At 41.8% G+C, this 143402-nt stretch overlaps 5 protein-coding genes and 1 long non-coding RNA gene across 20 annotated transcripts; 4 read left to right on the forward strand and 2 right to left on the reverse strand.

The window, feature by feature from the left end:
• The first annotated feature begins 34710 nt into the window (after positions 1-34710).
• Positions 34711-37352, forward strand: LOC146523886 (uncharacterized). 2 transcript variants are annotated; one of them, XR_014869629.1, is made up of 3 exons: positions 34711-35769; positions 36572-36654; positions 36886-37352. It is a non-coding gene; the product is annotated as an uncharacterized LOC146523886 (long non-coding RNA). The 2 variants fall into 2 exon arrangements; XR_014869628.1 differs by having other exon boundaries at positions 34711-36654.
• Positions 37353-57536: 20184 nt separating this feature from the next.
• Positions 57537-74910, forward strand: LOC146523887 (uncharacterized). 2 transcript variants are annotated; one of them, XM_085177720.1, is made up of 22 exons: positions 57537-57730; positions 60827-61803; positions 61960-62021; positions 62101-62139; positions 63614-63675; positions 63757-63800; positions 63888-64010; positions 64138-64263; positions 64570-64686; positions 64819-64943; positions 65041-65675; positions 68489-68579; positions 68685-68821; positions 68914-69050; positions 69144-69216; positions 69337-69362; positions 69445-69576; positions 71777-71907; positions 71992-72856; positions 73284-73350; positions 73483-73604; positions 73685-74910. In XM_085177720.1, exons 2-22 carry the CDS (start codon positions 60862-60864, stop codon positions 73715-73717), a joined length of 4089 nt encoding a protein of 1362 aa, XP_085033846.1. In that variant the 5' UTR covers positions 57537-57730; positions 60827-60861; the 3' UTR covers positions 73718-74910. The 2 variants fall into 2 exon arrangements, with proteins under 2 accessions (XP_085033846.1, XP_085033854.1); XM_085177728.1 differs by having other exon boundaries at positions 57538-61803; positions 63757-63791.
• Positions 73855-105915, reverse strand: LOC146523888 (uncharacterized). 6 transcript variants are annotated; one of them, XM_085177843.1, is made up of 22 exons: positions 105858-105915; positions 86586-87496; positions 85520-85581; positions 85315-85353; positions 84723-84817; positions 82946-82983; positions 82643-82759; positions 81371-81496; positions 81098-81286; positions 80650-80774; positions 80000-80402; positions 79728-79925; positions 79565-79655; positions 79361-79377; positions 78843-78965; positions 78526-78654; positions 76872-77000; positions 76659-76789; positions 75678-75951; positions 75446-75584; positions 75232-75347; positions 73855-75112 (listed from the first exon to the last, which is right to left on the reverse strand). In XM_085177843.1, the coding sequence occupies exons 2-22, from the start codon at positions 87339-87341 to the stop codon at positions 75053-75055; spliced, it is 3357 nt and encodes a 1118-aa protein (XP_085033969.1). In that variant the 5' UTR covers positions 87342-87496; positions 105858-105915; the 3' UTR covers positions 73855-75052. The 6 variants fall into 6 exon arrangements, with proteins under 6 accessions (XP_085033969.1, XP_085033935.1, XP_085033960.1 ...); XM_085177809.1 differs by lacking the exon at positions 105858-105915 and adding an exon at positions 88191-88449; XM_085177834.1 differs by lacking the exon at positions 105858-105915 and adding an exon at positions 88191-88449 and having other exon boundaries at positions 86586-87499.
• On the reverse strand, positions 88841-107197 carry LOC146523889 (uncharacterized). Of its 8 annotated transcripts, none has more exons than XM_085177798.1 (22): positions 105362-105851; positions 104322-105202; positions 102715-102776; positions 102253-102291; positions 101764-101864; positions 101344-101381; positions 101124-101240; positions 100555-100680; positions 100235-100471; positions 99209-99333; positions 93299-93791; positions 93039-93224; positions 92876-92963; positions 92672-92688; positions 92148-92270; positions 91804-91932; positions 91075-91203; positions 90862-90992; positions 90454-90670; positions 90118-90229; positions 89922-90037; positions 88841-89818 (listed from the first exon to the last, which is right to left on the reverse strand). In XM_085177798.1, exons 2-22 carry the CDS (start codon positions 105045-105047, stop codon positions 89747-89749), a joined length of 3384 nt encoding a protein of 1127 aa, XP_085033924.1. In that variant the 5' UTR covers positions 105048-105202; positions 105362-105851; the 3' UTR covers positions 88841-89746. The 8 variants fall into 8 exon arrangements, with proteins under 8 accessions (XP_085033924.1, XP_085033868.1, XP_085033878.1 ...); XM_085177742.1 differs by having other exon boundaries at positions 92876-92966; positions 101344-101387; XM_085177752.1 differs by having other exon boundaries at positions 92876-92966; positions 101344-101387; positions 104322-105205.
• On the forward strand, positions 107189-112386 carry LOC146523890 (polyadenylate-binding protein-interacting protein 2-like). The gene is made up of 4 exons (XM_085177874.1): positions 107189-107306; positions 107564-107706; positions 110001-110180; positions 111658-112386. The coding sequence occupies exons 2-4, from the start codon at positions 107566-107568 to the stop codon at positions 111721-111723; spliced, it is 387 nt and encodes a 128-aa protein (XP_085034000.1). The 5' UTR covers positions 107189-107306; positions 107564-107565; the 3' UTR covers positions 111724-112386.
• A 12240-nt stretch (positions 112387-124626) lies between these two features.
• neurog1 (neurogenin 1) lies at positions 124627-127704 on the forward strand. Its single transcript, XM_085177864.1, has one exon. It carries the CDS (start codon positions 124824-124826, stop codon positions 125409-125411), a length of 588 nt encoding a protein of 195 aa, XP_085033990.1. The 5' UTR covers positions 124627-124823; the 3' UTR covers positions 125412-127704.
• Positions 127705-143402: the final 15698 nt, after the last annotated feature.

The following is a 143402-nucleotide window of genomic DNA, read 5'->3' on the forward strand; positions in this document are numbered from 1 at the left end:
CGTATATTTTAAAGTAAAGGCTTTAAAACCAAGTTAGTACAAACGTCACTAATGTCACATAACTTTGCCGACATATGGCCAACAGTAGGGATGGGTATCGTTTAGGTTTTATCCGATACCGGTGCCAAACCGGTACTTTTGAAACGGTGCCGGTGCTCAAACCGGTGCTTAAAGAATGGAAAACACAAAATTGGTCCAAAAACCTCTCATGTTCAGCTGTTTTTTTGTAAAAAGATAACAATGTTAGCCTTTTCTGCAGCTATGGGGCATATATGGTATCACTCTTGGCTGGAAGCAGTGCTTAAACAATGGAAAAAACACAAACTTTGTCCAAAAACCTCTCATGTTTAGCTGTTTTCCACTTTTTCTTTGGTCATTTTAGCCTTTTTGGCCAGGGTGAAGGGAGTATCTGCCATCAAACAAGAAGACAGCCGCATGTAGCTATGATGATGATGTTTGCTAGTTCACCTTACATGCATTAATGTAATAACGTGGTTAGCCTACTCAACGTAAATTACACACGAACAACATTAAGCTACTCACGCAGACAAGAACGGCTGCTGCTGCATCATCATCCGTCATCATTTCTGCTACACTGGCAGGGCTAGGGGCCAGGACTCTCCTCTTCGGGTTTTTGGGGGATGTTGCTAACTCCGGGTCCGATAACAGGCAACCCACAAGCAGTAGATGTGCACGGTGTGAGGTCTCGTAGCAACCTATCAAATACGGCGCATTTCTTGGCTTTAAAAAAGAACGCTATGCATCGCCAGGTGTTTCATCAGATTTGAGGTGTTATCTCCTTTGACAGTATCAGCTTAAAGCACTTGTTGCAGGCTGCTGAGTTTGCATATTTTGCTGTGAAGTACAGCCAGACTTTTGACCGCTTCGCCTTGGGGATTTTTAATCTGTAGCTCTGCTCTACGTACCTGGAACCGCCTACTATCCTCGGAAACGAAAAATGATTGGCTAGAATCTAAAGCGTATCATTCCATACCAGTTGGTGGCGGTAATGCACCTTTCAGTTGTTTGCCAACCGCCCATACAAATGTAAGGAAGAAGAAAGTATCACAGCTCAGGAAATAAAGCACCGAAATGTGCGCTGCTTTCCGGTCTGGTTACTACCGTTTATGTCAGAACCGGTGCCATCATGGCACCGGATACCGGTACCCATCCCTAGCCAACAGTAACGTTTTAATGTTCTTCGTTATTAAACATTTGCACATAAATAAGTGACATAAGTTACTCTTCGGGCGCCCCTCATCCGCCGTTTTTTTCGGCAAAATTATCCACACCCACCGCCGCGCTATGCATTCTGGGATATGTTGGGCCACGAAGTCTACACCGCCACGTCCTTAAAATTCAGGGAAATGAAGGACGCATTTGAGGGCCGCATTTTGAGCAGCCTTCGAATTGGGACAGCCTTCGTCACGTCGCTGTGACGTAATCGGCCTTAAAATGCGGCCTTTAAGGCTGCAGACCCTGAATTGGGATACAGCCGTACACTTAACATGAAGTCTGTGGGGACTTACTCACCGCTGGAGCCTCTGGTGGACATTAGAGGAACTGCAGGCTGTGTGTGGCATTTCACAACATTGTGTTCAGGTAGAGGACGTCTCTGTATTAGCAGCATATTGGGGGGAGGATGGGCGGGCGTAGCAGCTGCACCTCTCTTGGTGTGGTGAAGGAAAAGGTCACCTTATCTAACGTCTGTCTGCTGCAGGTGTTTTTTGTCCTCTTCAACTTCCCGTAGCTGTCGTCCGTGTCAACAGGAGGTGACCTCAGCAGGAGGCGGAGCTCTGACCTGAGCTTCTCCGACCTTTTTCACTCTGAACTTTTTAATCCGAGAGGTTCAGTGCGGGACAGGAGGGTCTGCGTTGGGCCAGAGTTGAGGCCTTTGTATCATGAAGTGAACCTTTTAATTAGACCAAAGTGACACGCAGCATGTGTGAAACCATGTTATAATAAAGGAGCTGAAGTTAGCTGAGTGACTGTAAGCGACGGCAGCTGCAGATGTTTCAGTGTGATTAAAGCAGTGACAGACAGATGTTAGCTCCAGCAGCAGCAGCAATATCAGGCTGAATAGTTAATAAAGCGAGTGTATTTTTAAAGACACATTAGTCTGAAAGTGTCTCTGATGTTTGTCTCAAGGTCACATTATAATGGATGAACATCAGCTTCCTGAGGGATCGTGACAGATCCGCTGTTCATCCTTCACCTCATATGACAGCTTGTTCGCACAAGTCAGACTCTCAAACTCTACAACTCATCAGAGACTCGCAACCACAAAGAGACCGAGAGACGACCTCAAAGGGAAAAAAAAGGTAAAAAAACGGGACACAAAGGGACCACAAGGAGATATAACAAGGCACCAGTTACATAAGCAACTACAAAAATAAAAAATACACAAACACACACAGGCATAAAATACCCACACGATGAGACAGAACAACAATGCAGCAATTTCAAAAGTAAACAAAAATTAACAACGGACACGCAACTGGCCAAAAATGATCATCAAGTGGATAAATATACCACACAGTAAATGAAACAACCTGGTAACGAGTGGACACAATGAGCTACAAAAGACACAATAAATGACATTAATAACCAGAAAGGCGGCTTTAGCAATCACAGCTGGACAAGGAAAGGACACAAATGGACAAGGAAATGCTACAGAAGGGCCAAAGGCTCCCTGAAAACAATATAGAAAGGTAAAAAGCAACAAAAGGACATGAAAGAGCACACACAGGGACAAATGAAGCCAAAAGGGTGCCATAAATGGACACAAAGAAACTATAGTGGGACATAAATTTACCATGAAAGGCTACAAAGTAACAACAAAGACACATAAAAAGGGACAAGAAAAGGCACAGACATGATAAAATTAACAAAGATAAAGGGACAAAAAAGATGATTGAGGGATGTAAAAAAGATCCAAATGGATAAAAAAAAAACATACAATAGAGACAAAAAACGAAACAAAGACGTGACCTGAGCACAAAGGAGCTTCCATTGTTTTCATCTCCTATGTAAAGCACTTTGTGACGCTGTGTTGCAAAGCTAATAAAGTTAATAAAATGTATTAGAGTAATTCAGTGTAGAAGCCGTTTTTCTTTTACAGATTAAAGGTTTTCACACTGGATGAGTGGATTCAGCTTATTTCTGATCTGTTAATTAAAAGCTCCGAGTGTTTGCCACGCTGACGTGTTAGATGTGAATCCGCAGTGAAAATGATCCTCTGCACAGTCGCATGAATTTAAGTATGTAATGACTAGTTTAAAATAATAAATTCGCTGTAAATTGCATGAATCTTCATGTACAGAGTGCTTGTTTCACACCTTATATGATGAAATCCAAACATATTTAATGATGACGTGTTCACCTGTGGTGTTAATTAAAGCCTAATTCTCGGCCGCTTTAATGTGAAATCAACCTTAAAACTGTAACTGCTGCTTCAGTCCCAACACTCATGAGTCACCTGCTTCCTGTGATTGGCTAATGGGGTTCACCTATGAGCAATGACCAATCAGCGCACTCGTAGTATAAAAGCAGGGAGAAACTGCAGCCTTGAGGTTGTTTCTGATTGGGAGTTAAGTTAATGGTCATTAAATCTCTTGGCTGATTATGGTCTCGGGGTTTAATTCCCGTCCGCCCAAAGTCTCGGGGTTTAATTTCCATTGGCCCGCAGCTCAACAGCACAGCATTAAATTTACATTTACAGAATAACACATGTTAAAAGTAATCAGACAACACTCGATCTGAGAAACAAAAGTCTAACGCAGCGGTCCTCAACCCCCGGGCCTCGGACCGGTACCGGTCCGTGAGTCGTTTGGTACCGGGCCGCGAGAGTTGAGGCTCAGGTGTGAAATGTATAGTTTTCAGGGTTTTTAGCATTTTTCAGAGTTATTTTGTTATCGTTTTTATCGTTTTTATCATTTACTCGGTTTTCCTTGGTCTTTTCACGTGTGTTATGAATAAATTTTCTTTTTTTCGGTACAGGTACTAGTTTTATTTTGTTGTATTTATCCGCGACACCTTAAAGGCCGGTCCATGAAAATATTGTCGGGCATAAACCGGTCCGTGGCGCAAAAAAGGTTGGGGACCGCTGGTCTAACGTATACAAACGTTAAAGAAACGTAAAGATTTTTGGACATAATCTTGGAAACGACACTAAAGAAAACACATCATGAAGTAATCCTCATAAAAATTGACATTACAAAACTAGGAAAGGCAGTGAATTTGTTTTTAAGTAACATTTAATAAAAATATAATTTTTCAAACTATTTTCTTTTGCTAATTTTTTTTTTTATAAAGCATTTACAGAGAAATGAAAAGTACATTTTATCAAATACATGGCTTTCTTTTATAAAGTGCAAGATTTTTTTATACGAGTAAAGATACTGTCAGAAGAAAGCAAAGAAATTTCTACATTTAACAAAAGCTAATACGGTTATATAAAAAGTACGATTTTCAGACACTAAAAAAAACTGTCAAACTTTTTTTTTCTCACTTAAAAAACACAATGAACCCACTTTACGTTCTACAAGCTGCTCTATAGTTTTCTAAGATGGTCATTGGTCCGATCTGAGCAGGACCCTGAAAGTTTATTGGATAAAGATTGAACATGTGCGAGTGAAGCGCTTTGACCAAGATGTTTCTTTCTGACTTTTTCCCCACTCATTGTTTTTGTCTATTGTTGGAAAAAAAAAGTCTTTAACAAATATGAAAAATGTATAAAAAACAATGCCGCTAAGGTCTAAATGCAAAAAAAAAAAACACCCTGGAAAACGTGAAAAATCTCAAACAGGCTGTCTGAGGAGCAACAATAGTCGGCTCAAAGCTTTTTATATTATGAGGTAAAGACGCTACAGTAATTTCGGTGTATGAATGAGGGGTTGTGACGCTCGGGTTAATCCTGCTGTCGCCCACACATTGGACTTCCTCTGAGGATGTTAACCTTCACCCACATCATGTCCTGGCCTCTGTTATTTGGTCCACCTAAGACAGTCTGGGGACTAAAACGAAGAGCGAGAGTGTACCTTCAAAGCGTGGTGGAAGTGTCCTTTAATCAGTACGAAGAGAAACGACCTGTGAAATTGTCTGATTGCTGCTGCTGCTCTGATTCATTAGCGAAAGTCCCTGCTGACCCATGGCCAGTGAAGTACACACTCTTAATGTTTACACCAGGCGGTAACACTGCAATGAAAACCACAGAACAGGTGCACTCTGGGAAATGGAGGCTTCAGTATCTCCACCTGCTGATAATGTTTGGATCATTTGTTTTAATCTAGCATCAAGAAAATGCTGCAGTTCCTCTAACGTCCACTGGAGCTCCAGCAGTGACTCAGGCCCCATAGACTCTCATGTTAAAATGTCCGACTTAACAGCAGAAATAAACATATTTACAGCCTGATACAGAAAATGTTTGGGTCTTTATAATTTCCCCCCTTTATAACAACTGTACGAGGGAAATGTGGATTTTTTTTTCCAAATTTGTTGATCAAGCTGGATGCAAAACTCCACAAACCAATATTTGACATCAGTTTCTTTGGGAAACGTTCTGTCGCAGAAGATTTGGCAATCTTGACAAGGTTCTCAGACTCAAGAAGGAAGTCCTGGGCTCTCAAACGCTAAAATAACATGAAAACATGCTGGATCGATCACTAAGGAGGTTTGTGATTTCCTCAGATCCTACCATTGTTGAGGAGACTCCAGGTTTATGTGGGGGTGCCAGACTTGGAAAGAATTCCCTCGATCTTTTGAAATTATGCTGGATTAGTAACTGAGGAAGTTCATGAGGTTCTACAGGAAGTGAGATGCTGGAAGAGGGTCCTTGGACGACATCCTGTAAATTCTGTAAATTATTACGTTTTTGCCAGCTTTCTCTTAAAATGTTTTAGGGTTTTGTGTATGTAAAATAGCAAATTGAATTGTTGTAGTTTACATATATTAAACATTCAGGCAAAAACAGGATTTTAATGTAATCGTAGGAATAATCTTTTCTTTGGCCTCTGAGATATAACCCTCTGCTCTGTAGAGGTAACGGTGTGTTCAAGGACAGCTCTGAAGGTCAGAGCCACATCATTAACAGACTTCATGTGATCACATTAATGTTCACACTGTGACAATGAACACACAAACTGCAGACAGAAACATCTCGTGGTTCCATGTGGGTTTGGGGATCATGTGAAGTGCTTGAAATTAGAATCATCTTTAGCAGCTTCACTGATCTTTAATTGAGGTATGCGCACACATACGAAGAACTGGGCTCCAGTTTTTCCTTTGGTATAGAGTAAAAAGATGTTTTAGTAAATTATGGAATAAATAAGCGGTGGATAAATGGGTACTATATATACAGTATATACATAAGTTGTTTAAAGGCTTGAAAATCATTCGGATATCCTGGAAAATACTCCAGGAGGGTCAGGAGACCTTTCAGGGCTGCCTGTCAGAGTCTATTTCTTTCCATCAGCAACAGAAATACAGTCAAAGAATCCAACGGTTTATGATGACAAACCCATGTGCTTTAAAAATGTAAATGTAGTCCTGGAAAAATGTTTTGAGGTCCTTGGTTTTGATTTAGTAATCATGGAGAGTCCTGTGGCTTTATTAGAGGTCCTTGAAATGACAATGTGATTAGTGGGCTTTATTTCTAAGCTAATGTTAGCTAGGGTTGCTCGTTGATACATGACATTGAGAATAAATCCCATCTAACAAAGGTCTTGTTGTTTGAGTTGTGTCAAACTGTTTCATAGATTAATAAAATACAACGAGGAAAGTTCTCGGGTCCTCAGAGGAGGATTAAGGGTCCTTTGGGAGGTCACTGAGGAGCTGAGGATACTTCCTGTGTGTTGTTCAGTGAACACACACACACAAACACACACAAGCACACACACACCTTTGTTCTTCCATCTGTGTGAGGATCATGGATTACCTGAACCATAAAATACAGGTGTGAACCTTGAAACAGCTCTTTGAAGGCCTAAGGACCAGAGACAGAGCATATACACACACACACACACACACACACACACACACACACACACACACACACACACACACACACACACACACACACAGATCTCCCTAAAGCAGGCTGGTTGCTGTTGATCAGCTTCTGATGCAGATCACTCTCTCTGTGTTTCTGTGGTGGGTAGGTGGCGGTGCTGGGGGGCACTGGGGGGTTGTGGGGTGGGTGTTGGGGGTGTAAAGTGAAAGAGAAAACTGCCTCTTGTCTTTTCCAGTTTGGGGCGTCCAGATGGGAAGTCATTTTTTATTCGTCTTGAGGCGGCTCTTCACATCTGTCGGCCCAGATGCTTAATGAATACAGAAGCAGGCCGAGCTGTCGCCTCATTAATACTGCAGCGGCGCGGGGAGCCCGGCCGGCCCGGCTGCCTCGTACCGCCGCCGCCCACCGCGTCCCGCTGCGGCACCGGAGCAGAACGCATCACCGCAACAGTGTCCTCGGGGCCCGACGCCGCCAGCTGGCGCCTCGCAGGAACAAAGCTGCGGCGCTCAGTCGGCCCGACGCCCCTCTGTGTTGTCACTTAAAGTCTTTATTGGTATTAATTGATGCGATCGTGGCGACACCTCCCCTCGCCGCAGCCTCGAACAGGTGAAAGAGCTCCGCCTACTCCTCAAGGTGATGCCCCCTCAAACCTGCTGTTGATAGGCGCTGCCTCTGATTGACAGGTGCAGTCTGAAGTGAGGACTCTTCAGGTGAGACGCAAAGGTGTGAAATGTATAATGAACAAGATTAAACATCAAAGACCAGAACAAAGTGTTAAATAAAGGTCATGACAACAGCTACAAGAGACAAGATTTGTTAAACACACAAACAGGAAGGTAATCAAACTTGAAAACATCACACACTGTAATCAAAATAGTCCTGACAAATATATATATGTACCTGTCCTTTATGTCTCATTGGAGCTACTTTGCTCTCCAGAAAGAAGAAAAATGAAAGTAAGATTCACATTTTTCTCCTTTTGCTTTTTCTGTGGTGAAATCAATATTAGTTCTTCTGCACTGAACAACTTTTACAGATGGTCGAGGAATAAGTTCTATTTTGCTTTAAATATTATTTGCATCATTTAACAATCATTGATGTTCTAAATGTGCAGCTTTACAAACATAATCAAGGATAAGTGTGCTTAAAAAATACTGCACGTATTGTTGTTTTAAAGCTCGACGTACATAGCAAGAAATGTCAGGAAGTAAAAGTGACAATAGACTATATGCAAAGAGTTTGATACATGTTTTATTCAGAACTTTTCCTTAATAAAGTAATTTTCTTATGTTAATTTATGACCAATCATAACTCTTGCAGTTTTAAACTTAATCACTTCGGTTTCCTTTTGATTTCCAAACACTAAATTTAAAAAACTCTGTGAAGATGACAAATATTATTAACAGAAAGTGTTAAAAGTTTAAGACCCATCACTGATCCCTGGGGTACTGCAGAGGCAAAGTTTCTAAATCTCGATGCAGTCTCATCACTCAGTCGTTATTATTTTGTTGTCTTAAAACGCATCAAATTTGCACAGATAAATATATTCAGGAAACATTATTTTAAGGTTTAAACCTTCAAACTTAGCTGTTGTTTAAAATTTTGCGATTATTTTTACATCATCGTTATATGGAGAGATTTGTGGGGGGCACTTTAACTTTTCTTTGGAGACTATTGTTATCCCTGTGGCTTTGGTGGCACCTAGGCCTTTTAGAGACGCTGGTTCCTTTTTGGGTTTTTTTTACTTTTGTTTGAACCCTGACACTTTTGAGGACTCCTGGGTACTTTATGACCTCTTGGATTTTTGGGACACCTGAGACACTGGAAACATGATGCTTTGGCAGGCCATAGCCCTGGGACTTTTGTGGCTCCTTGAAGGTTTTTTTTAAAGGTCCTGAGACGTTTTGGATGCTCATGGTCCCAAAAAGTCCAAAAAGTATGTGACCTGTGACTTTTGGGAACCCTGGCACCTTTTTTGGCTCCTGAAATGCCTTTTGACTTTTAAAGGTTCTGGTCCTTTGGCTCTTGTGTGCCCAGGAAACCTTTGGGTGTCTTGACACTGAGACTGTTCTGGGGTTCTCCTGGGACTTCATGAACCTCTAAGAACCTTTTGGGGCCCTGAAACTCTGGAGCTCCTTGGATTCTGGGGGCTCTTTATATTCCCCCCCCCCCCCCCCCCCCCATCACAAAAGAAAGACTTGTGATGATGGGACTTTTGAAGGTCCTGCTGCTCAAAGATCTGATCTGTTGAGTCAGTTGGGCCCCTTCATGCTGAGGGCATGATGTGGTGATTTTAAATTCATAGAGAGTAAAAAGAAATGAAGCTGGAATTTAATTTCTTCACATTTACTGACCTCCACTTCCTTTCCCGGGTCCTTTTCTTCTTCTGCAGCTTTCATAAATGCTTCAATTTAAGGCCTCATTTCCTCTCATCTGCTTCTACGGTGGTTTAATATTTTGTTTTAGTCTTGATGACCGGCTGTGAAGGTCAGTGGACAGAAACCTGGACCATCTTTTCCCCCTCCCCTCTTCCACGGTCAGTGTAAGGACCATTACCTGAATCCCATTAAAGCCATGGCTTTGTCCCAAACCCTTGTAAAGACACCCCCTCCCCCCGACTCCTCAGCTGCTGAGTGAACAGACCTTCAGAGGTGAAAACATGCTCGTCACATGAATGTAAATGAAATGAAACCTCACCACGCCCTGTTCCTGTTACTCTGCCTGTCAGGCTGAAAAAAGGGCACAGATTCCTCTCGATATGGACGTCTGATTGCTTTTTCATTCCCTCAAAAGAATGGTAAAAAGTGGTGAAATTTACACTTAAAATATTTAACTAATTTTCTTTTTTCCCCTCTGAGGACTTGTGTGAGAAATCTAATCTTATTGTCTGACACATTTAGGGCAAAATATAGACGATCTTAAATGGTCGAACTGATCAACCTCCTCTAAAGGTTTCAGGCTTTTGCCATGAGAGCTCGAGCTTCTCCCTCTTCTTCATGTAAGCTGCGTTAACTTAACGAGCAGTTTGCAGCAATCACACACATTCACCTCGGAGGATGAACGCGAGTCTTTAATGACCCCGGCTGCAGTTTTTACCTGCAGAAATTATCGATTTCATCTCATGTTTGTTTGTTTGTTAATCTCTGTGTTTAATCAGCGGGCTTTTAATTAAATCCATAAAACAACGGACCTGAAGGATTTTACTTGTTTCCGTGTTTTCTCAAGGCTGCGTGTTGGTTTGTTATTGAGTCAAACTTGCGGAGATGAAAGGAAAGAAACATCCTTCATCCGGTAAGCTGTCACAAAGACTTCTTTACATTTTAAATAAATGCTTTAAAGGATCATTCTGCTTCATTTCAGCCTGCAGCTTGTAGAGCTCAAACAGATGTTTGATACCTCAACTTTAGCATTTTTGGTTTTTGGAGCCAGGAGTGACCATGTTTGGATGAGTGGGTGCCACCAGTGGTGGTTATCAGTTCACATTCTGATCTTGGCACATAATCTGTAGCTGTCCACAAACTTTTGTCCAGAGTTTGACTGAGAGTCGAGTCTCTGAGCTGGTTTTAAATCAGCGGCCCTGATCTGAGCAGAGCTGCTGTAAAACATGTCCGCAGACATTAAAGATGTCTGACATCAGAGTTCACATCTGGAATCACATGCTGCATGTCTAACACATCTGGACTTCTTTGTCGCCGTAATCAGAAACACTTGTCAGCTCGTCCCGACTCACAGAAACTGTTTAAAAGAAAATCTCTCCTTTCTTTTAACAATATTTTTAAATATATATAATATATTTATATAATATATCAGTCAAAACATGGTGAACTGCATCATGGCGTCGCCTCCTCTGTCGCCCTGTTAGGTACAAGGTGTCCTGTAGCGTTGGCGTTCGGATGTTCCCACGGTAGATCATTTACAGACGCGTGATTTGATGTTTCCTTCAGTATGACCTGAAATGAGTCACTAAGCCCACAAACTCATCAGGAAATTGTTTACAGAGGTTAAAGCCAAGGGGCGTTTTCCCATAGACTTCTATGGGACAGGAAGTCCATAGAAGCTATCGCCCCCTGGTGGACTTGAGACAGAGTTTTAGATAGATTTTTCAAAGAACAGGATGCGATCAGAGTGGATGGAGCATATTGAATCTTTTCCTCATTTTAGAGGCTCAAGTGTAAATATATATCATCTCCTCTTGGTCAACAAACCAATGTTCTGTACTGACAGAAGATGGCGCTAAACATGTTTTTGAAACTTTAAGCACTTATTTTTTCTATCAGGTCATCTGACTGCTGTATTATTGCAGTGTCTTTACCTTAGTAACATCAAGCACCTTGAGATGAATGGTGTTGAGATTTGGTGCTATAAAAAAAACCCCAAAAAAACTATTGAATTGGACCTAAAATAAGAGGTCTTTTAATTTAAATTGACTTATCGTCTTAAAGCACCTTAAAGTACTTTAAGTACTTAAGCAAAGTAATTACACTTCTGAAGATGAGATCAATTGTTTTTTTGTTTCTATGTTTGTTTGTTTCTGTCTCACCCAATTATACAGTATCCAGTGTATTGGATGGATGGCTGGATAGGCAAGCCTGAGATGAACTGAGCAGAAATCCTGAGATCTGAAGCAGAAAACTGTCAAACTGGTGCATAAAGAAACCACCAGTACGTAGGAACTAAAGCATCCATGTGATCCAGCTCCAGGAGGCCTCTGGCCCTGCTGCTGGGACCTCCTGGTGACCCCTCGGACCACACGTTGAGAACCAGCTGCGGCTCCAGTGATGCAGGAAGAAGCGCAGGAGCGATTTGTGTGAAAGATGGCCGACAGCCTCTTCAGAGAGACGGCCGGCGTTCTGGGCAAACGAGCGCTGTCACATATTTCACGCGGCCGCGCGCTCATTAAAGACGAAGGCGCTCGCCGCGGTAATTGTTTTAATTTATTTGTTTATGGCGAAGACAGAGGGGACGGGCACATGGCACTTTGCTGCTTTATTGGGAACATATGGAAGACATTTATCACCATTTGCAGCGATCGGCCTAAATGATTTTATTAACTAATTTGTAACTTTACACTTTTTTAATCAAACACATGCTGCGTGCTGTAATGTTCTGATAATGCTCCGGGGCTTTGTAAAGAGAGTGCACGCAGCCACAGGGAAATAAAAAGAGAGGAGAGGAAGGAGAGATGAAATGAAAGTGTGGAGGTTTGGGAGGAGGCGGGAGAGGGGAGGGGAGGAGAGGGCTCTGCTGTTGGACTGATGATGGAGATGATTGTGAGCTGAGCTGCAGTGCGCGGCACTCTACTCTCAGCTACTTAGGACGTCTGTTTACCTGAAGTCAGTGAAGCGGTGTCTTTCTGCTGCGGCGAGCACGCTTTTCCTCAGTTATTTATGGCCCTACAGGGTCTGAAACGCCAGCACAGTGGGCCTGAACAGCACCAGGACCGAAGTGAAGCGGTCCCCAAGGAGGATCTAAGGGGTTTCCCTGAGTCAGGTGGTGCAGCCAGGCAAAGCTCCACCCTCCCTCCCTCCTCCATAACTGCTGCTCACAGGTTTAACAGCATCACAGGGAGAAAGTTCAGGCTGCTGCAGAGTTCACAGACATCATCAGCTGATCACCTGGTCCAGACATCCTGAGAATGGACAGACACGGAAATTCAAAATAAACAAACTTTATTTCAAACTGTTAACGTGTAACATCGAGATAGAAAAGTATCCAAAAAGAAAGGAGACACTTTAAATTGTGCGGTTACATCCAGTGGCTCCTTTTTCCTAATCCAAATGAAAAATGACGAAAAGAGATCAAGAAAAGTTAGAGAAAAGAGCAGCTGACGTTTGTCTTTGTTTACGTCAGTAAGAAATGTTTCACTGGGTAGAATCTGTAGATCAGCGTGAATTAAATGTCTTTATTCTTTAAAACAACGTTTTTTATGCCAAATAGAGTCAGACTTTCTTCTAGTCAGTGTTACTCATTTAACTAAACTGACACAATAAAACTGGAAAATAAAATGAAACAAAAACTCAAAATCAAATAAAGATTGATCAGAAAAGATGAAACTACAAACATGAGTTAAAGTGACTCCTCTCTCATTACACATTTCATGAACCTGACTTTAGGCTTGTGTATACAGAACAAGGCCTGCAGTTTTCAAGAAGTGCTCCCGGTTGTTGGTTTGATTCCTGGAGCTGCCTGATGACCTCTGAACCTGAGGTAGAAACGGCGTGAATGAATGCCTGTGTCTGTTGTGATATGAGGCGGCATGACGACACGTTTAGACTTCTAAATGAGTCGACATCTCAGACAAATCTTCCACCATCTGCACCTCCTCCCTCTCCTCCTCCTTCTACATCGGCACAACGTGACATCCACCTCCTCTCCTGCCACAACACGTCAGTGATGCCTTATTTGTCACCTGCCTCTTTAAATAAAGCAGCTGACACGCTGTCCGCAGCTTCTTCGTCACCTTTTCCTGTTAACTACTTTGCTGCGGCTCATTCCGCTCTCACGTCTCCTAAATAAAACAAAACGAGTGACAGCTCCTTGTCCCGCAGCAACCCCACCACGAACATCTGGACGCAAACAAGAGCATCACAAACACACAGCCGCTCCTACATAAAAGACGAAGCCAACTGCCGTCCTGGAGTGAGCGAGAGCCGTGTGACACGGCAGCAGCGTCTCTCCCATTAAGGCCCTAAAGAGTAGAACATCAAACCGGGTGGAGGTGGCGCCGCGGCGGGAGCCAGGATCATCACATTTTAATAGGACATGTGGCGTTTCTGCCCCCCTCTCCGGGCCAAATGGCAATCCTGAATTCTGCCCAGCTGTCGAGCTACAAATGGCCTGCAATTATCTCCATGCCTCGACCGGTGAGCTCAGGCGTCGTCGTTTCACAGACATGCTGAGAGGTCATACAAGGGGTCATCAACACTTAGAGGTCATCAACACTGATAGGTCACCAACACTGAGAGGTCACTAACACTGAAGGGTCACCAACACTGAGAGGTCACCAACACTGAGAGGTCACCAACACTGAAGGGTCATCAACACTTAGAGGTCATCAACACTTAGAGGTCATCAACACTGAGAGGTCACCAACACTGAGAGGTCACTAACACTGAAGGGTCACCAACACTGAGAGGTCACCAACACTGAGAGGTCACCAACACTGAAGGGTCACCAACACTGAGAGGTCACCAACACTGAGAGGTCACCAACACTGAAGGGTCACCAACACTGAGAGGTCACCAACACTTAGAGGTCACTAACACTGAAGGGTCACCAACACTGAGAGGTCACCAACACTGAGAGGTCACTAACACTGAAGGGTCACCAACACTGAGAGGTCACCAACACTTAGAGGTCACCAACACTGAGAGGTGACTAACACTGAAGGGTCACCAACACTTAGAGGTCACCAACACTGAAGGGTCACCAACACTGAAGGGTCACCAACACTGAGAGGTCACCAACACTTAGAGGTCACCAACACTGAGAGGTCACCAACACTGAGAGGTCACCAACACTTAGAGGTCACCAACACTGAGAGGTCACCAACACTGAAGGGTCACCAACACTGAGAGGTCACCAACACTGAGAGGTCACCAACACTGAAGGGTCACCAACACTGAGAGGTCACCAACACTGAGAGGTCACTAACACTGAAGGGTCACCAACACTGAGAGGTCACCAACACTGAGAGGTCACTAACACTGAAGGGTCACCAACACTGAGAGGTCACCAACACTTAGAGGTCACCAACACTGAGAGGTGACTAACACTGAAGGGTCACCAACACTTAGAGGTCACCAACACTGAAGGGTCACCAACACTGAAGGGTCACCAACACTGAGAGGTCACCAACACTTAGAGGTCACCAACACTGAGAGGTCACCAACACTGAGAGGTCACCAACACTGAAGGGTCACCAACACTGAGAGGTCACCAACACTGAGAGGTCACCAACACTGAGAGGTCACCAACACTGAAGGGTCACCAACACTGAGAGGTCACCAACACTGAGAGGTCACCAACACTGAAGGGTCACTAACACTGAGAGGTCACCAACAATGAGAGGTCACCAATACTGAGAGGTCACCAACACTGAAGGGTCACTAACACTGAGAGGTCACCAACACTTAGAGGTCACCAATACTCAGAGGTCATTAGCCAAAATGCAAACCTTAGGGCTGGAACATGATGATGTTATTTTAGCTTCATTAGTCAGAAGCTCCCCGGGAATCTGTCTGGTTTTAAGTTTCCTTCAGTTCCACAGTGATCCGTGGAGGTTCATCGGCATGTCAATTTGCTGATGACAAACAGAAGCTGCCCAGTTTGAATTCTTGATTTTTATGATGTAAACACTTTAAAGCTAAATAAAAATGGAGCTCCAAGGATCATAGTTACCATTTTACCGATGTTTCGGGTTAGGTCAGTGTAAAAAAGCCAAGCATGATAATAGACAACCTTTTTTTCCTTGCAGCTCTGTTTTGGTGCGGGATAATGGCTCAGAGTGACGCCTCTCTGAGAACAAGCTCCGAGCTGATCGACACTGTTTTTCCTGACATGAAGCCAAATGCTCCATTTTTCACGCAGAAGTGACTCTCTCCTCCCGCTGCCAGGGACAGCAGTGAGCACCGTAATGGATGTTTGCTGAAGATGTTTCTGCTTCGTATTGCTGCCGAAACACGGCTTCAGGCAGGCCTGGATCCATTCAGGATGGCTTGATTGTGCAATCACATCTAATTAGGTGAAATGGATTTTGGTTTGGGGCCAAGGTCAACACCAACGGCAGGTTTTAGTGTTTAGTGTTAAAGCTATCATACATTTCTGCTGGCGCTGTAAATCTCCGACTGAATGGAGCGTGCTAATCCATAACACTGCAGCTGGAGGCCAGTAATTTACTGACTTCATCACAGGAAGCAGTGGGAGGCCTGCAGTTTAACCAGAGAAGGTGTGGGAAACGTGGAAAACCATCATTGTTTCCTCTCACAGAAATACAGAGCTGCGAAATTCCTGCCAGTTTATGGAGCTGAAACATTTCCTGCTTCATCTTCCCCAGAAGGAATGAGAGTTTAAAACTTTAACTTTTCTCATGTTAAATCAAACGTTTCACTGAGAAATATGCTGAAAACTACATTACCCATCAGACTTAGAGCTCCCACCTGTCCTGTGCATGCACACCTGTACATAATAACTGAACTGTCTGTGCTCCTCACAAGAATGCTTTATTAGTTTATTAATGATTTCCTGAAAACTCAATTATGTTTGTGCCAAATTGCAACAACAGTTGAGCAAGTAATTGGTGACAGTGAGAAGGAAAAACTCCCCTTTAACAGGAAGAAACCTCGGCAGAACCAAGCTGAGAGGAGGGCAGCCATCTGCCATGAAGGTTTGGGGGTGTTCGTATGTAATAAAATAAGAAATACTTTATTTGTCACAAATGCTGGGAAATTACTGTGTTAGAGTAACCAAAAGATAAAAGCGAGTTTGCTCAGTAGGATAAAATAGAACATGAGAGAACAAAATAAGTTGCAAAAGTATAAAATCACAGTCAAGAAGGAGGTCATTTAAATAGAAAATACAAAAGAGTGAAATGCTACATGTATCACAAGCTACATATGATACCCTAATACTAACTGAACAGATTTTACACTTTTTTTCTTGTTCTTATTGTCCTGTATGTTATACTGTAAATAATCAACTTCTTTCTCTTCTTCACCATCTTGTGCTCGTCTGTTGCTTTGGATGGTTGACCGCAAATATTTAAACTCGTCCACCTTCACTACTCCTCACATATTCACCTTTCCACGTGTCTCCCTCTGACTGCTTCTAGTGACTTTCATTCCTCTTTTCTCCAGAGCACACCTCATCCTGCTCTCTACTACACACAGATCACGTTGTTCAACTCTACCCTCCCACCGTTCCTTCTCTCTCATTGCCTGCGACTATGCCATCCCCCTTTCCTCTTATTTGGCTTTGGCCAACAGTAGCACAGTTTCCACTGGCGCTCTGTTATATCAACGGTATGGAACTGTCATTTTTGGTGAATCCTCGTAGCTGGGTTACCAGGTGCCATGAAGCGTAAGCCAGGAATATCTGCCCAGTGTGTTAGCTTAAGCTTCAGAAGAACTTCAGAACTTCATTTATGCAGTGCGTTACAGGCTTTCACTGTGGAAGGACAGTTTCTGTTTGGCTTAATTTAACACGAGCACGCACTGTTGATAGGCTGACAGTCGCTCTACATTAAAACTGAGATGAGAATGCAGGAATCTATCAAAAATCTTAAGTTCACCTCAGAAAAACATAATGGAGTGTTGATTAAAGTGTGCAGATGTGATTTCCTGATTCAAACAGCTGCTCTGTGACATCATTCCCGGTCTCTCCGTGAGCCTCATAATGAACTCCAGTGTTTCTACATAACGCCGCGAGCTGCTGTCCGCTGCTTTGACAGCTTTCCGTTGCTGAGGATGTTCTTCCTCTTCTTGTTGGACTAATTTAGACGTCCATCATCCTCGGCGGGAGCATGCTCACCTCACCGCGTAGATTACTTTAATATTATCTGCTTCACTCCGGGGACCAACACACTGTAATCGCTGCCTCCAAATAATTTGTTTTCCACCACAGCTCCCCTGTTTCCATCCTCCCGTCCAGCTACAGATTAATATTCATAACACAATGCAGCAGGTTAAAGCACCAAGCAAAGACAAGTTTCTATATGAAGCTTCTTTAATCTGATTAAAGAGCTTTCTGGGAGTTATCTGCTCTTCAATATGAAGGAGTCATTTATGACTGTTGTTGGAGCTTCACATTTTATCCATCAGAAATCTGGACAACTGAAGATGGGACATGGTCTGATGATTGAATCAGCAGCATGAATCCACAGAGTAGCAGACATGACTTTTGGGATTAAGGTGTCCAAGAAATGGATTTATTTAATGTACGATAAATTGAGTTTATATTGAAGTTTTGACAGATCGCACTGATTAAACACAGCCTTCTGTGTTTGTTTGAGAATCTTCCATTTGAGCATCTGGGAAATCTTTTCTTGACTTGGTGATTATCCAGACTGACCATGTTGCCCATTAAAATCAGCAAAAGGTTGCAAACCTGTGTACATGTACAGTATTCACTCAACATTATCATGGTTTAAATTGTTTGAAAGATTTCTGATGAACAGAAAAGTAAACAGTAAAATGTTTTTGTCGCACCAAAAACAAATAAAATAAAATACGACCAAACATGTGTTAGTTTATGAATTTTTATTTTTTAAATATTAGAAAAAGAGGGAATGCGTCAGAGAAACACACTTCTGTTGTTGTTGTTGAGGACATGCTGAAGTTTTCTGCTGGTAGAGCTGCTTTTCCTAATGCTGTTAGCTGCTAATGCTGACTTACAGATGCTAAGGCTTAGGGAATAAAGGTTGGCTCCTATCAGCTATTTGGGGACAGTGGTTTTCATTTCTTTGGTGAAGGGAACGATAAAACACAGGTATGTTTCTTCATATTTTGAGTCTGATGGTGCAAATATAACTGTTCCTCCATGATGCATGAATACCAACTTCTGTTCTCCTCCACCTCTGGCGTACTACAACCTGATTAGTTGGCAGGGAGATGTCCCACCCACTGTATTAAAAGATAGTGGAGAAACATGTCGGCTTCTGCAGAACAGCATCTGCTTGTGTTTTTAATACTTATTACTTATAAGTTCATAAGATTGCGTCGATTTGTTGGAAGACATAATAATAACAATGACATAAAAATATTGTTTTGTTTTATTTTTTTAATTGAATAACCTCAAAAATACTGGCATACCTTTAATCTTAGTGTCCACACTGAAATCTGAACTATTCCTTCCTGCAGCGTTCAAACATTTGGAGCGAGGCTTTATAAAAAGAGGCCCGGGATATTGATCCACATTTGGGGTGTTTGAAGAGGAGCAGAACCTCAGAGGAAGGTTATAAAGCCCAGTTGTCTCACTTCGTCCCGTACTTGTTTCTGATTATTTTCCTCCTCCAGCTCTTTGACCTCTGAGCTCTTCTACTTCTTCTTCTTCTCCCACCGGTTTCCTCGCTGACCTCCATCCTGCTGTGTATTAACATCGCTGCCTGTGGCGGCACTCTTACACGTGAAGCCATGTTTGTTTAAAGAGTAAAGTGCTGTGTGTCATTAGGGGTGTGGATGTTGATGTTCAGTATAATTTCTCAAACAGCCTCCAACCCCGCTGCTCCCTTTTGCCTGATGTCGGAGGAGGAGGAGGTCCAGCTTGGTGTCAGAGGTCAGGACTCAGAGGTCAGGATAAGATATACTTTATTTATCACAAATAAATAAAGCAAAACTGCAAGTATATTAAAAACACCCCCACCGGCACCTGCTGTCTTTTATTTAAACAGCTTGAACCACTCACTGTTTTACATTAGTTTGTGCATAAAAGAGCTTCAGAAGCTGTTAAGTGTTAAAACAACCTCTTTGTTCTCCTAACAAAATCTACACCAACTGTTGGAATTTGTCCTTTTTATTAGATTGTGAATTCATTTAGGTTTACGTTTAAATAAGAAAGCGTTCCAATACTTTGGGAACTGCCACTCTTTGTGGGCTGCAGCTTTTTGCTGGTGTGGGAGCAGAAAATAACATAAAAAATTCAGTTCTGAGGAGGAGGAGGAGGTGCTCCAGTGGGTCTCTATCTTCTGCATTAAAACCTCCAAGAAGTTTTTCTCCAATAAATAAACTGTATTGTTAACTAAAGATCTACAGTCACATTCTGGCTTGCTTTTTTTTTTTTTTTTTAAATAACAGTACAGTCAGCAGCAGATGAGTTCTGACCATGAATTTAGTTTGCATTTTCCATTTTTACCTCTCTATGGAAGGAAGAACCATGTGGTTAAACCTTCATTTGGACCAATTATTGCATCAAAAGCAGTTTATCACACTATATATCTAACATGAGTTGTGTGAAAACACGGGAGTGAAGTCGTAAAAGTCTAGCTCCGATTTACTGTGTTGTGAGGCAGCGGCCATTCAGGTGGATACAGTTAGCCTGTGTCATAATCCACCTGTCAGAAAAAGAAGCCATGTGCCTAACAATGCAAACTTTTAGCTTTAATACAATTGAAACAGGTGAGTTCTCCTGTCTATCTGGTCGTTAAGTCTGACGTCACTACAAGGTCTTAAATAATCAGGCCCCATCTTATCTTAATGACCTTGTAGTACCATATCACCCTATTAGAGCACTTCGCTCTCGCTCTGCAGGCCTACTTGTTGTTCCTAGAGTATTTAAAAGTAGAATGGGAGGGAGAGCCTTCAGTTTTCAGGCCCCTCTTCTGTGGAACCAGCTTCCAGTTTGGATTCAGGAGACAGACACTATCTCTACTTTTAAGATTAGGCTTAAAACTTTCCTTTTTGCATTACTGAGAGTTGAAAAACTGTCTAAAGTCTGTCATCCTTAATAAAATGATCAGCGTTCTGCTCTAACAGGTGTAACAATTGAGTTTAACATCCAGGCATCCATAAAAACGGAATTTATGACATTTAACGGAGTTAGAAGTTAGCAGGAAGTTAGCTCGCTAGCTTCTATCTAAATACAATATAGCATGTCCTAACTGCGGGGTTTTAGAAACAAATTCAAACGTACAGCTCTGTTATCACTTCCAACATAAATGAAGACAGAAAACGAAACAGCAGTGACGTTTGTAGGGTTACTGAAGTTTGGCTAGCTGGTATATAATGATGTGCTACGTGACCGCTAGCGACACAGCTATGTTAGCATAATATAAACAAGCTAACTTTTTTTCCACTCGATAAAAGTTAACGTGAGTGTTCTCGGTGGTCAGGAACAAATGTAATCGCATGGCAGGATGCTGTAAAAGGACCAAACTTCAGCCAGGAGAACAACTGAGATAATCCATCCACAATACGAGGTTAGTCATTCATATACTGCTGCATGGGCTGGGCTGTAGTTAAATGGTAAATGGACTGGTTCTTATATAGCGCTTTTCTACTCTTTCTGAGCACTCAAAGCGCTGTACACAACTTGTACATTCACCCATTCACACAAGCACATTTTTCTAAGTAACATTCACACACACATTCATACTCCGATGGATGCATCGGAGAGCAATTTGGGGTTAGTATCTTGCCCAAGGATATTTGGCATGCAGACTGGGGAAGCCAGGGATCGAACCACCAACCTTCCGATCAGTAGATGACCTGCTCTACCACCTGAGCTACAGCCACCCACAAGTTACATTCTAAGGTTTTAAAAACTGAGCTTAAATATATGATTAGCGGTAATAAAAGCCGAGGGAGGTCAACAGTGATCACTGACTGTTTTAGGAGCTTTTTGAGATTAAATGGAAAAAAATACAAAACATTAAACATGTTAACAACTCAAAAGCCATATTAAACGCAGACTAGGCCCGGAAGTAGGATTCGTCAAGTCATCACTTAACGACCGGATAGAGACTGACTCCCGCTGGAGCCTCTGGTGGACAACAATGGAACTGCAGCTTTTAGTAGGGTGTATTTAACTGTTTTAAACACCTAAAAATCCAGGCTGGAAAAGCCTGAGTTGGTGTGAGTGAAGGCACCTGACACTGCAGGTAAATTCCCACAACACACCGATGATTTTTACTCTTCCTTCCTGTTATCTATCTAATTTTCACTCATCCACAGTTCATGTAGGAGAATGATGCAGCAGAAAGAATGAGACCAAACTTAACCTTTCTGTTTGAGCCATCAGTGAAGCCTTTCATTGATTAACACGAAAAAGCACCTTCATAAATATTTCGCAAGACTAAAACACAGCATAAAAAATGATGACAACCAACGTAAATCAGCGTCGTCTGCACAGATATGTTGCAAACACCAAGTTTAGCCCCTATCTTAGCCAGGTCATCTAAACTTTGTTTGTTTTGGCCACCTGATCTCCTGAATGCAGGTAAACACAGATGTTTGGTGTCCATCGCAGTTTTTCTGCACACTTCCAGCTCCGTGTCTTTAAAACACTGATGGTCATTTATCCATTTTTCTAGAAGAAGTTACAGCAGAACTAAACTCCAAATTCTGACACATCCGAACACACATCCAGTGTGTGTGTGTGTGTGCACGCCCTGAGGCACTCTCTGTTACCGCAGTTTGTTCGGCCCACCGAGGCCCGCTCACCTCGCAGCAACAAACAAACAAACAAACAGAACTTTCCTCCGCTCGCCGTCCTGAGCCACACCACCGCAGCTGAGCAGGGATCTAGCTCCGCCCTCTCTGCGCCTGCCCCGGCCCGGCCACGTTCAATATTTGAGATGATGCGACGGGGATTCGAGCTAATTACCTCGCCAACGATCCTGACCTGTACCGGCGGGAGAGGCTGCATTAGCATACCATGATGCAAATGAAATGTGTCCCTGTGACTGGCTCGCCTTATCAAAAAATGATGACCCCCGGCTAATTATTAGCGAGCAGGGCCCTCGCCGGGGGAAGAGCCATTGTTCTGTTGGAGGTTTTTACATTAAAGATGGATGTCGGAGGAGAGCGTGTAGGAGGAGGAGGAGGAAACAGGCCGGTTGACTCCGGCTCTGACCTCTTAAATCTTCACCTCAGGTGTTTTTTCGCCACATCCTTTTTATCCTGCGGCATCCAAACTCTGCAGCATCCTCTCAAGTAATGCAAGACAAGCGTGAGGCCGCGGGGCACAACAGCACCTTGGCGGCAACGGGGGATGTGACCTCGCCCGCCGCCCGCACCAGCTCCGTAATCACATCATCAAACCAGAGTAGGTAGTTAACATGAAAGCCCTCAGCCGGGTCCGCAAGAAGCGGCAGGATCGGGCATGACGTGTGTGTGTGTGTGCCTGCAGATGTTGGACGGCATGAACATTTAGGGAAACAAAAGCGGTGAACTCTGCACAGGACGAGCGGCGGCTGCAGGGAAATGTGCCGCTGCTCGTTTAGAGGACCGCCAAACAAAGAGGAGCGCCTCCATGGCAACCGGGCCCCATCTGTTCGCTGCTAATGACCTCTCCTACTCATACACTGTTTTAATTAAACCACACACACACGCGTGCACAGAGTACCTGAGACCTCCTCCGGTTCATTGGAAACATACTGACACATTAGACGATGAAAACACGCCTTCACACGGGCGGACGGTCAGCCCTCGGTCATGTGACATCTATCCAGCAGCGACTGCAAAGGTGGCGCTTTCAGCAGACTCTCCAATTGTCCACCTCAGTGGGTTTAAACGCTCCTTCGGCACCAAAAAGCCAACAAAACAGCGAGGTTAAAAACTGCAGCGCCGATAACATTCTGCAAAGACGTCCACAGCACCAGGCTTCCTTCACAAATCTCATCATTTTAGACGAATGCAGGTCCTCTAATGTCTGCTCGACTTAACAGCAGACTTAATAAATTCACATAGATTTCTGTTTAAAGCCTTTTAGTGCCTAAAAACATATTGGTGGCCTCCTAGTGATCAACAATAGCATCAGTTTTACTACGGAGCCTCGTTCACACAGTTGGGTGTCCACGACACTTGGTGAGGTGACAACAAAACCCAGTCAGCCTTTTATGTCTGAGGGGTAAAAAGCAGAAACTCAGTGAATAAGCTGTAGGAGCAGAGACAGCATCTCATCAAAGGTTCCTGGAGCAGCTGTCCCATCAGTCAGGCTGATCTACAGACACCTCTAAAGGTGACAGAAGTGGAAGAGTTGGAATGAGAGGATGATGAAGGTCATGAGGACTGTGAGGTCTCCGAGTGTTAATGTTGAAGCTGAGTGGATTCAGTCCGGAGTGACTCCAGACCCCCAAAGAGCCAAAAACACAATCGCAATAATTCAGCCGGAGACCTTGGGGTCGGATTTACCCCCCTCATTATTTACACGCTCGTTAGTAGTAAATGAAAACCTGCAGCGTGACGCATGAGGGCTTTATTTGTTGGGAGGACGGGGGGTGAATCTGCTCTCAGGCTGCTGCTTCCTTTACCCACATCTTAAGAGGCTTCGCTCGCCAAAATAAAACCCACATTTTCTTTTAGTTAGTCCAGATCGTGAGATACGAGTGAATAAGAAATAACACTTCAGCTCTACAGGTTCAGATGGTTCGTAATAGCTGGGAGTAGTTTTATAGCCCATTTAACTCATCTTACTGACTGTTAATGTGTGTATATATTTCTGTCGTAGTTAAAGAAACCTCAGCATCTTCAACATTTTTTGTGCCGTGACGTTCTGATCCCTAAAATGAAAACTTAGCAGGTGGGCCGCTTCATATAAACACAATTAAACCTGAAAAACGGACCCCTGAGAACGAGCTGAGGTTTCTTTTATGATAACTTTATTTAACAAAGCTGTGCAGAATTGTACTGTGAGTATGTTCAGAGTTAGAGGCCTGTGAAGAACAAAGTGGACCCAGATTGGTTGTTTTCTGAGCCTTCATAATGTGAGAGTTTCAGGGCTGAAAACAGATTTAAGCTCTGCAGCAAAGACCTGATTTCTGTTCAGTAAAAATGTATTTTTGCATAAAATCGGCTGTGAGCATCAGTATGATGGCTCTACCACAGCCCTAGTAAACTTTAGCAGTTTTACCCTGCATGCTTGACCTGTTTCTGATGATTTACTGGAGAAAACTACAAAAAGTGCATTCTGGGTAAACTTTCAAGGCTATGAAATAAATGCTGCATATAATTTGGAAAGATTACAATAGTCAAACCGCTTTAGATCCTGGAGAAGTTTTTAAAACTCCTTCTCAAGCTTTCATGTGACCAATACAAAAAATATCACAAAATAATCACTTTTAAAAATCCTGATGTGTTTCTCGGCCCCCTCGTCGTCATGATTGCAGTGGTTAACTTTACAGACCAGCGTCAATGCACGTGATTATTTAATGGACATGTTTGAGTTTGATGTCTCAGGTCTTCATTGTCATGATCTCCTTTTGCTCCTCGGGGCTCCATGAATGCCGTGGAAGCAGAAATCTTTACTTTTGGAGGACAAATTGAAAAATATCGGTTTCTGTTTCATCGGCACAATTTCGTCACACGGTAGAAGTGAGCGATCAGGTGAACTCATTCTGAAAAGAAACCGAGCTGCTGGAGTCACATTCAGGCTTTCAAACAGCTCTGAATTCACTGGCACGCCGCCATGTTAGCTGAGGATAAGCTGGCTGCTGATTGGCTGTGTGCTGGGCGAGCTGATTAGCAGGCTCTCCGGACAGTGAGGACACTGTGGTGCGTTCAGGGACTAAACAACAGAGTTAATGTTTCTGTATCGGCGCCGCGACACGACATCGTCTCCTTGACCCAGAGGCGGCGGTCTCCTCCTCCCCGCCCCCGCCACCTCACCCGTCCTCACCCAGCTCCCACCTCGGGGTGCGTTTGAGTCTTCTGGGCCTCTCAGACCTTGACTGACTGATTAATGGACTGGACGGCAGTCAGCTGGTGAGATTACAGAAATGCCGCCTCCTCGCCTGGGGACGCCGCTGCAAAGAGAAACATCCAGCAGCCTCAGTGCCAACCCAACCCCCCCCCAACCTACCCAGGAATCTCAGACGTTGGGGAAATTAACACTGGGATGGAGGAGGGGTGAAGGCAAACCGCTTGCCAAGCCATCTGAGATCTTCCTCCTCCTCTCTCTCCTTTTTCGATTTTGTTTGTGCCCGCCGCCGATTCCCCGGCCGGAGTTTTTCGGCTCAGCGTCAAATCCCCGCCGTCCTCACGGATTCTCTAGATCTCATTACAGTCAATGAGGCTGCAAAGACTTTCAGATCAAAGTGAAAGACTTCAGCCTCTGAAGGAAGCATGAGGGAAGAGGGGGTAGGTTGGAGGGAGGTGGGAATGGGGGGGGGGGGGGGGGGGGTTCGCGCTTGCCAAGCCATGTGAGAACCATCCAGGAACGCCAGGAGCTGAATCCGAGTGCTGCTCAGTTTTCAGGTATCCAAAACATGGCGTAAAGGAGGTCCAATCCAAACCACAGCGGGGGGATTCACACAGAAGTGTTGTACTTTTCCTGCTCTACATTTATCTGACAGCTTTAGTTAGTTTACAGACTTACAGTACTGAACAGAAGCTGCGCTTCGCCGACGGCATGACGTGCAGAGTGTTCATGCACCAGGAGTTTAACACAAATATAAGGAAGCAACGAAAAATGATGATGCCCAGGTCATTCCCACCCGTCTCCTCAGAATCAGCTTCTTGTACAGCGATAATTATTAATGATACGACCCTTTGAGGTTTTGGGAGAACCTTTCCAGGATATAAACTTTGAAACACTTCAAACTGTTACACAGAACATGTGAATGCTGATGTTATTTATATATTTCACAGCCAGAAGCTGCACTCAGTGTGTGGGAATGTGGAGGTTTTAATTTACCAGCAGGAATCACAGCTATTGCAGCTAGTAGATGAACCTGCAGGTGAAAATAAGATCTTATTCTAGCGGTCAACTATTCGACATGCTGAACTGAGCCCTGAAATTTTACCAAGGATGCACTTTTTTGAAAACATCCAGTATTTATCCGAGCTTGAATTTATTTTTCAGCCTTGAAATTTTCACGTGGATACCGATGATGTTACGAGAGCTCAGAAATGCTGAAAGAAACCAATTTGGAAAATCTTCATTATATGAACGTAAAATTCTGCACAGCTTCATTAAATTTACTAAAGTTTAGTATATTAGAAAAATCATCTGATTCTGAGGGGGTCAGGTGGGAATGTTTATGCAGATTTGGCTGATTTTATGTAAAAAGACACTAAATGTTGTGACCCTAGACTGTGCAACAGCTTGATTGGCTCATATTATTTCTGTCTATTGATTGGCTCTTTATTGTAACAGAGGTTACACGTGTCTTACTGTCTTTATTTCTTTGGTTTACCACATCTATCAAAAACTGTTCTCCAGGCGTTCCTGAGTTTAAATGATTAACCAATCGTTAATCAGTACACCTGCTGATGGAAAGTTATTGTCCATCATTTTAGTTTCCTACAGGAAAGTGCTACCAACAGCGATTGTCGGACCACTGAGCAGCAGCATCAACGAGAAGCTTGACGTCTTTCATCCGAGGCATCTACGCTGAATTCTCAAGGTCCTAAATTCCTCATGTTTCAGTTAAATCTATAAAGCACCAAATTACATCAAGAGTTACCTCAGGGTGCTTTATTATGTAAGGTCCTAAAGACCCTACAAAAAAATTACCCCCATGAGCAAGCAGATGGTGACTGTGTGAAGGAAAAACTCCCTTTTAACAGGAAGGAAAGTCAGATAATGATCACATGACCACCAAGGAGGTTCTAAGAAGATGGGTCTTGTGCAAACTCCACCAGAAGAGTTCAACTGGGATCGGGGTCGTCATGTGCTCGGTCAGGGTTCAAGTCCTGCAGCCACGCAGCCACGCAGTAGTGTGATTGGTTTTAGGCGGTCACATGTTCTGATAAATAACAGAGCAACAGTGGTGAGGCGCTTCCCCTTTCCGCAGGACTCTGACTGTTTGTTGGACTTCTTCTCCACGCCTGCTAATAAATAATCGACATACCGGCGAGTTTGGTTCCGTTTGCATAAACATCAGCCTCGCATGCATACATTCGCAGCTCCGTGTCAGACATAAATCCTCGGGGCTTCCTATTTTAACATATTCATTACCGTCAGCCCGGTGCTCATTTCCAAGTCGGAGGTGCTAAGCAGCCATAATGCTCGGCGCCGGATGTCCAGGGCAGGACTCCGCGGGCCTGAGCATGAATAAATTGACCGGGTCTCAGGAAAGTCAGCGCTGCGTGTCGTAATGAGGGTGAGACGATGTTGGGTGGAGATCCCTGAACCCTCGCCGTGATACACCTTACACCACCACCTCTGATTTACGAGGACGCACAGCCTTTGTTCGCCACAACGTTCAAGGGTTTATGGCCTTCTCTGCTCGCCGCCATCACTGTTTAAACTAGAGTCACGTGACTCTGACAGTAGCTCACTGCTGTCTGCATTTACTGACTCTCAGTTTGGCTTCAGTGTGCGTTGGTATGCTGAGAGAGACAGCTGTTCACCAATAAACACTTTACGGGATAAATGAGGGAGCTGTTTGTGTCTCTGAATGTTTTAAACCCTCAACTCTCAGGACAAAGTCTCCCTTTCACAATAACGCTTATTTAATGAAGCCATACAAAGTTTTAGCTTCATCCTCTGAAAATCCTCTGAGGTGCTCCAAATACGTTGGGGTGGAATTAAATTTGATGCTTTTGAATTTGTGTTTTCAGCATTTTTTAGACCCTCGTAGCTTCATAAGTGCAGGAGAAATCCACATTAAAGTTTCAGAGGTAAGAAAACAAATTTAAGCTTTGTTAGTGTCACAGTTCGAAGACTGTTTCTGTTCAGTGCGTTTTTTCTATGTAAAACCAACTTTCATGGCATATATCATAGTTTGAGCATTTTGACTTTATTGCATTCTGGATAAACACTGAAGGCTCATATCACATTGTGAGTTAGGTGGCTGCTCAGAACAAGTTAGATCATATGAAAGGTCTCCAGGATCTTCTAGCCCCGATTCGCTCTGTTATAATCTGGTGACTTTTGAGTTTTAACCCTCTTCTATCTGCTTTAAGGGTCTGTAGGTCTGATTAGTCTTCATTAAACATACTAAAATAAGGATCTGAGGAGATTTTTTCCTTCAGATTTGATTGATTTAATATCCACTGACCCTCAGTCAGCTCACATTTAGACTGGATTTGTTATAGTTCAATACTTTAAATTAGTTTTTATATTTAGTTGATTTTAATGTTTTTTTTAGTTTTATTTTCAGTTTTTAAAGTTTGACTGTTTCAATTTAGTTTTTGTTGTTTAAACAAATCTATAATATATAAGTTAGATAACATCCAATCAAAAACCTGGAATTTCACTCACCAACACTGGAGCTCAAATTTCTTCTTGGACGTTAAGCTCACAGCACTCATATTATTGGTCAGATTAAAAATGCTCCAAAAGGCTCCAACAGCACAAACACGGTCCAGAGGTCCAGTTCGCTAGCAGCCACAGCTACCTTTGTCACAATTCACCAATGCACCAGTCAGGGATGTATATGAGGGTTAACAGCAGTGACTCCGTCTCCTCAGGCTAAACTCTGATAAAAGTCAAAGTGGCCTCTAAAACTCAGACAGAGCCGGTTTGACCAAAACGCCGTCAGTGTGCAGATTAAAACACGACACGGAAACGGAGCTGGGGTTGAGGGTTTCACTGTGAGCACGCTCAGTTGGATGTGTGCCAGAATGAGTGGCTGCTAGGTGAGTGGGGGTGGGGTGGTTAGGGGTGATGATGAGGATGGTGGTGTTGGGGAACCTGCAAGCGCCATGTTTGACCTTGGGCTGTACAACTGGTTAACACTTGGTGTGTCAAACAGGAACCCTCACAGTGTGTGTGTGAGTATGTGTGTTCGCCTCTAGATGCTGAAGCGCTAACCCCCGCCTTCCTCCTCCGCCTCCTCACATTTCAGCTCTTTTGTTTTGCTTTTGTTTTGCACGGCGGTGGGGCCTCCTCAGAGGCTCAAAAGAAGAAGAAGAAGAAGAAAAGGGGAGAGGTGGTGCTGGTGGGGGTGATGGAGATGGCGGGGGTTCGGTTAGAAAACTTTTTCTCCAAATGCACGCCAACCACCCCCCTTCCTCTCCTCGATCCAACCCCTTCAGATCCCTGAGCGCTCCCTCTCCATCCCTGCATCCAAACCCCCACTGCACTCAGCATCTGCTCAGAGGATGAATAAATGAAGCGCTCCCTCTCCATCTCCACCCCCCTGACTGACAGAGGCCCGTCTTAATTGTGGCTGAAAGCTGGCTTTTCTCCCTGCTAATTAGCAGATTGCGGCGTTAAATGATTCAAAAAGTCGGGGCTTATACGGCCGCTGCCGATCATCACTTATTCACGCGGCGAGCGGCGCTTTGTGCGAACATCGGCGCCCGAGGTAAATTAATTTACTCCAATTAGCAGCCACTGTCAGCGCACATCACCGTCTCCCGACTTCAGGACACGTCTTTAAAAAGTAATGCTCTTATTTTGTCCTCTGGTTTTGTTACATCTGATGTTCGCTGGAGGGAAACGGGGCAAACATAAAGAGACCGCAGGAAGTCTCACTCACACACACACACACACACACACTGAGGGAAGAGGGCCAGCCGGGCTGCCAGCGGAGGTGGGTGGAAGAATCTGCTCCTCTGGCTGAGTCTCTGCAGGCATCTCCTGCAGGAGGAGGAAGAAGAGGGGGAGGCTGCAACACACAGCAGAGATCAGCATCAGCATTTCATGAACATCAGACAACCGCTGCACGCTAACCTTTATTGATACTGTAAATAGAGACAGGGAGAATAACAGGGTGATGTGCAGCAGGGGTTGGTAAATGTTTGGCCCAGATGTGGCCCACATCTAAAATTTCCTTTGGTCCTGACTGAGAGCGACTCATGCAAGGTGTCAGGTGTGCTGTGACATCTGGATCAAAGGTAACCCAGCCAGCATATCCATTCACCAGCGTGAAACGCACGGTGCCATAACCGAGCCAAGAGTTATACGCACCTGTTGCTCTACCTTTGCTGCTGTTATTGTCATAGCAACAAATTCCAATTGCTCACAAGGCAGCGTCCATTAGCAGCTAGTTGACTGAAGCATGAAGCATTAAGTGTAAAAGAAATAAATTCAGTTCATTAATACATCAAAGCAAACCAAAGTACATAAGAGGTGAGTGACATCTATCACAACAGATTGTGATTGTAGTGTCAAAGCAGTCAAACTAAATAAAACTTTATGAGCATCTTTAACACTTTTTTTAACATTTAACATTTGCATCAGTATTAGCCACGACATCAATGACTTGACATGAAAAGCAACCAGTTTTTTAACCCATATTTTTTATTTCATTGCAGTGTTATATACTTAAGTAGCATTAGCTAACAGCATTGCTAACTACAGCAGATGAGTCAGCTACCCATTAAGCTACTGTAGCTAACGGTTTGTGGCTATTAAATGAGAAGGTAGCTCATGATCAAATTAAATATAGCCTAATGAGCCGTTGAAGTTGTTAAAATATAGCAGCGTTCTTTGGGGCAAGCAAGGTTGGCAGTGCTTCTTCATTAGGGTGACCATATTTTGATTTCCAAAAAAGAGGAAACTTGGCTCAGTCGTGAAGAACTTGCTTAAAGAAACATAAAATTGGGCATTTTGACTAGAGACCAGCCCACCAGGTATTATAGGAAAAACCATGAAGCCTTTGAATGAAAACAAGCGCTGTTGTGACAGTGATGTACACTGTCTTGTTGGTATATGTATAATTTCTATACATTTTACATCAGATGAAAACTTTGGTTGTAAGATTCCCTATTAATGCCCTGCCTGGCCCCCTGGCAAAACTTTGCTAGACCCGCCCCTGCACAGTTACCAGCTGTCAGCTACGTAGAAAAGGATCCTGGTGTTGTTTGTCTCTCAGAAACAGTTCATAACTTCCGTTCAACTCATTCATGTCACCTAAAAGGTAAACCTGTTTCTCCATCACCTGTTCAGCTCTGATGATTCAGTAAGGACATCTCCTGGTTTCATCTTCATGTTTCCCTCTCACCACATATCCAAACAGATATCATGACCAGCAGCTTTTACAGCTGTGGCTCCAGCAAACATCAGCTGATACTAGAAAGTAATATTTGATAAATTCTAACAAGAGCTGATCAAGCTTAAAAGTGCTGCTGTTGTTTAGTGCGACATCCGCTGGTTTCCTCTTTCTGGCGCAAAGTGGGCGATAAACAAACAAGAGTGAAAAGCCGATCAGCTGATCATTGATCAGTTTCATGATTAAAGTAGCAACAGGAGAGGGAGGGGGGAGAGAATGAGAGAAGAAGAGGCAGCTGACAGCGTAAAGACAGAATAACTCCAGCTTTGTGTCTTTTCCATTCTAGCTGAAGTCCGGGACAAACTTTGTTTCTTTTTAGCTCAATACGAAACGCGTAATATTTTCTCTGAATGCGGGACAATTCCGTTTTTTACGGGACGGTTGGCAACTCTACTAACTAACCTTATGAATAAAATAAAGTTTAACATCAGTAACATCAAAGCACCCACCCAGCTGTATAGAAACTCTGTCATGCTAGCTAGCACGCAGTACGAGTTATTGTAACTGACTGTAAAAAGTCAGCACAACGAAAATAAACTAAACCTAAACTTGGTTTATATCTGACCCAGATAGACTGCAGGTCATAACTTCTTACCTGAAGTTCAGTTCACCTGACACTCGCACCGGCGGCCGCCTCGGGTCTCTCCTCCTTCTGCCTCCCCTTTCTCTCATCCACCTGCTGGCCTCTGTGGAAGCCTCACCATAGCCACCACCAAGCAACTCAGTTATTTTTACACATCGGCCACCATCTGGCCAATCCACCACCTTTCATTGTTTATACCGTTACAAAATTAACAACAACAAAAAAGCCATCAGCTGTAAAAACGAAAAATGGCCAGTCCAGCTATGGTCGGTATGAGGGAAATTTCTTTTGCAGTTTGTCTGAAAAGATGGACTTGCGCTTTGGGATCTTTTAAACATCATTAGGCACGTTGGTGCTGTCTGTCCTCTCTGTGAGCGCAGAACAAGCGCTCACAAAGCAGCAGCTCGGGGATGAATGACGTCACACACATGGGTCCTCTGTCGGAATATAGGAAAACCCGGACATTTTTATCAATCTCGAAAAAACCCCAGACGCCCCTCACAGAACGTGAAAAGAGGACATGTCTGCTTTCACTATTCTAAGATCAGTCATAAGCCAAGATTTCTTCTGAGCTACTTTTCGCCAACAGACAAGCTTCTATGATTTATTATTGTAACAGGTATGTTTTCTCTTACTGACTACTTTAGCCAACATTTGTGATGTAGAGGAGCTAGAGTACAGAAGAACTTTTTTCTGCTAAAAAAAAAGAAAGAAGTTATTCAGGTGTGACACAAGATATGAAAGAAAACCAGTTGGGATATTCAGGAACAAGCCAGGAACCACTAAGGCTCAAATCTGCCATGACCTGGAAGCTGCTGGAACACCAGCACTGTCCACATTGAAGTCAGTTTTACATCGCCATGGACTGTGAGGATGTCGACCAAGAAGGAAGCTCCTGCTACAAAACTGACACATTCAAGCTTTACTGAAATGTGTGGCTGCCCACACGAACAAGCCAAATGTCTCCTGGAGAAAAGTTTGATTGTCAGACAAGACAAAGAATGTTTGGCCACAATGACAAGAGGTAAGGTTGCAGGAGTAAAGGTAATTCTTTCAAACCTTAGAACACTGTACTTGGTGTCAAGCATGGTGGTGGTAGCATCATGCTTTCGGGCTGTTTTACTGCCAGTGGTACTGGTACATTACACAAAGTGGATGGAACAATGAAGGAGGTGGACTACCTCCAAATTCTTCAACTGATTCTTCAAGCTGCGTTTTCTGACTTTTAAATGTCCTCGGCACACTTTTCCTCCTTTAGCTCCACGGCATGTTTTTTTTTCTTAGCTCATGTTCCCTTGTTTTCGGTGAAGTGCAGCTCTTCACAGCTGAGAGCCGTCGCAGGCTAAATGTACTTCCTCTTCTGCTCGGCTGTATTCCATATGCTTCATCATTAAAAGTGCGGCTGCTGTAAGGAGTCATGTATAAATGTTGAATCGCAGCGGCGTGCGGTGGCACTCCAGAGACGACAGATGTTAGTGCAGAGACAATTAATTAACAAGCGAAGGAAACCCAGAGGGGATGGCGGGGACAGTTTGGACGTCATGGTCACGGAGATCTGGTTCTGATCCTGTTCTGATCGAGTGGATCCGCCTGCAGTATTTTTTCTAACTTCCAACGCCACCACAACACAGACTAGATAATTTTAGATATCAGAATTTATCAGTTAAGGGTGAAAAATAACAATATAACCTCAGACATGTTACATGGGTGTTTTGTTAGCAAATGAAAACTTAAACAAAATAAACTTTGGTTGGATAATAAGACTTTCCACATTTTCAAATGCAATTAAATGATTAAACAGTTATAGATTTTATCTTAATAATAAATTATAATAAATAAAATAAGATATCCCTTAATGGGAACCTTAAAGTGAACTCATCATGCTCATTTCAAACTCTAATCTCTAAATAAAACTGAACTTAACTGAGTGTCTTGATACCTGTGCTCTGTTAGAGTAGCTCTGCATTGTCCTTTATATTTAATTTTTTCTTTTACTTTCTTTTACTTCTCTGCAAAGTTTCATGACATTCAGACTGCAGACAGGTCAAGGACCCTGAAAACACTTCTGAGGAACAACTCCAATAAAGCTCACTTAAAGTTCAACATTTCCTCCCTGAATGTTCAGTGACCTCCATCACCTCCCATCCACCTCCCGTCCTCCACCGTTGGACAGATGCGAGCGCTCCTGCAGTGCCGAATGCACGCTGAGCTGAGCGGTGTGTCGCTGATGGCGAGGCACATAATCGGCGTCCTGCATTACATCATAAGTAACCACAGCTGCAGGAAGTTTCAGGTCCTGGCAGGAGAGGAGCCATTTATCAGAGACCACCACAGACCATGTGGACTGGATGAAGAAGGTGGCCCCACTGCTGCTCAGCATCACCTATTATTTTAACATCATGTAGCTGCGCACACACACAGACACACAGTTTGTCAGGGCTCATGTTTCTGCAAAGGAAACCACATTTCCCATCAGCCCTTTTGTTCATTACCTGGTGCTTACTGTGAGTGTTTTTACCGTGATTTTGATACTTTTTGTGTCATCAACATGAACAGTCACCATGTGTCACCACACATCAGCAACAGCAGACTGAGCACAGAACCGTGTGCTGTATTATTAATGTTTATGTTTATTACACTCACTCAGGTGCCACACACAGACTGTATGTAATAGATGGACCTGATGAGGTCATAAGGTGAGTGTGGGGTAGGCAGGATGTGGCCAAATGTGACATCTGGCCTCTGTCAGGTTTACCTGTGGCTGAGATGAAGCAGCCAGACTCACCACAAGTCAACACCTTAAGAAGGCCAAATTTAGCTGAAAATGCAGGTGTGCATGACATCAGGGCCAAACCCTTTAACCAATAAGGTGTATGCGTGCTTGTTTCTGTTCGTACCTGAGTTAACTGATGATTAACTCATCATCCTATACATGGAATCCTGAGTGATGTTTAAGTCGTGTGATTACAGTTGAGTTTCTTGAGTAACGCCTTATTTGGTGTGGATTTCTGTGCATAGGTTAGGTGGAGAGATTATAATTGTACCTGCTCTTCTCATTGTTTTTAATCTAGTCCAGGTGAAACTGCAGACAGAATGCACTTCCACAGACTTTCTTCTGATAGGCTGGCTCACACAACCAGGAGGTTTGTCCAGTAGGTGGGTGGGGCTTCTGTGCCTTAGAGGATTTATGAGCTGTGTCCACACTTGAAATTACATAGTGACCATAATAGCCACTGGAAGTGGGCGGAACTTTTCTCAACATCTAGGCGAGTGATTGGAACAACTACCAACAAGAGTGACAAATAACATTGACTGACTTTGTAGCAAATACATTAAAATAGGCAACCAAATCTTGGAATATCTGCAAGTGACTAGTCATCAGCTTCAAACAAACAAACAGATATCTCACCAATATCACCAAACGACTGACTTTTACCTCAACACAGACTCCAACACAAACTCCAAAAGGACAAAAACGATAAGCAGTCTGTTTATAGGACTTTCGCTTAGCTGCTAGCAAGCAAGCTAAAGTTAGCCAGCTAGCGCTATGGTGATTATCAAGCAGTTTGTCTGTGTTAGCAGGTAAGCTAACGTAAGATAATATTAGCCAGAAAAAGAACAGTATTATCTCATGAAGCCTGAAGTTGTGAATGGATAACACTGAATAATTTATTCTAATTCCTGGGCTTTATCTTGTAATGTTGCTAGCTGTTCAAATTACTTGGTCAGCTAACATTAAAAGCTATCACCAGATTGATGCAGCTAGCTGGCTAAATAACATTAGGGCTACAAAACTGTATCTTAGTCAAAATGCTTGTTAGCTGACTACTCGGATTATTTCCATGACACTAGCTTCATTAATATTGACTTTATCCATCAGTAAATCATGTGGCACAAAGCAAAGAAGTCTAACTAACATTTACTTTTGGCAATTTATGGTAAATGGCCTGCAATTGTATAGCGCTTTACTCAGTCCCTAAGGACCCCAAAGCGCTTTACACTACATTCAGTCATTCACCCATTCACACACACATTCACACACTGACAATGGCAAGCTACGTTGTAGCCACAGCTGCCCTGGGGCGCACTGATGATTCCTTTTTTATGTGCAACTTAAAATGTGCACGAAGAGGCTCTTTATTCATTGATCAGGTGGGGAAACTTTTGGGTCAGCTGCAGGAAGTGTCATCGGGATTTTTACTGTCCCAAAGAAGCTTTTACAAATCAAAAAATCCTAATAGTTTCGGTGAACTAGTGCAGATGTGTACAAAGGTTGTGTCTTTTTCGTAGTAGTGAAGCTGAGGATTGTCTGCAGCCCACATGCTGCCACCTTCAATGTAACTTGTCACTCCGAATTATCCTTCACCTCTGTGACACGCCGCAGGTTAACAGTCCAACCGTAAAGTGGCAGTGCTAATGCTCAGCAGCTGGCTGCTTTTCTGTGGTTAAATCAGAGTTTACAAGCTGGTAAGTTGAGCTAAGACAAGTGATTAATAAAGACACTGAAACAGAGTCAGAAATCAGTGTGTTTGCAGGCCCCTTGGATCTTTTTCCCAACCCAGAAATAAACATATCACATTTAATCTGTTAGAAAAGTACAAATCTGCATTGTGAGGCACAAACGAGCTGCTTCATTTGAGATTAAATGCAGCAAAATGAAATAAAGACTACATTTAAGCGGTTGTGTTTCCTCCACAGCCAGCTGGTGTCCGTACGGAGGCTTCGACAGCACGGAGAGGATGTGAGAAACGTGGGAAGCAGAGGGAGATCTCCCGGGACTGACAAAACAACTCCCTAACAAAGGAGATATTAACCCGAGGAGGAATCCCAATCCAGGCCGTTTGAAGCTGACAGTTAATGAGAGTCTGCAAAAATCTGTTTACAGCTCAAACTGCAGCCTGGAATTAAATATTGGACTCTGTATGTGTTTGAGTTTAACTTGACATCTTTCTTTTTTCTTTTTTTTTAACTGAAATGATCTAAAGTTGAAGTAAAAAAAGAAAAAACAAAGATGCTGAAAATGGGGTCTAATAGTGGTGATTTAAATTTGTTCCATAGTCAGTAGTTTTGGACAGATTATCGTGACCTTGGGGGCTGGACATAAATTTGTCATGGGAGAAAAAAAAGAAGGGATAGCAGATGAGGAGAAGAAAGAAAAGAGAGGATGGGAAATAAGAAATAGGAAAATTCCAGGGGAAAGAAAATCAGGGAAGATGGAATGAAGGAAAAAGAAAGTTAGGAAAGAAACACAAAATTGGAAATGATTAAAGGTTGAAGAAAAGAAGAATACAAAGGCAGGAATTTCGTCCTGTTATAAATGATAGTAGCCATAGTTGTCTTATGGATGAATTTGAAGCAGTTTTATCTGAAACGGTTCAGATGTTTAATCTATTGCTTTCTGAGCATTGATTTGTTTGTTTTAGTGTCCCTGAACATGATTTTTTTCCTTTTAAAAGGCAAAAAACCCAAAAACTACACTTAGAAATACCCAGTTTTGAGTCTTACATGTCACAGTTTTTTACACGTAATTTGTAATAATTGTAAAAATGTGTGTTCCTCACTCCTCCGTTAATCGCCACCTTACCATGCCGATGGGTTTATGTGTCCCAATGATCCTGGAGGCTAAATTTCCCCCCAACAGAAGACTACATCACTCTTTGAAAAACCTGAAACCCAAACAGCCGTTAGTGATATTTCAGATGTGACAGCAGGAATTTTAAAGCCTCCTGAGGGACAAAAAAATTGAATTATAAAGCATTCAAATTATTGTCTTTCTTACAAACAGACTGCCCAAAAGTCTAGTCAAAAATCAAGTCTATGTTAAACAACATCTTAAGCCTGGATTCTCTGTAATAACCAGCAGAGGGCGACACATTTGGTTGTAAAAAAAAAAGTCTGGGTGTGTAGAAATCTGTATGAAAATGGCCATCTACCTCTCTTTATTCATGAGCTCAGGATTCACTGTCTTGATGAATTTATGAGCTTAGTTCCAAATCTTCTTTAATACAGTGTGACGTTCACTTTGGCTCCATTAGTATTAAAAAGGACAATAAAACAGGCGATGATTTAAGGTGAGGCTAACCTTTGATCCAGATCTATCACTTGCTTATGACATCAGGTTTCATAACACCAAGACAATAACTGTCAAAACATTAAGTTCAACTTAAAAAAAATCTCGAAATAAACTTTGTGACTTTGCGTGACTTTGCGCACCAATGTGGCGTTATCCATGTTTTTTTATTAAGTTGGTCACCAGGCTCATTCTACATATAAGCATGATTGTTTCCAGTGTAAAAGAAATGTTCAAAGCAAAACCTGCATGTTTTTTGTTTGTTTTGTTTACAGATCCACAGGATGTAAAAAGACCGACATTTTTGTTATTAACTCTTTTTATTATTTTTACTTGACTCGGGCTGCCTTCCCATCCCTTCCTCGACCCTGGATGTTTTTATCCTCGCTGTATGCATTCATGTCATAACTAATAAAACAGTCTATCAGACTCTGGAAAGTGACAGAGGCAAACAGGCGGTTTGTTTGGCAGCAGGCTCGACTCCCGGCTGAATATTCATCAGCACCACCTGCCCTCCTGCATGGTGTTTAACAGCAGCTTCAAAGCCACGGCCACAGTGTATGTTGGCTTCTTGTTCAGAGGACTTTATCCCTGCTTTGTCGGCCCTCACAGCGACCTCCGGTGGCCTGAACAGCTTTGAAGGCCTTCTACACGATGGTGCAGTCGTCCTTCGCTCGCTGTCTGCAGCTCCTCTAAACGAGGTCCTCTTCCATCCAGAGAGCCATCTATCAGGATGAAACAAATGAGTCATTACGGCAGCTTTCAGAGCGTCCCGGCAAGGCTAATTCTGCTCTTCTCCTGAAACGTGTGGGAGTTTTTAATATTGTGGAGAGGAGAAGAAGGTGTCATCCTGGGACCAGTTTGGCTTTTCATCAATCTGCCATTTCCTTTTCTTTCCTTTTTGGGGGGGGTTGTTATTTTTCTCCCTCTCGCCTACACTGAGTGAGAAACAGCGATACAAAGACCCAGAACAAAGCTGTTTTTTTTATTGTACTCCACTTAAAAAATCAGCTCTTGTTGTGCTGAAATCTCAAAGGAAACTTGGACTTGAGAGAGGTGGATGTTTTTCCAATAAAAGCTCTGGGAATATTATGAAATCTCTTTGTTATGCACGTCAAAGTTTTGCTCGTTTTTCAAAGTTAGAGCATATTTTGTAAAAGGAAAGGTTCTCATCAGCTGGTAACTTAAAAGAAACCAGATCTTGCTCCTTTCATAACAAAGTGATATCCTCTCAGTAAAGCAGGCAGACATGAAACTAAACCATTAGCTGCAAATGTAAATCATCAGTTTGTGAGCTAAAATAGCAGAAAACATTCCTGTGTTAATGCTACAAACAGACAAACTGAAAAATGTGTCGACATACACAACATATGCAAAATACATGTAGCTAATAACGCTGGCTGTTTAACCTTTTAGCAAATGTAAGTGAAAGTTTATGAGCTGAAACAGTAATAAATAATCTTAAAAATAAAACTTAGAAAACCCTAAATAATAACTGGGTTTAGCTGGTTAAACAGTTTATCAAACACCGCTTTGGTTTATATTGGCTAAGTGGTTAGTTTTGGTCCATGTTAGCTAATAGTTTGGAGGCATGTTAAGTAAAAGCTTAGTTTTGATTTTTGTCAGCTTACGTCTTCACTTTTGTTTAGGTTACCTGAAAGAACATAATGGGGGTGTCCAAATTCATGGGCTGCATCCTCTTGAGGCCGCATTTGTAGACCGATTACGTCACAGCGACGCGACGAAGGCTGTCCAAATTCGTAGACTCCTCCGAATGCAGCTGACAAATGTGTCCTCCTTTTCCCTGAATTTGAAGGAAGGGTCGGGTGTATCCTTCGTGGGCCACCATATCCCAGAATTCATAGTGTGGCCTAGCTAATTACAGTTTCCAACAATGGCTAAGTTTTTAATATTACTCTTATGACTCTGTCTGGGTCACAAGATAAACTTTTAACACGTTTTCAGGCGAGAAAGTAGCTGTGTAAACATCATATCTGTTCGGTTTATCAAGTTATCACATATTTGCAAAAGTGCTCTGACGTTTTCGGAGACGTCTGCTACCCACCAGCTCGATAGCTAGCCGGGGGCTCGAGGGTCACTAGAGCCGCCGAGAACGGCTCAACTCCTGGCACATCATTTTCAGATCACCGTGGCCTTTCGCTACTCAGGTTAAACGTAATATATAAGTCACTTAGACAACCTAAAAATGTTATTGTTTGGCTTTTTTCAGTGTTTTATTTGTTCGTGAGTCAATCGGTTTGGCTGAGATTAAAGTTATTAGATTAGATTAGATTAGATAAAATAAAACTTTATTAAATCCCTGGGTGGGTTCCTCCTTGGTTTTTACACAGCTGACTAAACGTCAAACAGAAAACTGATTAAACAGAAGTGTGAGACGGTCGAGAATTTACGCCAGTGTCCTGTTATATTTTAGATAGCAAGGAGCAGACGGCCGAGTTTATTAAACTCCACCGAGACAGCGGTGACGCTAATCAGAAGGCTAGACCGTCCAATTCCACAGCTGTTTACTTCCGGCCTACCCGACCTTCTGAGGACCCGGCCCATGTAGACCGCGAAGGCCGGATCCTCAGGAAGTTGCAGCCCATGAATTTGGACACGGCTAATCATTCCATTTCAGTTTACATTAGCTAACAGCAATAGGAGCAAGTTGTAGTTTACAGAAGTTGTAGTTTCCCACAGTTTTATTGTATAATATCAATAAGGGCTATTGTAATCTATTCTACATTAGCTAATGTTTTAGTTTTTCTTAATTCTCAGTTTTGGTATATTCTAGAAAACAAATAATTTGTAGTTTACTTTAGCTAACCCTTTCTTTCTTTAGTTTTGTTAGCTAACCATTCATTTTTGTTTATGGTTAGCAAAAAGCTTAGATTTGTTTTTTGTTGGTTAATTAGTCAGTTTTAATTTATGTTAGCTAACTTCTTATAACTTTTATATAACCTAAAAGTTTGGTTTTTGTTTATATTAGCTAACTGTTAAGGTGAGGTTTATGTAAACAAGTTTATGTTGTTTTTTGTTTGGTAAACGCTTAGTTAATATTTTTGTTAGTTAACTAGTTATTTTTGATTTATATTAGCTAACTGGTTTAGTAGAGGAGATTTTAGACTTGTAATTTTGAGTCAGATCCAAAAGGTCTGACCTGAACTTGTTAAAGGTCTCATGTTAATCTCAGTTGAAACACAGTCCACATGTCAGCTCCTCCATCTTCATTACCATAATGCCTTAGTTATCACTGTGGACCAACTAATGTTTATCAGTTTCCTTTGTATTTAAAAATGCATGAATTAAAACAAATGTTTGTAGCGTGATAGGGCGAATGTCCATGTTTAAGAAAACATGTCGACACAACTGGAGAACATCAGTAACACGAGGAGGAGGAGGAGACGCTTCACTTCACCTTCCTCTGTTTCCTCTCACCGAGAGAAGGATTATAGAGTCTTATAAAGAATGACTTCCATCTGGACGGAGATGTGTGCGTGTGTTTGTGTGTGTGTGTGTGTGTTTGTGTGTGTGCGTTTGGGGATTTCTTTCCCTCTAAAACATCTGGAGAAACAATCTGCTGTAAATAAGCAGCACCGATTCGCTGCCACCCGATAAATAAAAAGAGAAGAAGAAGAGGCAGCAGCCAGTTTGTGCTGAATCTACAAACACACAAACACACACACACACAGGCATACATTGTTTTCCTCATGTGCTGACAGACATGATGGATACAGACCAACACACACACATGCAGCGCTGCTGTTAGTCATGTAGTGTGTGTGCAGGCAGCAGTTTATCCACACAGAAAACACATTTCTGCCTCAGTGTTTTCCAGACGATTCTCTGTACGAACACAACATCATGTTCGTGTCTCTGTGCGTGAAGCTAAATTAAACTCGCTGGTGTGGATCCATTTCACACTGAAGCGGTGTGTGAGAGGGATGCAGGGCAAAACACCAGCAGAAACATGGAGCTGTGTCTGCTTTCAGTCACGATTCAAACATGTAGTATTTTGTCCCAGCTGTATATGAGTGCTGATCATATTAGATTTTCTTTTAAAAAGATAAAATATATAAAAATCTTTGAATTCACAATATAAAGCACCACCAAAAAATCTGATTGAGGAACGTTTGTTAATATTTTGATTTCAGAATATTCTGGTTAACATAGTGGTCTGTGTAAATTATAAGCTTTGTATAAAAGATGGAGGTATCCACCATCATGTCCCCTGTAGATTTGTGAAGCCTAGTTTTGAACCCTCCACCTTTGCTTTAAGGCTGCTGTAATCTTGGTTTTCAGGAGCAGGAAGGCAGTTTGATTAGCAAGCTCCATCCATAAACTGTGTGCTGATACATGCTAATTAATGCAAAGTAACATCCAAAAATGGTGCTCAGACTTCTTGTACTTTGTGTTAGTACGATTAAAAGGACATGTTATTGATCAGGTAACTGCATTAAAAATGCTCCAACAGCACAAACACAGTCCAGAGGTCCAGTTCAGGGACTCCAGTGATGTTAGGGGAAGCCTAGCAAACAGCTAGCAGCTACAGCCGCCAGTCAGTCAAAGAGGCCACACCCCTAATAATGCAAACTTTAAGTCTTAATAAATTGAAACAGCTGAATTATAAACACGTTTTCCACCTGTACAGGTGTTATGAAGGGGGAAGTTATCTAGACCAAAATCAGGCTGTAAACGTGTATTTCTACTGTGACATTTTAACATGGGAATCTCTGGGGACTGACTCACTGCTGGCGCCTCTTCTGGACATTAGGGGAACTGCAGCTTTTGGACCTGGATGTAAACTGCTTGTTTTCCAACATTAGCACATTTGGAGCACAACTTTAAATTCTTTATTGCAAATAAAGAAGTAAAAGCTCCTGTGCTGTCATGTTTTAAATTCTTGTGACTTATTTTTGTTGTACTTTTTTGGAACCTTTTTTATATTGTATTGTTCTCTGGTCTTCCTTTATTAAAACATATGTGCATTTCATGCAGGTTTTGTGTAGTCGTTGCAATTTGAGGCTTTTTTGATTTTTATAGCAGATCTTTTTCTATTTATGCATCTCTTTTGTCCAAATGTAGAAAACTAACCTTGTGGTTATTACAGTTATACAGAAACTTTGAATATTACTTTATTTTTTTGTCTCACACGAACTCGCCTCCTTTCTAAAAAGGTGATGGAGTTAGTATGTGGAAACGGTTCCAATGAGAACTGCTCAGTTCATGATGTGAGGCTGGACATCACACTTGCACATGTATGAAAGCACGCGTGTTCACGTCCACACTCAGTCTCTTAATTCACTCCAGCAGCCAGCGTGCACATTTGTGTTTCTGATTCACTGATAATCTTCAGTGTTTTTTTTAAAGAGGCTGAATTAACAACACACACACATCCATCCTCCCCCCCTCGGGCCTTTCTTGGCGCGCTTTCCCATAATTCCTCTTGTCCACACCACAAAGCGCCGTCCCTCAGCAGCCTGCAGTCCATCAGAGAGAAGAGCGCCGAGCCGCCGCCGCCACCATTATGGTGAATGGTGGTTTTCTCGCGGGACGCTGAGCCGGCGCTCTGAACCCGAAAACACGGAGCTGCTTGTGTTGTTGTTGTTGCGTTTGCTTTCCTGCGTTCAGATCGACGATGCGCTGCACACACAGCGTGTTGGCTGCTTAGTTTGGCAGAGACGCAGGTTGTTAATTATGTTTTCCATGCCAAGCATACAATCACACGTTAATTGGAGTTGGAGCAGAGGATTGTGGGAGTGAAGTGAATGATAATGACTGCGTGGTCATCTGCATCATCATCATCATCATCATCATTGGTATGATCAGCACCCGAAAGAGCTGCCGCTGAACACTGAGAGAGGAAAGCACAACCAGACTCAGACGCTTTATACAAGACCCTGAACATACAACATACAACATACACTACACTAAACACACAACACACTGAATCTACAATACACAACATAAAACACACTGAGGGCCAGCTTAGGACCACATCTGTGTGATGCCCCCATCGTGAAAATGTGCCGATTAGAGCAGAAAGTTCTGCTAACCATGAGCTCATTTATAAACAAAGTATATACGAGTATCACTGAGGACCTGAAATACACGGCGTTCGACTCTAACGTGCAAAGTGAGGACTCACTGAACAGCTACAGGACAAAGTTTTGGCATCACGCTCACAGCTTTGAGCCATCCACCCGTGCCAATTACGCAACCAAACTAATAACATCTCCCCCGTCGTTCCAAATACATCGGCACCCCAGCCACATCGGGTACAAAGCAAGGCAAGCTTTCTGTCTATAATAAATTGAGCACAATTTGCAGTAAATTTAATCATAAATTCATGTCTCTGTGATTCTTTTAAAGAGGCTTCTCCAAAATATCACATGCTGAAAGGGAAACTTGTACAAATACATACGTTGTAAATAAGAGCTAGCCAGATAAATACTCATGTCCAAACTTTTCAGCTGTAAAGTTGACAAAGTAAATCCCAACAGTAACTTTTAACGCCTAAACAGGCTTTCTGGGTTAGTACACACTATTAGTAAATATGTCACAATATATCTGTAACTGTGCTCTTTAGCGTCTCTTAGCTTAGAAAACAATTTTTTACGATCTTCCCAGTGGGCCCTGAATGCAGCAGCAGGTCTTCCTCCCATCATCACCTCGGTGTGGCGGCTGCATCAAGAGTCACCGGGCTCTGTGGCGGCGGCTGCGGTGAGGTGTGTGGCGGCAGATGGCCGACGGCCCCACAGGGAACCAAACGGCCACTTCGACTGCCAGCCCCCGCCGAAAGGTGAGGGGTTTCCGGCACTGAGCAACAGGGGCGAGAATGAGGGTGAGCCCGGCCTCGCCTCGACATCCGTCAGGGCTCGCCATTAATGAGGAGAAGAGGGCGAGTGAGGGAGTGAGGTGAGGCTCAAGGGGGCGACGAGGGGGAGCAAGGTGAGAGATAATAGTGATGGTGATAAATAAGAAAACAACAGGAGGCAGAGAGAAGGGATGATGCAGCAAGACGAGCAAGAGAAGAAAGTAAGAAGACGAGAGAGACTGAACCATGCAGACCTCCACCAGGCTGCACAATCCTCCCAACATGTATTTAATAAAAACCAATAAAACCTTCACATTTTTATGATCTGTATTTCTCACCAAATCCCCAGGAACATTTTTATTTTCTCCTCCTGGACATCTCTCCTGCTTTGTTTTGTTCAGTTTGTTTGCATGTGCACCCAAACTTCCTCATTAAACACCACCTGTACACGAACAATTATAAGAGAGTGCTAGTGCTTAATTATCATACTCTCACCTTCCTTTTCATTTATTGGGATTTCTCTTCTGTGGATTTTATTGCTCCCAAAGTTCTGCTAATCTGCCCATAAAAAACCAAAACCTAACGAATTCTCATCCCATAATGCCGTTTTGTCAGACGCTGCCTGCATCTCTGCATTAAACACAAGGTGTCTTTGCTGTATCTGTGGGAGTATCATGCTCTTGTACAACATAATCAATGCTAGTAGGTAGGTTAAAGGGGTGGTGGAAGTTACTGAATTATTGCGGCTTCCATGGCCTTTGGACCTTCATGTTTTTCCTTTGTTTGGCTTCATTACCCCTAATTTAGCCATTCAGGGTTTTTTTCTAGATAGGTTTTCACACTAAAAAACCTACAAAATCAGGTTTAGGAATTAGAAATTACTTGGTTATTTTTACACACTGAAATCCAATATTGGTTATGTTTGGGCTCAACATAGTACACAGTTGGGTTTTATCACGAAAAAACTAGCGTTCTTTTGGTTGAGGCTATCAATTGGCACTGAAAGCCAATGTTAGGTTTAGGTGCTAAAAACAAATTGGTTAATTTTAGGCACTAACAAATACTTAATTAGGTTTTGGTGCTAAAAACTTCCAAGTTAGGTCTGTGTTCTAAAAACTGCTCAAAAGGTTTACACGGTAAAACTTGCTTGGTTAGCTTTACAGGCTAAAAACAGTTACTACCTTTATTATTTGTTTTTAAGGCATTGCACGAGTTAGCACCCTCATACCTTTCTGATCTTTTAAATTGGTACACTCCTGCAAGATCACTGAGGTCTACAGATCAAATGCTCCTGGCTGTCCCGAGGTCCAGATTAAAGCGCAGAGGAGATCGGGCCTTTGCTGTAACTGCTCCTAAAGTGTGGAATGAACTGCCCCTTCACATCAGGACCTCCCCAACATTGGACACTTTTAAAACCTGTCTGAAAACCCACATTTATTCCTTGGCTTTTAAATCAGAATGAGTTTGTATTACTTTTATTTGTCTTATATCTCACTCAAATCTTCTAATTTTATGATTCTTTTTGTTAACTCTTATCATATCTCCCTATGTTTTCATTTCTTTCAATTATCTTAATTGTACAGCACCTTGGTCAACGGTTGTTGTTTGAAATGTGCTATATAAATAAATTTGACTTTGACTTTGGTATTACAAGAAAGGCACAGAAAGGTTTATGCACTACAAACTACTCGGGGAGATTTATATGCTACAAGACAGTTAGCTTTAGGTACTAAAAATTTCTGCACTAGGTTTAAAGTTAAGTGTAGTTGTCATGTATTACTTTAAAAGTTTTGGGTGCTAAAAATTACTTGTGGAAATTTACATGCAATGATCTACGAGTTAGCTTTAGTTGATATAAACTACTTGGAAAAGTTTTGGTGTTTAAAATCTACTCAGTTAGCTTTGGGTGCTAAAAAACGTATCAGTTAGGATTATGTTTAGATTAAGATTATGTACTTAAAGCTACACAGAATTAGATGTTATAAACTATTCTGAAAGTTTTAGGCAATAAATACTACTTGATTAAGTTTAGGCCCTAAAAAGAGCACCTAAACCACTCATGTTTAGGTGCTAACAACTACTCATTGTGCTTTTGGTGCTAAAGATTCATGTCACATTAGTCGAACTAATACATTTGGAATTGCGAAAAACACAAAACAGGATTTGTTCCTGATTAAAATTCTGACTGGGAACTCAGAAATTCCAAGTATGAAGTGCCAACATTTAATTTCACTGTGAACATGTTTCCAAACAAATCATTACCAACCTTTCCTCATCTGGTCACAGTTAGGTTTCCTCCCATTGGTGGTTCTGAGAGATGACAGCAGATGAAAAATGTTTTTTGTTTTTTTGTTTTTTCAGAAAGCCCAAGCTGGAGAGGCAGAATGAAAGAGTGAGACGGCGATTAAAACCAGAGACAGAGAAATGGAGAGAAAAGAATAAAAAGAAGCTCAGAGTTCCTCTGGGTTCAACATCGAGCTCCTCAAACTTCTGCAATTTTAAACTGAGAGAAGAAAAGACAGAAAAAACTGCCTGTGATCAGGAATTAGCCTCCTCCATCCCTCCAGGATCTCTGCTCCATCATCCTTTCTCCCATCATGCCTCACCTGACAGAACATTACAGATGCATTATGGGGTCTGAGGGAGGAGGGCGAGGGGACGCAGAGCTTCATGAATATTTGATAAAACATGAGACAACCAAACAGAGGTCGTCAGGAGAGGAGGAGGGTCATCAATATTACATCAGAGCGCCACATTGACTGCCTCGCTTCACTCTTTTATTTCTGCTCTTTGTTTCATGGAAATTTAGGAAAGTTTGAAGAGAAGAAAGAGTTTATCCTCACTACACCTCTCCGCTGCTGGAAAAAGAAAAAAAAAGACAAAACTTTCCTCTGCAGGACCTCAGACTCAGTTTTCCTGCATGGCTGTTTTTGCATGCAGGGTTTTGTGTTGTAGCTCCAAAAGTCATCAAATTAGAGTCAATTGTTTACTATAGTGTACAAATTATCCTTTATTTGATCTATCATTTTTTTAAATTTTCCATGACAGTGGATTTTTTTTCTCTGTAAATGCAGATGGACTCAGCAGACAACACTGAAGTTATGAGCTGCAAAGATAATCAATAAGCAGAAGATGAGGGAGGAAGCCTGTAGGGTTCAGATCTGTCACATAATTAAAGCTAACTAAGAATCAAAAGTGGGTTTCACTCATACAACCATGAATGTTTAGAAGACCTGCTATGAAGACTGAGATGGAGGTGGAAGATCATCCGTCAGAGAGAGCTCAGAGTCAAAGAAAGCGGCGATGGTTTGGATATGTGCAGAGGAGGAAGAGTGGATATACCGGAGCTGCCAGGCAGAAGGAGAGGAGGAAGACCTTAGAGGAGGTTCATGGATGTAGTGAAGGAGGTGTGACAGAGAGGGATGCTGGGATAAGAGGAGATGGCAGAAGATGACCCTGAAGGGAGCAGCTGAAAGAAGAAGAAAGATTTCCTGTTTGACGTGTAGAAGCTCAGCTCCTTAACCTTTAATACTCCAGGTAAAAGTTCTGTTCTGTATGAAGATATATTTATTTTTTAAATCTGTGTGTTTTTATGTGCACTCGTTTCCCCTGATAAAAACCAAGTGAAGATAAAGAAACCACTGCACTTCACAGTTGCTACAGTTCATTTTGTACGTGTTTGCAGTGTCGCTACCTTATTAAAAAGGTAAAAAACCCACGACAGACTGACTATAAAAGTTGGACAGAGTACTGTGCTGTCAGCTATGTGTTTTTAAACAGGATGTGATGAACGAGGGTGGCTCTGACTGAGAAACTGAGCATGGCAGTGACCTTTTATTGACACTGTAGCTCGTCCCCGGCTTTATTGTCTTTTTTTTACTCTAGTGATGTCAAAATTTACAAAATGAAAACTATTTTTTATTTAATAAGAGTTAAAAACAGCAACTGAGACCATAAAGTCATCACTAAAACATTCACTAAAAACATTAATCAAGTAGCAGTAGGGGCATTTTCTCATAGACTTGTATAGAATCAGACTTCTTTGATCAGCGGGTGTGTCGCCCCCTGCTGGTCATTAAAAAAGTGCAGGTTCAGGACATTTTATTAATTTTGTGCTCGTTTTGTTGGTTACGTCTCGCTTTGACATGTTCTCCAGGTTTCAAAATCAGCTGTAGTCTGAAGTATGTTTATACCTGTATTTTCCTTTGTAAATATTATGAGTGAAAGACACTGATGTGAGAGCAGGTGGCATTTTTTGATGCCTCTCATTATAAAATTATTAATAACCTTCCTGTCAGGTCAGCGCTGGCTCACCCTTGAGACTCGCTGTAATTACAGTCGTCTTTGTGTTCGGAGCGTCTGTGGTCCTGCGGGACGAGCGGTGACGTCGGCGGATCTGCCGCCGTCCCGCAGAGTGTCACACTGCAAAGGGGATGATGCTGAGCTTGTTTCACGGCAGCTCAAAGTGATGAAGACGTGACTTTGATCGCGGCCCTGTTGATGAAGATCAGACTAAATAATCAGGTTGTCGAACATGGAGGAAACATGAAGCCGTGAAGGAGATTGGAGAACGCAGCTTTGAACCGCTAAAGCAACATAAAACTCACATCATTCATGAGGTGCAGCAACCTTTGACCTCCACCCGAGTGCAGCGTCTTTAACTTTTTGAGTATGAGATGTACATTTATTAAGAGTTTAAAAATTTTGTTATTGGGTTTGTTATAAGAAGTTCATGACAAACACTTTAAATCCATAAAGTCCACCTTAATCTGTGTTAAGGTGGACTGATTGTTAAAAGCTTCTTTAAGATGCAAGTTTTCATAGGGCTCATTCATTCTGTTATCTGGTATTAAAATAAAACAAACTACACTTATCAAACAGAGGGATAAGGAAACAGCTCCATCAGTCCTTTGTGACCTCCTGGAGGGCTGCAGACCTCAGTTTGGACCCCTTTGCTGGGCTCTCTGAGGCCTGATGGGTCCCAGAGGATGGATTCAGTGTAATAGTCCTACTGAATGTAGCAGGGTTATTTAAATTGCTAATTATGATGGAACAAATAAATAAAACATGACCTTAGCGTGTTTTTATGTCGCACTGTAAAAACTTTGGGCGACAGTAAATCTGTTCGCTGATGACTCGCCTGTTGTCGGGTAGAAGCTGCTGCTGCTGCTGGGTAAATGTCACTGTGTTTAAACAGCAGAGAATCCACTTACATTTGTATTTAATTCTGCTTTTATGTTTTGATGCAATATAATTTTTGTCATGTTACACTTTACATATCAGCACTGTTGTTCAGTATAGCGCCTCAGTGCTTAATAGCTGACATTTCAACGATGATTTTCAGTTCTTTCTTTGTCTTACATTAGGTTTTGGTTCATTATCTATATGAGAAATGCTGTTTTAGCTCCTCCCTCCTCTCAATCAACTTCCTTCTGATTGGTTGCCCTTCTGAAACAGATTGTTTAAACACCAGGTGGCTGGGGCTTCTGTGCCTGACATCATACAGATCCAACAGTTGAAAGCTCAGCCTTCAGACTTCACTGTTTCACTGTTTGTTTATTTTGGCTCTGTGTGATGTCATAGAGGGATGGTTTACTAAATATTGAGCTAGAAACAAGCCCTGTTCTGACTCCATTAACTGCTTGTGAACAGCTTCTTTAATGGTTTTGCTGAGCACAGTGGGATCGGAGATTCTTCTGTAGCAGCTAATAAGAGACCGCTCTAAGAGGGCCTCCTTCAATGGTGGTTTAAAGCTAGGAGATTAAAGTGAGGTATGACATTTAACAGAGTGTAGAGAGGCAGTTACAATCGTTAAAATCTTCTTAGATTAACAGTTAGAAGTGCTTTTAAAAAAGGATGGAAAGGTGGGGTCAAGGGAGGTGTGGGAGGAGCATGACTTTGCCTTGATAGTCATATTTTTATTGCAAAATCATCGCACCTGCCAAGTTGAAATAAAATCACCTGGTCCTGCATTTACAAACTTTCAGAGAACTTGTAGCTTACCCTAAAAATATCAGCAAGCATTCCCAGCTCAAAGCTCTGCCCACATGGGAAGCATTCAGCAGACATGTCAGTGACTCTCTGTGGTCTCTGGTCATCACCTCGCTGCTGGTTGCTTCTTGTGTGGACGCCCCTTCACAGTGGTTTAAAAAGACTAGAATCCAGTGTGGCTGGGATTCTAGTGGCTGGGATTTTCTGTTTTTCATTTTAAGGCAGCAAAAATGAGACAGGCTCAGTTTCTTCTTTCTTTCTCTCCTTTTTACGATTCTTCCTTTTTTTTGTAAGTGTTATAATTTTCATGTATTTCTTCTCCTGGTTTGAAATCTTGAAGTGAAAGTGAAGTGAAATCTTGATTTGTCTTGGATCATTACAATACACACACACATATATATTATTATATATTATATAGTTTATTAATTCAATGTATTTAAACCAGTTATGTTATTCTGTTGTTACTATATTTATTGTGTTACATTTTTGTTTATATTTTATTTTTATTTTGATATTTTATCTTGTTAACCTTTTATTAAAATAATTGGGAAGCATTCAGCAGACATGTCAGTGACTCTCTGTGGTCTCTGGTCATCACCTCGCTGCTGGTTGCTTCTTGTGTGGACGCCCCTTCACAGTGGTTTAAAAAGACTAGAATCCAGTGTGGCTGAACCTGTCATTGAGTATGATGTGACAGAATAATCATCGACTAAGCTCTGCAGTGTGCGTGTCCGACTCCTTTCTACAGTAATGGAATCAATGAAAACAGAAAACAATCAAACTTAGGCTGCAAATGTAGTTAGTAGTAGTAGTAGTAGTAGTAGTCAAGAAACAGGCGCCATCTCTCGATTGTTTCTTAACCCACCTTGAATATCTCCGCCTTGTTCAGTCAGTTTGTTTTTATTGGTTCTCTTGGATGTCATGATGATTGGATCCCCTGAAGCTTAAAGGTGAAGATTAACAGGATGTTATGTCATGTTACTTCAGGTCTCTGCTCCTTACGAAGCTCCTAAACGACCTTTAAGCAATAAGGACTCCTCAGATGACTTCTGATTAACATTTATTTTTACCGTGATTTAACTTTCAGGGTGAGTTCTTAGAGCACAAGGGTTGTTTGTAAGTTTGTCTAAAGTCTATTATGGTTAATTAAATTTCTTAAATCAGCTTTCTGAGGAAACCCGGTTGAACTAGCAGCATAACCTCGTGCGGTATAACAGCGCAAACTACACTGGACAGATGCTGATGTTTTAACATGTAGTAGTGGTCCAAACATTAACGAGATTATTGCAAAAATGAGATGAATGCATGTGTCTTTGTTTTGACACGGGTCACAGTGGAGAATGATTTTTGAATTAGTTTCAGGCCATTTATTTTTATTTATTCTGAATTCTGACTCATGTGTTGCATGGTGAACCTAAATATGGGCCTGAAAGTTGTAGGTTGGGGGGGGGGGGGGTATTTTGGTAAATGGACTGGTTCTTATATAGCGCTTTTCTACTCTTTCTGAGCACTCAAAGTGCTGTACACAACTTGTACATTCACCCATTCACACCCATTCGCACAAGCACATTTTTCTAAGTGCTTTCTAAGTAACATTCACACACACATTCATACTCCGATGGATGCATCGGAGAGCAATTTGGGGTTAGTATCTTGCCCAAGGATATTTGGCATGCAGACTGGGGAAGCCAGGGATCGAACCACCAACCTTCCGATCAGTAGATGACCTGCTCTACCACCTGAGCTACAGCCACCCTGCTCTCCAATGGCAAGGACTTGTGTGACTGTTTGGATGTGGACTGCATGGGCTGCTTCTACCCGTGCCCTGAATGTGGATCTCGCAAGTGTGGCATTGAGTGCCGCTGTGACAGGAAGTGGCTTTACGAGCAGATGGAAGTGGAAGGTGGCGAAATCATCCGGAACAAGTTCGCCATTTAGTTTTCAGATGTGCCATTTTCTTCCAATTAGTTAGAAGCTCATATAAAACAATTCTTAAACTCTTAACAAGGATGTCCAGGCAAAGTTCTTGAAGTAGCACTTTCATTTTGTTTGCTGGCTTGCTTTTGTAATAGCTAAACTAAAGCTCATTTATTTTTATAAAATATGGATCATTGAACAGTGTTTTATGGTTTTCGGAGCAGTTTAAAAACTCGCCTCGATGTTCAGGAGCCACTTTAGCTCGAGCTGTTGTTACACAAATGCAGATTAACTTCACTGATGAATATTTTACTTTAATTTCACTTAGCAGGATTGTGTTTGAGAGAAGTGATGTGAGCTGCTCCTCCATTTTAATGACAAAACACTTGATTTAAACATTAATGCTGCTGCAGATGTATATCCAAAGGAGGGAAATGGGGCAGAAACCTGAAGGAGAGGATCTCATCAGGTTAGGACAGTAAGTGCTCCGACGAACAAAACAGCCATGCATAATGTAGAAACATCCATTTGTCATCTCTGAGTGTGACAGAGAGCAGAAACAAAGATCACCTCATTACTGTCATTATCACAGAATATAAATCTAAAGGGAGGTTTGGAGAGGGAACAACGTGGTCCCACAGTCAGCTTTAATTTTGGAGGGATTGTTCCTTTAAAAGCACCTGCTGTCAGATATGACTCCCACTAACAGAGAAGCAGGATCTTAATTATCCCCTCAGGACCAAATGTTGGACCCCATCAGCTGATTAAAGACACAAACTTCTTGTAATCAGTCGATGGACGAGTGTCTGCTGGATATTTTATCTGTTTCCATGTATGAGGCTGACTGTGGAGATTTTTCAGCTTCCTTTCTTTTACATTATAAATAAATTAAACTTCAAGTAAGCGTAAGCCTTCACTGTGGGCTCCAACATTTTCCCCTTGAATAACAGCTGAATACAACATTACACACCAAAAATAACATAAAACACTTAGAAAAGCTAAACGCTGTAATAATCACTTTATTTCAGTCGGAAAATAACAGCTTCAAGCTTTAAAACACATTAGGCTGGCAAACACCAAGCAGATGTAGCTTTAGCTCGGTAAGCTGCCTACACTGGCTAACAGCTCATTTAAGCACAACTGTTTACCTCCAGTTAGCGTTCAGTTCAAGAGAAGGACAAATATATACTTAGCTGCTGTATAATTACAAAACATTTATCCCTGTTTACTTTATTTAAAGAATGCAAGAATATCACATAAAAAACTACTGATTATTATATTATATTATATTATATTATATTATATTATATTATATTATATTATATTATATTATATTATATTATATTATATTATATTCTTTAAATAAATACTTTCATTTGCTGAAACCGATAATGACTTAAGAAGACGAGGCTCCTGTAGAAAAGTACCTCAGAGTACTTTGCTATCAAAATTGGAATTAAAGTTCATTACAGTGTGTGCTTATTTAAAGCTCTTTGTATAAATTTCCAGCAGCTGAAGGATGGCTGTTTGTCATGATTCCACCTGGTGACAATAAACAGTTACAACATGTAACTGATGGGCTGACGGCTCTGCATGGAACCAACACACAACTAAACTACACCCGCAGCACTGCTGCACAGTGATATATATATATATATATATACAGGAAAGGATTCGTATCAAAGGAAGAATTTTTATAATAATAATAATAATAATCATTGAAATTGTATGTGTTATCATTAAAATTATTACAGCTATTATGACTAGTATCAATACTGTTTATATTATCACCATTTCCGTGAATGAAGAATTTCTAGATGTATCATTTATGTATAAATGTATATGTATATTGGTATTAATTTAGCAGTAATGCATCCTGAAAACCTGAATATATTAAAGACAGATTTTTCCCTCTGTTTGAATGTTTGAATGCAAGGTTTTGTGACTGAAATGTTTTAAATACTGCATGTTTTATGTTACATTTACAAATTGTTACAAATTTTACAAATTACAAATTGTTCCGATTTTGTCGATAAGCAGCGTTGATAAATGGACTGATAGTGAAATTTATTGAGGTTGTGAATGAATTTACTGCGTAGTTCAGACACAAAAAGAAGAGTATTTTACTGAGTTATTTGAAACAGTACTAATACTTATGGTACTTACAGTACACATTCTGCTGTACTCACAGCTCTGATAGCGGCCTCAGTGATGTACAACATGTGGTCTGTGGCTCCACCTGCTGTATGACTCATACTAATAATAACAAGTTTACTTTTATTTCAGCAATTTTTCAGTGAGATGTTTTTGTTTTTATTGTGTTTCACCTTCATTTGTTTCAGCTGAAACATAATTTACTGTCATATTTTTAATGTATATGTTGCTGAATAAATTGTCCTTATTCTTATGATATGTGTGTCTTTAACAGTAAATTTTCTGTTTTTCATTTTAAGGCAGCAAAAATGAGACAGGCTCAGTTTCTTCTTTCTTTCTCTCCTTTTTACGATTCTTCCTTTTTTTTGTAAGTGTTATAATTTTCATGTATTTCTTCTCCTGGTTTGAAATCTTGAAGTGAAAGTGAAGTGAAATTTTGATTTGTCTTGGATCATTACAATACACACACACATATATATATTATTATATATTATATAGTTTATTAATTCAATGTATTTAAACCAGTTATGTTATTCTGTTGTTACTATATTTATTGTATTACGTTTTTGTTTATATTTTATTTTCATTTTGATATTTTATCTTGTTAACCTTTTATTAAAATATTTTACTGTTTTATCAAAAATGTATAGATCCTTGTTTTGTTCCTTTTTAACTTATAAAACATGTAACGTGTTTTAATATTTAAATATTTATTTATATTAATTTACCCAGTGATCATTTTATTTTTAATTGCAGTATTTTACAATTATTTATATTTTGTAACTGTCATATATTTACTGCATTAAAACAAATTTCCTTTTTTATTATTATTTATTTATTGTTTATATCTTGATTTATTTTTTAATTTAGCTTTATAAAATGATTTTAAATTTTTGGTGTGTTTCATTAGAGACCGCCTGGTTATCAGTATACATTTATTAACATCACTTTGTTTTTGTTTTTTTCTTTATCCTTTCTGTGAATAAATGTTTTTCTTATTAGTTAAATTTGTTATATTTAGTGCGAGCGTCATATGTAAAGTATATCGTGTTTTTTTTTTTTTTTTTTACTGTCAGCTCTGAATCTGAATGTTGTGTTCTTCATCTGCCTCAGCTTTCCAAAAATCCACACAGGGAGGAGGAGGAGAGGTAAACGTTTAACAAGCTCACCGAAGTCTTAGATCGCCACCTTGTGGTTACACACAACAACACAACAAAAAAATTACTGCAAATGAACTTCTCAAACATAATTCCACAAATTTATCCCAAAACATTTCATTTATCTATCAGATGAGCACCAGTAGGAGAAAAAAACAAGTTAAGATTTTAAGTTTGGAGGACAGAAATTGAAACTAAACAAATTAATTAAATAAACTAAAAAACAAAACAAAAACAAAGTACATTAAAAGTACTTTAAAGCAAAATGCTGAATCACTTTGGGTAGATTTGATACATCATATATGATCATATACACTTTTACTGTATATAAACAGTAAACACAATCCATAAGAATATAAAAGAATAAGTCCCTCTAACAAATCAACACAACACATAAAATTACAACAAATTAAGTGTTCACTTTAGTAAAATATAGCAGGTCAGTAAAACAGTGAGTGAAAAGGTCAGTAAAATACAATAAATATATTTCTATAGACCAGTGCTTCTCAAACAGAGGCCAAGTGGGGCAATCAAAACATGATTTGCGTCCACTAAAATTAGTTTTCTGATACTATTCAGCTTCCTTGTTTTTCATTATTTTTTAAAATAGTTAACTCAGACATTATGTGTGACATGTGTGAAAATGTTGATAAGCTATACTTTAGTTATTTTGATTAATTAGCATTTATTTACATCCATATTCTCTAATATTCTATATACATTTTATTTGCATCAATTTTATCTCAAATGATTTTTTGTTATTTTTATTATTACTTTATTATTTTAGTACATACATTTTTGAATGTACTGTATTTTATTACTTACATTTTTTACATCATGTCATTTTACATTTAATCTATAAATATGTCTTAATTTTATTCATTATTTATAAATTTTAGCTTTTGTTACTTTTATCTCTGAAAATATTGTATTGTATTGTATTGTACTTTAAATTAATATAATATTCAATATATATATAATATATTACTAACCTAATATATTTTTTATGAATTTTAAATTTATGTATATATTATGCATTATTTTCATGTTTATTAATGTTTTCTTTAATAAATAATTTCAAGTGTAATATATTAATAAATTAGCTTATTTTGTATTTTAATAATAAATATGTTTTCCTCCAAATTTAATTTATTTTGGTTTAATTTAATTTGACAAAATTTTAAATTGGTCTATTTTGTTTCAACTTGTTTCTCCTCACCAGCAGAGGGCGAGAATGCGTCGATGTACAGACTGTAAACCTAAGAAGAAGAAGAAGAAAAAGCAGGCGAAACAGCTAGGTTTTTTGCGGCTTTCAATCGTCGACTTTCTGCATCTGTTTTCGTGGAAAACGAAGCCAGCGGCAGGTCCACGGTCCACGAGTTGTTTCTTTTGCCTGGAGCTGCGTGGATCACCTGGGGGGTGCAGCGGTGATTTGAGGTGAGCCGCTGATTTTATTTCCTCCTCTACATTAGCCGCTAGCTAACTGTTAGCGGAGCTCTTTTCTGCACAGGTTAGAAATTAGACGAGTTTTTTGGTTCGGTTTTGTTCGACAATGTTTCTGATTGAAACTCAGCATTTTCTTAGATCACACTTTCAGTTCGACCATAATGAAACCACTGCGCGCTGAATTTCCTAGAAGCCTCCTTCTCTGAACGTTCAACACATCTCTGATCAGAGAGGATTAATCCGGGTTACACCAATCCTGCACAAACCTTGCTCTACATTAATGAAAATTACATGCATCTCCCCCGCTCTATGTCCAACATTTTCTATGTTTCTGTGTCGCGTTATAGTTCCACCTGTAAAACACAGTCTACCTGCGTCAGTGTCTCTATATTTAAACTTAATACCAGCTGGTTAAACTGATTCCCCCCCCCCCAAAAAAAAACAAAAAACAAAAAACAAACAAAAACAAAACACTGATTAGAAAAAATGGTCAAAAGAATATGGTAGGCAGAGGAGAAACTGATGCTGCATGAGGAAGTCAGGAGTGGTTGAGAAGTGAAGGTATAAGGGCAGGATATAAATGAGGACAGCGAGATGGTTTCAAGGTGGGAGTGGGATTACATCAGGGATCTGCTCTGAGCTCCTTGTGTTTGCAGTGGTGATGGACAGGCTGGCAGATGAGTTCAGGGAGGAGTCTCTGTTTACGTTAATGTTTACTGACGACACTGTGATCTCTAGCAAAAGTGTGGAGAGGTGAAGATATGCTCTGGTGAGAAGAGTAATGAAAGTCAGTAGAAGCAAGACAGAATACATGTGTGGAGGAGAGGTGGACATGTGAAGAGCAGAGAGAGTAAAAGTTTAGATAGGTTTGAATATCTGGTATCATGGACATTTGCAGAGGACGGAGAGTGGATATATCGGAGCTGCGAGGCAGGAAGAAAAGAGGAAGACGTCAGAAGATGTTCATGGATTTAATGAAGGAGGACATGCAGAGAGTTGGTGTGACAGAGGAGGCTGCTGGGATAAGAGAAGATTATGGCAGATAATCTGTTGTACAGACCTCTAAAGCTAGCAGTTTAAAGAAGAACTGTGTTTATTTTCTTCTTTATTTTATTGAAGCTTGATCTAACAGCATTTAGGGATCAGCAGGATATATTCTTATCACTTTTCTGGTTTTCTATAATGTTACGTAGGGCTGTGCGATATGACCAAAATCTCATAGCCTGATATAAGACATTTATCGTCCTGATAACGATACAAATCACAAAATTAAAAATTTTCTGTAAATTCTGTGAATCTCGGGCAGCTCGACTTGCATGAAGTGTTTCTAGTACCTGGACTCGAGTGTTTTAACCGATGCATGAAACGATACATTTGTAATGGCCGCCGTTTGCTTTGTGAGTATTTAAAGCCTGTTCTAACGTTTGAGTCTAAGGTTTATTTTTTTAGCACCTGACGGCTCTTTTTTGGCTTCTCATCCGTAAATACTCTGCATACTCTTTCACGTGATTCAGTTTATTTTGAAAAGTCTCAACAGGATCTTGAGCTTTATTGTGAAAGGTTTATGTGCAAACTAAACCAGCGGACACGCGATGGTTTTACCGTCGTTGTTGCTAACAACAACAATGCATAAAACAGGCGCTTGTCCGTCCGTAGTGTGGTTATATTAAATATAAGAGAAAGAGAGAACTTTAAGAAATTAATATAGCCACTACAGTGACCATCAAAACGATGAAAAAAAATATTGCCGTAAACAGTTTATTTTGCGACACCACTAAACAAACGATAGCGTAAAATGAAACGATAGATGTTTCGTTATATGAACAGCTGTAATTTTACGTTAACTGTGTACAACTATGGTTAAAAAGAAAAGTACACCTGCTTCAAATTCAAAGGTTTTCAGTATCAGGATGTAATGAAAACCATCCGATTCTTAGCAGGCCTTAAAATAATTTAAATACAACCTCAGATGAACAGCAACAGATGACATATTACATGTGTCATTATTTATTTCACAAAAACCTAGACAGAAGCAGAGTGTGAAAATAAAGTTCATCCTTACGGCTTACATGGGAATGAAGAGGGTAAGTAGCAGCCGGGTGCTGGTAATCAAACCCACTGATTAGTTGATCTTCATCGAAGCGGAATTATGCTGGTCTGGATTACTCAGGTGTGTTAACAGAACAATCTTCCCAGGAGGGGACATCCCAGCTCAGCCCGTGCAATGCTCAACTACAAGAAAACCCAAGAGCTCCGTGTCAGACTACAGGCCTCAGTTAGCATGTTAAAGTTCATGACGGCACAATTAGAATAACAGGTGTGGCTTGTTTGGAAGGTTTTTCTCTCTAAGAAGAACATGGCAGCACAACATAGGTTTGCAAAGCACAATCGCCTCAAACGAGCTGTCAGCACGGTGGTGGAAGGTTCATGTTTTGGGTACCTTGCAGTCCCTGAGTGAACAGTGAACTCTTTTCTCTACTAAAGTATTCTTGAGTCAAACGTGAGACCACCTGTCCCACAGCTAAAGCTCAGCTGATGTTCAGTTGTCCAGCAGGACGGTGATCCAAAGCACAGAAGCAAATCTCCAACAGTGGCTGAAAAAGAAAATAATCCCAATGCTGCAATGGTCCAGACCTCAGCCTGACTGAGATGCTGTGGGTGGGACATTCAGAGAGCTGTGCATGAGTGATTGCTGCAAACCTCAATGAACTGAAGCAAGAAGAGTTTGACCAGAACTCCTCCACTGCGATAACTCAGTTATTGCTGCTGAGTGTGTCGTTTTTCACACGCTGCTTCTGCATGTCCTCATACTTAAAACCTTACATCTGAAAGAGGGTGTACTTCATCTTTCACCAAAACTGTATCAGGATGAACACTTTTTATGTTTTTGTTTACATTATCAGCAATTTCCTATCATAAAGTAGCCGAGGCAGACGTGACACCATCTAGAAAATAATGTTTTTTTTCCTTCTTCACTTCCTGAGCACGTGGTGTTCACTCTTAAGTGTTTTCTCTCAGGGCAACTCGTCCTCCACCTTCACATCACCTTTTACATCTTCTGTCTTCCCTGACACCTTTTGTCTGCAGGAAACGCCCAGAGCGTTTCTCCACAGCTCGCCATCATGTCTCAGAATTACCCATACAGAAAGCCGCCGTCTGACACCGACCTCAGAACTGATCCCGGTCCTTACAGATCTGTGGACTACCGCCACTCCTCAGCGGACCGTAACTTTTACAGGCAGCCACAAGACTCCTTCTCTGTCTCCTCCTCCTGCCCGTCCTCGTCCAGGGGCTCTGGAGTGCTGCAGTTATCGCAGGACAATGTTCTGAGCATCCTGAGCAGCTGCGGTCTGGAGCCCAGTGATCTGGCGCTGCTAGCCGAGCTGCCCGAAGACGTCCTCACTATTGAGTCTCTGCCACACATCCTCAGACAGATCAAATGCAAGAAAGGGACCGTCAAACCTTTCCCTCCCCAGGCACCGTCTCCCTCCTCCTCTTCCTCCTACCCTTCCAGCTCCACCCATCGATCCGCCACGAGCAGCTCCTCCTCTAGAGACTGGGACCAGCTCCATCGCACGTCGGTCCACTACCCGCTGGACCACCTGCCACCACCACCTCCTCCCTCGGAGAAGCTCATGGATCGCTGGAATAATCCGATTATCGTCAGCTCCGGCCGAGCAGAGCTGCCACCATCGTCATCCTTATCATCACCGTTGGGGTACACGGTGGACTTCCACCGCAGGCAGGGCCCCTCTGATTATGGTAAGGCTGGTCCAGTTCCTTCTTACAGCCCAGCGAGGCGAGGAGATAGAGAGCCGTCATCTCGATTCTCCGAGGCCGGACCAGCTGATTACAGGTCATCAGCGCTGGTGACGGCTTCTCCTCTTCCTAGCGAGCACCAGTCCAAACCTCAGGCAAGCCGCCGTGACACGTCCTCCACGAGGAGCAGTCAGTCCTCGCCCTCAATGCCTACACGGAAAGAAGCTCTGGATTTCCATGGGAAGGTCCCGCCGTCGTTCCCGTACTCGTGCTCGCTGTGTGATATCACTGTACTGTCGCAGAAGGTAAGTGCACCTGTCCTCGAATCTCTCTCTGCAGTCTGTGTGGGTGGTGTGAGGGTCTGCATTCAGCAGCAAAGGATGATGGGAGCTGCACGTGTCCTACGAGACCGGAGTGCCACAAAAAGAGATGGTAACGGGTTTACTTCCTGTTGTTTTTAGGTTTGGATTCAGCACGTGACCGGCAGGCACCATGCAGATGGACAGCTCAGCCTCCTGCAGCAGTGAGTTTACTTCACATCAACGCCAAGTTTCTCCATCTACTGCTTGCAGGGTTTAATAACACTCTCATCTCCTCCACAGGTTTCCTAACTGGGACTGCCGCATGCAGACGGTCCGAAGGTCAGTGCCCGAAACCACATCATCGTTCTCACGCCTCTGAACAGAAATCTGAATTTTATCAAAGTGGAAAACTTTGGCATGTCTCAAAGATGAAATGTTGTTTTTTTGATGTGAATAAATAATCAGCGAGCCAGAAACATGATCAACTGAACAACGTGGATGTTAATGAACCCTGAAAAACGTTGACCAATTTACAAGGATATGACATATAATTTAACCAAAGCGCCACATTTCAACAAACGACTGTAAAAATATTTTTTAGTAAGATTTGTTTCCCATTTTAAATTGCTCGATCTTTTAAAACGACTTCAGCCTGAAATATAAATGTCAAGTATTAATGATATAGTTCTTTAAAGAATAGGGACCCCAGCTGAGGTGGAGCAGAGGCTGCAAATGGACAGACTGGTTATTGCGTGTAAGCTTCCCACGTGGCGCTGCCGGCTCTTCTCCTTCTGTTCGTGCAAAACTCACACCGCCCTTACGCTTGCTATGGAGAAGGGCTTGCAGCAGCAGCCAGCAGATTTGAATTGATTAACTTTTTGACTTGTGACCACCGAAAATGAGCAAAATGAGTAAGCCTGCAGTTACTGTGTCCATGCTTTGAATAGTAAAAAGTAGTGCCACCTGGCGGACAAAAAAAATAAAAAATTCAAATTGAAGGCGAGTGATCCAACATTAAAGAAATGCTTTGGTTGTCAAGATAAATGTGGGATCAATGATTTTCAATTGAGCATTTTTTGGCTCCAGGATGAAATGTGGCCATTTTTGTGTAGCTAAGCTATTTTAAACTAATTTAAGGAACTGAGACAACAATTCTAAAAAAAAAAAAAAAAAAAGGCAAATATGAGCGATGTTCATTCAGCACAGCCAACTAAGTCTGGAAAAAAAACTAATAAAAAGCTGTGACCCTGCCAAAAATATTTGAATAAACAATTAAAATGTAAATTATAAATGAAATAAAATCGCATTTTTGAAATATTATAAATAGAGATTATAAAATCTGAAACATTTCCAAAACATGTTGAGAAACATGTAGTGCAATATATCATGGACATTAAATTCTGGATTTATTAAATAATAAATTGATTTTATTTACTTAAAAAGTATTTTTGTAAAATGTCAGAATATATTTAAAAATCTCAAAAACAGCTGATAAATTAAAATGAATAAATTATTACTAATTAGTTGTATGTAATATTACTTTTTCATATAAAGTATTTGTAATAAAATTACAATTTTATTAAAGTTTTATAAAAATAAAGTCAGAAACGTCTCAAACATATAAGTGCAATATCAGCGAATCAATGTTTTATTTTTCTAATAATTGAAGGACGGGTTTTTGGTCCAGATGTTGGCGGTCCTGATATTGATCCAAAGCTGCTGCGATCAGCTTTATTTATTGATAAGATATTTGTTGTTCATTCAGTGGCTCGGTTTTGAATTTGTTTGATCGTCCTCTTTCTGTCATTTTTAGGGACGATAAATCAGAGAAGAAGAAGAAAGATGGAGGAAAAGGCGCCCCGGCAGCTAGTCAAAGTAAGTCTGCCTCACTCGGCTGTGCCTTTGTGTTTACACGTTTAAGTTTTTCTGCTTAAACTTGTTCTTTCTGTTCGGCAGCATCGCAGTCAAATAGCAAGTCGAAGCAGAAGAAGGTAAAGAAGGTAGAGACACGTGTCTTAAGATCTCGATGAGGTTTAGTTTAGCCCCTCCTGAATCAGCTGAAAGTCTTTGTGTTTGTTTCCTGTCAGACTTTGGAGAAAGGGAAGGTAGTGTGCGTCAAGTTTCCGTTTCAGTCTGTCGATGAGAAATACCTCAGGAAGCTTGCAGAACCGTTCGGGAAGATCATCAAGGTCATCATGTTTCCGTCTCTGGTGAGTCTGCGAGGTTCTTCATCATCACGCTGATGATATTTGCATGTTCGTTCGTTTAAAGACAAGCAGCAGCTTTCTTTCTCTTTTTTTCACTTGAGCGTTATTAAAGTGGGTTTAAACCCTGCAGGGCTTCGTGGAGATGGGCTCGGTTGATCAGGCCAAAGACTTGGTGAAGTTTCACAGCAATTATCCTCCAACTGTGAACGGAGAGCAGATCGAGTTCAGTGTCTCCAACGCCTTCAACTTTCTCCAGGTAGAAGAGAAACACTTTCAGTGTCCAGTTTTTCCTGCATACGAAAAGTACAGAAAGTCCCAGTGTCAAACGTTTGGTTATTACTAAGAAAAATATCTCAGTCTGGAAAAGCTCCAGTCTCACAAACACAGCGAGAGGTGTCAACATTTTTTTACATTTTTACATCCCTGATTGCAGGAAGGTGGGGCTTCTGTGTTACAGCCGGGCCATATGAGAGTATTCCCTCTTTGTGACGTTGTACAGATCAATATTTAGAAAAACGTCTGTTTTCATTGTTGATAAAGTCTCTTCACACTGTCTCCTCAGAGCTCCCGGGTGGTGAGTTTCACGCCCGCTCCATCAGGAGAAGACGGAGAATCCGACCTGATCAATATCATCAAACGCTTCGGCCCGCCGCTGTACACCCTGTTCCTGCCGTCAATGGTGAGGCTCAGCCCATTTAAAAAACTATACCGGAGAGGAAGACAGTTTCTTTGTTTTGTTTTTTCTTAAATAATCGCTTTAGAAGACTTTAGAAAACACATACAAACACATTGTTTATTTGTTTGTTTTCAGGTGTTCGTTGAGATGAAGAACGCCCCTGATGCTCAGAAGCTGGTGGATTATTATCTGTCCAACACTCTGAGGATCAACAGTGACTTGATTTGTGTCTCCTTCTCTGGAGAGTACAAGACTCTCATGTGAGTACGACCGACCCGATAGGAAGGTAACTGGTGGATTATCATCCAGGGGGTGATCAGTGATAATGGTCCTGCTTTTGTCTGGTCTGTCCTGTAGGCGGGTTTCAAAAGCCAAGAGGTACGAAGAAGAGAACGAAAGTACGAAGAAGAGTACCACCAAGAGGACAAGGAGCTCGAGCCGAGACAGAACGACAGAAAATAAGAAAAGAAGGTCCAGATCCAGAGACAAGGCCAGCAAAGAGGAACGGACCAGAACAAGGTCCAGGTCCAGGGATAAATCTAAAGAAAAATCCAGCAGAGATGCCAAAACTAGATCTAGGTCCCAAGACAAGTTGGATAGAAAAAGGAAGAGCAGAACCCGGTCCAGGTCCAGAGATAAGTCCACTAGTGAGAAGCGGACCAGGACCAGGTCTAAGTCAGGGTCCAGAGAAAAAACAAAAGAAAAATCCAACAAGAAAAGCAAGAAAGGGTCCCAAGAGAAGAAGCCAGACGAATCGAGAGAAAAATCCAACAGAGACCAGAAGACCAGGTCCGCATCCAGAGACAAGTCCAGCAGAGAGACAAAAACCAAGTCTACAACCCAAGAAAAGTCAAGCAAAGAAAGAAAAAGAAGGAGCAAATCCAGATCCGTGGAAAAATCCAGCAGAGATAAGAAATCCAGGTCTAGAGAGAGATCCAGCAACAAGTCCTCCAGACAGGACGGAGAAAAGACGGCAGAACCAGAGAAACCAGGTAAGAAAACGCAACACGATGCCAGGACTAGGGATGGGTACCATGATGGCACCGGTTCTGCCATAAACGGTAGTAACCAGACCGAAAAGCAGCGCACATTTCAGTGCTTTATTTCGGTGCATTTTTTTTTTTTCCTGAGATGTGATACACTTTAGATTCTAGCCAATCATTTTACGTTTCCGAGGATAGTAGGCGGGTCCAGGTACGTACGTTCTTTTAGAGCAGAGCTACAGATTAAAAATGCCCAAGGCGAAGCAGTCAAAAGTCTGGCTGTACTTCACAGCAAAAGATGCAAACTCAGCAGCCTGCAACAGGTGCTTTAAGCTGATACTGTGATACTGTCAAAGGAAGTAACACCTCAAATCCGATGAAACACCTGGCGACGGATAGCGTTTTTTTTAAAAGCCGAGAAATGCGCCGTATTTGATAGCTTGCTGCGAGACCTCACACCGTGCACATCTACTGCGGGTGTGGTGCCTGTTATCGGACGAAGAGTTAGCAACATCCCCCAAAAAGCTGAAGAGTAGAGTCCTGGCCCCTAGCCCTGCCAGTGTAGCAGAAATGATGACGGATGATGATGCAGCAGCAGCTGTTCTTCTCTGCGTGAGTAGCTTAATGTTGTTCGTGTGTAATTTACATTGAGTAGGCTAACCACGTTATTACATTAATGCAGGTAAGGTGAACAGCAAACACCATCATAGTTACATGCGGCTGTCTTCTTGTTTGATGGCAGATACTCCCTTCACCCTGGCCAAAAAGGCTAAAATGACCAAAGAAAAAGTGGAAAACAGCTAAACATGAGAGGTTTTTGGACAAAGTTTGTGTTTTTTCCATTGATTAAGCACTGCTTCCAGCCCAGAGTGATACCATATATGCCCCATAGCTGCAGAAAAGGCTAACATTGTTATCTTTTTACAAAAAAACAGCTGAACATGAGAGGTTTTTGGACCAATTTTGTGTTCTCCATTCTTTAAGCACCGTTTAAGCACCGGCACCGTTTCAAAAGTACCGGTTTGGCACCGCAAGGCTCGTAAAATTTCAAAATCTCTGGTAGCCCTTCGGGCAGGCATTCTTCAGTTTTTGGTAGCCCAAAATAAATTTAAGTAGCCCGAATAAAAAAAGAATTAATCAAAAAAATTGTTAAAATACAAATCACAACAACTGTATAAAAATTAAAACCATCAACTCAAATACTTGGTTCTAATTGAACAGAAATTTCTATGAACTTGTAAGAACTGTGTGGAACATGAATCAGTCTGTGTCAGATCCTGAATCTGAAATTTTCACTGAAGTCACGGGTAAGAAGTAAGTGGAACCAAGATCGAGGCCATTTGCTTTTTGAAGTTTGCAAAGACTGCTAAATTCTGCCAATGGTAGTTCACTCTTTGCAATATAGCACGCTGTTCTAAACAGCTTTTTCAGGAGTTCTTGTTGTGCTTGGTTTATTTGTAGTATGTTTTTTTGCAATTGCTGTTTGTTCTGGGAAAGATACTGCAGACTGGGCAATAATGCATTTCTTGCATTTCTCATGGGTTCTGATGGGGTCTTTCTTAAAATGACTGGTCCCAGTAACAAAGGCGCTTGTCGACTCAGAAATCAAATGAAACTCACAACACACCTGGCAGAACATCATGATATTTAGCTCGTCATATTCCAGCCACAGAAATTCTTTTGTCCATGAAACCAAAAAAGCTGCGCTTTCTTTTTGCCTCATAGTCTGATTTGTCCAACACGTTCTCACTCCCAAAGCGTAACATTTTAGGCTAGGTGACAAATCGTCAACATATTACGTTTTCGGCAACCCACCACGTTCCTAAATGACAACCTCGGAAAAATGAGGAAATGTGAGAACCGTATGGACTCAATCTACACATGTTCGCTCTTTTCCTTCAAATAGCTTAGAAACACGCTATTTAACATCATTTAAGTCCTGTTTAAGGTGAGGAAAAAGGTTATGGTTAGGGCTAGGGATAAGGTTAGGTTTAGGGCTGGAATACAGGGCTGGAACGTTGATTACCGCGGGAGCGTCATTGCACTGGATTTCAGCCATAACCCGCCGCGTACCATAAGAACGCCGAAAGTCTCCTTTCGCGTTCCTAAGGAACGCCGCGGGACGTGACAAAACGTCGCCATGTTACGCCTCAGGAGTGAGAACGGGCTCGATTTGTCATATCTTTTCCGTTTTGTGATCGGCTTTTCTTTGGCTGCCCCTTCTTCACCCTGACCTGTCTTATTTGGCTCTGCAGAACTAAAATACCAGCGTAAATCCTGCTGCTTTTACACACGTACTTACATAATGATCAGCGATTCTTTGCGCACTCAACCTCTCGCATGTTTAAGCTTGCTGCGGGAGATTTCACTTGTCGCGTTTGAATAGTAAGCTAATGAGTGATAAGACGATGTCAGAGGAATTGGTGCGCAATTAATCCTCACTCACTAATCAGTGCTGCCGCTCTCTATACACCGTTCGCGCGATCGCAAAATGAAAATGAAAGCAAAAAGCAAGCGCAAATTCAAACGCGATTTCAATATGTCACATATTGACAGTGGCTCATCGATGCCAATGACATAATTACTCAGCTACATTGGCGAAAGAATGCAAAAGCACTGACATATATTTTCCTATGATAGCCCGACGGGCAGGGCTGAGTTAGATTTTGGTAGCCCGACTGGAAAAATCGTTAGCCCCGGGATGTCGGGCTAGCGATTTTGCGAGCCCTGCACCGGTATCGGATAAAACCTAAACGATACCCATCCCTAGCCAGGACCAGTCGCTCCAGACAGGCTGGTGTTAAATCTTCTTTTCTACACAGATGCAGAGTCCACATCCAAAGGACAACCGTCTCCTCTCGAAGACTCCAAACCTGAAGTTTCAAACACAGAAGAAGTGGAGGGGGAGGCAGCGTGAGTTCCTCATGTTGCTGTTTTTTGTTTTGGTTTTTTTTTTTGTTTGCAGAAAAGCCTCTGCAAGTGAAACTAGAACAGTCTTAACTAAAGATGCCACTTCAGGTTGCCTGGAGAGGAGAGCGACATCGAGGGGATGGAGGTGATTGCTGAGGATGGAGAGAATCTGGCAGATGACGATGAGGAGGCTCTGCAAGAGGAAGAGGAAAAAGAGAGTCCTAAAGAGAGAGCACCTGAAAAAGGTAGAAAATGAGAGCTGAGCTTTCACAGCAAAGCTGGCTTTAAAGGAAAACAAAGGAAATGCTTGACTTTTTAAAAAAAAAAACCCTTACAGATGAAGTAAAGGAGGCGATGGGTGGAGAGCCTGGCAATGAGGAGAAACCTGCGTCAGAGAAGGAGATAAAGAAGGAAGAGAAGGAGGAAGTAGAGGAGTCAAAGGAAGCAACAGAGACTCCTCTACAGGAGGATTTGGTAAAGACTTTTTAGATAAACATGTTAGTGTGGACATATTTTAAGCTATAAAGTGGAAAAAAGGGATTCAGTTGGAGCGATGTGCTTTTTCAGGAGGACTTCCCTGTGGACCTGGAAAACTGCATCACTCTGGATGAACTGGAAGAAGATGAGTCTGACGACCAAGGTATACCTGGAAGTCTTGTGATGCTGAACACAAAAACATATTGTTGTACCAGCACGTTTGGTTGAGTTTTAAAGCTCACTGTTCAGTTTCTGATATTCTTCCTGTTTGATTTTGTTGCAGGTGGAGAATCAGCAGATGAGTCCAAGGTAAGTGTTACCTTTAATATAACGGCTGAGTTTTTGTCTGATATGTTGCTGATTTAACAGTTTGTTCTTTCTTTGCTTGCAGTCAACATCGAAATCCAGCAGGGTTTTTTACTTCGGCCACCTGCCGCCTAATTACGCCCTCTTTGACTTCTTCCAACTGCTGCGAAATTTTGGGAAGGTGGTGCGCTATTACCTGATTGGCAACCGACGAGAGGTCAGTAAGAAAATGAGATGAGATAAAAAAATATATATTTTTTTTTAGCTTTTTAAAATTTAAATAAAGATTATAAATACATGATACAAAGTGAATATCTCTGTAAATGAAAATCAAATTTGATACAGTTATGAGCCTGAATACAAACTGCATAAAGGATACATTGATCATATACATCATTCATCACAGTAATTTTCATGACCTCTGTCAGCTGATAGAGGAATCCAAACTGTGTTGATTCAGCCCAGCAATAGCAGGGCTCGCAAAATCGCTAGCCCGACGTCCCGGGGCTAGCGATTTTTCCAGTCGGACTACCAAAATCTATCTCTGCCCGTCGGGCTATCATAGGAAGGAAAAATATATGTCAATGCTTTTGCATTCTTTCGGAAATGTAGCTGGGTAATTATGTCATTGGCATCGGTGAGCCAGAATTTGCGCTTGTTTTTTGCTTTCACTTTGCAATCACGCGAACTGTGTATAGAGAGCGACAGCACTGATTGGTGAGTGACAATTCCTCTGACATCGTCTTATCAATCGTTAGCTTACTATGCAAACATGACAAGTGAAATCTCCCACAGCTTAAACATGTGAGAGGTTGATCGCGCAGAGAATCGCTGAGCGTTATGTGAGTGCGTGTGTAAAAGCAGCAGGATATATATTTTAGTTCTGCTGAGCCAAATAAGACAGGTCAGGGTGAAGAAGTGACAGCCAAAGAAAAGCTTACCACAAAACGGAAAAGTTATGACAAATCAGACTATAAGGCAAAAAGAAAGTGCAGCTTTATGGTTTCATGGACAAAAGAATTTATGTGGCTGCAATATGACAAGCTAAATAACCAGGGCTGCACATAAGTGGTCCGCAGGTGTGCATTCGCTGTCAAAATAAAAAGAGCCCACAAGATAAGAAGTTGCAACGCGTGTTTGCGTACATAAGATTTTCTGGAGGAGGACAGACATTTGTTTAGAACTCTTAAAAATGTCGAAGAAGCTCCTTTAAGCAATTACTTTGGTGTTCCTCCACCTCCAAAGAAATGTCAGAAGGAGTCCGAACCACAAAAGAAGCACGTATTCTCAGAAAAGTGGTTGCAGGAGGTGAGCTGGCTTCAAACAAACGATGAACACACGGAGATGTGGTGCAGAATGTGCCGTGAAAATCCCACTCTAGCGGACAAAAACAGCCTTTTATATGGACGCAAACGCGCGCTGCAACTTCTTATCTGGTGCGCGTCTTTTATTTTGACAGCGAATGCGCACATGCGGACCACTTATGTGCACCCGTGTAAATAACATAATGTTCTGCCGGGTGTGTTGTTGTCGACAAGCGCCCTTGTTACTGGTACCAGTCATTTTAAGAAAGGCCCCCATTAGAACCCATGAGAAATGCAAGAAATGCATTATTGCTCAGTCTGCAATATCTTTCCCAGAACAAACACCAATTGCAAATAACATACTAAAAATAAACCTGAAAAATCAGTTTAGAACAGCGTACTATGTTGCAAAGAGTGAACTACCACTGGCAAAATTTAGCAGTCTTTGCAAACTTCAAAAAGCAAATGTCCTCGATCTTGGTTCCACTTGCCTCTTACCTGTGACTTCAGTGGAAATTTCAAATTCAGGATCTGACACAGACTGATTCATGTCCTACACAGTTCTTACAAGTTCATAGAAATTTCTGTTCAATTAGAACCAAGTATTTGAGTTGATGATTGTAATTTTTATACAATGTTGTAATTTGTGTTTCAACAATTTTTTGATTAATGTTTTGTTTCCGTTACAATATTATACTGTATAATATTGTAAAGGAAACAAAACATCAATCAAAAAATTGCTCTTTTTTATTCGGGCTACTTAAATTTATTTTGATCTACCAAAAACTGAAGAGTCCCTGCCCGAAGGGCTACCAGGGATTTTGAAATTTTGCGAGCCCTGAATAGGAATGATGACTATAATCCCTGTGAATCATCAGGCTCCTCCATCCTATTGGATAAAAATAATAATAATATGGAAGTTGATTGGCCAGCCAAGTTGGCTTGAGGCTATCTTACATTGCTGTGTTTGTGTATGTTGGCTTTGGTATTTGCTACTAGCAGTAAGAGTTATAGTAGATTACATTGATCCTGTTTATGTTGTGACCCTTAGAGTTCAGAGTTGAGTGGATTCTTTACCTTTGGGACCATTTTCAGACTCTTTTTGTGTTTCAGGGTTTCATTGAGATGTCGAGTTCTTCAGCGGCCCTGAAAGCTGTTGAAGAGCTCGTCAGCAAACCAGCCATCCACAACTGCCCCAAACTCAAAGCCCGCATCTCCACCAAATACTACAGACTTGACAACGGGTCCGAAACCGCCTCTTCACTCTTCCTAATTTCTTTTCTGTGAACTTTTAATCATGAAATTCATACTTTACCCCTTTCCTGCAGATGGGTTGTTCACTCGGACGGCAGCGATGACAAGGACAGTCGAAGCAGGAAGCGCGAGAAACGAAGCAAATCCAAGACCTTGGACGGGGACGAGACCGATAGGAGGTCTAAAGGGAGGAAGGAGTCCCCGAAGAAGACATCAGAGAAATCAGGCAAAAAGACTCCAGAAAAAGATTCTGGGTCAAAAAAGCCTCCAGAGAAAGACTCATCAGGGAAAAAGACCCCAAAGAAAGAGTCCACATCCAAAACGTCTCCAGAAAAGGATGCCAAAAACACATTGGGAACAAAATCCACTGGGAAAAAGACTCCAGAGAAAGATTTGCCATCTAAAAAAACTTCAGGTAAGGATTCTACAACAAAAAAGACTCCAGCGAAAAAGTCCGCATCCAGAAAGACACTAGAAAACAAGTCTACATTCAGAGAAACTTCAGAAGAAGAGTCCGAGTCCAAAAAGTCTCCAAAGAGGGAATCATTGGACAAAGAGCCTCCAGAAAAGGTCCTTAAAAACGGTCCGGAGAAGGAATCCGCGGGGAGAAAGACTCCTGAGAAAGGGTCATCGTGTGCAGAGATTCCAGACAGCGAGACGCTGGAACCAAAAGGAGCTCCTGACAATAATTCAGTGCCTCAGACAGTTGTGAAGAAAGAACTAAAGCAAGAAAATACTCAACAAAATGAGGAACCAGCAGCTGATAAAGCACCACCTGAAAAAGATTATATCAAAAAGGAAACACCACACATATTCAAGCAGGAGGAGCAGGAAACACCAATAGACGTTTGTATGGAAGCAGGACCAAATGTGAAAGATGCAGAGAGTCCAGATCCACCAGTCTCCTCTACAGAGCCCTCAAAACCACCACCTAAACAGGTATAACTGAAAGCCCAAAGGTGCTGTGATACCAGCTCAACAGAAATATTAGTTTCCCCAGGATAACGTCAAAGTCTTAAATGCTATTTCATGTAGTTTAAAAACGCCAAAACGGTTCGTAAAAATTTCTAAAAAGGCTGACATTCCCATCGTGTTTAACAGATCTCAAATGTTGAATCAGCTGTTAAAATAGCTCCATTTATTTTATCAGCAGTTCAGTCTTAAATATGTAGTTTTGTTCAAATTGCCTCAGCCATGAAATATTTCTTATTAAAATTAGCTGTGCGATGAATAGACTTTAAATGTAAATATATTGCGAAGCAGTTAAAAACACGGTTAATGATGGAAAAAGATTTTTGGCCATAAATAAATGAAAATCTCCTCTGAAGTGCAGGATTAAAACTCATGACTGATTTGTTACTTTCAGGACGTGAAGTCCCAGTTTGGACCTGCAGAGGGCGCTGCTGAACCTCAGAAACCCACCAAACCTGTTGGTAAGAAAGCCTCTGAGCTTATTTGAAATCCCATTTAGTTACAGTTTAGTTTGTTGCTTCCTGTTGCATAATAAAGTTTAAACAAGTGTGCAGCGGTGCATTCACTGTCGCTTGTTTGTGTTTGTTTTGTAGGGACAGAGTTCGTGCGACCGGTCGTCGGTTATTTCTGTAACCTGTGTCAGCGGATCTTCGCTGAAGAGGATGAAGCCAAACAGCAGCACTGCAGCAGCCTGTCACATTACAGCAAATACCAGGTGGAGGAAAAAAAAGGTTTTAATGTTAAGTTTTTATTTTTCAGCTGAATTTAAATTAAGTCTTTGTTTTGTTTTTTCAGGAGAAGACTGGGAGGGATCCGTGGACGAGCTGAACATCTGCAGAGAAATTGGTTACCTTCAGATTTTATTAATTGACTTTATCAGAAACGGACTGAGATCCCAAACATGATTTGATTTCTGTCTGTTCTCCACTGGACTTTGAGTTTCTGTACAGAGATTTCTTTAAAAAAAAAAGTTCTGCTGAAAAATCCAAAAATGTATAAATATTTAAGTTTTATGTCATGCAGAACAGAAACTGTATGTTTGAGAAAGAGTGAGATGTTCTTAGATTTCTGTTAAGCTCCAGGCTCTCTCCTACTCACGTGCTGTGGTCCTAAAAGGTGTTGATTGTTTCTAAATCTTCTGGGTTGACCAAACACCAGGTTCAGGTGCTGTCAGATTAAGAAAAATGTCTTAAAGAGGCTGTAATGTCAGAATATTAACAGCTCCCTGGGCTCTAATCAGTTTTTGTCAATTGTACTCATGCCGCACCTTCATCGAAACTATGTAATTTAAGAAAATCTGTGGTGTTGTCAAATAAATAATCTCACATGAACAACAGTGGTTTTATTTTATTTTTCTAAAACATCAACAGAAAACTCCAAAAAAAGTGAGACTTACAGTTCAACATGTCAACCCAGGAAGTCGTGATGCCGTCATAGATTTGTTCAAAGACTAGTTCACGATCACAGCCATTGATCTGTCGCTTCATTGTTTACAAACGTAACACTGATGTAGCGGTGAGACTGCGGTAAAGAGATGAAAATCGAGCCGTGACTAAATGGCACGAGACCAATGGTGACAGCACAAAACACTGGGTCTTTTATTTTGAAAATAACCAGATTATAGTGCCTGGCAGCCTGGAGCAGAACGTTTCTGAATATTTTAAGATCACGGAGGTAATCTGGGGTAAAATCACATTTTTATGTGACCTGCGTGAACTCAGGTGACATGTGTAAGGAGAATCCATCTTCAGGACGCTGTAGCTTAATTATGGGAAAGATGAGCAGAGGCGGAGTTGGGGTCGGCTTATGATTCTGTTGATCCAATGTTTTTAGATGAATAAAGAAAGTGATTGACAGCTGTGTAAACACCTGTACAGTATCAGGTTTTTTTTGTTTAGTTTTAAAATTGAGATCTTAAACACAGTATTCCTTTTCCTGACCGTTTAGACAAAAGAAGAAGAACCAATAAAAGAGCTAATCAATACCTGCAGAAATAAAGCAAAAAAAAAAAAAAGGAGGCGTGGCTACAAACAGCGAGTCCTTCGGGGTTCAATGCCACAGAGGGGCAGCAGAAAGTCGCCCGATGTGTGCTTCAAACGTTGCTATAGAAACAAAGATTTTTAAAAAAGTCCATCCACACTTCTTCCTCAGTTTCGGGTGTTCTCACGGCGTTGTCGTCTTCACCTTCTTCTCCTCTTTGCTTTGCTCCTTCTCCAGGTATTTCTGAAAAACAAACAAACTTCAATTAGTTTGGTGGAGCCGTGTGTCAGATGTGTGGAGCTGATTCAGGCTCAAAGGTCATGTGTGGGTGGAGCTATGAGTGGGGCGGGGCTGGTTCTCACCTGGAGCTTGTCGTAGTGCGCCTGGCTGCTGCAGTGCGTCTTCTTCGCTGTGTCTTCGTTGGAGTAAAACAGGAAACAGATGCGGCAGTAAAACCCTGCTTTCACATGTTCGACACCTGCAGGAAAACAACAATCGTATTGATGATGACGCCTTTTTTTTTTTTTTTTTAAACATAAACCAGCCAACTGGCTGGCGATCAGAAAGTGTCCTCACCAATGGGCGTGTTGGGGTCGTACGGTGGCAGCGGCATAGACGCCACGCTGGGTTTGTTCTCAGCAGGAGGAGGAGCCTCGGTCTCCCCGCTCTGATTGGTCGATGTCTCCATCTGCTCCACCAGCTCCTCCTGTTTCTCCTGAGGGGAGAGAATTTGTTTAATCCAACTGTATTTTAAGTAATCAATAATCACGCCGTTATCGGTCATTAAAGATCTTCAGAAACGACTCACGTCCTCGCTGCTCCTCTCAGCAGAAACTTCAGGAACTTTCTCCGCGGCCGACTTTTCTTCCACCGCTGTCTCTTCGCTCACATCAGGGGTCTCCATTTCCTCCTCCTGCTGCTTCTCCTCCTCCTTCTGATTCTCCACATCCTCCTTTTTCTCCTCCTCCACCTCTGGTTGGGCCTCCTCTTTAGGTTTCTTGGCCGGTGGTTCCTCGGCATCTTTCGAGAACTTTTGTGGCGAGTCGTCACTCGCTCTCTTCACGGTGTTCGGCGTTCGATGGCTGAGCGAACACAGTGAGATGAGACAGAGCGTTTAATGTGACACAAACACAAACTCCCAGCATGCACCTCTGTATGCTCTTCACCACAGCCTCAAGAACAGGAGTACAGATAAAACTGAACAGAACCTTTGGACTAACAAGGCGTGACACTTGGTCAAAGCTTTAAAATGTGATGTTTCATCAACACTGCAGAATAGTCGTCTGACCCGACAGTCAGCTGGTCCCAAGGCTTTCATAGAACCTCAACAAAGCTTATAAAACATCAGAAAGAGTTGTTTGACTTTTCACCATCGAACGTTTTTCTCAAAATTAGCAAACCAAAGAGTGAAAAACCCTGGCCGACATTAGAGGGCAGGCTCTCGGGACACTTCAACATAAAAACAGTATTTAACGTTTAAACAAGTCAAAGTTTTCATGACTGAATTTTTACTCTGAAGTTTTCTATGTTTTTTAAGTTTTGTGATAATTTTTTTTGGTTTCCTGCACAGTGATGACATCATGCACTCAGATGTCAGCCTGGAGATTATTCTGGAAATACAGGATTTTCCAGCAGTTGATGGCAGAAACATGTTTCAGCGACAGTACCTGCTGCTTGTGGTAAAAGAGTGTTTCTTGATTGGTTGTAGTTTTTATTTGGTCGCCAGTCGAACAGCCGTTAGCGGTCACTCATGCACCCAGGGGCCACAGAAGACGACGATGACACTCACCCGTGTTTCAGTTGCTTGTACTTCCTGCTCACATAGATGGTCAGGCGCTTCCCGTTTAACTTTGGCGACTTCGCTTTATAATCGGCAGCCATCTTCTCGGCGTCCTCGGCATTGTACATCTCGAGGAAACACTGAGGAAAAATGTGGGACGGTTTTAAAGTAGCAGTAATTAAACAGATTCAGTTCAGGCGTGCGTTTGCCCTGGTTCTGTACCTCTCTCCGGATCCTGTTCAGGAAGTACTTTTTGACCTTCCCAAATGGCTCAGCGAACTTCAGGATTTCCTCGTCTGTGTATTTGCTGTTGGGGAGCTGACCGATGTACACCACCTTGCTGGAACCGGACTGAACAGCAAGCAGAAAAAAACATGATCAAATCAAAGAAAGGAGTTGGGTCTCAAAATTAATTCATTATAATCGTAAAGGCTGCCGTAAAACAGACGTCACTGATGCAAACTGAGCTTTATAGATCCTTAAATACACTCTGAATCAGGTAATCTAGCTCATAATCTGGAATAATCTGGATTAAGAGTATTTATATGGCCTGTAAATGGCCTGTATTTTATATAGCGCCTTACTAGTCCCTAAGGACCCCAAAGCGCTTTACACATCAAGTCATCCACCCATTCACACACACATTCACACACTGGTGATGGCAAGCTACATTGTAGCCACAGCCACCCTGGGGCGCACTGACAGAGGCGAGGCTGCCGGACACTGGCGCCACCGGGCCCTCTGACCACCACCAGTAGGCAACGGGTGAAGTGTCTTGCCCAAGGACACAACGACCGAGACTGTCCAAGCTGGGGCTCGAACCGGCAACCTTCCAGTTACAAGGCGAACTCCCAACTCTTGAGCCACGATTGCCCATATATAAATCTCTTAATCCAGAGAGACCGTAGATTTATTGAGGAAGCATTGAAGCTATTTTTTTTATTTTTTATTTTTTTTTATTTTTTTTTATTTTTTTTTTATTTTTTTTTTTATTTTTTTTATTTTTTTAAAATATAAAATAAAAAAAATAAAAAAAAAAAAAGCTATTTTTTTTTTTATATGTGAAGAATTTAACTTCAAACACTTCAGGGTCACTTCAAGCAGTCAAGAACCTTCCTAAGCAAAACTGACTATTCATCCACTGCCCTGTTGTCCATCGTTACCAACATGAAGCATACTGGGAGTAATCCTTGAAGCCCTTTTCTAAACTGGAGTAGTTGCTGTCATGTTTCAAATGTTATGAGGGAAAGAGTGTGAAATATACAGACTCTCGTGCAGAAAGTCAAACATCTCGCTTCGAGATTCACAATGTGTCAGCCCTCGTCTGTATTTACAGGGATCAGAAATGACCTTAAAACTCAAGATGAGGAGTTCAGTTCCCTTAAATACTTTCTCACTCCATACTAAAAGTTTAACATGTTACAGTCAGATCATCAGCCTGCTTTTGTAGTTTAAAACTGGTTAAAAGCCACTCTGAGCAAATGAGTCTTCCACTGCTTCTTTAAACAATCAACAAAATCGAGACAGTGCAAAGATGGAGGTAAGGCATTCCACAATCTGGGGTTAAAATGAGATTGTGGGACCATTAACAGCCTTTGTCTTCTGTGGGGATATGAGATTTTGGCCATATCGCACAGCCCTACGAGAAGCTCAGAAATATACGTTGGAGATTAAAACTGGGGGCTGCCTTTATCTTCGCCAGTTTTTTGGATTTTAGATGGCCGATGTTTCACGCGGTGCATTTCATTTGTTCGTGGCTCAGTTCTGTGACAGAGCAGACTCAGACACATGAACGTCACATAGAGGTTTCAAACATGTCTGACAAAGTCAAACAAAGTCGCGTGGCGTAATGAAATAAAACCAGCCGAATGCTCACCTGGATGGTGGGGTAGCTCATGGAGTGACTGATCCTCACCGGCCGCCCGCACACCGACGCCGTGATGTTCCCGTTGTAGAAGTTGGCCATCGCCCGTGCTTCTTCTTCTGTGGCGAACTGAAGGAATGCCTGACGAGGGAGAGGAGACAAACAAAGAGGTGTTTAAACGGCGCAGAACAAATGTCTGTAATGCGTACACCTTAACCTTAAAAGATGCTTCACAAGCGACTGAAAGGAGCTCTCCTTAGTTTTACTGATTTTCAAAACTAATCTCTAATTTTAAATATTTTAAATACTGTGAGTGAGTTCTGGTGTACCTCGGGTCTCAGGTCCAGCACCAGGTGTTTGACCACCTTCCCGAAAGGCTGGGCGAGTTTCAGCAGTTCGTTGAGGTACTGGTACCCTCGCCTGAAGCCGACGATGTTCACCACCCTCATACCCTGATAGGAGGAGCAAGAATTGAGGAATTCCAGTGAAACAGAGTGAATGAAAACAGGTTTCTGAACAAAAGTTATGTTGGAAATCTCAAAATGTCTGAAGTTAGCGCAATTACATACAAAAGCAAAGATATTATGGATCAAAAATCATTATTAATGCAAAATTTTCCTCTGTGTGGAGGTTTGAGCAAACACCATTATAAACATATTGATTATTATAAACTCAGAGTTTTTATCAAAGTAAACGCGTCTGACGAAGCACTAAATAGAGTTAGAGTGACAGTGTGACCTCAGAGGATCAGATTTAGAGGGAGTGTCATGCAGCTGAGATGCAGTGATCCACAGAAACATGAAGTCAAATATTAAAGGTATCAGAGCGACGGCGCTCGGGTACGTACCCCTCGCCTCGTGTTGTCTGCAGAGAAGAGGAGACACAAACAGAGAGGAAGATGTGCGTTAATTTCAAACACCTTTTTTTCAATTGAGGACATCGTCCTCACATCCATGAAGGAAAATGACTTTTTTAAGGAAAAGCTGGTGCTGCAGCAGATTACAGGTACAAGTGTTAACTTTGATCTCTAAATATTGATCTGATCAGGTACCGATATTGTCCGACTCTCCGTGGGCTTCGTCGTTGTCTTCCTCCAGCTCGTCCAGCGTCACAAAGTCCTCCATGTTCTCTGGGAAGTCCTGCTGGAAGAGACATCATTAACACACCTTTGCCACTCCTGGATTACAGACTGAAGGACAGAGCAGGTGCGTCACCTCTTCTTCGGGTAGATCTCCCTCCGCTGCCTCCGGCGCCTCCGAGCTCTCTGCCGCCTCCATGTTCGCCTCCTCTTTGCTCTCGTGCTCCTCGGCCGAAGTTTCTGTTTCTGCCGCTTCCGTTTGTGGCTCTGACTCCGCCTCCTGCTTGACCTCACCCGTGTCTCCAGGTGTGTCATCAGTGACATCATCAGTAACCTGTGTGCAGTTCGGTTTAATTCCAGGAATCACTTTTGGCTTTAATTTTTTTTTCATCTTTTTTGTTTTCTCACCTTGTCCTCCTCTTTCTTCTCCTCCTCCTCCTCCTCCTCCTGTCGAGCATCCTCAGACTCCTCTACTGTCAAATTCACAGACTCTGCTCCCTCTGGCTCCTCCCCCTCTCCATCAGTTGCTGCCTGCTCCTCCCCATCCTCCCCTCCTTCCATCACTCCTGAGACTTCCTTCTCCTCCTCCTCTTCCTCCTCCTCTGGCTCTGCCTTCACTTTCTTCTCCTCTTTCTCTTCCTCCTTCTTCTTCTCCTCCTCCTCCCTCTTCTTGTCTTCTTTGGACCTGGAGGTGGATGATTTGGATAAGGTGGTTTTGGAGGAGGTCCTGGTTCCGGTGCCGGAGGAGGTGGAGTTGGCTTTGCCACTCTTCCTGCTCGAAGCGTCTCCTCCGCCCTTTCTTGCGTTCACACTGCGTGAAGCACAGAAGCATTAATGCATTACTGACTTAACTTTTCTTACTCAAGTTAGCTTTTTTACTTATTTACTTTCTATAATTCCTTTTTTTTGTCAAATTTACTTTATTTTCTTTACTTGTTTTTTGTTAACTTAATCTAAGTTACAAATTTCTGTTAGTGTTTCCTACTGCACAGAAGAGGAACGAGTCCTGCACCAGGTCACAGACCATGTCACGGCCATTACGCGTCTGAGGTACTCACTTGAGGGTTTTGTACTTTGTGCAGACATTGAGGCGGATCCGTCTTCCTCGGATGGTGAGGGGGTTCACAGTGTAATACTTCACCAGCATCTCTGCGTCCTCTGCAGTTCCCAGCTGGATAAATGCCTGCACACATGGAAAGTCAGACTCATTTTAGCTCATGGAGGGCGTACAGGCCAATTTTGTGACCAATAAAAACCACACTTTCCACACTATCCGCAATCACGAAAAGCAGCATTAAAAAAACATTAATGAACAGCTGAATGTTAGTTAGAACTACCAGACCACATGGCTGACATGCCAGGTTTAAGCAACACTGGTGTCTTTGAAAAATTTTGGGGTGGTGGTCAAGGGATGAGAAGTTTGGATCCAGATAGATCCCTGCTCGACTTTTAAGGCTTCAAACTTTCCTTTTTGCTAAAGCTTAAAGTCAGCGATGGCACCAGTACCTGGTCTGTTAAGAAGAGGTGTTTCTCCACAACGCCAAAGCGCTCAGCAATGGTCAGCAGCTCCTTCTTCTTCTCATCCTCGCGGGGCAGGTTGGAGAAAAAAACTACCTTGCTGCCTTGACCTTTGACCTCCCTCACAGGTCTGTCCATCAGTCGATCCATCGGTCGGTCCATCGATCGCTCGTCTTTCTGCGGGTCAAAAACGGAAACCTGTGAGGGTCTAAGTGTGTCAGAAAGCAGTGAGTTTTATTTAACCGGCGAGGGCAACGTTACCTCGATGAACATGAGGGTCTGGGACAGGTAGAAGGAGATGGATTTGCCGTACAGAGATGCCGGGTGCTGTTTGTAGTAGTTCACCACGTCCAGGGCTTCTTCATGAGTGCTCATCTCCAGAAAAGCCTGATGGACACAGAAATTAGACTTCAGGTCTTACCGTGAAACAGGAAACAGGTCAGATCCAGTGGTTTGTGATCTTTAGGACGACGATACTGAAGCTTGGCTCGTTTCTGTAAAGTGTGAGGGCTTGGACTGAGCGATGGTCAAAGTTTTTCCCCTATAAAGACTTTCTGGGGAAGTTTTTCCTTAAGTTCAAGTCACCATTCTCTTTTTTGGTTTATTTGGTGCGCTTGTTTAAAAATCCTTCTGAAAAATCAACCCTTATTTGACCCGTTTAACTTTGTGAGTTATGTGACATATTCAGCTTAATTTAAATAAAATTTGTAGTTAACATTTTGTTCTTTTTTTGACTTTGATTATATTTGATCCAGACATTATTTTTTTGTCATTTATGTAGATTTTAACTTGCTGCAGTCAGTACGTTATTAACTTATACTAAATTTTAGTTTGATTTTTATTAAGCTCACTTTGTTTTATTGAGGCATATATTCTTCTTCTTCTTCTTCTTATTATTATTATTATTATTATTATTATTATTATTTTATTACACCATTTTATTTAAGATGCGCTAACGTGATATTTCTTTTTCTCTCCTTTTTAAAAAACATTTTGAAAATTGTTCTTCTGAGTCAGAGCAAAACACAAATACTTCAAACAACACATCAAAATTTTTTTTTGCATTTTCTTAAAAAGAAAAAAGAAAAAGTCCAGACATCTGACACATCTTCGACTGACTGACCTTCCTACGACTCATTAGTCTTCCCTTTCTGATTTATATTAAATTACATGAGTCGTCACATTTAAAATCAATCGTTACCTCCGACCCAATCCCGACAGAATTAGCTAACCTCGCAACGCCCAGCAAAATCTTACCTTCACACAATGAATATTCCCAGTTACAGCCCCTCAGACTTCATAGGGGTGCTCAGAATTTTGCACTTTTAATTTGTGTTATTATTTTTACTTTAATTTCATGAGTACAGCTGGTTTCCACATCAAATTCATGTAAGTGTCCCAATCTAAAGCCAAAATCTGTTTTGTTTTTTTTTGTTCCCTATGATTTTTGAAAATTATTAAAAAGGTATTTTTTTTTTCCCTTCCTCAGATTTGAAATGAATGAAGTGGAAACATCGAGGTGAGCTGTCCTACCTTGTTCTTGAGGATGAGGTGCTCCCTCAGGCAGCCGAAGCGCTCAGCGAAGGCGAACAGGGTCTTGTTGCTGAGAGGCTTCCTGTCGTATTTCACCACCACCACCCTGCTCCTCAGCTGAGGACACAACATTTAACACTGCTGCACCGTCACTGAAGCACCACAAATGTTTTCAAAGATATTCTGGGTGACGTGAACTTTTAAACAATGTGTTTGGCACGGAGGGAGGAAATGTGTTTACTGAAACCCTCTGAAATCCACAGGGTCAGAGACACAGCAGGTGACACAAGTGTTCAGACTGACCTTATTCAGACCCAGCTGTCCAGGACCTCCACCTCCACCTGACACAGAAAAACACAATGTTTAGGCCACCAATTTAGGGTCTTTTAAGTGTCCAAAATGACCGTGCAGGGTTTTTTATATTTTATACAGAAATAGACTTTTTAAAGGCTCCTATTATATTAAATTAGGGTTGTGCGATATGACCAAAATCTCATATCCTGATCAAAAACATTTCCCATCCTGATAACGCTTCATATCACATAATAGCGCATTTTCTGTAAATGCTGTGAATCTCGGGCAACTCGATTTGCGTGAAGTGTACCTGGAGTACACGACGCCTGAATCTATGAATCTATACATTTTTAGATAGAAGCTGTAATGCCTGCCATTTTCATTGTGAGTATTTATTACATGGCGTGCTGCTGGGAAAAGCCTGTTCTAATGTTTGAGTCTAAAGATTATTTTGAGCACCCGACGTCTCTTTTTTATCTGTGATGGTTTTTGTGCCCGAACATTTTCAGAGGAATTATTAAGTTTAATAAGTGAGGTAAGTCAGCAAGTAAATAAAGTAAGATAAGAAGTACAGTAACAAAAGTATAGTAAGTACACTAACCAAATTAATAAGGTAAGTATAACAAGTAAAGTAATAAAGCTGAGTAAAGTAAGCCAAGTAGAGCAACTATATTTATTTTACTCACTAAAGTGATCACAGTAAGTAAAGTACACTAAATACAGTGAGTACAATAAACAGTAAATGAAGTGAGAAGAGTAAAGAAAGTAAAGAAAATATGGTAAAGTAAGTACAGCTAATAAAGTGAGTAAAGTCTGACAAGGAAGAAAACAAATTACAGGAAGAAAAGCAAAAGTAAAACATGTTAATTTAGTTTTGCTACTTATCTTACTTAAATAGAGTAAGTATGTACAGTCAGTAAATAAACAGAAATAGTAAAAGTAAAGTTAAATAATGAAGTAATTAAGTAAGACAAGTAAACTAAATAAACAAAGAAATACACTGAGTAAATTGAAAAAAGTAAGCAAAGAAAGTAAAGTTAATAAAGTACAGAGAGTTAAATAAGTCAGTAAGTAAAGGACGGTAAGAGTAAAACTAAATTAAAGAAAATACTGGCGGCAGCTTCTGCCATCTCTCAGCCTCCTAGTAGATGCACCTATGGTATGAATTTCAAAATCCTGCGTCACCTTGTTCTCAAATTGTTCAAACCTAAGTCAAGTCCATAAGAAAAATAAGAAAGCTAGGCTGATTCATTCAGATATGTAAAGTAGGTAACAAAACTAGGTGTAGTAAGAAAAGAATGTGCATAACTAAAGAAGGTAAAGTAAGATATGTAAAGCAAGTACAGCTAGTAAATGAGGGAAAATAAGAACTAGGTAAGTAAGTATAGTAAGTACAGTATGTACAGTAAGATAAGTAAAGTAAATAAGACAGACAACTAAGTATTGAAACAAAATTAAAGATAATTTACTTAATTCCTTTAATTACATAAGTATAGTAATTAAATGAGTATATTATAATAAGCTAAAGTAACTAAATTAAATTGAGTAAAAAGACTAAGTTAAGGATGCAAGTGAAGTCAGTACATTAAATGAACAAATAAATGTTCATTATACTAAAAAAAATATGGATTTAAAATATCACGATCAGCCCTCCTGCTTTAGAATTTCAAAAAATACATAAGGATAAGTTAAGACCGATTTATGTCCTGGAGTGGACTAAAACCTCCAGCAATAATGATAACAGTAATAATTAGAAGAAAAAAAAAGGCATCTGCATGTATCTTACCCCAGCTCGAGGACATCCCTCCCATTGGTCCTGAAGACATGGGGGCGGGACCCAGCAGCCCTGCAGACAGGTTGGGGGTCTCTGAGAGACCTCCACTGGAAATAAATGAACTAGGGTGTGAGTCAGTTATCAAACATCTGGATTATTAGAACAAAATATAATATGATGTAATACAATATAAAAATTACTCAATTAGCACAAACAAGCTATAGAAGCTGCAAAGAGTCTGTGAACCCCAGAATTTGATTTTTTTATGATATGATGTCAGATTCTCATCTGCAGTCTATCACAGATTTTACTTTAATTTGAAGTATTAAAGTATTTTTACTTCCAGTGTGTGAACAGACTGAAGTGTAATGTCCCCCTCAGTTGCCTGTAGCAGCATGTGGGCCGACTCTGCTAGTCCATGTCATGATTTCACTTCTGAGTGCTTCAATGACATCACAAGCTAACTTAGAAATGCTAATGCTATCATTGCTATCACTTAGCTTAGAAATGGAGTCCACAATTCAGTTATGATTACAGAGAGCAGCAGATGAATTATTTTCTACACTATAATTACTGTTTTACTAACAGTATCAGTGTCTCTTACCCTCTGCCTGAGCCCATACCGGGATCCCACTCAGGATACCTAAAAGAAAAAACAAACAAAAAACATTCACACAATATTAAACATCTATTAAAGAGGGAAAGACCTCTGAGTTCAATCCAGCATAAACCAAGTAGGTGACACATCTTGACTGACTGCAGATGGTTTCAATGTTTTGGCTCACTGTTGTGTATTAAGAGCGACTCACATGTCAAGAAGCTGCCGTCTGTTTTCAGCATGGCGGAGTCCATTAATGTGTTGATTCCACTCCTACAAACACATCTAGAGAATGAGTGGCGCTCAAACCATTTCATTTCCTAATATGGAACCTCTATATTAAAGGTCCAGTTCAAACAGTTATTAACCTTAAGTGGTTCATTCAGAAAAGCACCCAGGGAATAGTTTAAAATACAAAACAAAAACAAAGTAAAAAAAAAATGTTATCAACTGTTACATAAAGGGTATGATAAAATGGTTCCTGTACCATCTTAAAACTTAACATAGTGCTTTTTAAGATAATTTAGAAAAGATTTTAAAAAAGAAAAAAAAAAACAGCATTTGATGCCTTTTTTCCAAGAAAAGAAAAGGGTAATGTGGATATTTTTGGATTCTAAACTGGCTAGACAAAACAGTAACCTTTAAAAGTGTCACTGATTTTAAGAAGGTTATAAAATACCATGTATATATTTCTCAAATCTTTAGCAAAGGCTTGGGAAATAGAATATTTTAAGACCTTAATTCCTTTTTTAAAAGTTCATACTTAATGCCCCAGAAGAAACCCTAACACCACAAACTAAAGAAAAACAAACACAAGACCCCAGCTGGCAAAAGTCTCACAGGTTTAAAAGCTGCCAATTCGATAAGTCCATGAATGTGTGAGGAGCTTTAAATGTTTCATGTTGGAGACACAAGGAGCGAATCAAGATCCTCCCAGGACTTTGTTAAAGCTAATGAAGTGAAAAGATCAAGTAAATCAGACTGAATGTGTAACATTAACAGCTTTACCAGCTCATGTGAACAGATACCAATTATAAAAAGAGATTTTTGGTTTGATTGGATGACCGCTGGAAAGATCCAAATCTAATTGTTCAATGCTGGAGAGCTTCAGCTGAGAAAATGGAGAGAGGGAACATGCTGTGAGGAGATACAACAAGGAAATTATATGAAGTAAACCGGACCTGAATCAGCGCCTGTCACTGACTGAAGGAAGACTGGAGCTCAAACATTTACAGTTAGTCCGAGAAGAAAAGAGGAAGCAGGTTGGACGTACTCACCATGGTGGAATGAACGTCAAAGTCACAAAGAGAGCACACGTGGGGGAACATGGGGGGCATGACTCCCAAGAAGTCTTGGACTTTTCCGTTTGACGGGGAGCCCATCCTCCTCTGCATAAAGACGGGCTCAGACGGGCCCATGCCGAGCCCACTGCGGTGGGAAAGCTCAGAGTATGGCCTCTCTCTGCTCCCACCTCCACCTCCACCGCTGTAATTTAAGCCGTAGCCCCGGCTGGAGGAGACGTCCTGCAGGGAGCTGTACCCAAAGTCTGTGGAGGACTTGGCTGAACCTTGTCCCAGAGAAGAAACGCCCATCCTCCCCACGTGCCCCTCTTCCCAGCTTCCTCCTCGATACGCAGCATCAGAGGACATGGCCGCCCGCCGCTCTCCTGCTTCCCCCTTGCGACTCTTCAGCTGTCTGAGGATGTGTGGCAGCGTCTCCACACTGATCTCCTCCTCAGGGATTTCAGCCAGAGCGTCCAGGTCAGAGGGCGACAGCCCCAAACTGGCAAACAGCTTCATGGTGCTGCCAAGATTGCTGGTGCTGCCGCCACCGCCGCTGCCACGTCGGGGCATCTGCCCGCTGCCGTCCTGGCCCTCCATGCCCATGCCCATGCCCACACCGACCCCCACCCCCATTGGTCTGTTGGGACGCTGCTCGTTCATGTTGAAGTTCAAGGTTTCTGCAGCGGCCAGGAGCCCCCGACCCACAGCGAAGTGTTTCTGAGCGCCGTCAGCCTGCGTCTTCTGAGACATGATATCAAAAAGTCTGTCCCGCTCTCTGGATTCAGCACAGAGAGCCAAGATAAAGAAGGAGACAGGCGCTGGAAAAGGTCTTCAAAGATGACAGGAACTTAATGTGGTCAAAGTGAGCAGGAGCTCCTTTTCTTCTGTGGTGGCAAGTCTTATTTCTGCTGAGACACAATGAGGTAGAAAAAGCTTCAAACAAAGCCTCTCCTAAGAAAACAGGAGCCAGTGGAGGCCCTGAGCAACAGACGGAGGAGCACGACTCTGATCTTTACTGCAAAGGGAACATAGGAGGCGGTTAAAGGAGGAGAGAGAGAAAGATTCACCTCAGCCCAGCAGGAGGAACATGACCTGAAGCAAACAGAGTGATGGAGACCTCCTCACTGATGAAGAGAAACTCTGAGTCCACGAAAACATCGACAAGAGGCGAGATTACAACGAGCCTCTGAGTGAATCACAGCCTGACACAGACCAGGAGTAACATCTGTGCAGGTACAGTGAGAGGAGAAGGAAAGCTGCAGCAAACACGCCTACGGGGGAGGGGCTAACAGCTAAACTAAGCTAAGGGCGCTAATATCATCCATAAACACTACTCTGTTTAGCCTGACATGTTTTAACTAAAAGCATAGATAATTAAAACTAGGCGTCCAAAAGTGAGTAAAAGCAGACCGACAATGACTCAGACAAGCTGTGTAGCTAAGGTAGCTAACATTGCTAACACACGTCGCCTGCTACATGCTAACACTAGAATAGGCAAAACCCTTCAATTATCTGATATTTAACGTGCAAACTGTACATGAAGCTGTTAATATATAACGTGTATAATGAGGATTAATCTGTAGACACAGACGCTCTTACCCTTTCTCCAAAACCTTTAAGATCAGTTATTTATGAGCCTGCGTGAGAGACAACCGCACACTACGAAGTATCGCGATATTTCGTCTCAACTCACAGCGGGTTTTACTGAGGTTTCTCTGCTCTTCGCGGTTCTTTTTCTTCTTTCTAGTGCAAATAGAGGGCTCGGCAAGTTCTCCTGTCTTTATTACTAGTTAAGTAAACTACTCTTTTATCATCAGCAAGACCGAAGAGCTGGAAGGACAGTTAGGGCTTGTGAATAAAGTTTAAACAATGGACTCTCCCCCCGTGCTCCGTTTAATGGTACGTCTCAGTACGATCACGTGTCTGAATGTAACGATCAAACCAAAGGTGTCTGTTCAGTTTGTATATCGTATGAAAGGTCAAAAATCTGCAGCCAGTTTTAAATACAGCGTCAAAAAATAATACCTGAGAACTTATAACTATATCAACGCAACAGGAAAAAATTCAAATTTATACTAAAACAATTTTAACGTTTTTAAAACATTTATATTTGTATAACTATTATTATAAAATATAATAATAGTTTTATTTTAATATTTAAATTATACATTTTTGAATGAATTGTATGTAAATACAATTAATATTCATATATATTAATTTATGTAATATATATTTAATAAATGGCAATTAAGATTTATTTCTAGAAACATCTCTAAAATGTTAGTGTAGTATCTGGGGGAAAAGCTTGTTTGCGTTTGATTTTGCTTGACACTCATCTTGAATGTCATCTTTTTGTAATTTTAGGATAATAAAAAATAAGAGGAGAAAGGAAATAAATCTCTTTCGTTCACATTTATTTTTGCTTCACAGGTTTACTTATTTCTGATTAAACATCTTGTTTTTCTGTACAGCAGCATCAGTCAAACTAGAGGAAGGTAGTGAGGAAAACTGTTGAGAGTGAGGTTGATTACCTGGCAGAAAATAATCCAGGTAGATGGATCACCTGATCAACCGGGTAAATTACAGTGGAAGCCCGGCCAACCACATGCTGCCTCATGCCGAAGTACATTTTTTTTCCCTTTATGTGGTACTGAAATTGAAAATTATCAAAGAAAAACTGATGTCTTTGAATGAAAAAAAAAATCTTATTATTTTTGGAACAAAAAAAATTCAAAAATTCAAAAAAAATTCAAAAAAAACCCTAAATAAATAAAAATACAAGATAAAAATGTCTATTTTAACAAAATTTTAACACATTTTATTGAGAAACCAAGAACAAAGTCAAGTCCGTTTCAGACGTTAAACAAATATTCACATCTATGACTCTTAAAAAAATAATTTATTTATTATTGAAAAAACAGATGTTTCAAAAATCAAAGGAAAAACCTGCACAGGCAAAATGTTTTTATACTTTTAAAACTGTTTTTATACTTTTGGTCAACATTTTATTTTGTCTAATCAATAACATAACTAATCAATAACAGAGTCTTTGAGGCTTTAAGCTCACAGAGCAGCAGCAGGAAGTCACTCAGATGTGTGTTTCACACATGGCTAAAGAAACAAAATTAAAACCTAAAAAAAAGAAAATCTGACATTCACGCCTCTTCCTCAGCTTCAGGTGTTCTCAGGTCGGCCTTCTTCTCTGCTTTGCTCTGCTCCAGGTGTTCCTGAAAACAAACATATGCTGTAATGTGGGCGGGGCAGTGTCGCATATGTACTTCAGGTATGTTATAATGTGGCTAGGTCTAAGGTATATCATTATTTGGGCACCTGCAGCTTGTTGTAGTGAGCTTGGCTGCTGCAATGCATCTTCTTCGCCGTGTCTTCGTTGGAGTAAAACAGGAAACAGATGCGGCAGTAAAACCCCGCCTTCACGTGTTCGACACCTGAAATAGTAACAATGACGATGATGACGGCGAGTTTTTTTTGACGTGAACCTGACGATGACCTGGCGAAGCTTTCTCACCGATGGGTGTGGAGGGATCGTACAGCGGCAGGGGCAGAGACGCCGTGCTGGCTTTGTTCGCAGCGACAGGAACAGCCTCTGTCTGCTCATTCTGATTAGTCGATGTCTCCATCTGCGAAAATAAAAGAGAAAAACAAAAGATTCCTCTTGTTTACCTGTTTTATTTCTAATCAAAATTTATTTAAATAATTAAAATGTGTAAAAACAAAGTTTCCCCATTGTTAGCAATTAGCTCAAATCTCTGGTCAGTTGATGGAAAGACGTTTAAATGAATTCGATGTCACCGAAGTCGTCTTTGATCGAACGCTTCAATAACGAGCTGTACAAACAACTCACGTCCTCGCTGTCCTTCAGCTTCTCAGCACCCAAATTTTCGTCCATCACCGTCTCTTCACCACTGACTTCACAGCTCTGCACTTCCTCCTCCTTTTTCTCCTCTTCCTCTGGTTTGACCTCCTCTTTGGGCTTCTTCCCTGGAGGCTCCTCGCTGTCATGGGAGGATTTTAGTGGCGGGCTCTCGTTCGCTCTCTTCTTGGTGTTCGGCACTCTAAGGCTTAATGGACAGACGTGATTGAGGGGTTCAGAGGCTTCAGCTTAAAGCAAAGTACATCCACAAGCTGTAAAAGACAGGTGTCATCTCCAGGTTTACATTTAGATAAAAGGCCTGAAGACGACTGCTGCTGTGAAGAGAAACTAATAAATCAAACTCGTGCAGCGAGCACACAAGAAAAAGAAGAAATTCACCCGTGTTTGAGCTGCTTGTACTTCCTGCTCACGTAGAGGGTCAGGCGCTTCCCGCTGAATCTCAGTGGCTTCGCTTTATAATCGGCAGCCATCTTCTCTGCGTCCTCGGCATTATACATCTCGAGGAAACACTGAGGACAAGCATCGGACGGCTTTAAAGCAGCAGGAGTTATGTGGATTCAGGTCGGACGTGCATTTGTCCCAGTTCGGTACCTCTCTCCTGATCCTGTTCAGAAAGTACTTCTTGACCCTCCCGTATGGTTCGGCGAGCTTCAGGACCTCCTCGTCCGTGTATTCTCTGTTGGGGATCTGCCCGATGTACACCACCTTGCTGGAACCGGACTGAACAGCAAACAGAGAAAATGAGCCCACAAAGAAGAAAACAAACACCGACATGTCCTCATACAGTTGTGTTTCTTTTATCTGACAAATGTCACAAATATCACATTTTTACTGGCCCACAATAATCTGGAACACTAATAACATCCACATCTTCTCTGATCCTGCTTCCTGTCACCGATTTCCAGTGTAAGTCACAATTCATTTTAGTTTTACTATAAACATAAAGCCCAACACAGCCAGGCACCTGCTTATGTAGCAGACCTGCTGAAACCTTAAAACAGCAGTTTGATCATCTGATCAGAATCTTTTAATTGATCCATGATCTTATTGTAAATCCAGAGCCGATCACACTTCGAGGTTGTAGCTCGTAAACATTGGAACAGCTGAATCTGGGGTTTGTTTTAAATGACTGATCAAAGATAATTTTACTTATTTATTTTTTATATTTTAGCTTTAACCAATGACCACTGCAGTCTGGCTAAGGTGTATGTATTTAGAACATTTTAGACACAAACCTTATTCTCAGGTTTCAAATTTTGTAGAAATTAATAAATCAGATGAAAACATAACATGGAGGTTAAAAAAATTTAAATAAATCACTTGGATGGTGGGGTAGCTCATGGAGTGACTGATCTTCACCGTCCGCCCGCACACCGATGCCGTGATGTTCCCGTTGTAGAAGTTGGCCATCGCCCGTGCTTCTTCTTCCGTAGCGAACTGAAGGAACGCCTGACGAGGGAGAGGAGACAATGCGATATTCAAAAATACTTTTCAGGAAATATCCAACTACTTCAATTGGATGCAGGTTCGTTTACCACTTCTATATTTACCACTTCTCCAAATTTGCATTTGGAACATTTTTCAACTGATGTTTGAAAAAGTTGCTTTACTGCAGTGATACAAATGTCCAGGATTAAACTTTCACTTAACACTGAACAGAGTACCTCGGGTCTCAGGTCCAGCACCAGGTGTTTGACCACCTTCCCGAAAGGCTGGGCGAGTTTCAGCAGCTCGTTGAGGTACTGGTACCCTCGCCTGAAGCCGACGATGTTCACCACCCTCATACCCTGATGGGAGGAGCAAGAATTGAGGAATTCCAGTGAAACAGAGTGAATGAAAACAGGTTTCCAAACACAGATTATGTTGGAAATCTCATAAAATGTCGAAAGTAGTGCAATTTCATATAAAACTAAAGTTACTGTGAATCAAAAGTTCAATTGCAGTTGAACTTTGTCAATCTCCCCTCACTCACAAACCATTTGAACTACTCAACTTGAGGGAGTCATTAATTCACCAATACACAGTGCGCTCTCCACCCTTCAGTTGTAAAATAATGGACCACAGAAAAGGTGAAAATATTTCAAATGTATTAATAAAGTGAAAAACTGAGATTCTTGAGATGCAGTGATCCACAGAAATATGAAGTCAAATATTAAAGGTATCAGAGCGACGGCGCTCGGGTACGTACCCCTCGCCTCGTGTTGTCTGCAGAGAAGAGGAGACACAAACAGAGAGGAAGATGTGCGTTAATTTCAAACACCTTTTTGTTGATTGAAGACATCGTCCTCACATCCATGAAGGAAAATGACTTTTTTAAGGAAAAGCTGGTGCTGCAGCAGATTACAGGTACAAGTGTTAACTTTGATCTCCAAATATTGATCTGATCAGGTACCGATATTGTCCGACTCTCCGTGGGCTTCGTCGTTGTCTTCCTCCAGCTCGTCCAGCGTCACAAAGTCCTCCATGTTCTCTGGGCAGTCCTGCTGGAAGAGACATCATTAACACACCTTTGCCACTCCTGGATTACAGACTGAAGGACAGAGCAGATGCGTCACCTCTTCTTCGGGTAGATCTCCCTCCGCTGCCTCCGAGCGCTCTGCCTCCATGTTCATCTCCCCTTTGCCCTTGTGCTCCTCGGCCAAGGTTTCTGCTTGTGCCGCTTCCGTTTGTGGCTCTGACTCCGCCTCCTGCTTGACCTCACCCGTGTCTCCAGGTGTGTCATTATTGACATCATCAGTAACCTGTGTGCAGTTTGGTTTAATTCCAGGAATCACTTTTGGCTTTAATATTTGTTTCAACTTTTTTGTTTTCTCACCTTCTCCTCCTCCACCTGTCGAGCATCCTCAGACTCCTCTACCGTCTCCTTCACAGACTCTGCTCCCTTAGGCTCGTCCTCCTTCTCCTTGCCATCAGGTGCCTGCTCCTGCTCCTCCTCGCCATCAGGTGCCTGCTCCTGCTCCTCCTCGCCATCAGGTGCCTGCTCCTGCTCCTCCTCGCCATCAGGTGCCTGCTCCTGCTCCTCCTCGCCATCAGGTGCCTGCTCCTGCTCCTCCTCGCCATCAGGTGCCTGCTCCTCCTCCTCCTCGCCATCAGGTGCCTGCTGCTCTTCTCCGTCCTCCCTCCCTTCCATCACTCCTGACACTTCCTCATCCTCGTCCTCCTCCTCTGTCACCATCTTCACTTTGTCCTTCTCCTTCTTATTTTCCTGTCTGCTCCTGGAGCTGGATGAGGAGGTTTTGGAGTTGGAGGACTCGGCTCTGCCATTCTTCTGGCTCGAACCGTCTCCTCCGCCCTGTTTGTGCTTCACACTGTATGAACGAGTGTGTATGAGTTTAAGCTTCCGTGTGTATCCTGACATATATGCACTGTGTTAGCAGTTAGCCAGCTAACACCACCTCTCATAACGAGGTCAGAGATGATGTTCAATTTCTAACTTTTAATAAAGAGTCGGGTTTGGTCACTGGCTAATCTGGAGCTACTTCTACTGACACCCTGCTGTTTTCAACATGACGTCTGCTATGATCTACGAAAGCTGAAATATCATGGATCAGCTGTGCTGCACCAGTTTAAAGTCTGTGACACGGAGGAACAGGGACAACCATTGGTACTCTGCATGTTTTCTTATAATTGACTTGACAGAACTTGAAAAAAAGCATTCTGGGTACATTTTCACAGCTCGTATCACCACAATTTAGAGCAGGGGTGTCAAACATATGGCCTGGGGGCCAGAATCAGCCTGGCAAACACTCCAATCTGGCCCACTGGATGGCTTTGGAACATCTGGAGGAAGATCTTTGAGTGTCTTTTCATAAGTTTTGCAGCTTTAACTACTCCTCACTACGTACGACTCTGGATACTGTAGCTCCAGTAAAAACTAAGGTCTCTAATCAGAAGTACCTGACCCCGTGGTATAATTCTCAAACACGTACCCTAAAGCAGATGACTCGTAATCTGGAGAGGAAATGGCGTGTCACAAATTTAGAGGATCATCATTTAGCCTGGAGAAATAGTTTGTTGCTTTATAAGAAAGCCCTCCGCAAAGCCAGAACAGCTTACTACTCATCACTGATTGAAGAAAATAAGAACAACCCCAGGTTTCTCTTCAGCACTGTAGCCAGGCTGACAAAAAGTCAGAGCTCTTTTGAGCCAACCATCCCTTTAACGTTAACTAGTGATGACTTCATGAACTTCTTCACAAATAAAATTTTTATCATTAGAGAAAAAATTACCAATAATCATCCCACAGATGTAATATTATCTACAGCTACTCTTAGTTTCATTGATGTTAAGTTAGACTCTTTTTCTCCAATCGATCTTTCTGAGTTAACTTCAATAATTACTTCCTCCAAACCATCAACGTGTCTTTTAGACCCCATTCCTACAAAACTGCTCAAAGAAGTCCTGCCATTGATTAATTCTTCGATCTTATATATGATCAACCTATCTCTAATAATCGGCTATGTACCACAGGCTTTCAAGGTGGCTGCAGTTAAACCTTTACTCAAAAAGCCATCTCTAGACCCAGCAGTCTTAGCTAATTATAGGCCAATCTCCAACCTTCCTTTCGTATCAAAAATCCTTGAAAGAGTAGTTGTCAAACAGCTAACAGATCATCTGCAGAGGAATGGTTTATTTGAAGAGTTTCAGTCAGGTTTCAGAGCTCATCACAGCACAGAAACAGCTTTAGTGAAGGTTACAAATGATCTTCTTATGGCCTCTGACAGTGGACTCATCTCTGTGCTTGTCCTTCTTGACCTTAGTGCAGCATTCGATACTGTTGACCATAATATCCTATTAGAGCGATTAGAACATGCTGTAGGTATTACAGGTATTGCACTGCAGTGGTTTGTATCATATCTATCTAATAGACTCCAATTTGTGCATGTAAATGGAGAGTCCTCTTCACACACTGAGGTTAATTATGGAGTTCCACAGGGTTCAGTGCTAGGACCAATTCTGTTTACATTATACATGCTTCCCCTAGGCAGCATCATTAGAAGACATAGCATACATTTTCACTGCTATGCAGATGACACCCAGCTCTATCTGTCCATGAAGCCAGATAACACACACCAATTAGTTAAACTGCAGGAATGTCTTAAAGACATAAAGACTTGGATGGCCACTAACTTTCTGCTTCTTAACTCAGATAAAACTGAGGTCATTGTACTCGGCGCTGAAAAGCTTAGAAATATGGTATCTAACCAGATTCTTACTCTGGATGGCATTACCTTGGCCTCCAGTAACACTGTGAGGAACCTTGGAGTCCTTTTTGACCAGGATATGTCCTTCAACGCACATATTAAACAAATATGTAAGACTGCGTTCTTCCATTTGCGCAACATCTCTAAAATTAGAAATATCCTGTCTCAGAGTGACGCTGAAAAACTAGTTCATGCATTTATTACTTCCAGGCTGGACTACTGCAATTCATTATTATCAGGATGTCCAAAAAACTCACTGAAAAGCCTTCAGCTAATCCAAAATGCTGCAGCAAGAGTACTGACAGGGACTAGAAAGAGAGAGCATATTTCTCCTGTTTTGGCTTCCCTTCATTGGCTTCCTGTTAAATCCAGAATTGAATTCAAAATCCTGCTCCTCACATACAAGGTCTTAAATAATCAGGCCCCATCTTATCTTAATGACCTTGTAGTACCATATCACCCTATTAGAGCACTTCGCTCCCGCTCTGCAGGCCTACTTGTTGTTCCTAGAGTATTTAAAAGTAGAATGGGAGGGAGAGCCTTCAGTTTTCAGGCCCCTCTTCTGTGGAACCAGCTTCCAGTTTGGATTCGGGAGACAGACACTATCTCTACTTTTAAGATTAGGCTTAAAACTTTCCTTTTTGCTAAAGCATATAGTTAGGGCTGGACCAGGTGACCCTGAATCCTCCCTTAGTTATGCTGCAATAGATGTAGGCTGCCGGGGGATTCCCATGATGCATTGAGTTTTTCCTTTCCAGTCACCTTTCTCGCTCACTATGTATTAACAGACCTCTCTGTGTTGAATCATATCTGTTATTAACCTCTGTCTCTCTTCCACAGCATGTCTTTTATCCTGTCTTCCTTCTCTCACCCCAACCGGTCGCAGCAGATGGCCGCCCCTCCCTGAGCCTGGTTCTGCCGGAGGTTTCTTCCTGTTAAAAGGGAGTTTTTCCTTCCCACTGTCGCCAAAGTGCTTGCTCATAGGGGGTCATATGATTGTTGGGTTTTTCTCTGTATCTATGAAGCGCCTTGAGGCAACTTTTGTTGTGATTTGGCGCTATATAAATAAAATTGAATTGAATTGAATTGAATTGATACAGATGCTCCCCATATCCATCCATTTTTCTTATATTAAAATATCTCATGGATTAGATACATAGTTATGGTTCTGTACACCGGCAGAAAGGAGAGTTTTTTATGGCTCATGTAAGTAGGCTGTATGTGGCCTGAGATTAAAAATGAGTTTGACATCTCTGATTTAGAGCATATGACAGATAGCAGGCTCATCCTCTAGCTTCAATTCCGTCTGTTTCAATAAAAGGGTATCTAATTCTGACAATATTCATAATATTCACACTTTCATTAAATACGCTAAAGTTAGGGGTGCAACGATACTCGTATCGATATCGAACCGTTCGATACAGTGCTTTCGGTTCGGTACGCATATGTATCGAACAATACAACATTTTTAATTTATTTTATCAACTTTCCTTCTGACGATGCTGTCTGTGTTGAGCGCTCAGTGGATCTGCGCTCGACAGTGCAGCCTAGGCGGAGTAGTCGAACACAGATTCACTGAGCGCAGGGCAAGCTAGCGAGACAGAAGCTAGGCTAGTTGCAACATGGCAAATTGAACCTCCCCCACCCTCATTCAGATCTGGCGTTTGGAACTATTTTGGTTTTCATGTGACGTATGACCCTGAAGGTAAGCGTGTCATGGACAAAAGTAAAACAGTATGTTGGATGTGCCAGCAATGCTCAATTGGTGGGAACTAGTGTGTTAGCGCAGTTAGCTCATTAATGTGTTGACATCTTCCAGCCCCACTCATGAGGCGATCCGCGGTAGCTCGTTAACGGAGATTTGCCGTGTTGTGACGTTAATGTCATTTCAGATTAACGCTGACAGCACTAGTGGGAACACAACCAATATGACTGCACATTTACTCCGACATCATCCTAGTGCAAAGACAAGTGGAAGCAGACAAAAACAAGCACGCATGCTACAAACTTTACCCGAGTCATTTAGACAGCCGTTAGCACATGATTCTCCTTATGGGGACCTGATATGTTTAATATGCTGCTGAGAATATAGCCCAGAAGAAGCTATAGTATAGCTTTTATTTTGGAAAGAGACATTTCTCCATAATAAACTCTCTTTTCCAAAGATGAGTGATTCCTCAATCAGATACAGGGCTCGCAAAATCGCTAGCCCGACGTCCTGGGGCTTTTTTCCAGTCGGGCTACCAAAATCTATTTCTGCCCTGCCCGTTGGCCTATCGTAGGAAGGAAAAATATATGTCAATGCTTTTGCATTCTTTCGGAAATGTAGCTGGGTAATTATGTCATTGGCATCGGCCACTGTCAATATGTGACATACTGAAATCGCGTTTGAATTTGCACTTGTTTTTTGCTTTCACTTTGCAATCGCGTGAACTGTGTATAGAGAGCGACAGTACTGATTGGTGAGTGATGATAATTTGCGCACCAATTCCTCTGACATCGTCTTATCAATCGTTAGCTTACTATGCAAACATGACAAGTGAAATCTCCCGCAGCTTAAACATGTGAGAGGTTGATCGCACAGAGAATCGCTGAGCGTTGTGTGAGTGCGTGTGTAAAAGCAGCAGGATATATATTTTAGTTCTGCTGAGCCAAATAAGACAGGTCAGGGTGAAGAAGTGACAAAACGGAAAAGTTATGACAAATCAGACTATAAGGCAAAAAGAAAGTGCAGCTTTATGGTTTCATGGACAAAAGAATTTCTGTGGCTGCAATATGACGAGCTAAATAACCAGGGCTGCACATAAGTGGTCCGCAGGTGCGCATTCGCTGTCAAAATAAAAACGTGCACAAGATAAGAAGTTGCAACGCGTGTTTGCGTACATAAGATTTTCAGGAGGAGGACAGACATTTGTTTAGAACTCTTAAAGATGTCGAAGAAGCTCCTTTAAGCAATTACTGTGATGTTCCTCCACCTCCAAAGAAATGTCAGAAGGAGTCCGAACCACAAAAGAAGCATGTATTCTCGGAAAAGTGGTTGCAGGAGGTGAGCTGGCTTCAAACTAATGATGAACGCACAGAGATGTGGTGCAGAATGTGCCGTGAAAATTGAATAAATGACAAATTAATAAAAAGGCATGAACATTTTTTTTGTATCGAAAAAATATCAAACCGTGACACCAAAGTATCGAACCGAACCGTGAATTTTGTGTATCGTTGCACCCCTAGCTAAAGTGTTTGTCCAAAATAATAACTGAGTGGTCTTGAGGGAGCTTATGATAGAGTTTATAAACATGTCTTATGTAAAATGACCTCCAATGGTCAATAGTTTCATTCACTTTTAGTTCTTTCAGTAGAATAAACCTCCAGTCACCAGGTCACGTAACTGTCTTTTATTTCATTCGTTTCCCACAACCTCCAGTCAAAGGGTGTATCTGTCCCTTTCACTGCATCTCATTCATGTATGTGTTTACAGTTCCTACACCATGTCATGGTAGCAGTGTCTGAAGCCGGGTACTCACTTGAGGGTTTTGTATTTGGTGCAGATGTTGAGACGGACTATTCTCCCATTGAAGACGAGGGGGTTCTGGGTGTAATGCTTCACCAGCATCTCTGCGTCCTCCACAGTTGCCAGCTGAATAAACGCCTGGACACACAGACGAACACAAAAGCAGCCATCATTCAAACTTATTTCACCTTATCACAGACTATACTCAGCCAAATCTGAGCTCCACACTTTCTGTAGTAATGCTGGCATCACATGAGCACTCAAAGAGCAGCAGTGTTTCTTGTTCTGTCTTAATGCACGCTCAATCATCCAGGTAAGTAAATCTCTAAAAGTTGATTCTGTTCATCTGGACGTAGCGTTTTGTGGGAGAAACGTTTCATCACTCATCCAAGTGACTTCTTCAGTCTCAGTTGACTGCAGGTTTCCCCAATCTTATAAACAGTACATTTGCATAATGACTGAAACCAGCCCACTGAAGGAACAATGGGCTGGGAAGTCAGTTCCTTAATCATAATTATGCAAATTCTCATGACCATTGATCAACAACCACTGACCAAAACACACTGATCAAGGACCACTGATCAATGGCCATGAGTACCATTCACAGAGAGTTGGGGAATGGCTGCAATCACAACATTGTAAGATGGTGAAAGATGTACCCTTAGGCCCCCTCCTCGATTCACAGATGGTTTTTCCCTTTTCACGTAAATGGCCTCCTTGACTCCACGCTCAAACCAGCGTTCCTCCCTGTCCAGGATGTGTACATCCTCATCATTGAAAGAGTGTCCACTGGCCCGTAGGTTTAAATAGACTGCAGAGTCCTGGCCTGACGAGGCAGCTCTTCTGTGATGTGCCATCCGCTTCGCCAGAGGTTGTTTGGTTTCCCTCATGTATAAGGTTGTTTATAAGGCTGGGGAAACCTGCAGTCAGCTGAGACTGAAGAAGTCACTTGGATGAGTGACCAAATGTTTCTCCCTCAAAACGCTACGTCCAGATGAACAAAATCAACTTTTGGAGTTTCCTGCTCTGGTTTATTTACCCGGTCGGTTAAGAAGAGGTGTTTCTCAACCACACCGAAGTGTTCGGCGAGAGTCAGCAGCTCCTGTTTCTTCTCGTCCTCTCGGGGCAGATGGTAGAAGAAGACCACCTTGCTGCCTTGACTTTTGACCTCTTTCTCAGGTTTGTCTATCGGCCGCTCCACCCGCCGGGTCATCGGTTGGTCCCCTGGTCGGTCCACCGGCCGCTTTGTCAGTCGATCCATTGGTCGCTCGTCTTTCTGCAGGTTAGAAACAGAAACTTCTAAGGATCTGAGTCTGTGGGGAAGCGGTGAGTTTTATTTAGCAAGCGAGGGGATGTTACCTCAATGAACATGAGGGTCTGGGACAGGTAGAAGGTGATGGGTTTGCCGTACGACGACGGTGGATGCTGCTGGTAGTAGTTCACCACGTCCAGAGCTTCTTCATGTGTGCTCATCTCCAGAAAAGCCTGATGGTCACAAAGATTAGACTTCAATGCTGAAATTCAGTTTACCTCAGAGAAGTTTGCTTTAAGTTTCACAACCACGTATTTAATGTTGTTATTACTGGATTATATTTAGACTTCTTTAATCCCCAGCTATCTATAGTCTCTTATCACAAGCTCGGTCTGACTCCATTTCTACCATCTTGGACTGCAGCTGGTGCCAGCAGTCCTCCTCCTGGTGTGGAGATCCTCTGTGAGTGGGTTCAGCTCAGCGAGGCTGCGAAGGAGAATGAGGACTGCCAGCTGCAGCTTCAGATTGAGGAGATGGAGTTCATGTGCAGGACGAAAGAGTGTGAGGCAGCTGATTGTATTGTTCAGTTATATTTATGAAGAAGAAAGTTCAACTAATGTCTAAATCTAAGTCAGTAAAGTAACTGAGGTGGAAACAGCGAGGTGAGTTTTCCTACCTTGTTCTTGAGGATGAGGTGCTCCCTCAGGCAGCCGAAGCGCTCAACGAGGGTGAACAGGGTCTTGTCGCTGAGAGGCTTCCTGTCATATTTCACCACCACCACCCTGCTCCTCAGCTGAGGACACGACACACAGTCTTTACTGAAACCAGCTGAGCTCTGCAGAAATGAGCTGATCCACAGGAAGACACAGCAGAGAGTCAGAGGAGGTCAGACTCACCTTATTTTGTCCCAATGGACCAGAACCACGTCCTCCGCCTACTCCTGACACACAAACACACAGATGTTCGCACATGAGAAAAGACAGATTTCAAAAAGTGTCTGCAGCTTTCTGAGGGCACTAAACAGCCGGGTCTCTTAACCCTCACCCACTCTTTTTAATGGCTCTCTGTATTTACTGTACCTGAGCTTTTTAACCATTTTTATCCCAAAGTCAGCAAGTGTGGCACATAAATGTAACACTGAGCTCACAGGAGAACCCGACTTGATCAGTTGGAAGTTAAAGACTTGACGTCAGCTGTCTGAAACCATCTTTATGAATAAAATAGTGACTCCCCGCACAGAGAGAAAGTGACAAATGACTTAAAATAATACTAATAGTATTAATAGTGATAAAATAAGACATCTGTGGGTCCCTCACCTCCACCCCAGCTCGAGGACATCCCTGCCATTGGTCCTGAAGACATGGGGGCTGGTCCCAGCAGTCCTGCAGACAGGTTGGGGGTCTCCCAGGGACGACCACTGGAATTAAAAACATGTGATCGTCAGTTATCAGACACCTGGATTATTAACACACAACACAAAGCTTTGTTAACACCAAGCCACAGAGACAGTGTGTGAACCCTCTGGAGGCAGGAGAGTTTCTGAATCTTTATCTAATCTAATGAAGCCCATCTGACCAAACAAAAAGTTGCCTGCTAGGTGTACAGTATGCTTGCTGCTCCCTCGTCTGCTGTGCACCATACATGACATACAATGCAAACAACAGAAAGACAAAACAGTGCAGGACAATCTGTTTGGGCATTGCTGTCAGTAATAACACTTTTCCGAGGTTACGTCGAGGTCCTTTAGGACTCTAAATCTAACATCTCAAACACTAAAGGAGGAGCTTAATGTTAGCATCTCTTACCCTCTGCCTGGGCCCATACCAGGGTCCCATTTTGGATACCTGAAAAACAACATCATCATCAACATCATCAGTGTTACACATCTGATAAAGACGAACAGACCTCAAAGGAACATTTAGTCAACAACGATGAGCCGAAACATTACAACCTCCTGCTGAAACAGAGATCGGTACTACCGAGCAGGATTTAATCTCATTCATGTAACTTCAGGGTTAACCTTAAATTTTCTGTACTACAAAGGTCGGTTTACTTCTTACCAGGTACGTCATAAACTAATCTGACTAACACCAGAGTCATCCCCGTCCAGCGCTGGGATTTTGGAGGGCTACAGAGGAGCACGTTTGCATTGGTTTGGGTACTGAAACTCTAAAAACCAACCTAATTTCTTCTGATGTGAACATGCTGTTAACAGATTCATAACATAATCTGTTTTGGCTCACTGTTGTGTATTAAGAGCGACTCACATGTCCAGAAGCTGCCGTCTGTTTTCAGCATGGCGGAGTCCATTAACGTGTTGGTTCCACTCCTACAAACACAAACAGAGCATTACTGACACTCAACAGGCCGTTTCTCCTAAAATACAACCTGTATATTGAAGGAACAGTTCACAGAGTTATTAACCTTCATAGCGTCACCCAGACAATCACTTAGGACCAGATTTACTAAGAATTTAAATGCACTTCATCAGGTTTCCCTTTTAAAACCAAAAATTTATGATTAAGATCTTTTTAAGACTGTCAATATAAAATTGTACTTAGTAGTCAGTATAATCTTTTAGTGATATAAGTTTGCATATTATAGAATACTGCATGATGACCCTTTTATGACTTAGACTGTTGTTGGAATCAAGACTTGCTTTATAAATTCTTTCTCACAGCGATAATAGCTGAGCAAGCTGTTATTATCTCACTCCTGCCAGGAAGAGGAGAGCTGGATACTTTTATCTGCAAGAAGAGGGGCAACGTCCTTCAGAATAACACACACACACACATACACCTGAACCACTCTTATCTTCACTCCCTACATACTAATATTCCTCTGTTAATGAATAGACGTATTCACTGTTGTATTACTTTTGTATATAAATAAAGGCAAGTGCAGGAACAGAGCGCACATCACAGGGCCCCCACTCTGGTGTGAGCGTTCTGTGATCGCCCTTGCAAGTAAAAGCTGCAGCGTCTGTGTGTTTCTACCTTTAGATTCTTAGCTGAAGAAGTGTCTTTAGAATAAATCTCTTGACAAAGACCTACAAAAACAAATAATTCATTATATTTTGTGTGCAATAATCACTATAACAGACAGTATTTGATGCTTTCTTAAGCCATCAGTGACAGTCATACAGGCAAGAAGAGCTCACCCGCATATCTTCAAACCTGCTCACTGTGAGACTTTGGTCAGTAGATTACTAACTTCCTGTTGATTTTTGGTAAATTATGTTTTTGTCAGCATTGAAAAGAACCATGTGTGTCCATGTTAAAATTTTTGCTTTAAAGCCAAAAAGTGTACATTTCTTCTCAGAGAGAATTTAAATTTCCAAATTTGAGTGATAATCAATTAAATCCTTCTTTCTCACTCCTGACACCACAAACTGTAAAGAAAAACAAACACAAGACCCCAGCTGCCAAAAGTCTCACAGGTTTAAAAGCCGCCAATTCGATAAGTCCATGAATGTGTGAGGAGCTTTAAATGTTTCATGTTGGAGACACAAGGAGCGAATCAAGATCCTCCCAGGACTTTGTTAAAGCTAATGAAGTGAAAAGATCAAGTAAATCAGACTGAATGTGTAACATTAACAGCTTTACCAGCTCATGTGAACATATACTAATTATAAAAAGAGATTTTTGGTTTGATTGGATGACCGCTGGAAAGATCCAAATCTAATTGTTCAATGCTGGAGAGCTTCAGCTGAGAAAATGGAGAGAGGGAACATGCTGTGAGGAGATACAACAAGGAAATTATATGAAGTAAACCGGACCTGAATCAGCGCCTGTCACTGACTGAAGGAAGACTGGAGCTCAAACATTTACAGTTAGTCCGAGAAGAAAAGAGGAAGCAGGTTGGACGTACTCACCATGGTGGAATGAACGTCAAAGTCACAAAGAGAGCACACGTGGGGGAACATGGGGGGCATGACTCCCAAGAAGTCTTGGACTTTTCCGTTTGACGGGGAGCCCATCCTCCTCTGCATAAAGACGGGCTCAGATGGGCCCATGCCGAGCCCACTGCGGTGGGAAAGCTCAGAGTATGGCCTCTCTCTGCTCCCACCTCCACCTCCACCGCTATAATTTAAGCCGTAGCCCCGGCTGGAGGAGACGTCCTGCAGGGAGCTGTACCCAAAGTCTGTGGAGGACTTGGCTGAACCTTGTCCCAGAGAAGAAACGCCCATCCTCCCCACGTGCCCCTCTTCCCAGCTTCCTCTTCGATACGCAGCATCAGAGGACATGGCCGCCCGCCGCTCTCCTGCTTCCCCCTTGCGACTCTTCAGCTGTCTGAGGATGTGTGGCAGCGTCTCCACACTGATCTCCTCCTCAGGGATTTCAGCCAGAGCGTCCAGGTCAGAGGGCGACAGCCCCAAACTGGCAAACAGCTTCATTGTGCTGCCAAGATTGCTAGTGCTGCCGCCACATTGGGGCATCTGCCCGCTGCCGTCCAGGCCCTCCATGCCCACCCCCACCCCCATTGGTCTGTTGGGACGCTGCTCATTCATGTTGAAGTTCAAGGTTTCTGCAGCGGCCAGGAGCCCCTGACCCACAGCGAAGTGTTTCTGAGCACCGTCAGCCTGCGTCTTCTGAGACATGATATCAAAAAGTCTGTCCTGCTCTCTGGATTCAGCACAGAGAGCCAAGATAAAGAAGGAAACAGGCGCTGGAAAAGGTCTTCAAAGATGACAGGAACTTAATGTGGCCAAAGTGAGCAGGAGCTCCTTTTCTTCTGTGGTGGCAAGTCTTATTTCTGCTGAGACACAATGAGGTAGAAAAAGCTTCAAACAAAGCCTCTCCTAAGAAAACAGGAGCCAGTGGAGGCCCTGAGCAACAGACGGAGGAGCACGACTCTGATCTTTACTGCAAAGGGAACATAGGCGGTTAAAGGAGGAGAGAGAGAAAGATTCACCTCAGCCCAGCAGGAGGAACATGACCTGATGCAAACAGAGTGATGGAGACCTCCTCACTGAGGAAGAGAAACTCTGAGTCCACGGAAACATCAATAAGATTGCGAGATTACAGCGAGCCCCTAAGTGAATCACAGCCTGACACAGACCAGGAGTAACATCTTTGCAGGTACAGTGAGAGGAGAAGGAAAGTTGCAGCAAACACGCTTTACGGGTCGAGCTAACAGTTAAGCTAACAGCGCAATTATGTCTACGTTGTTTAACCTGACATGTTAACTAAAAGATTAGGTACGCTGTCATTAATGAGAAAAATGAAACCAAAAACGACTCAGATAAGCTGCGCAGCTAACTTTGCTAACATACATCTCCTACCTGCTAACACTAGCATAGCTAACAGCCTTTAGTTATCTGATATTTAACGTGCAAACTGTGCATGAAGCTGTTAACTGTGAATTTACGTGTATAATATGATTTATCTGTAATTACGGACACTCTTACCCTTTCTCCAACACCCGATTGCAGCTGATTAGTAAATAGCACGAGACAGGTGACCAAACTAGAGGATGTGAAGTATCGCGATATTTCCTATCCTCCTGCATCAGGCGGTGTTTTTGTTTGTGTTCGTTGCTTAAACGTTTTCTATGAAAATAGCTATTAACACAACACACACTTAGCTCCTCTATAATAATTTGTCTCAGGTTCTCTTACCACTATAGAGGATATGTATTTGGTTTTAAAAATGGGTTTAGGCTTGTTAAACCAGTGGATTTTATAAACTTTCGGAGGAAGGCGGGCTTTCAGAGTTTGGACTACAGTTTGGACTACAGTGCTGCATTCAAGGTCAGAAAAGGTGCCGGCACCTAACGTGATGAAAGCCCTTCTCAAATTGAAAGAATTAGATCAAATTTAAAGAACTAGATCAAATTACAAAACAAAGAAATATGCTGGGTGTGAGTGGATGTTCAGATAAAAAAAAAAAACAGCTACACAAGGACTGCTCAGACATGGACTTTCTTATCCTAGGCAGATTATAGTTGTGTAAAAGATCTACAAACAGTTTACTCTAATTGTAAACCCACACAAAATAGTTATTTCACTGTTTGCTTTTTAATCCAGACAACACTAAAATCTTTCTACACAAAAGAATCACAACACCTACACCTACTGAACCTTTATACTTTGGTTGCTCCATTTATAGGTCACTGCAACACTCGTCTCCAACCACTCCACCTCACCCAGTGTGCACGCTCTTCTTCCCCTTGTGCAATGTTTATTGCTTTAGATTGTTGACTCCAATTAATTAAACTCATCAACCTTCAACCTGAGCTCTTTTCATGTACACCTTTTCACTTGTTTCCTTCTCATTTACACGCATGTATTCTGTCTTGCTTCTACTGACTTTTACTTCTCTTCTCTCCAGAGACTACCTCTCCTCCACCTGCTCTCTGCTCTCACTGCAGTTCACAATGTCATCTGTAAACATAATAATCAACAGAGACCCATGACTGTTCTCTCGAATGGAAACTGTAGCTACATCAATTTAGAGAAATATCTAAGCTGATATTTATTCATGATGTCCAGTGATCTACTTACATTGATGACTAAATATAAAAAATAACAAGCTAAAGTCAATTATAATGTGTATCCAGACATAAAGCTCTGTACCCAACTGTGATATTTAGTGAATGAATAAAAAATGAAACAGAGGCCCAGAGGAGATTCTTAACCTCTGTTATAAATAACGTTTACCTTATGTGGTCCTCTTGTTAGATTCCGACGTTAAACCACGAGGCCCGTGAAGGCAACGAGTCCTCGACCAATGAGGAGCGAGCGCACGGTGACGGTGGAGATGTAAACAAACAGAAGCAGCGCGGCCATTACAGCAACAACCGAGTTCCAGCGAGTTGACGTTTGTCTTCTCTGTCGTCGAATAAATCACCCCCGAAGGTATTGTGCTTTATAAAAACACAGCTGCCCGTTCCCCTGTGCTCCTCTAACGCGGCTGGGTGCTCGCGGTGGTGTTTTCGCGGTGATATTTTTCTGTTTCTGTTGTGTTCTCGCCAAAAATTATTCGCTAGCTGCTTGCTATTGTTGTCCGTCAGACAGCGGCCATGACGGCGAGCATTATAACGGTCGAAGCTACGTGTTTGTTCCCGCTGACCCCTGTCCCTCTCCCTCACTGTGTCCTCTGGTTCCCCTTGTAGACATGAAAGACCCGAGCATCAGCAGCGGGGGCCCGAACATGACCACCGGCACCGAGTTGATCCTCACTAGCCAGTTCAACGCTGAGGACGACCCGTTCGCCGAGTATATGTGGATGGAGAACGAGGAGGAGTTCAACAGGCAGGTGAGGAGCTGGGACGAGGCTGACCTGGACTGCAAGTGAAAAAATCTGCGTAAAAATGGTTAAAGAGTCTGAAATTAAGTTTATTATGGAGGAGGAAAAGTCATCCAAAACAAAGCAGGCTGATCTTTAAGGTAGAACAGCTTTAGTTGGCGTTTAAAGAGAAGTTATAGCTCAAACCAGTAGCTACAGAAAGACTCAGTTGACTATTAAGGTGGAAATCTAATGTTTGAATAACATGTTGAAAGAGTAATTATTGCCTGAGATTACAGACTAATTATCTTTTTATTAACTATTGTTTTCTAGATACATTATGTCCAATGTAAGGTGGACTCAGATAACTTTTAAGGTGGAAATCTGTTTTTCAGTTTACAGATTACACCCAGAAATTGTTCTCTAAAACTTGTGTATGCAGACAAATATAGCTTTCCCCTTTAAGATCGAAATCTGTAATTTTCCAGAGAGATTACACCTCAAGTCTGTATTTGTCTACTTAAAATGAAAGATCAGCATCTGCACACGGACTCCTCTGACTGCTTTAAGGTTTGACTTGAGGGTGATTTATTTTGGGAGACAGACAAGGCATCTCCAAGATAAATTTTTAAGGTGGGAATAAACAGATGAAGTTGCGGATTTGTAAATTTTTATATGAGCTCAGTGAGCTCTGTTTCTAAGCTGGAAATCTGCAGATTAAGATAAATTGTACCTAAACGGTTGTTTTTAGTTGTAAGCAAAGATCAGTATTTTCAAACAGACTCAGTAAACTTCTAAGGAGGAAATCTGTTCTTTTTTTTATAGATTACACTCACGTTGCTCTGATGTGAAGCTCCCATATGCGGATAAAGCAGTATGTTATGGTGTAGATTTCTGCAGACAGACTTTCCTGGTTGGAATTGGAGGTTTAAGGGAAACTACATGTCAGAATTTTGTTGTTTTAGTCATAGTGTTGCAGTATAATTCCAATCTGCTTTGCTTGGGAGATCAGTTTCCATAGATAGACTTTTAAAGTGCAAATCTGGGGTTTATGTTACAAGAAAAAAATAGCCTTAACTTGGACTTATTTATTTGAGAAGTATCTAGAAACATATCATTTTTAAGGTGGTAATGTGAATTTTAAATTGTAGTTCATTGAGATTAAGAGAGATAAAGTGAAATTAGGTTGATTTGATTTGAAGGCAGGGAAAGTATCCGAAAGCATGATGGGTGACTTTTTAAAGTGGATATCTGTAATTATCTTTACAGGCTAAATCCAGAAATTGTGCTGTTGTACATCTTGTATATACAGATGACAAATCTTAAGGTAAAAATCTGGACTTCTAAGTTGAAGATAAAAAGAAACTTTGTATGTTTATGAACGGACTCAGCTGATTTTGGTTTTTAAGGTGGAAATCTGTTTTTCAAAAATTGTGATTTTTTTTACAGCAAATGTGCACTTTAAGGTGAAAGTATGTTGGTCAGCAGATTAAATAGAATATTTCCAACACCTGTGTTGTTCAACTGAAAACAAAGGTCATTCCCTACAGATTCATGTTTTTAAGGTGGAAATCTAGGGTTTTGTTTACAGATTAAAAGAAGGTTAACGTTTAGAAATTGTGCATTCTTAAAAGTAGCTGTGATTTTAAGGTGGAAATTTACAGTTTGAAGGAAAATTACACTGAGCAGCTGAAGCCTGTGTGCACCACAAAGCAGTGGCTCCTTGAGCTGGAATTCAGGTCAGGCAGTGGCCTGATTATGCAATCAGCTGACAGCGTGTGGAGTCGGTTAACAGAGGAGTAGGTGGGAGGCGTCCGGTTGGAAATTTCCATAAGGATGTTTTGTTTGGAAAAAGGAAACAGAGTCCGTGGAGCTGTGTTTTAGAGAGCGTTACGTTTCACAAAGGAAGGAGGACTGCAGCTGCTGTGTTACTTTAACTCTGTTCTGTGTTAAACTCTTTCAATGTTTCCGATTTATATTTGTAAAATCAGCCGCTCTGTTTCGAGTAGTCGTCTCGTTGTGATTGGTCAGGTGCTGAAACCCTGCCTCTGCCATGTGAACACGCTCATTGCTAGATTAGGAAAGCCTGGGCTTACTTATTGAGCTGCTAACCAGCATCATCTTAGCCAGAGAAGGAAACAAGGATAACTGGATTAGTAGAAGGGGGTGCAGAGCAGATTCACCTGAAGAACATTGTAGCATCTCTCCTTAAAGTGTTATCTGTGTGATGTTCGCTCTCGGGTTGGACGACATGTTAAAAGTTTTGGTTCTTTGTTGGTCCAACAAACGTGTGACTGTTGCTTCTCTGCCTGTGTTTTCGGCAGGTGGAGGAGGAGCTGTGGGAGGAGGAGTTCATCGAGCGCTGTTTCCAGGAGATGCTGGATGAGGAGGAGGAGTGGGAGTGGTTCATCCCATCCAGAGATCTCCCTTCTCAAAGCGTCAGCCAGCTGCAAGAGCAGATCAGCCTCCTGGTCCTCGATGGCGACAAAGACCTGGATGTGGTGGTGAGTTTATCACCTTTACCATCGGTTACAGAGAAAACTCGTGTTTTTGCCATAAGAATAAAAGGACACCAGAAGAGGGCGTCCTGTCAGCTGACATTATTCCAACACATTATAAAAAAAACAGTCTGCAGATGAAAACGATTATCTGCAGTGTGTTTAGGTGTGTTTGCTTGAAGGAATGATAAAACTTTAAGAGATAATTAAATCTGAGGTCAGCTCTGCAGAAGAGGCAAACAATGAATATTTTTCCCAGAATTCACTGGAGTGTTAACTTCTTCTTTTTTTTCCTTTCTTTTAAGTATGAAACCTTTTTCTTTTCTTTCTTTTTTTTTTAAGTAGGCCTGATTATGAAAATGTAGGATTACAGCAAATATACTCTATTCATCCCAAATATTGGTAAATCCTGTTACAGGAGCCAAAACATTAAAAACAACCACTAATAAAATAAAATAAAGTTTGAAAAATAGAATAAAAACTACACAAATAATTTAGTATAGCCAAATGGAAAAAGACAAAGGACCTTTAATTCAGTAAAAATCTGAAACACGTTTAATCTGAATGAAACGTGTAAAGCTGAATATGATACAACAATGTGTAAAATAGTGCAATAAAAAAGGATGAAATCAATAATACAGAAAGAGCTGCTGAGTGAGACACAGCACGGTGCCTGAACGTGTCTGATAATAGGGCTGGGTATCGTCACTGATTTCTAGAATCGATTCAATTCCGATTCACAAGGTCCCAAATCGATCCGATCCACGATTCGATTTAATTCGATTCGATTCAATTCGATTTGAATCTGGGAAATTTTGACAGTCAGAAATATTATAATTCAGATCAGTACATTTACATATTTTTGTATCTATAAAAAGGAAGCTGACACACGCGAGAGAGGTGAAGCGTAGTTTGGATCTTCTTTTGCTGCTGGTTCGGTCAATCTTGTTTGGAGAGAGATCAAAATAACAGCTTTAGAATCAGCGCATAAAGGGCGTGAACACAAAGCGCGGACCCGCCGACAGATCAGAATCAGCGAGCTGTCGGCTTTCAGCCCCGACTGTGAGAAAGGCGACATCTCACTGATTCTGATCCGCGGGTTGCGCTGTGTGTTTAAGTCTTTGTCCTGCTCTCATTTGCTGTCTTAGCTGTTTGGTGGTTGTTGAAATTTTGTGAAATTTCACCAAAGATTCTGGCATTTCGGGCAAAATAAATTTATATCAAAAAATCGATTCAGGATTTTAATGAATCGATTTCACGTTATCCAAGCCAGAATCGATTTTAATCGATAAATTGATTATAAAAACCCACCCCTATCTGATAACATCTCCACACGTTGGTTTCTCAGGTTTTTTTTCTTCCCAATTAGTTGATTATTAAATTAGTCTCTGACTGTTGACCCTCATCTGTCCAGCAGAGGTCGCTGTTTCTTTATTTTCTTCACAGAAATAACAATGATGGTTTTTCTTCTTCTCTCCTTCAGGTGACCAGTAGCTTGAACCCCAATGCCAAGGAGTTCACCCCAGGCATCCAGAAACATGCCATGTGACCCGGCTAGGTTCCTCCCTCCCCCCAACCCTAGTCCGCACTGTGACATCATCACCAAGATGTCTGCTGTATTTTCCAGCTGCCACTCGACCTTCAGCCTGACGTGTTGCCAAAGTTCTGCGCTCGCATGTCTTCACAGTTACAGTTAGGTGTGTGTGTGTGTGTGTGTGTGTGTGTGCGTGCGTGCGTGTGTGTGTGAACTCTCTGAATGTACATCAGCTGAGAGGAGTGTTTGTATGACTCTAAATCAGAACAAACTGCTTCCTGTCTCCACTTTAATTATTATTTTTGGGGCACTTTTATAAAACCTGAAATCAAACTGTGTGCTTGTTTTTTGTTTGTTTGTTTGTTTTTTTCTTTTTAAAATTCGACTTCCTGTTCAGAGGGTCGCCTTCGCCGCCTCGTGGCGTCTAAAAGCACTTTTCCGGTCGTGGTTTGTTTAGCTGGCTGTTCTGCTGTTTCTTGCTCTTTTTCCCAGCATCCTTGGCGTTTCTGTCAGCTCTGATTTGTCTTCGCTCTGCTGCCTACATCAAATAACTCGTGTTGACTTTTTTTCTAAATGCACAGAAAGTACTGTATAAAAAGTCATATAAACAAAAACAATGTAAAAAAAATCTATTTTTTCTTATACTACTTGAAATAAATGTTTATGAAAGGAAAAAAAGTGTTTGTTTGTTAATAAAAAGCATCCACACAGCTAGGAGAGCAAAAAGGACTGGGCAAAAGTCTTGAACCACCCCAAAAGTGCAGTGATCAATCGAAACGTAAACATACATGGAGATGCAGTATATGATTTATGTAAGCATGGTCATTTATAAAGTAAAAAATATATAATTTTTTTACGTTTTTTAGAATGTTCTTTAAAATTGTTAAATACTATTTTTTAAAAATAAATATACATATGTTATTTATATGCTAGACACTTGACCTTGAATAGTTCACTGAAAGTTAAAAACTTGTGTTTTAAGGGAGTTTTGCAGCTCTGCCTGCAGGGGGCGACAGAGTCTGCCCAGCCTGTAGGCCCTCAGCAGGGTTTCTAACCTCCAGAGCTGCTGTCTGAGCAGGAATTTAGAGCGAGGACTAATTTATCTGACAGGAAGTTCCTCCTGCTTGCTCTGCTCTCTCTTCTTCTGTGACAGAGGCACAAAGCAGCAGCGGCCATAGATCAGCCGCAGCCCCCCATTGTTGCCCGACAGGTCAGATACAGACCAGGACTGCAGCCATGCATGCTGATGAGGGTGTGTGTATCAAAGGAGGCGTGGCCTCAGGGGTGGCAGGTCACACATTCTCGCCGAGTGCTGATTGGTCAGAGGGAGATGTTGGGGAATGTGCAACAGCCACAGATGTCTGCAAAGTGCTGCGAGGTCATGACCCCTGTGTTGGTGTCAGGATGCCCAATCCCCACCCATCCATCTGCATGTGATCACCTTCAGCATCATCTTCATCATCTCCATCGGAGCGTCCGACTGGGAGTCCTCAACAGAGGCTCATTGTTCCTCTGGTAGAAGAGGAGGAGGAGTCTGAACATCATGCTGCTTGTTCTTCACCTCCGAGACGAAGGTTCAGGTTCAGGAACCGTGGCGGTTGGGTTTGGTCAAAGAAACACCCGATGAGACCTTTTCTTACATTCGTTAGGCGTGATCCTTTTCGCCACATGGAAGGAGGGGTTCTCATTCCAGATCTGGGCCACAAAAAAGCCAAAACACGAAACAGATCAAACGTTAGTGGACCAGACTGAAACATGGTTTAAGTTACTTTTTTCATGTTACATGCTTTCCAATTACTCTTACAGCCTTTACACACCGGACGCCTAAAATTCCTGAGAATATTTCATGCGTTAAAAATATTTTTCACCTTTTTCGGACCAATCAGATCACTGCATTTGACAAGTGCACTTGAAGTTTAAAATGAGCACGAGTACTGAATACACAGAGGTGACTTTTGAGAAGTTTCTTGAAAGACTCTAGTGACGGGACATTGCGATGCTCAGTGCTCATGTTGACTTTATTATCGGTCATTCTTATTCACCTAATTAATCCAATGAGCAAAAGTAAGGAAAAACAAATCTCTTTTAGGGTAAATGGGCCTAAAAAAATCTGACAACTCCAGTACGGGAAGCTACCTGCTGTGGTTTTAAAAGAAGTTGTTTGAAAAAAAAAATTGCACCTAAACCCAAAACAAAATCAAAGCTGTGCCGGAAATAAAACTTTTGCAGAGAACAGCTGTCATTGGCTCATGCAGGCACACCATCAAGCATTGATTTGGGGAGCGGTTGATTTGCTTTTCCTTTGCGTGTTAATTGGTAAAACACACACTTTAAACATTGCACAGTCATGCTAATTTAACTGTGTCAAGTAAAAATCATAATCAAGATTTAAATGTAATTAATTGTACAGCAGAAATAATAAGAAAAAGTTGTTCTATCCAGTGAAACCATCTTACCGTACATCGGGGTTCAACATCAGCAGGATGCTGAAGTCGTGGAGGAATTATTCTGTTTTCAGGATCAAAGAAAGAATATTTCTTCTTCCTAAACTAAGCTAACGCTAGCCTGCCTGCTAACATGGTCAAACTGTAAGATTTTATTAGGTTTTATTAGTAAAATGTTATCTTGAGTGTATGAGGGTTGGCGTAAACATTCAGAACTCCGGAACTGTTTTAGTCACTTAGCTGTCCATTGTAAGATTACTTTATCAGCTACAGTTACAACTGGATTCATCCATTTTAAATTTAAGGATTTTAAAGATAAGATAAAAAGAACTTTATTTATCCCGAGGGAAATTCTTTCGTCATACAATGCAGCAAGAGAGACAGAGGAGCAGAGGAATTAAGATATACAATATGTACAATAGAATACAAGTATACAGTAATATACAGTAGGATAGTGCAAAATATAATATCAAATAACTGTAACAAGTAACAATATAACTATATCCTGAGAAATAAATAGCTTAGCTTAGCTATCAGTGCAGGTGATTCTAAAAGTGACATAGTATTATGCAAATGGATAAAAGAATCAAAGCTGTGGATTTTTTTGCCATCCATAATTAGAAATTTCAGGTTATTATCTCAAAATTTCAACATACTGACTCAAACTTTGGAGAAAACAATTTGACATTGAGAATTTATTAACGCGTTTGTAAAACACTGCAATTCCTCAAATGTCCACTAGAGGCTCCAGGAGTGAGTCAGTCCACATAGACTCCCATGCTAAAATAAAACTTTACAGCACAAATAAATATGTTTACAGCCTGATACAAAACTCTCCACGGACAATTTCCCCTTCATAACATCTGTACAATGGCCGAATGCTTTTATAACTCACCTGTTTAAATGGCATTCCAGTTTAAAGTTCATATCATTTTAGGGGTGTGGCCTATGTGACTCACAGGCATCTTGTTGTACCGAAAGAGACTAATTGTAAGCGTCACCACAGCAACCATTACCCATATATCACAGGTAATTGTGGGGCTAACTTAGCAGTCTGCACTCTTTTCTACTTATGGTCCCTTCTGGCTCCAGAAAAAAACCAACATGGGTGCAGCTTAAATATTCCCACTAAAGCTTCGCAAACCAAAGGGTGACGTCTGAGTGTTGACGTGCATCTTTGAATAATGTGTGTGGTGCAGACTGGGTTTTATAAATAACTGTCAGAGCTTCGGTTTGACCCATTAGACATCTCTTTCACGTGTTTCTGTTTGATTGATGCTGGGATGCTAAATGAAGGCTTCTCTTTATGGAAACCTGCAGTCTTCACACTCTGTATTGGAGGCTCCATGATGAGTTGGTGTCCAGCCCGGTGACTCTTTTCAGGTGCTGTGTTTTCTGGTCGTGACGTTGTCATGACGCCGGGCAGCCGCAGATAAATCCAAACTGCTTCCCTTTGTGGCTGCTAAAGCAGAGGTAAATTATAACCCTGAGCAAACAGCCTGCAGACAAGTGAAAGGGAAGCTGCTCCCAGAATGCATCAGCAGATTGATGGAGGTGGAGGCCGCGCGGCGCTGGCGGCAGCAGCATTCATGCGCCTGATTCACGGCGGCGTTCCATTACATTAAAACCTTCCTGAACAACAAGACGGCTGTGAGGAGAGGGGAAGATATTCATAAGAGCAGACAGATGGGACAAAGGACTGTATTTGATCGTGTTTGTGCGCAGAGACGTGATGGAGGAGCAGAGGAGGAAGAGGAAAAGGAGGAGTGTAAAGAGTGTTTACTGAAGCATCACTCTTCGACCTGGAGCTTCTATAAGCATAGACACAAAGGTTCTGATGCATGTTTTTAAAGAGCTTTTACAAACCGATACCAAAGCTCACCATACATTCAGTTAATTCAGTTATTTTGAGTTTTAGCCAAAAATCTTCAAATATTACACTTTAATAATTAAAACGAGATAAACTGATTGTATCGCTAGATTCTCCCAAACCAGGTCATTTTCCAGTTTGTTCGTTAATAGAGAGTCTTTAATAAAGAGTCAGGTAGTGAAAAACATAAAGACAAAGCATATGCAGAAGTCGAAAATCACATCTCGCAGCCGTCCCTTCTTTATCACACATCAATCTGTTGCATGCATGTGCGAAATGGGTTTCTTCCTTCCACAATAAAAGCCCAACCTTTATACCATATATGCTTGTTTATGTTCATTGACTTAATTTGTTCCATCTTTCCTGACAGTCAGCATGACTGTGAAACTAAAATATTTAAGGGGACTGCGGAAAGACTGAAATGTATGTTAACCTGTGGAGTTAAATCAAACCTAATGAGAAGTTTTTTATTGCCTAAATCTAGCTAACTGACTGGTTTCTCATGATATTGAATTAATAATGTGGTTAAATAATAATTGTGATTTTGAACTTTTGTTTTTGATGGTCCCACCTATATTGTTAATGCCTCTGCATTGTTATACCTCATTCCTTCAAATTGAGAAGTAGATAAAAAATATTCCAAAGAATCGGAATTGTCTTGTCTGAGCTCATCAATTCTTTTACTAATGCCTGCAGGTGCTGGCAATGCACAACGATTCCCAACCAGCAGTGTCATATATGCACGTCTTGCAAGAGTGCCATACGTTTTATGCTCAGTCTTTGTGCACCACAAGTGCTGCTATTACTGTTCCGTAACCGGGAAGCTCATCTGTGTAGATGCCTCAAACAATTTTATCTGAGTAAGAAAGCCTGAATGAAAATGAATGCCATGCAAATATTCTCTCACATTCTCTCATCATTGAGTCTCCTCCGAATGGTCACAGCATTATGGATCATATCCAAAATCCTTATGGGGAATATTAATTGCATTTTCACTTCCTGAGCCTCACTGTTAAGTTCTGCTAATGGGGAATCAACGGCAGTGAGGGGAAGGTGACAGGAACAAATGCTGTTTCTGGCACCCAAAGCTCCACCCTCTTTTGGGGGTGTGGCGATCAGTTTGAGCATTGTATTTGTATGAGATGCAAAGTGTTAACTCATCAGGCTCCATTTCAAAAAAATAAGCTTAATTTTTTTATGTGGATAGGAATGGTGTAAGCACTGAAAGAAGCAGAAACATAGAGAAGGAGGAACCTTTCATTTATCAAAAGTAATTCTGCTGCTGATAATCACATGTTCCTCACACATATACTTACTTTTCCCCTCTGGTTATTTTTTTTATCTCTACAAATTTTTGTTCAGGTAGTGCAGAAAGAATATTTTAATAATTATTTTTAAGAAACAAGTGCAGAAATCCTGGAACAATACGAGCTTGTACATGTCACTGCTTATAAATATTTAAGTTAATTGTCGCAGATAACCGTTTGAAATATTAATCATTTCAGGAAATAAAAGTTAAAGTGAAGATACAAACTCAATATTAAGGATTTTAACCGTGAAGTTAAACGTAAACAAGCGAGGTTTGAGAGGGGGAGAAGGAGCAGGCCATATGGTTTGGAGTGCAATAACTTGAATTTGTTCCAACAAAGGAGTAATTGAGAAGGGGAGAAGGAGCTGTGAGTCTTGACTCGACAAAGCTGCGAAAACTCTCTTCTTTCAGGCTAATGAAGCTGTTGTCTGGCGGTGTGCTGCAGAGTGCAGGGGGTGGAGGAGTATGGAGGAGGCAGAGCGGCCCTGGACGTGATTTGTCATACAATCTGAATCTTTAGGAGGGCCACAGCGGAGAGAGACCTCCTCTCCATATGTCTGCTTCGTTTGCATCTGAAAGCTGCAGGGCTGAAGGCTGGGGGACGAGGAGGAGGAGGAGGGTCACACTGCTCTGTGCATCATCAGGTTTGAGGGTATGTGTGGCTCCTGTTGTTGTGTTTTGTTTTGTTTTTTTGTTTCTCTCAGCTGTCGAGATTCTTCTTTTTCTTTAGGAGAAAAGAAACTGCAACAGTATCAGGAAAAATCTTAAAAATAAGAAGCTCAAAATTAATCTCTCCTCACTTCGACTGCTACAACTCAAAGTCCTGAGGTTGGAAATGTGTCGTAAGAAAATTACAATGAAAAAGTCAATAAAGCTAAAGAAAGAAGAGCCAGGAGGAAATAAAGAAATACAAGCAAGAGATCAAGGAAGAATCTAAGAAGATGAGTAGAAATTATAATTGACACCAGAAGGAAAGTAGACAGAAAATATGGAGCAGATTAACTGAAGGATGAAATAAGTGAAAACGACAGTAAAATAAACTGTTCTCTGATTCCAGCTTTTTTCTTGTGATTTTACAAAGCAAACTACATGTTTAAGAGTTCGTCCCCGTTAGCTGAACACGAGGAGACATTTAAAAGCACGTTTGTGGCTCTGAATACGAAGTCAATAATGAAATTAATGACTTGTTGCAACTTTGGTGGTTAAAGCTCTCTTGTTCTGCAGGTGGATGCACCTTTGAACTAGAAGGATGTAGCAGTTCATGAAATAGACCTCTAATCCTACGATTTGTGTTCCTGGGAGCAAAATTTCCCACCCTCACCCTTGCACAGGCCTAGAGACTGGTCCATGACCATCTGGCAACTACTGTCGTGAGGGAAACAGAGTAAACCTTCTTGAGATCATTGATTGCTAGCAAATTGCTAACTGCCTGTAGTTTATACGTCCACTCTATGGTGTGAAAAGCATGACGCAAACCGGAAATATAGACCATCTACTTTCAAAGTAAAAGTTGCACCCTTTGAATCATGCTGGCACAAGTTTATACTACTTTTATGCAGCACTTTGTTAAGCTGTACTACCGCTCAACGAGTAGTTAGCAAGTATTTGCAGACAAAAATGTAAAACTACAGGTAACCGTGGCAATCTGCTGTCAACTGTGGCAATCATGGTGAGGTGTTTGGTGCAGGACTGTCTTTAAAACCAATTTAACCCAGCGGGAGCCAGCAACCTCCAGGTACAACCGCGAACTCCCAACCAGTAACAATGGGAATAGCCTATATGTTTCCTAGCAACCATATTGGTGAATATCTCTCAAACAAGGTGCATATGATGTCACGGGAGAAACCTTGCTGTTGGAGCCTCTAGTGGCAAATCCAGGAAATACAGTTTTGATGCTCGGTCACGTTGTGAAAACTTTTGCCACTCCGTGTGATTTTATTTTTAATCCTTTCAGCTCTCGGTCTGAAAATAGAAAGCAGCAGCAACAAATAAAAAACACTGATGTTTTCTCTTTCTCTTCGCTTTCACTCACACAGAGGTTTTGTGTTCATCTCCACAGTCGTGTGAGCAGGATTTTCTCAGCCAGAATATGTTTGTGAAGTGATAGATTTTGTTCTGCTTGTGTTACGGGATTACTCGATCAGAGTCTGAGAAGATTAGACTTTTTCTCTCCTTCAGCTCAATCACTTGTTTTTGATTCCTCTTTTGCCTCGAGAGTCCTCCAGCTTCTCTCTTCTCTGTTTTTTTGGAGGGTGTTTGGGAGTCGGGGGGGTCCTTTAGTTCATTTCTTTCTGTGTCATTTTCTCACGTGTTTCTCTTCATTGAAATTCAATCACATCTCGTGTCGCTGAGACTTAATCCTGTCAGAGCTTCACCCCGGACGGACCTCTCACTCTGCTCCCTTTCTTTCATTCACTCCTGTTTTTACTTGTATTTTCTTCTGTCTTTTTTGTTCTCCTGTCCTCATCTGTGTTCATACAGAACCTTCCCATACAAAATACAACACAAAATACAACGTACGTGTTGTTTTCTTTCTGAATCAACACAAATTCATAATAAAAAACACACTTTACATAAAACACATCATACCATACGATAAAAATGAAAAATAATAATAAAAAACAAAACATTACTGTGATTATCGAGAGAATTTAATTTCTTAAAGACGTCAAGGACTACCATTTAGCGACATGCAGATATACAGACAAAATACCAGTTACAGCCAGGTTACAGCAGCTGTGTTAGTTGTTATTTTACAAAGCAAGCCTTTATAAAACATGTTTTTTGTTGTTTTTTTTTTTTAAAGAAAGAAAAGAGAAAAGTATTTTAATAATTACTCTCCACTGAAATAAAATAATCATCGTGGTCACTTTCACAGCTGTTTCCTCCCATTAGAAGTAGATATACTTCTTTATACTGCGTACTGTGATGATCCCCTCACTGGGCATGGTAAGTGTTTTCATTGTACCTCTTTTTAGGTGCGTTTTGTGTGCTACATTAGTGCATTAGCAACAGCCAGCTGGGAAGTGGTCCAGGGTGAGCTGTAGAAGCTCCAGGTGTATAGCTTTAGAGGTCACTGGTCAACCCAGGTCCTCCCCACCTGTCTGCATTTCATGACTGCTGTTCAACAGGTTGTTTAAAGCTAAAAAAAACAAAACAAAACCTCCATATTCACACCGATGACCTTCATCCTTCAGCCTCACTCAGAAACAACATCATGCAAATCTAAACCACCCACGTGTCCGTCAGCTCTCAGCCAAAAGGATGTCAGCCGTAAAGTGTTTCTATACACTTTAACTGCAGCTCGACAAGCTGTTTGATCACTTTGAAGTGATGGAGGCTGTAAAATAAAAAACCTACCTCCACCTTGTTCTTCTTCTGCAGTCTGTTGGGGTTTAAGCTGCTCCTCCTCCTCACTGCAGGACCGCTCTGTGTGTGGTTCAGACAAGACAGCGCAGCATCTGCATCAAAAAGACCATTTTAGAAATGACTCTGGGTTAAAAACTAGAAAATGGTACATTTATTTGGTCAAGCTGCTTCCAGAGACAATAGTGAGCTTTTACACTCTGATCCCCCTCAGTTTCCTCTTCTCATATGTATTTATTGAGCTGCAGATACATTAGATGTTAGTTTTTTCTATCAAATTATCCAACCAAATGTCCCAGACCCTGCAGTTCCTCTAATATGCACATGACGCTGGTTCCAAAATTGTATTAACAGAAATTTACAGCCATGTTTACATCCTGCTATGAAAAACAGATTCACCACTGTGTTGTCGAAAAGTCTTCACCCAGCGAGAATGAGCAGGATTATCTTCCTTTCTGAAACTTCGAATGACCATAACGTGGAAAATGGACTTCATGTTTTATTCAGTGACTGAGCCCAAAAACCCATCAGGAAAGTTTTACTGAGGTCAGTGCCGAGGACTGTTTTCTCCACAGACTTCTATAGGACCAAAGTCTTTCTACAGAACAGATTTAAGACACTTAGCTTCTCTTTTTAGACTTGGAAACTACATCCGTCTTTGGTCTCAGCATTACGGAGAAGGTACCAACTACAAAGAGTTAACAGTCCTGTTTTAGAAACCTACAAAGAGTGTACTCAGAGGTAGGAGGTTTAGAAACTGTGTTCAGTTCCGATCTTTGTGTTTGTTTTGCTTGAACCTACTAAAAACGTCTTAGTTAGGTTTACAAAAAGATGGTGTTTGGGGTTAAAACATGCCCCATCTCTGGCTTTATTAGATTATTGTTATCGTTTGAGTTTAGTCAAAGTGTGTTTTATGTTTAGCAAATAAATCTTAATCTGATTTGCGATTAAACAGACTATATGTGAATCAGAAGTAAAAACTATAAAGGTGAGAGTTTCCTGTCTGCAGGGAAGAGCTGGTGTCTGGGTGGTGTTTAGCGCCCTGGAGGAAATTATAAAGTCCATGTCAGGTCAGTGACACAGACCTCTGATTTTATTTGAAGAGTTTTAATGATTTGATTTAAGAATGTCTTCTTTCTGTTTTTCACAATCATCTGTTTGTATCTCTTATTAATCGGACTCTCTTTCTTCCTTTCCTTCCTTGTTGTTCTTTTCCTCTGGATCGTTTTCTTTCCTGTTTTCTGTCTTTGTTTCCTTCTTTAACTCTTTTTTTCTTTCTTCTGTTAATCTAAAGTCAAACTCTTCACTGAGGGGTTTACCTTTCTTTCTTTTGCACACCATTTTCCTCTTCTTCTTCTTAAACAGGTGCTTTTATTTGATTCAAACCCACACTTTCTTCTTTATTTTTAAGTTCAATTATTTACTATTACTACTAACTCCACTTTTTCCTTTTTCCGTCCTCAGATCTTTTCTTTCAGCACTGAAGGTTCAACCTTCTTTCCTTTCTTTTCTTCCTATTTGCAGAATTTTAAAATCATGCACCAAACTAAGCAACATGACAAATTCTGCAGAGAAAGGGATTTGTTGTACACTTAAACTCCTTTTTCTTACTATTTCTTTTTGATCTGACAATATTTCATCTTCTCTCTTTTTCTCTTTCCTTCATAAAAAAAACTTCCCTGAGTTGTATTCTGCAGACATAAAACTAACCTCTGGAAGATTTATTTCTCTGTTGCAGTCAATTGTTTGTTTCTGAATTTCATCTCTTATTCGTCTTCATGGGTTTCTACTCATCTTACCTTTCTTTATTTCCTCTCTACTTTCCACTCCCTTTCTTTCCTTCTTTAACTCTTTCTTTCTGCATTCAACAAAATCTTCCCCAAGGGTTCATCTTTCTTTATTTAAAGGCTCCTTTATTCTCTTTCTCCTTAAAGAGTTTCCAACCTTAAAGCAAACATGAAGTCTGTAAAATTCTGCAGACACGTCCCCTCAGAAACATTTGTTTTTAAACTTCAGTAAAATGCAGAAAACTGGATTTCTTCTTGTATTAAGCGTGCTTTATCCTCTTTGGGTGAAATAGGATTTGCTGGCTCGTTGTTGGGGCCTCACGGAGGCTTGTGCCGGCCCTGCAGCCGGGGCAGAGATGATTTGTGTGCAGCCTGGGTTTGGTTTTGTTCCTGCTGGGGCCCATTTGAATAAGAATGATGCCAATAGAGTGGCTGAGGCAGAAAGAAAGCAGCACAAAAGGCGAGAGGAGCTGAATTTGGACCAGGGACAAACCAGGAGAGGAGTGAAAAGAAGTGCAGGGCGGACAGCCACAATGGAACAATTCACCTTATAATCGCTTTGATATATTATACATGCCTGAAGACTCTAAACATTGTGTAATTATTTATAAATGAGTGTCCCCCGCCCCCCCCCCCCCCCCCCTCCTCATGCAGAAGAAAGCAGCAGAAAGACTCTGCAGGTCTCTGCTTCTCCTCCGCTGGACTGCATACTGAATAAATGGAATAATTAATGGAAAATTGTATGCCTGTCTCATAAAGATGTCTTTAAAAAACACTTAAAGAAAATTGGTCTGTATGCACTCACGCTGGATGGGTTTACTGCTGCCTGAAGGGATGAAAAGACGGACAAAAAAGCCAGACTTCATAAGGTGAAACAGTTCAGCCGAAGCCCGACGTGTCAGATAAAAATGACCCAAAGATCGAGGTCATTTTTAACGCTTGTGTTCAGATGCTGGGGTTGTGGTTTACATTCTATTTATCTCTTACAGAAGCGTTCTAGCAGCTCTCTTAGTGATGTCTGCCGGTGAACTCTGGAGCACCTCAGGACGCTGTTGTAGCTCCCGTTTTATTTTACATGCTGCCATACAGAGTTTTAGAAACACCGAGGTCAGAAGTGCAAATGTTCCCCTAGCAGAGCCCCCGATCAACCAAACTCTCTATATTTTTGTAAAGTGTTTAAGAAGAGAGATGATTTGATTGTATTTTGTGGAGTGTGATGCTAATGTAGTGTCTCTGTGTCATGCTCTGAGGCCATGTTTGTAAATCTGGTGGAGACTGTAATTATTTTTGTTAACATACTTTTAGGTTTTTGGACACAAGGGTATATAATGATCTCTGGTGAAATTAAACAAACTTGAGATACACTTTTTGGTTTTATCCAAACTGACATTTATGCAGAAATCAGGTTTGATTTTTCCACATTTTCCCAGTAAAGATAAAAAATATATTCTGTGACGGGAAAGAAACTTGAGTTGTTAATCTTATGTTTAAAAGCTATTGGTGGTCAGACTTTTATTGTGAAAGGCTTCATAGTTGCACGTCTGTCGGATTTAAAGGTGAACAGTAGTTTTTTGTATGGCTACTGAGGTGCACAGAATGAACAGGTGCAAGTTAAACTTTGAGACGTGTTTCCTTCACGTTAAGGAAAAAAGCCGAGCACTGACGAAGACTTCCGGGTAGAAAGGACTAGTTTTCTTTGTTAGGATGAAGCTCCTTTCTCCTCCTGCTGCTGCTCCTCTTTCTGTGTTTGTGGAGCAGTAAGCAGAGGATGGATGGATGGATTCTCCGAAGCGTGTCTCAGCCCGGCGGGGTGGAGGAGGTGGAGGTCTCTCTGCCTCTGCTTTCTTCTTCCACCTTTTTTCATGTTTTTGGTTTAAACTCTCGTAGTGGGTTTGGTCCTTTCTGTCTCGCGGGGGGGCATTGCGTGTAGTTCGCGTGGCCGGCCGCGCGCTCTGATTGGCTGGCCGTGATTACCGGCACGCTTCTCTGTGCGGGGCGGACAAACACCGCGGGCGTCATTATGTTAATGAGCTTCTCCCGCGGCACGGGGCAGACCTGCCGCAGCATTCATCCCCTCATCCTGCGCGCTGATGCCAGGCCGGGGGGGGGGGGGGGGGGGGGGGGGTCACAGGGGGGCGCGGGGGCAGGGGGCCGGTCATTGTCCTCCGCGCGCTATATAAGCGGGCTGAGGCCGGTCGTGTGCCAGGCTCACCGGCTCGCACGAGCTGATCCAGAGCAGAAAACACGCAGAGACACGCGCGCCTCTCCGAACTGACACAGACTTCAGGTGAATTCCTCTCGCGTGGATCCCTCACGCCTCCTCTCCTCTCCCCGCAGTCATGGACTCACTCTACTCCGACATCGACAGCAACAGCTGCGACTTCTTCCCGCACAGCGAAGACGAGGAGTCCCGCAGCCCGCGCTGCGCGTCCCCGCAGCCCGAGCAGCAGCAGAAGAAGCAGCGGCGTCGCGGCCGCGCGCGCAGCGACGCCACGGTGCAGGTGGTGAAGAAGAACCGGCGCCTGAAAGCCAACGACCGCGAGCGTAACCGCATGCACAACTTGAACGACGCGCTGGACGCGCTGCGCGGCGTACTGCCCGCATTCCCGGACGAGACAAAGCTGACGAAAATTGAAACTCTGCGGTTCGCGCACAACTACATCTGGGCGCTGTCTGAGACCATCCGCATCGCGGACCTGCAGGCGGGCAAGGCTGGAGAGCCGCCTGTGCTGCTCAGCCCGTGCCTAGCCGAGGCCCCGAGCCCGGGCAGCGATGCCTGCTCCTGGAGCTCCAGCGGCTCCTCGTCCTCCTCCTCCCCGGCCTACTGCGCCTCCAGCCCGGGCAGCCCCACCGCGCCCGAGGACTACAGCTACCTGCGGCAGGACGCCCTGTACGGCTTCCGCAGCTTCGTGCCGGGCATCTACTGATCCATGAGCCCGGAGGTCCCGCTGGAATAAGACTGAGAGCCGCTATTTGCCTTACTCACACCTCATCACCATCGTCGTCGTGCCTCTACGGATGGACTGGAAATGAGAGGAACTGAATTTGATCTGTTTTTATTATTAGTTTTGGGTTTTGTAAATTTCTCCAAAAACCTTTGCACTTTCCCCTCTCCCCTCTCTCTCCCCCAGAGTCTGCAGGTTACAGTCAGTCTCAGTTTTTCTGTTTTCGTGTCCGAGGTGAAAAGTCAATTTTACAATTAGTAGAGTGATTCTGCAGAAAAGAGAGCGTGGAAATCGAGTTTCAACGCTCCCACAATAGACTGAAAGGAGCTGCCCGCATTCATTATGTATTCCACACACACACACACCCTCTCTCTGCTGTGTTTTTATTTATTCGACTCGTTTCGTTTTGTCACGTGAAATTTGTATTTTGTACATAAAGAGATTTTATTCTATTTACTTGGAGCTTTGGTGCCACTTTTCTACTAAATAATAAAGTTATAACGTTTCTATAAAACTCGCCTCTGCCTGCTTCTCCTTGATCCCGAGCCTCAGTCTGCGCAGATATGCTGCAGTAATCCGAGTTTAATCCGGGTTTAACCGCCGTGCACGGGCGCAGACAATGGCTTCAGGGATCCTGCGTGAGTTTTTTTTTTATTATAATGATAATTAATATTAATAAGATAACGGTTTGCTGAGAGCAGCAGGTGGAAGCACGTCACGCGACACGGAGATCGTTTAAAGTTTGACTGTCATGTTAATGAGGCACAAATAAAAAGCGGTGGAAGATCATAAACAAGCAAACTGCAACTAAAGGATTTAATGTGATTTAATGAGCTTTACAGATGCACCAGCCTGTTGTTCTGCGCATGTGTACCAGCGATTAGAGAGTCAATTTCAAAATAAAACAATAAAATGAGACCTGGAAACGCTTCAGAATAAGAGTGTTTGTGAAATACAAAATTAAAATATAATGAAAGATATTATGGCAGAGGAGAGAGGTGTTTAATCTTCTTCCTCCTCTGGGAGTCACAGCAGTCTTGTTGTCTCTGCACGTGTTGAGGATCTACAGACAATCAGGGAACACCCAAGGGAGGACACAGTGCTACCAACTGCTGGAGGAGGAGAAAAGAGGAAGGAGATTGGAGTATAGAGTGACAATAATCCTCCAGCAGGAGTAATCTGACCGAGAGTCATACTGCAGGAGTCTTCTTCCTTGTTTCCTTCTTCTGTTACTTCTTCTTCTCATTCTTCGTCTTCATCCTCTTACTTCTCCTTCTCCTCTGTCACCTTCTCCTCCTTTTCTCCCTTCTCTCCCCTCTCATCTTCTACATTTCCCCCTTTTTTATTCACATCCTGCTCCTTCTTCTCTTCCTTCCGTGTCTTTTTCACCTCCTCATTCTCCTCCTTCTTCCTCATCCATCCACCCTTTCATCTATTTGTCCTCCTTCTTTTCCTCTTCCTCGTCAATTCATGCTTCTCCTTTTCCACCTCACTCTTTCTTCTCCTCTTTCCCTTGCACTGTCCCCTCCTCCTCCTCTTCCTCTTCTTCCTCTTGTACTTTTTCTCCTTTACTTCTTCCCCTCCTCCTCATTTTTCCTTCAAATTAGCATCTTCCTCCTGACTGTTTCTCCTCTTTTACGGTTCTTCCACCTCTCCTCATTTTCCTTTGAATTCTCCTCTTTGTCTTTCACTGCTTGTTTTCCTTTCCTTTTCTCCTCCTTCTGCTTCCTTTTCCTCTCTCCATCTTTCTCACACTTATCCTCCTTTATTTTCCTATCATCATTCTCCTCGTTCGCCTTTTCCTCTCCATTCTCCTTCTCTTACTCCTGCTCCTTTACTTTTCTTCTTTTACCTCCTCTGGCCTAATTTTTCTTCTTCTTCTCCTCACCCTCTCTCACCAACTCCTTGATTTCATTTTCTTCCTACCCCTCCTCCTTTCTCTGTACCAGCAGTTGTGTTAAGTATTTTGTGGATTTGTTATAAATTTTATTTATTTATTTATTTGTCACCGTAAACCTTGTGCCAAAGTTTTTCTCTCATTAGATTAGATTTAGTTACAGGCTGACTTTCATCTGCAGGTAAACACACTGTGATTCACACCCACACCCACAGACACAGAGATATCACAAAGCCTTCCAGTGCATACAGAGACATTTCTCAGCATCAATAATTTAATGATATAAAAACATATCTGATAAAAAAAATAAGTTAGAAAAAGCAGAAAGACCGGAAACATTAAAGTTTATCCTGTTTTCGAGAGTTTCTGATCACAGACATCTCAGGACCCCCATTATTTCCTCCCGGGAACGCGATGATTGCGCGCCCCCGATGCCGACCCGCTGCATTGTTGGTGTGCGCGGGGCCGTGCGCTAATTGAGCGGGATTAACCGCCGGCGGCCCGCGTGCACCTGCAGACCCGTAATGAGGTCCAGTAAGTTTTAATTAGATTTCTATTGTGGCCGCTGAGGATGAAGCCAAATCTGTCAACTGCCTCAGCGGCCGAGCAGGAAGCTCATTGGCTGGAAAACACACGCGCCCTGCACGCACACCAGCCCCGGACCCAGCAGGATTTTTATTATTAAAGGGAGGAACTTAAACACACACACACGCTCGCGCAGATGACAGACTGACCTCCCTTTTGAAGGTTTTCATCTTGCTTCAGTTTGAGGGGCGCCTGTAAATACTCCAATACCCATGATCCTCAGCAGCTGTCAGGTGTACCCAGCAGTTTAAGCAAGCAAGCAGGGGAGAACCACAGACTGTATATAAAAGATGGATGTAGCCACTGTGAAGTCATCCATTGGTTTCTTGAAGCCTCAATATTAGTGGGATAAAAAATATTACATCTCACTAAAACAGGCCACGCCCCTAATAATGCAAACCTTAAGCTTTAATGCAATTTAAACAGTTGAGATATTTTTTTCCTCCTTACAGAAGTTATGAAGGCTTAAATTATCTATAAGAGACCAAACAGTTTGTGTATCAACTTCAAATATATTTATTTCTGCTATAAAGTTTTTACATGGGAGTCTATGGAGACTGACTCACTGCTGGAGCCTCTGGTGGACGTCAGAGGAACTGCAGCTTCACAGCTTTCAGGTTGGCTTCACCTGGTTGAAGCTTGTGTGTATCTGAAATATGTTTTAATAAACAACTTAAATAACAAATTCTGATCACCCAGACATATGCAGACCTGGTTATATTTGAGAGACATAAGCTTTAAAAAGCTCACCCCCACATAAAAAAAATAAACGGTTTAAAAAAGAATCCAAAACTTTTCATTTCTTGGGTCTTGTGTCGTTTCAGGGCTGTTGTGATGTGACATTATTTTATGATCAGTAAAAAAATATACAATATAAAACTCTAAAAGTACATACTGGGTTTCACTCTTCATTCTCTGTTCATGTGCTTTTTCAAAAACAAATCACTCAGATTTCAGTGGGCACATGAAGTGTGGGATCAGGACTTTTCACACAGACTCCAAAGTTATACAGAGGACAGGAGGTGAGGTGGTGTGATGCCTCACAGCAGAAAGGTCCTGGCTTAGAATCCACAGGCAGGCTTTCAGTGTGGAGTTTGAATATTCTTTCCAACTTCCTCCCAAAGTCCAATGACATGAACATCAGTCTAACTGGTGACTCTAAACTGCCCGTAGCTGTGAACGTCTGTTTTTGGGAACTGAAGCAATGTTTGGCTAAAGACATCAGACTTAATAAGCTGATAGGCCAGATTTGGGGTAGGGGGACATCAGGCCTTCAGTCGAATGGGGGGGTGGGTGGGATCCTGGAGGAGGACAGCAGGAAACAGGAGCTGAGCTTCTAAAGCATTCTTCCTTTCTTTTTAACTCAACGCTTCCCTCCCTTAAGAGGATTTAGCTGAAAGTCGCACCCAGCGGAGGCAAATCTTAGTTTCTGTGAACTCAGCAGTTTTTTGTTACTTTATGTTTCAGTTTTTGAAAGATGGTTTAGCAAAATAAAACGGAAGATCAAAACCCTGCAGGCCTCGTTATTAGTAACTACACTGCAATGCGGTGCTCAGGAGCCCATTCACTGTTACTGAAGCACACTGTGGGCCCAGAGTGGACTGGGTTTGTTGGATTGTTTTGAAATGTATCTCAAAAACAAGAAAAAATATTCAGATATTAAGACAAGATTCGTTTTCTGTCTATTAACTACTAACACCACTGATGAGATTTGTATTTAATACAACAACCTGCAAGTTCTGCAAGTTTATTCAGTTGGTTATTTACCTGGAGTTACTACTAGTCCAAAACTACACTAGTAAAACACTTTTATTTTGAAAGGCGGGGAAGGAAGATGCCTTTTTCCCACATGTGTTGCACAGTCTAAGTTCTGTCCATGGAAGGTCTTTGTGACATTTTGTGAGACTGTAGCTCTGTAAGGATACGCCAAAATGAAGCCAATAGAGATGCACCAAAAGCTGCATTTCTGCTAACATCCACTAGAGGCGCTAGGAGTGAGTCAGGCCCCATAGACCCCCAAGAAATAAACATGTTTATAAACAGCCTGATACAAAACAATTTCATCCAAGTATGGTCACTTCTGGTGCTGATGTTGATGTTTTTAAAAAAAATGGGTGACATCACAGTGGATGTGTTCATCTTTTTGTACTGTCTGTAATTTATACTGGACTTCAGGATTCTACTTCCTGTCGGTACTGTCTCAGGTTGTGGTCTCAGCTTTATGTCTTTATCACCTCATTTAATATTGATCAGGACAAGATGAAGGAGACAGAAGGCTGCCGCCCACCAGCAATCCTTGCACTGTGTGTGTGCGTGTGTGTTAAAGCAAGGAGGAGAGACAACTTTATTGATTAGAGCACATGATGAATACAGTGATGTACTCAGAGCTGGGGGCTCAGCTGGGTTGGCCTGCAGGGCGCTGGCCCCCCTGCCCTCCTGCTCTCCATCTTTAACTGGTTGCCCTGCAAGTTGAAATTGTGACGGTGGAGGTGCAGGAGTCAAACTACATTGAACACACACGGGACGGTGAAATGTCCCTTTACAAAAGACAAACATAACTTTGGCTTTCCTGTAAATCTCTCAGTGGAGCGTGGACTTGAGATAAAACCATAATCACTGAATAAAGTTGTGTTTAGTTTTAAAAACTATTGTTTGATTCTGGCTTATTTTTAAAATACATGGAATGAAAATTCTATTGATGCTGATCATTGGGTCGTTGTAGGGAGATTGTATGAAAGAGAAGCATCCACTGCTGGGAGCCCGGTGGTCCCTCGTGTGGACTCGTACCATAACTTCCAGTTCACTCTGACCTGCATTAAGAAGTGAAACTGTGGATTTGACAGAAGCCTCTTTGATTTGTGCAGGTTTGGTGCAGGACTGTTCTGATCGCCTTGTTGTCACCCCGAGGCGACAGCAGACACACAGCACTGATCCCAGGTCAGCCTATGCAGCCACCTCAAGGTCACAGTGTCACCTTTAGACAGTGACCTTCAACCTCTGGCTTTCAGCAATGTGCCCGTCAAATGTAAGAGCGCAGAGAGCTGGAGGAGCTGTTGAGATGAAGAGAGAAGGAGTCTCAGAAATTTTTCCTCCTTTAAGATGTTTTCCATTATTTAGATGGAAATATAAAAAATAGAGGCAGCACAGTGGCAAGCACTGTTGCCGCACAGCAAGAAGGTCCTGAGTTCAATTCCACCATCAGGCCGGGGTCTTTCTGTGTGGAGTTTGCATGTTCTTCCCGTGTTTGCGTGGGTTTCCTCCGGGTACTCCGGCTTCCTCCCACCGTCCAAAGACATGCATCTTGTGGGGATAGGTTAATTGGATAATCCAAATTGCCACTAGGTGTGAATGTGCGAGTGAATGTGAGTGCGAATGGTTGTCTATCCCTGTGTGTTGGCCCTGCGACAGACTAGCGACCTGTCCAGGGTGTACCCCGCCTCTCGCCCTATGACAGCTGGGATAGGTTCCAGCGCCCCCCGTGACCCTGAAAAGGATAAGCGGAAGCGAATGGATGGATGGATGGATAGATGGAAATACAAAACACACACACACACACACACAACACAAAAAAATAAATGGACCTCTTTTACTGGTCACATCTTTGTCACACGTGACAAACAGTTAAAATTAAAAACAACCAAAACAAACAGGAAAAGAGTGATGGGTTAAATTAAGAGGTGATAAAGACTTGCTTGACTAGTTATTGTTAATTATAAAATAAAATATTTTTAAATTAAGAGAATAAAATATTGATGATAAAAGATTATTATTCAGTCTGATTATGATTATCAATAAAAGACAAAGAGTTTAATCATATGTTACCCACAGTTTATGGTTCTGATTCTTAAACATCACCCGTTATAAGTGGAACAGCCTCATCTGTTGAACAGCCTATAGTTGAAGATTCAGATTAGCCCTCTGTGAAGTAAAGTGAACAAACTGTACATTTAAAATCTCACAGAATGCACTAAATACTCAGTATTTGTACTATCATCCAGCATGCAGTACTTTTAAGTAAGGATGTGCACTCATGAGAACTCTCTGAGGTTGCTGCAGTAATCTAAGCTTGTCTGAGATGAACCAAGTGATAATTAACAATGAATTTAAAGAGTCTAGTCTGCAACCTCAGTTTAATTCAACTTTATTTATATAGCTCCAAATCACAACAACAGTCGCCTCAAGGCGCTTCTTATTGTAATGTAGACACTACAATAATACAACTGAAAAATTCCCAACAATCATATGAGTATGAGCAAGCACTTGGCGATAGTGGGAAGGAAAAACTCCCTTTTAACAGGAAGAAACCTCCGGCAGAACCAGGCTCAGGGAGGGGCGCCCATCTGTCATGACCATTGTGCTGTCCTGTCCTCATCGACGATTGAGTGGATGAGGACAGGACAGGACAACGAACAAAAGACACACTGTGGTAGCCAGAGATTAAGAATAAGTAATAAATAAGGCAGAGCGGTGTACAAACACATAGTGAGTGATGAAGAAACGCTCAGTGCATCATGGGAATCCCCCAGCAGCCTATACTATTGTAGTATAACTAAGGGAGGATTGAAGGTCACCTGATCCAGCCCTAACTATATGCTTTAGCAAAAAGGAAAGTTTTAAGCTTAATCTTAAAACTAGAGATAGTGTCTGTCTCCCGAATCCAAACTGGAAGCTGGTTCCACAGAAGATGGGCCTGAAACCCGAAGGCTCTGCCACCCACTCTACTTTTAAATACTCTAGAAACAACAAGTAAGCCTACAGTCTGAGAGCAAAGAGCTCTAATGGGTGATACTATAAGGCCGATAAGATGGGCCCTGATGAGAGGTCTCCTGACTCATGAGGTGTGAGGTAACGACTTGTTATGGGGCTTATGTTCTCTTTTCATCTCAACAACTGTCTGTTATTTACCTGTTTACCTGTCACCTGGCCCCTCCCAGTTCCCCCCCTGCGGTGACAGTCTGTCAAACAGACCGCCATACTTAGAGGACCAATTAGACTCAGCTTAAGCTTCTGTTTTATCAACAAATCATTATCCAGCAGCAGGACAGCCGTCGGCACGCCTGCCAGACACGAGAGCTTCACCAGCAGTAATAATCCTTCTGCTGCCGTGTCATGCTTAAAGATGCAAACAGGCAGAAAAAAAATCTGTCCAACACAAGTCCCATCTCTGCCTCAGAGATCATATCATTATTCATAGATGAATATGTGAGCCAGACTCACGGAATCACTGGTCTTCATGGGCCCAGGTCTGGATGAAGGGGGAACACAGTTCAAACTCTATTTATACAATACCTTTCAAACAGGACTAATGCACAAGAGCATGGGTTCACATAGAAATAAGAAAACCAGAAAGCTGGGTAAAAAAGAAAGTTTTTCAAAAATACACGAGAGAGGGTGTAACCAAAAATCCACCTCCAGGTCTGAAATGTGCAGTCGCCATAGCAGAGCCTTAAATCTGCATTCTCTTTGATGACCAGCAGGGGGCGACACCTGTAGTTCCCTAAATACTTTAGTTGTTCTGAAGTCTATTGGAAATTGGCCCCCGGCTCTCATGTACTGTGAAAGTAAACAGTAGCCTGATCATCAGCTTTAGGCTATACTAAACATCATAAGTGTCAGAAAGGAGGATGATGCTGATTGGACAAAGACGTGTGACTTAAAAATCCTCAGCCAATGATAGTGATAATAAGAAAAACATAAACTTAGCTGATACAAGCAGCTAAAATGAGTTTCTTACAGAAGAGGATTAGAGCCACTAGGGAAAAATAGGGTTCGTCTTTTTTTTTTTAGAATTCTAACTTTAATCTCAGAATAATCCTCCTCCCTACTTTCCTCTGTGAGCAGCTGGACCTTTGACATATAGTTGTGATGTCAGGTGTGGGGGAACAGGTGTGGGGGAAGAGGAGAGAGGATCCTAATGCAGTGCTCGCAGCTCGGTTTGGAACAGAGCACAGATTTATTATAGAGACTGAACTTAACATGAATGATTGGAATTAAACAGGAAACACACACAAGGAGTTGACGGCGAGGAGGCTAGGAACTGAGAGAAACTGAAATAGGTTGTGTCCAAATTCATGGGCTGCATCCTCCTGAGGACCCGGCCTTTGTGGTCTACGTGGGCCGGGTCCTCAGAAGGTCGGGTAGGCCGGAAGTAAACGACTGGTGAAATTGGACGGTCTAGCCTTCTGATTTGCGTCACCGCTGTCTCGGTGGAGTTTAATAAACTCGGCCGTCTGCTCCTTGCTATCTAAAATATAACAGGACACTGGCGTAAATTCTCGACCGTCTCACACTTCTGTTTAATCAGTTTTCTGTTTGACGTTTAGTCAGCTGTGTAAAAACCAAGGAGAAACCCACCCGGGATTAATAAAGTTTTATTTTATCTAATCTAATCTGATAACTTTAATCTCAGCCAAACCGATTTACTCAGGAACAAACAAAACACTGAAAAAAGCCCAACAATAACATTTTTAGGTTGTCTAAGTGACTTATATATTACGTTTAACCCGACTAGCGAAAGTCCACAGTGATCTGAAATTGATGTGCAGGGAGTTGTGACGTTCTCGGCGTCTTCAGTGACCCTCGAGCTCCCGGCTAGCTATCGAGCTGGTGGGTAGCAGACGTCTCCGAAAACGTTGAAGCACTTTTGCAAATATGCGATATCTTGATAAACCGAACAGATATTTGATGTTTACACAGCTACTTCCTCACCTGAAAATATGTTAAAAGTTTATTTTGTGACCCAGAAAGATTAGTATGAGTAATTTTAAAACTTAGTAGCGGCCGCCATTGTTGGAAACTGGAGTTTGGCTGGGCCGCGCTATGAATTCTGGGATATGGTAAGCCACGAAGGACACACCCGACCCATCCTTCAAATTCGGGGAAAAGGAGGACGCATTTGTCGGCTGCATTCGGAGGAGTCTACAAATTTGGACAGCCTTCGGCGCGTCGCTGTGACGTAATCGGTCTACAAATGTGGCCTCAGGAGGATGCAGCCCATGAATTTGGACATGACCATAGACTGGATAATGAGGAGGATCGGAAACAGATGTGAACACAGCTGGGATACATCTAACTATTGCAGCAGAGGAAGTAGAACTAAACATAATGCACACAGAAAAAAAGGTTATCACAATAAAGAAGGATAAATATTAGACAATGAGGAAAAAGTCCAAAACTGAAAAAACGTTGTGTCAACAACCCAGGTACAATGGTGAGGGAGATTATTTGGGATTATTCCAGTGTCCAGAGTTACAGCAGTGACAGAGGACATGACAGTTTAAACCGACACCTAATCAGCGAGTGAAAGTGATGGCAAACAGTGAGGAGCGCTTAAATTCATCCAAGGAAAATTTACATTACATTACATCAACTCTGCATGCGTCCCAGGTGGCAAAGTTTAAGGAAGTTACAAAGAAACGGGATTGCCCGATTGGCTGTTGAATCTCCACGTGTCTCCGTCTGCATCTGCTATGGAGTATAATTTCACTCCTCCAAAACTCCTCTCTGTGGTTTTGGGGATATGAGAGCTAACGTTTTTAAAAACATTTTCTTTATTTAGCGTATTAAAAACACATTTAACCGAAACTGACAATCACTAATCACAAAAAACAGACAGAAACATGCATTCAGATATTAGACAGATCCATATCTTTGAGAAAATCCATAAATGGTTTCTAAAAGTTTCTTTTTCCGTGTCAACCACTCCGTTTGTTATTACTGTTTTTATATTTTTCCAACTTTATGCTCAATAAACATGAAACAATAATTTTGTGTGAAATTCAGATAAAATACACAAAATCAAGTGTTTATTTATTCAAACCATTAATCAATAAGGAAAATGGCCTCTGCACATAATACATTGTATTTATGTAACAAAACTACATGGATAATTTACATGTAATTTATATGTAAATTAGTTAAAATAATCATTTTATCATTGCAGTCTCTGCAACCTCCCAAACATCTAAATGTTTCATTTTCAAATCTTCCTTCCATGCAAACAATTTATGTTTCAAATTTTCCACCGAAAATTTAAAGGGCAGATTTAAGAAGATTTAAAAAGTGATACCTCGTGTGTATTTTTAGTGAACAGAAGGAAATTGGGCTATAACTTAGTAACTGATTACTTTTAGATTCTTGTTTGGTTCTGATCGGGCTCTGATCGGGCTTTTCTGCTTCTTCTCCGAGCTGAAGTCTGAGTTTCTCTTTCAATGATCTCTCAGAGAGACAACAGTTTGGTTAATGAGCGCCTGCTCCTCAGCAGCACGCTCCCATTCAGCTCATTGTAAATTCCTCCACATTGTTCTCAATTTGTTGGCCCACTTTATGCTCTTTGTGTGACAGGACTAAAGCTCTCTCTGGTGTCCTCATCCTCCGACACTTTTTACGGTGGAGTTCACCTCCTCCTCCTTCTCCTCAATGCCCTCAAATGCTGGAGGAAGAATTCCTGCAGTCAAAGCCTCACGGACTCCACGCTCCTTCTCTTCCTTGTCCTGATTTCTCTGGAGTTTGATCAGATCCTGGTCATCCGTAACGATGCAGGTGAGTCCTTTCACGCAAAAGCACTGCAAAAGGTTTCCATCTCACCCCAAACTCATTCAGAATGAGACAATTGTTTAAAAAAATATGTGCAATAACTTTAGTTTATTTAATTTAAAAAATCTAAATTTTACCAGAGTTACAGACCCTGGAAGAAACTGGCCCTTCAGAATTTCTGAGCCCTCATAACTTTATAAGTACAATACAATACAATACAACTTTATGTATAGAGCACATTTGAAAACCAATGGTATAGAAAAGTAAAAGATATGTATAAAAGAGAAATAGAGTAAGTCTAGAAATCAGATACAGGCATTAACTAACAGGAAAGGCAAGGTTAAATAAATAGGTTTTTAACCGTGATTTAAATGATGGGATAGAATCAGACACGTGGATAGCAATAAGAAGGTTATTCCACAAATCAGGTGTAGCCACGGTCACCTCTAAACTCCAGGCCTCGAGGGCAGGTCCTGCAGGTTTTAGATATCACCCTGTTTCAACACACCTGAATCAAATAATCCAGCAGTGAGCCTGTGCTGTCCTGTAATTTAGCCATTTGAATCAGCTGTGTTGGATTAAGGACACATCTAAAATGTGCAGTTCTTCAGGACATTGAAGAACTGCATGTTTTGGTGCCTCGGTGTTGACTTCACTTTTCAGACCTGGAGGTTGATTATTGATCTGTGCTTGTGTGAAACGTTGTTTTTATCAAAATGGATCATGTTGAAACCAGAGTGAGCGGAGCGTGGAAGGAGAAAGCTCGAACGCTCCATCAGCCACTCGAGGAAGAAGCTGAAGAGCATTGTTGGGAGACAACAGAGGAGGAGGAAGAGGAAGAGTTCGGCTTTTGTTTGTGGCGTTTCTGTGAGCACAGAGAACTTTCAGAAAATGACAGGACTTCACTTCCACTTGGTTTCTCTTGACTTCCTCCATTCAGACGGTCGGCCTCCACCCTGAGGCTGCTCCGCCCTCCATTCACTCACCTGTCCGTCTGCAGCCCAGAAAGTGCACCAATCACCACTCTGTAACAGCACACACACACTGAGGTTTTCCTGTGCATGTGTGGGGCCTTTTACATGATGAGTTCATGTTACACAGAGAACTTCATTTCATTTATGCAGATTAAGTGATCAGCAAATTACACCTGAATCTCATTTTAATAAACGGGTATATTTAAAATAAAGAGCCACGTTAAAATGAGGAATATTTGCTTTTTCTGTTATCGGCTAAAAGGAAAGTCTCTGAGATCCACATTTTTAAAGAAAAAATAAGAATATAAAAACGTCTCTTTCACTGTGTTTGGTTGAGTTTTACAGAAAAATGCAAAAACTCAACGACAAACAAACCAAACAGAGCTCAGGATCATTCAGAGCTGAATCCACCTGATCACCTGACTCCACCTTTCAGCAGGTGAAGCAGTGAAAAGGCTTGACTCTTCTTGGATTTTGGGGACCTGGCGTGCACCTCAGCAGAAACCTCTGAGATATGCAGCAGCTGCTGTGTTTTGAGTGAGTGAAGATTAAATGAAGACACAGACAGGCGGGACTGCTGTGTGACAGCTGGAAACCAAAACTAGATGCCAAAGTAATAAACTGAAGTCAAATTAAAAGCCAGACTTCTCAGAAAACTAACACACACGTTGTACTTAAAATACTGACTAAAAAAAGGAAAAAGAAATGTCTTTAGTCTTTGTTAATGAACACACTGCCAGTGTTGGGAAGGTTACTTTTAAAATGTATTCCACTACAGAATACAGAATACATGCCCCAAAATGTATTTTGTAACGTATTCCGTTACGTTACTCAATGAGAGTAACGTATTCTGAATACTTTGGATTAATTAATATATTATCATGCTGTTTACAACTACATGAATGTACTATTGCTGTGTGATTTATTACTGTTACTGAAGGTCCGCGGCTCCCAACCGTAGTAAAGGGACCTCTGGCTAATACATCGGGTTCAATGTCGGGCTCATAGCCAAAAACTAGCTTCACTTTGTTGTCTGGATCAACTTTGGTAGAAAGAGACAGAGAGAGGCATTGAAAGGCTGCTGCAACGGAACTTATTGTTTCGGAGGAAAACACGAACGGTGTACAGTCGAGTTTTAATAGCTTACTTACAACTGGGCTCGTCAGGCACTCTTCTTGGCTGCAGTGGTTATTATTATATTTACATGCTTCCAGCTCCCGTTTCTGCTCGATGACAACTCGTACTTTTCCACTCTCCTTTTTCTCCCTCCTCGCAGTCACAGACACATAACGGGTATGGCAGTCCATTCTCCCTGCAGCACGGACTACACTGCCCATGAAGCTACATATGTAGCTATGTAGCTTTAGGATGCCTGTAGCATTCTGCCTATTAGCTTAGCACAACAACAACAACAACAACAACAAAAAGGCCCTCTCTCACCCAGGAAACACACAGTGCAGAGAGCGTCACCCTGTAACCATGGCAACCGTAACTTTGCCGCCTGGAACAACAGAACATAGCTGTCAAACAAAACCCAAACAATCCTGACCTGTGACAATATGAAACAGGAAAATACCACCGTGTAATCCATTTATTTCAACAAAGTAACTGTATTCTAAATACCACCTTTTTAAATGACAACTGTAACGGAATACAGTACTCATATTTTGTATTTTAAATACCTAACGGCGGTACATGTATTCTGTTATTCTCCAACACTGCACACTGGGATGTGTACCATCACACTTGGGAGACGCTTGAGAATTTTAAAGAAGACATTCATTATTTAACTCTTTCATGCATGAATTATGACAACCTCAATCGGATTTTATTCATCTTTAGGCATGAAAAAAAGATTTTTTAACTTTGTTTTTTTAAACATGTACTTTTCAATGAGTTTTTACATGTCCACTTAGGTGGACAACACATGTTTTGACTTTGAATTTGGTATGGAGTGACACATCAGTGTCCAATGTAGTGGTTTATGTGCAGGTATACCATCAACACTGGCACAAATATAAGAAAACAGCCTTTGAATAGCTGTCCACTGTAGTGACCACTATGCATGAAAGGGTTAATCATTAACAATATGGAATAATTAGAAGTGTAATAGGAACATGGCCACAGCTCCTTTTATCGCCAGCTATTTATGTTGATTGTCAATGTATCTTTTCAGTTTTTTGGAAATTCCCTATAAATCATGAGCCTCAATAGCTTAATTACCACTAAATTACTATTAAATAGGATTTTGAACAGTGTTTAAAGGGGAGAAAGGACATGACTTTGAGCATTTTGCTACTGGTCAAACATTAAATCCTCATGTGAATATCAATAATAGGGACTTTTAATTTAAACATAGCAATTAAAATAGAAATTACTTCAGAGGAAAGACGATAGTTGAATGGCCACGCCTGCTGTTTGCACCGTGTACTTGCAGCCTTTTACCTCGACCATTGTTCTTTGGATGTGGGATGCAAACGTCTGGAGAGATTCCCCTCTCGCCGTTGAACACTAAAGGTGCACCAGGAAGGAAATAAAAACTGGTCACTTATTAAAACTGAAACGCTCTGGTAACCGTTAAAACAGACGTGTAACGTGTAGCGCATATTTCAACGTGCAAAATTTTACGCTGTATTTTTTTTGTGTAAAAAGGATTAAAAAGAGGCTAATATTTTAACCAGTGGCTCTGCTGCAAGTTTCTTCCTGTTAAAAGGGAGTTTTTCTTCCCACTGTCACAAGGGCTTGCTCATATTGGGTCGTCTGATGATTGGGGTTTTCTCTGTTTTGCTTTTTATCGGAAAAAAAATCTTGAGGCAAATTGTTGTGATTTGGGGATATATAGATAAAACAGAATTTAATTGAAACAATCAACATGTAGAATGAATCTTGGTGCCTTAGGTAGTCATCTAGGATTAGTTTGGAAGAGCACATACAAGCACACATATGTTTGTCATATTTATGTTGTGTGGAAGGCACAGTTTCTGACCCAATATGCAGGACTGAGCTCAAAACAGCTTTACTGCTGAACTTGTAATAAACACACGAACTGAATAGAAACTAGGAAGTGCACGAAGCAGACACTCAGAAATACTAACCACAGGAAACCTCTCCACAGCTTCAGGGAAATCACAACAAGGACGCTAAGGCTTAAATACACACATGAGGTAATCAGGGAGAGAGAACACACCAGCGGACCTAGATTAGAGTAACGAGACAGAGGAAGCAGAACTAAACACAACACACACGGGATGAGAGACTTTCAAAATAAGACAGGAAACCAACAGACGGAAACCCAGGCACACAAAGTAGATGCAGAACACAGATACGTGACCAACAGGAAGACGAGACTAGAACAGACATGAGATGAAAGGACAACTAACACGATGAAATAAGAAATCACTAACTATAAATAAAATCAGCTCCATAGAAAGTAATACAGTAATAAGTAATACTGCTTTCTGAGGAACTTTATCATATGCCAAGAACAAACTCAAAATACTGGGTCAGTGGCCCAGGACCGTGATAGTTACGATCATTATACGTCCTCTGAACTGAACATGTTCTGAGAAATACACCCTGTAACGTGAGATTTAAAAAGACTAAAATATCAGTGAAAACTAAAACTAAAATAGGAAAAACCACTTTGGAAACTTAGTGACACTAAAGTGATTTGAAAACAAAGCTTAAAAAAAAGAAAAGAAAAACTAAAGGTCCATTTTTTAAGTATCATCATAATCTACTGGCAGAAAGAAGCATTTTAATGCATGAAAAATCATGTTCAATAAAAGACAGAGAGAGGAATGAAGGAACAAAGAAAGGAAGGATCTGAAGGTTTGAGGTGAAAAAGGAAACTGAAAAAGAAGGAGAAGAGGCGCGCTGGCCTGAGGCAGAAAGCTCTCCTTGCTGACCTCCGCGATGTAAAGATATGTTGTCTTCATTTGTAAAGGAAACACACACACACATAGCCTCGCGGTTCAACACACACTTATACAGATGCTTGTTCACGCCATCGCACATTCAGTGAGCCGTGCTGGCTCACAGAGGAACGCACAGTTTGTTTCACTGAAGCTTTATTGAAATCTTCATACAGACAGACAGTGGGATCTACCTCTTGTCAGAGCACTCCTGACCTGATGGAAACCAAACCAGAGAAGAAGAAGACGTTCTTTTTTTATATACCATCTGATGGCTGTAGCCCATGACTCAGCAGGCACTATAACCGTAAAGCCTAATTAAAGTCTCACCAAGTTTATTGGTCCATATTTCACAGTATGTGGGGACACACCGAGGTGTGTTACTGCTGTTTTCATGATCGGAAACGAGTTTGAGGCGTCTGATCAGCTCTTCAGCGCTGAGGGTCGGAGGTGAGCGGGTCGACAGGTAGAAGTGGCCGATGAAGGGCTCTCAGAGAGGAGTGAAGAGAGCGCTAATTATCTCTGAGTGGAGACACGCAGGAAGGCTGAGTGCAGCTGAGAGGACACACACACATTCTGCTCTGGGGCATGTCGCGGGGGTAATTGGCGGTGGTGGAGGGGCATTCAGTTTCCCTTTAAAAGCCCACAGAGGCAGAACAGAGTCACAGGAAAGTGTCAATCAAGAGAGCAAGCAGCATGAACACACACACACACACACCACCTTATGAGGTGCACTGATTTAAACTTCATCCAATGGGGTGAAGGACTTTGTTTCTACCTCACCTGCAGTTATTACACCTTTTTTTTTTTTTTTAAAGATGAATATTTTTAAATTAAAAACATACAAAGAGCATTTAACCTCTGTGCCATGACAGGACTCCATTAGGATGCTCCAGATTCCTGGGAATCTGGGAAAGAAATCGGACGAAGACTCTAAACAATGACATTTAGATTTTAAAAAAAAGTCTCTATTGTAGGGTTGTTGTAATTTAAATACCACCGTGTGTGAATGTGTGTGTGAATGGGTGAATGACTGGATGTGTAAAGCACTTTGGGGTCCTTAGGGACTAGTAAAGCGCTATACAAATACAGGCCATTTACCATTTACAAACAATCTTTCAAACTATGTATGGCCATTTATGTTTTCTCCTCCTCTTCATCTTCCTCCTCACCTAAACTGAAGTCAGGCCTCTGACATAAGAAAACGTGCATAAACAAGATAATTTATTCCAGATACTGTCGCAGTTACTACTGTAAGCAGATCGGACACATCTGACCTGCCTCTTGCAGAGTGAACAGACGTGGATGCTTCATAGTGGAGGTACATTTTTGTCATATTTCAGTCCAGAGCAAATTCACTGAGTGTCCATCAAGGCAGTGGGAGGGATCTCACTGTGGATGCCTTTATTGATATGTACTGAGGTGCTAAAACCCTCCGTTAAGCATCCAGAGCAGGTCGTGAAAAGTCGTCTTCATGGGGGAAAGAGTTTTAACACATTTTTTTTTAAAATTCCAGATTTACCATCAAGTTCTCATGTTTTTCAAATAGTAAACTATAGTAGAAACTTACCTGCCAGCTGCAGGTGCTGTGGGGTACAGAGGGATAAAGTGCACTGTCACCTGGTGCGTGTGGACACAAGCTGTGAAGGAAGCTGTTCATTAACCAAAGTCTTTATCATTGAACAGCACAGGCTAATGTTAGCTTAAAAATGGAGTCCCCTGATCACGAATATCACCAAACTCCACATGAGGACAAAAACACTGACGTGGCTTCACAGAGGAGTTGCACAGAGACGACTTTAACGAGGAACCTCAGAGATGTGAGTGATGTCGCTCCCGAGTTCACCTCGTTTCAGCGGTGCGTTTGGAAAAAGAAGGAAACCAGACGTAGTTTGAGACTTTGGTTTATTGCTCAGCAAGTCAGAGTCATTCAAGCATCATCAGAAATGTTTTCCTTCATGCCGGTGCTGTTACTGTGCGGAAGCTGAAGGCCATGATGAAACAAACGGATCACGAAAGGCAGTTTCTGATGCCTAGCTTCGGGCTGAATTGCAAACACTATCACATG

This window comes from Neolamprologus multifasciatus, chromosome 2 (genome assembly GCF_963576455.1).
Source record: "Neolamprologus multifasciatus chromosome 2, fNeoMul1.2, whole genome shotgun sequence".
Taxonomy (NCBI): domain Eukaryota; kingdom Metazoa; phylum Chordata; class Actinopteri; order Cichliformes; family Cichlidae; genus Neolamprologus; species Neolamprologus multifasciatus.

Excerpts from the sequence above, each read along its gene's own strand:
- LOC146523889 (XM_085177742.1), bottom strand. The coding sequence starts at position 105,047 with ATGTCTCAGAAGACGCAGGCTGACGGTGCTCAGAAACACTTCGCTGTG. Across the intron at positions 91,204-91,803 it reads TGAGCTACCCCACCATCCAA|TCCGGTTCCAGCAAGGTGGT; the intron begins GTGATTTATTTA and ends TTTGCTGTTCAG. Across the intron at positions 90,038-90,117 it reads CGATCCCTCCACACCCATCG|GTGTCGAACACGTGAAGGCG; the intron begins GTGAGAAAGCTT and ends TTACTATTTCAG.
- neurog1 (XM_085177864.1), top strand. The coding sequence starts at position 124,824 with ATGGACTCACTCTACTCCGACATCGACAGCAACAGCTGCGACTTCTTC.
- LOC146523890 (XM_085177874.1), top strand. The coding sequence starts at position 107,566 with ATGAAAGACCCGAGCATCAGCAGCGGGGGCCCGAACATGACCACCGGC. Across the intron at positions 107,707-110,000 it reads AGGAGGAGTTCAACAGGCAG|GTGGAGGAGGAGCTGTGGGA; the intron begins GTGAGGAGCTGG and ends TGTTTTCGGCAG. Across the intron at positions 110,181-111,657 it reads ACAAAGACCTGGATGTGGTG|GTGACCAGTAGCTTGAACCC; the intron begins GTGAGTTTATCA and ends TCTCTCCTTCAG.
- LOC146523887 (XM_085177720.1), top strand. The coding sequence starts at position 60,862 with ATGTCTCAGAATTACCCATACAGAAAGCCGCCGTCTGACACCGACCTC. Across the intron at positions 64,264-64,569 it reads ACGCCTTCAACTTTCTCCAG|AGCTCCCGGGTGGTGAGTTT; the intron begins GTAGAAGAGAAA and ends CTGTCTCCTCAG. Across the intron at positions 69,363-69,444 it reads AATCAGCAGATGAGTCCAAG|TCAACATCGAAATCCAGCAG; the intron begins GTAAGTGTTACC and ends CTTTGCTTGCAG.
- LOC146523888 (XM_085177843.1), bottom strand. The coding sequence starts at position 87,341 with ATGTCTCAGAAGACGCAGGCTGACGGCGCTCAGAAACACTTCGCTGTG. Across the intron at positions 81,497-82,642 it reads ACCTCATCCTCAAGAACAAG|GCTTTTCTGGAGATGAGCAC; the intron begins GTAGGACAGCTC and ends TGTGTCCATCAG. Across the intron at positions 75,952-76,658 it reads TACAAGCAACTGAAACACGG|CCATCGAACGCCGAACACCG; the intron begins GTGAGTGTCATC and ends GTGTTCGCTCAG.